The sequence below is a fragment of the Rhopalosiphum padi genome, chromosome 2 (genome assembly GCF_020882245.1).
Source record: "Rhopalosiphum padi isolate XX-2018 chromosome 2, ASM2088224v1, whole genome shotgun sequence".
Taxonomy (NCBI): Eukaryota; Metazoa; Arthropoda; class Insecta; order Hemiptera; family Aphididae; genus Rhopalosiphum; species Rhopalosiphum padi.
This window is the reverse complement of record NC_083598.1, coordinates 16254763-16375533: the sequence shown is the minus strand read 5'-3', so window position 1 is coordinate 16375533 and position 120771 is coordinate 16254763. Positions and strand designations below refer to the sequence as shown.

The 120771-nt window shown below is 29.9% G+C and overlaps 19 protein-coding genes across 21 annotated transcripts; 10 read left to right on the top strand and 9 right to left on the bottom strand.

The window, feature by feature from the left end:
- Nucleotides 1-4476: 4476 nt before the first annotated feature.
- Nucleotides 4477-17732, top strand: LOC132920625 (transmembrane protein 131). The gene is made up of 26 exons (XM_060983135.1): nucleotides 4477-5683; nucleotides 6305-6375; nucleotides 6443-6477; nucleotides 7150-7245; nucleotides 7716-7827; nucleotides 7913-8035; nucleotides 8109-8272; nucleotides 8353-8530; nucleotides 8608-8713; nucleotides 8797-9065; nucleotides 9220-9393; nucleotides 9481-9720; nucleotides 9833-10027; nucleotides 10099-10318; nucleotides 10394-10540; nucleotides 10733-10982; nucleotides 11043-11255; nucleotides 11345-11487; nucleotides 11559-11725; nucleotides 11781-12193; nucleotides 12270-12432; nucleotides 12491-12639; nucleotides 13025-14433; nucleotides 14861-14968; nucleotides 15027-15203; nucleotides 15287-17732. The coding sequence occupies exons 1-25, from the start codon at nucleotides 5551-5553 to the stop codon at nucleotides 15197-15199; spliced, it is 5451 nt and encodes a 1816-aa protein (XP_060839118.1). The 5' UTR covers nucleotides 4477-5550; the 3' UTR covers nucleotides 15200-15203; nucleotides 15287-17732.
- On the bottom strand, nucleotides 15566-20494 carry LOC132920626 (synaptic vesicle 2-related protein). 2 transcript variants are annotated; one of them, XM_060983136.1, is made up of 12 exons: nucleotides 20078-20492; nucleotides 19735-19919; nucleotides 19544-19615; nucleotides 19048-19172; nucleotides 18889-18952; nucleotides 18508-18633; nucleotides 17798-18009; nucleotides 17532-17731; nucleotides 17351-17462; nucleotides 17196-17280; nucleotides 17023-17112; nucleotides 15566-16927 (listed from the first exon to the last, which is right to left on the bottom strand). In XM_060983136.1, the coding sequence occupies exons 1-12, from the start codon at nucleotides 20199-20201 to the stop codon at nucleotides 16790-16792; spliced, it is 1533 nt and encodes a 510-aa protein (XP_060839119.1). In that variant the 5' UTR covers nucleotides 20202-20492; the 3' UTR covers nucleotides 15566-16789. The 2 variants fall into 2 exon arrangements, with proteins under 2 accessions (XP_060839119.1, XP_060839120.1); XM_060983137.1 differs by lacking the exon at nucleotides 19544-19615 and having other exon boundaries at nucleotides 20078-20494.
- A 141-nt stretch (nucleotides 20495-20635) lies between these two features.
- LOC132920627 (cytochrome b-c1 complex subunit 6, mitochondrial-like) lies at nucleotides 20636-21428 on the top strand. The gene is made up of 3 exons (XM_060983138.1): nucleotides 20636-20794; nucleotides 20927-21032; nucleotides 21101-21428. The coding sequence occupies exons 2-3, from the start codon at nucleotides 20928-20930 to the stop codon at nucleotides 21272-21274; spliced, it is 279 nt and encodes a 92-aa protein (XP_060839121.1). The 5' UTR covers nucleotides 20636-20794; nucleotide 20927; the 3' UTR covers nucleotides 21275-21428.
- Nucleotides 21429-25201: 3773 nt separating this feature from the next.
- LOC132922215 (histone H3) lies at nucleotides 25202-25718 on the bottom strand. The gene has a single exon (XM_060985619.1). The coding sequence runs from the start codon at nucleotides 25660-25662 to the stop codon at nucleotides 25252-25254; it is 411 nt and encodes a 136-aa protein (XP_060841602.1). The 5' UTR covers nucleotides 25663-25718; the 3' UTR covers nucleotides 25202-25251.
- A 178-nt stretch (nucleotides 25719-25896) lies between these two features.
- Nucleotides 25897-50345, top strand: LOC132923226 (uncharacterized). Its single transcript, XM_060987085.1, is given in 5 exon segments — nucleotides 25897-26231; nucleotides 38177-38618; nucleotides 41641-42287; nucleotides 46090-46249; nucleotides 49972-50345. Coding segments are annotated over 5 exon segments (1872 nt in total). The 5' UTR covers nucleotides 25897-25938; the 3' UTR covers nucleotides 50302-50345.
- Nucleotides 27374-27974, bottom strand: LOC132922220 (histone H2A). The gene has a single exon (XM_060985626.1). It carries the CDS (start codon nucleotides 27794-27796, stop codon nucleotides 27419-27421), a length of 378 nt encoding a protein of 125 aa, XP_060841609.1. The 5' UTR covers nucleotides 27797-27974; the 3' UTR covers nucleotides 27374-27418.
- Nucleotides 30995-31508, bottom strand: LOC132922217 (histone H2B-like). Its single transcript, XM_060985623.1, has one exon. The coding sequence runs from the start codon at nucleotides 31422-31424 to the stop codon at nucleotides 31044-31046; it is 381 nt and encodes a 126-aa protein (XP_060841606.1). The 5' UTR covers nucleotides 31425-31508; the 3' UTR covers nucleotides 30995-31043.
- On the top strand, nucleotides 35883-36356 carry LOC132922222 (histone H2A). Its single transcript, XM_060985628.1, has one exon. It carries the CDS (start codon nucleotides 35937-35939, stop codon nucleotides 36312-36314), a length of 378 nt encoding a protein of 125 aa, XP_060841611.1. The 5' UTR covers nucleotides 35883-35936; the 3' UTR covers nucleotides 36315-36356.
- On the bottom strand, nucleotides 37571-38008 carry LOC132922223 (histone H4). Its single transcript, XM_060985629.1, has one exon. It carries the CDS (start codon nucleotides 37924-37926, stop codon nucleotides 37615-37617), a length of 312 nt encoding a protein of 103 aa, XP_060841612.1. The 5' UTR covers nucleotides 37927-38008; the 3' UTR covers nucleotides 37571-37614.
- LOC132922212 (histone H1A, sperm-like) lies at nucleotides 41617-42344 on the top strand. Its single transcript, XM_060985617.1, has one exon. It carries the CDS (start codon nucleotides 41668-41670, stop codon nucleotides 42289-42291), a length of 624 nt encoding a protein of 207 aa, XP_060841600.1. The 5' UTR covers nucleotides 41617-41667; the 3' UTR covers nucleotides 42292-42344.
- LOC132922211 (histone H1A, sperm-like) lies at nucleotides 45572-46299 on the bottom strand. The gene has a single exon (XM_060985616.1). The coding sequence runs from the start codon at nucleotides 46246-46248 to the stop codon at nucleotides 45625-45627; it is 624 nt and encodes a 207-aa protein (XP_060841599.1). The 5' UTR covers nucleotides 46249-46299; the 3' UTR covers nucleotides 45572-45624.
- On the bottom strand, nucleotides 49199-49759 carry LOC132922216 (histone H3). Its single transcript, XM_060985620.1, has one exon. The coding sequence runs from the start codon at nucleotides 49700-49702 to the stop codon at nucleotides 49292-49294; it is 411 nt and encodes a 136-aa protein (XP_060841603.1). The 5' UTR covers nucleotides 49703-49759; the 3' UTR covers nucleotides 49199-49291.
- Nucleotides 50346-51559: 1214 nt separating the features above from the next.
- Nucleotides 51560-52033, bottom strand: LOC132922221 (histone H2A). The gene has a single exon (XM_060985627.1). The coding sequence runs from the start codon at nucleotides 51977-51979 to the stop codon at nucleotides 51602-51604; it is 378 nt and encodes a 125-aa protein (XP_060841610.1). The 5' UTR covers nucleotides 51980-52033; the 3' UTR covers nucleotides 51560-51601.
- A 297-nt stretch (nucleotides 52034-52330) lies between these two features.
- Nucleotides 52331-52823, top strand: LOC132922218 (histone H2B-like). Its single transcript, XM_060985624.1, has one exon. It carries the CDS (start codon nucleotides 52394-52396, stop codon nucleotides 52772-52774), a length of 381 nt encoding a protein of 126 aa, XP_060841607.1. The 5' UTR covers nucleotides 52331-52393; the 3' UTR covers nucleotides 52775-52823.
- Nucleotides 52824-55841: 3018 nt separating this feature from the next.
- LOC132922219 (histone H2A) lies at nucleotides 55842-56444 on the top strand. Its single transcript, XM_060985625.1, has one exon. The coding sequence runs from the start codon at nucleotides 56022-56024 to the stop codon at nucleotides 56397-56399; it is 378 nt and encodes a 125-aa protein (XP_060841608.1). The 5' UTR covers nucleotides 55842-56021; the 3' UTR covers nucleotides 56400-56444.
- Nucleotides 56445-57513: 1069 nt separating this feature from the next.
- Nucleotides 57514-57920, bottom strand: LOC132922225 (histone H4). The gene has a single exon (XM_060985630.1). It carries the CDS (start codon nucleotides 57877-57879, stop codon nucleotides 57568-57570), a length of 312 nt encoding a protein of 103 aa, XP_060841613.1. The 5' UTR covers nucleotides 57880-57920; the 3' UTR covers nucleotides 57514-57567.
- Nucleotides 57921-58104: 184 nt separating this feature from the next.
- Nucleotides 58105-58624, top strand: LOC132922214 (histone H3). Its single transcript, XM_060985618.1, has one exon. It carries the CDS (start codon nucleotides 58156-58158, stop codon nucleotides 58564-58566), a length of 411 nt encoding a protein of 136 aa, XP_060841601.1. The 5' UTR covers nucleotides 58105-58155; the 3' UTR covers nucleotides 58567-58624.
- A 19672-nt stretch (nucleotides 58625-78296) lies between these two features.
- On the top strand, nucleotides 78297-96767 carry LOC132920262 (nose resistant to fluoxetine protein 6-like). The gene is made up of 13 exons (XM_060982508.1): nucleotides 78297-78733; nucleotides 80775-80989; nucleotides 81765-81982; nucleotides 84289-84377; nucleotides 85586-85776; nucleotides 85956-86119; nucleotides 86638-86806; nucleotides 88785-88978; nucleotides 90084-90225; nucleotides 90843-91032; nucleotides 92529-92671; nucleotides 93690-93799; nucleotides 94400-96767. The coding sequence occupies exons 1-13, from the start codon at nucleotides 78490-78492 to the stop codon at nucleotides 94503-94505; spliced, it is 2175 nt and encodes a 724-aa protein (XP_060838491.1). The 5' UTR covers nucleotides 78297-78489; the 3' UTR covers nucleotides 94506-96767.
- A 432-nt stretch (nucleotides 96768-97199) lies between these two features.
- On the top strand, nucleotides 97200-120423 carry LOC132922915 (nose resistant to fluoxetine protein 6-like). 2 transcript variants are annotated; one of them, XM_060986662.1, is made up of 13 exons: nucleotides 97200-97386; nucleotides 110393-110610; nucleotides 111153-111370; nucleotides 112371-112456; nucleotides 112758-112951; nucleotides 113259-113422; nucleotides 113614-113782; nucleotides 114908-115101; nucleotides 115262-115403; nucleotides 117487-117676; nucleotides 117955-118097; nucleotides 119965-120074; nucleotides 120158-120423. In XM_060986662.1, the coding sequence occupies exons 2-13, from the start codon at nucleotides 110506-110508 to the stop codon at nucleotides 120231-120233; spliced, it is 1791 nt and encodes a 596-aa protein (XP_060842645.1). In that variant the 5' UTR covers nucleotides 97200-97386; nucleotides 110393-110505; the 3' UTR covers nucleotides 120234-120423. The 2 variants fall into 2 exon arrangements, with proteins under 2 accessions (XP_060842645.1, XP_060842644.1); XM_060986661.1 differs by lacking the exon at nucleotides 97200-97386 and adding an exon at nucleotides 107116-107429.
- The last annotated feature ends 348 nt before the right edge of the window (nucleotides 120424-120771 follow it).

The window sequence follows — 120771 nt, the reverse complement described above, 5'->3', positions numbered from 1 at the left end:
CAATTCTATCAGTGGTGACACCAGATATTTTTTATTGGTGGGAGGGGGGGGCGATACCGAGCGATATTATTTTCTGGTGGGGCATTTATGTATGCATTCGATCACCCATTAATTTGTTTATACCAGTGTCGTAACTATAAATTTACCTTAGTCATTACCTTATTATAAATATAGTTTATTTATGTTATATGTACAAAACTACAAAGTAGCTATTTAAAGTTATTTTTTTTCTAGTTTCCATCTCAGAAAATGTTTTTATCAGTTCTTTAGTGTCCATTTGTCTGTTGTTTTCTAATAATATGATAGGTATGTTTTGGCTGTTTTGAACTTTTTTCTAATTATTGTTAGAATTGCTAACAGTACCTGTCTCGTGAATTTTAAAATGAAATTCAAATGTTTCTATAATATCATTTTAGATTCTGAACGGAGTGAGGAATGTATTGATTTTACAATGATGTATGTTTTTTTTTATTTTTGTGTCTCATCACGTTTTGGAGTAGAAATAATGCTTTGATTTTTACTTCAACCCCTTTTTAAAAAGAAAAATTAATCTAGTTGGTATTTGGAGGGGGGGGGTAAAAAAAATGTCCAGTAGTTTTCAAAAGCGCCAGGCTAAACCTTAAACCTTAAAAAAGTAACAAAAAAACGGGAATTTTTACGCATAATCAGTTTTCGACAAAATCGATTTTTTTAATTCGGTGTAACTCAAAAATGAATCATTGTAAATACTTGAAATTTTACAAAATGTTTAAATTAGCGTTATATATTTACGGTTAAATTTTCAAAATATTTTGACTTTTAAAGCTTTTTTGCAGATAATTGAAATTTTTGATTTTTCTACATTTTTTTTTTTTGAAATGCGAATAAAAAAATTTAGCTTTCCAAAAAATCTTTAAAATTTAATACAAGGTTTATTATAAGTTGTATTTATCGTAGTAAAAAAAAAAAAATCAAAAATCGTTTATCACAATTTTTGTTTATAAGCATTTTAAAGTTCAAATGTTTACGAAATATGACAAAATCGCGAAAATTAGCGAGGAATTTTGAAGTTGAAAATTCATATTTTTTTTGTGATTTATACCTAAGGTTAAAAAATCCAATACAAGATTTTCCATAAGTTTCCCTTCAAATAACTGTAAAAAAAAACTCCAGCTTCAATACAGAAAACATTTTGTGAGCGTATGAAATTTAATTTTTTACGAAATCACGTAAAATAACAATATATTACAATTTAAATATAGGTAATAATATAATATATCCTACTAATTATCCTAGACTGACAAATCATCTCAGAATCGTTTTTCGTATATTATAATGATACCTGTCATTGCATTCAAATAGTGACCAACTCCCCGTTTCTACTATACACTTTACAGCAGACTCAGCAGAGCAATACCCACTTGTGCCCACACTTTTTTATAATATAAATTGCCGTACCTTGCCATTCTATAGTTACGCTATTGGTTTATACCATATTTTCAGGAAAGTATATTGCTAAAAATGTTTTGGGTATAATATTATGATTGCAATGTTATGTATCAAAATAGTAGGATACATTAGTACATTACATGCAAATCTATTGTTACTAAAATTCTTGGATAACGATGAAAATGAAATAACCATTTATTTTAAAAATCACCCACCTTAACACAAAACTAAATTTATTATAATTAGAATTTCTCCAAAGTCGTGTTTCCGTCCTAAGGTACTCACTTACAACGAGTTTCATGGGCTGTAAGTAATTTATAAATTTGTAGGCACTTAAACTATTCGTAGGTAAAACTGTAAAAGTTAATATATAAATACAACTTATGGGGAGCAGTGGCGTAGCCAGAATTTTTTTAGGGGGGGGGGGTTGTAATAAAATAAAATAAATCTACAACCGTTGAACCGTGGTAAAAAAATAAAATAATTGAATGATATAATGATTATTACTATCACCAATGCAGTCGATAACTTGAATACGGAATAACAGAATACATTTAACCACGAACAAATGATTGTATTCCTATATTATAAACATTATATTTTTGATAAAAATATGGCTAAGGGGGGGGGTCCAACACCCCACCCCCTGGCTACGCCACTGGTATGTGTGCTGTACTGCTGTGTTTCTACGAAATACTAATAAATAAGAGTCTTATTGGGACTTGAATATATCTATTAAATTTTAAATTAAATATTCCGCATTAAAATAAATAATTTGTTAATAGTTTTCAGAAATCAGACATAATAGTATATTTTCAGTTTTTTTTTTTAAATAATAACAGATTGGTTACCACCAGTGGTGTCATTTGGACCGCGCAGAGTATACATCTAGGAGCGTACCTATTAAAAATCAAATATTGTAGTAATTTGGCCCACTTTATAAATTGATTGGCCTGAATAATTGATAGTGGCCTGAATAATTGATAGTGGCCTGCTCTATACGCCAAGCGTATTTAAAAAAAAATTAAAATGACGCCACTGGTTACCACCTAATAATAATTTGAAATTTGATTAATAAAAATTAATTATTACTAAAAACAAAAATGGTGACATATTGTACTAAAAACTATAATCATATAGAAGTTTGTGTATAAGGGGGCGTGGGAGGCTTTATCGCCACGGCTCTGTATTTTTTAAATGTACATTATACAATTAGTAGTACGAATTTTGATGAAAAATAGAACCTGGGTTGAGAGTTCATCTGTCTGATAAGTGATATTATATTGCCGAAGGAGAAGCTTATTTTGACTTATATGTATTGGGTAACACGTAATATTAATACACGAAATTTAAAAATATTAAAAATAAATCACTTATAGTTACGCTGCTGTTATTTGGTAAAATCATTCATTAATCTTGATCTCTAAATTGCAATGAAATCTAGTTTCAAAAATTAGAAATTACCAAATTGATTAAAAAAATATCCCATTTGAAATAATGAATCATACAGGGATATTTTATATAAGTGTATTTACGAAACATAACCTGTATTATACTTATAGATTAAATTGTATATCGTCATAAAAATCAAAAATTAATTTTCTATAGTAATTTATTTATTTATCCTTTTAGTATAGTTTACGCTTATAGAATTACTAGGTTAGGGAACTTTAATATTCATAATGATTTATATTGATCCATTTAATGTATGACACTCATTATTTTCGAAAAACTAATGTTTTTGGAAAAACAAATATTGAAAATAATTTAATTTAATTATTTTAATTCAATATTATATACCTAATAGTTACAACATAGGTAATTTTATTATTATATAAATAAATCTAATAATACGTTAAATGACGAGTTTATAGGTTATTTACATATTTTAATTATAGTTTAATATGCTAAAATGAGCAATAATACTAAAAGTGTATAAACTATAAAGTATAATGATCATAATATATATAGCAGACTAACCGAGGATTTGCTTTATAATAAAAAGAAAGACAATTATTTGATTTTTTTTTAAAATTTATGTTTTGGTTTTCGATACAGTTTCTTGGCTTATTTACAGCTTCTTTTTTTTCTTATGCCAATAACGGTAAAATATTTATTTAGTCATGGTGTTTTTCAAGTTTTCAATTGACTTTTTCGGATTAAATCATTTTATTTGTATTGCTTATTTTTCTTCTATCATAGTCTATAGATATATAAGAAAATTATCTACTTTCACTATTTTAATAGATAGACGTAGACCGTTGATAGGGCATATAATATTCTGCTTTCTGCAATATGATTTTGTATTCCAATTATACTTTTAGCGCCTAGGATATTACAGGTACTTTACACGATATTGTAGTTCATAGTACTATAATAGGGTTTAGTAGGCATACCTTATACTTTACCCTGCTGAAGTGCTGACAAGCTTAACATAAAAAGTACATCAATAACGTACAAACAAATTTTCGAAAGGAAAGAGGAAGGTAAAGTATTTTAATTCAAAGCATACTTGATACTACTACCCATGACAAATTAGATATAATTTGTCATGCTACTACCTACAGCGGTCATTATTTTAATGATAATATTACAAATATATATTAATTTAAACTTTGTCTATAACTGTTGTTTTCGGATTACGAACATGGCAAACGATCTGCGGTTAACGGTGGGTGCGAGAGATGCTTTGAAGCGCCGACGTACATACCGTGGCGAAAAGCGCGTGGACACTGAGCGGCGAGCGCCGGCAAGCTGTCAGCAGCTGATGAGTGCGGTGACACGAGCTAAGTGTTCAGGCAGAGAGACGTACCGGTACTGGTGTATACCGGAGGGCCGACCGTTTACCGCCAACAAGCCATGACGACGCGGACGCTTGACGTGCTACGGGCAGCGCCCGCCAATTTCATTGCTCGTCAAGCCGACGGCGGTGGTGGACCGCTCGCGCGTCATATGACGGTCGTCACTCTATAGTCGGTCGGTGTTTGTTGGTGGTCGGGGGGGGGGGGGGACTAGGACGTCGACGCGAAGCGCGCGCGCGCACTCAGTACTCACACGAGTCGCGCACACACGCGCTCGTCCGATCAGATCAATATTTTCTGCAAACATCCCAGCTGTGGTCCTGCTGGCGGCGCGCCGTGTGTTGCTGCTGTTGGCTGGTCGTCGTCGTCTTCGTCGCCGCGTCGCGGTCGTCATCGTCGTCGTCGCGTCGTTCTGGGGACGAAAATCGAAAACGACGGGGAAGAGACGCACGAGAGTAAAAACTGATATTCCTTCCCTACCTACCCTACCGCCATACAGACGGGACTGTACAAAAATAAATACAAATAAACAAAAAAAAAATACGCTACGATAAAATTTCCAAATATAACGTCATTCTGCCGTGGTCGGCGGTTTTTTCTCGCGGACCGACCGGAGAAAATTCGAGCGATATTTTCTTTATATCGCCGTAGGTAGCGGAAGAAAGTCGAGAGAATTATATTACCGAAACCGACCCTCTTGTTGTTGCCACCTCCTATACTCGACGACCACCTCCACCTATTCGTTCACATCGCCACAATCGCCGGGAAAAATTATAACAATACGAATAGAGACGAGGTACCTACGCGACCTCTCCCGTCCGCGCATCACCGTCGTATCATCATCGCACGCACCCCAACCCCCCCAGCCACAAGCATCACGTATTTGTATCACCCTCCGAGTGTGCGTGTGCGTGTGTCTGTCACATCGCGCGCGCAGAAACTAGAAAGACTCCGCCGCCGCAGGTACATAATGTGATATACATGTAACGCGCCGTAATTTACACAATAGTGGAGACAAGTGGTGTGTGTGCGCCGCCGCCGTTGCCGCCGTCGTTGTCGCCACAGCCGCCGTCGCGTTTTGTCGTTTTATAATAATTTTTCTCTTCTCTCGCGCTATCCGCCTCTGTTAAAATCGTAATCATTATTGTTGTTACAATATCGCCACCACCGTTATTATAATATATTACTACTATTATTATTATTATTATTATTACATTGTTAATTTTTTTTACTATTACTGCTATAATTACTGTTTGTACCTATTATTTTTATTATTACTATTATTATTATTTAAAATTCTCATTTTTACACATCGTAAACCATGATCTCCGTATTATTATTAACGCCCTGTGTTCGCATCGTCCTCACCGTTTTAGCAGTATGTATAAGTATCGCGGTTCAACTGCCACTGTCCTTAGGTCAGACGCCTTCGGTTTCGTATCACCACGATTCTGGTAAGTCTTCTCCAAGGTTTATAGATTAATCTATAAACCTTGAGTCTTCTCTTCTGCTACTTTTCACCTATCTGACAACATATACCTAGGTTTTATACCTAGTGCATAAATTTCCTTACTAACTACCTGCTTATTAAAAAAAACAGCACAAGAACCCACTTGGAAATGTTGTGTTTGCAACTGTTGACCGTTCTAATTTCAATGTTTACCTATTCAGAACATAGAATTTTATTTAATTTCCCATTTTGGCTTATTGATCATTTGTTTGACATTTCACTCTTTGACCTAATAGTCAGTCAGTCAATAGTGTTGATAGGCGACATTTCAATTCCGTTATCATAATTCAATTTTTCTTTAATAAATAAATAAATTTGATTACCTGTATACAAAAAGTTTTAACTTATTCCTACAATAAAGCAGATTTTATAAAATAGAAAATCTATTCTAAAATATCTTGTATTGTTTATGAAATATAAATTGAAAATGACAACACAATTTTAACTCATACAATTTCTTTAAATTGATTAGGTAATCTACAATGTAAAAATCAAAATTAAGTTTTAAATCTTACATCTGTAAAAAATGTAGACTTAATATTTACTTAATTTTAATTTATTATAGTTTATATCCAACCTCAAAATGCTCCATATGGATCTTATGTTGTTGAAGACCTTTCTCAGCATTCAAATAAAGTAAGTCTATTTTGTAATTAATTTAAAATTAGAATATTTATTAAAATATTTATTAAAATCTTTTTAGGAACAAGTATCCCATGATCGATCAAATCCTCCTCAGTAAGTAAATAAATATTTAAGAAGTTTCTTATTCTTCATAAAAATTGTTATGTTTGTTTAGAAAAAAATAATAGATACATATTTGTGTAATGAATTGACAATGAGAAAAATATTTTTAAATTTTTTATTCCGCTATTAGGTTGACCTATATTTTTGGGAAATTTACATAATGTTTGGAGGTTTGAAACCATTTTATTAAATGTGATTCAATCAAGAGAGTATAAATGTTTGTTTTGCATAGTAATGTGTATCAATCTATAAATATATAATTTAAAAATCAAAATAATTAAATTATACCTTTATTTTTTACTTGTTTTCAATAACTGAATTATGGAAATTGATTATTTAGTTAAAATATGTATGTACATAGATTATATCAATCAATTTCTAGTTATGCAATTATAATTATATTTTAACTATAAGTTTAACTAAAATTTAAGGTAGCATTGGAAAAGAGGTTTATTTTGATTATTATGGAATTATTTCAACAAATATAGGTTTTTTAATTTCCTATAAAAGTAAAAAAATAATATTTTTTATATTAATTAATAAATTATAAAAATTATTTTCTCGAGTATATTATTGTTTAACTGAATTTATAATTAGAATGTATTTTTTTTTAGTGTAGTAATATACCTTAATATTTACTAAAAATTATTTTATTATTTTTAGAAATTCAGCTAAAGATCCTGATATGATACTCATAAACATCAATACAGGTCCTCATCCACCTGGAATTGATGAACTTCAACCTGATACAGCTATTGGGTAAGTTATTATTTACTAAAATTATAGATAAATATTATTTTATTACATACAACTAAATCAAGTAGAACTGTAGATTTAATTAATAGTGTTAATTAACCCATTGGCTAATGCTGGGTTGTACGAAAAATTGATCTTAATGGTTTAATAAAATGTAATGGACCAATTATAAACCACTTAATTATGTTTAAGGAACGATAAGCTCACGATTGATTCATTAAATGCTTAGTGATTGTTCATGCAACCCAGAATACGTATTTTCAACTTTGTTATTGATGTCTGTTGATTATTCTTACTGATTAAATTTTTTAAATATTTATTGTTCAAAATCAATTATTTAATTCCAAAAAACTAATTTAATGTAATTTAAAATCATAAATCAAAATTAATTTTAAAATAATAATTAAAGAAAATATTAGTTATTTGCTTCTTGTATATTTAGTTGAAAATGGTTTGATTTGATTTTGTTATAGCCCAGATGAAATGTATTACTTTGCTCCTAAAAATCCACAGAATAATAAAAGTTCAATTGTGGGTCAGCGTTTAGATGTAACAATTTTTGAGGATTTCCTTAACACTGCACCGGTAAAAAATTTTAATCTATAGAGTTGTTTTTAGCGTATAATTCTTACCTAATTTGCTTACTAACTAAATTATTTAATATTTTTAGGAAAAACATAGAAATCGTTTAGACTTTTACAAAGTTCCTTATTTAAATAATCTCGTATTACCTCTGAGAGCAACATTTTCAGCAGCGATCTCAATATTTAATCCATACTCGGAAATTTTACAAGTTTGTCTAACATCTAACATCAAAAAAATCAAATTTAATTGCTTTTCAGTATTTATAGAAATTATAATTTTAGGTTGTAAAAGTATTCGGTGGTGGACCCGGGTTTCATTTAAGTCTACCATCTGGCCAAATGGAAGATCAAAGAAATGTTTGGGATATTATGCCATACCAAACAAAACCTTTAATTAGATTTACATTTGCAGAACGGTCTAAGAAAAATCACTCCACAAAAATTGGGTTTGTACAAATATTGTTTTAATTGTTAAAAATAAATTTATTTATATAAAGGTTGTTTTTTTTTTTTTTATTGCAAACAGGTTGTTTTTGAGTAATCATGAATACATAAATGTACCTATAAATATTGTGATGGTATCGAAACCAGGTCTTTATAGTTCAGAACATATTATCGATTTCGGAGTTGCCAGTAGAAATGGTTTAGTTACATCAAAAGCACTAAACTTGTGTAATTCAGCAAAGTCTAGTATTATTGTTCAGGTATGTTATAGAGAATAAAAAATTATTTTTTTAAGATGTTTATCATTCATTATATCTAAAAAAATATTTCTTTAAAGAATGTTACATCTGATTCTCACTTTGTGACTGTGGATTTTCCTCATGAAGTAGAAGTACCTCCACAGTCATGTACAGCAGGCCAAGTTGCTCATATTAGTTATCACTGTAAGGGCTGTGAATTATTTTTGACACCTTGATTGACTATCCTCTTCATAATCCACTGATGTATTAAATTTATAATTTTTTAGGGGATTATGTTGGTTATTCATATGGCGAAACACATTATGGACAGTTAACAGTAAAGAGTAACAAAGGCAACGAGTTGAATATACCGTATCATGGAAGAACATTGGAAGGTGATTTGGTGTATGAAGAACAATCATTGCATTTTGTGATGTCGAAAGCAATTCGTTCAACAAGTATCATCAAAACTTTTTCATTGCTGAATAATTTTTCATCCACCCCGGTTGCTATTTCTCAAATAGGAATACCAAAAAATGCCACACAGTATTTTAAGGTAAATATTCTTATAATTTTTATTTTTATATTAATTTCTATTAATTTATTAATTATTTTTCTAATATTTATATAATATATACAATTATTCGTATAATTGTAATTAAATATTATTGGCCACTTATATCTTTTATGGCTTTTGTTTCATTTTTTAGATAAGAGATTTTAACCCTGTAGTTTTAAAACCTGGCCAGAATAAAACATTATTTCGCGTTGGATATGTAAACCCAAACAATTCTAAAATGGATATTATATCATACTTGGAATTTAAAACCAATGCTTCAGATTTTACAATTCCATTAATGGTGTATGACGGACAACTCTCACAGGTATATACCTTATGTTCAAAGTAATAATATGATGTTACTTATTAAATGTGTTTATGCAATTAAAAATATTATTACTTTATAAATTAGGTTTTACCAGCTACTAACATCATCACATTACCACCAATAAGAATTAGTTCACCTCGTCATACTTATATTGTGGTTGCTAATGAAAATCCAGTTGCCATAATGGTTAAAGATTGGGGTACAACTTACACTCCACATGTATCATTAAATTTGGTTGAAATAGGAAAATTTAACTCTTCAATGCGTCGTAATAGTGCAGACAGTTGGTCTCGACCAATGATACGTGATGATCAAATACCAGCTGTAAGTGTTTCTTTGTTAATTTAAATTATATTTTTATTTGCTTTGATAATGTTTTATTAAACAAAGATTAAAAATTCAAAGTATTAATATGTTAAAATATGTATTTTTGTAGCCTGTGGCTTTACCAGTTAAACATTATGCTATATTTCAATTGTTGGTATCTACACCAAATCCTGATCAAAATTTAACCGTTAAAATATGGATTCAAACTCAACATCAGCATTATAGTATACCATTGAAAGTATCTGTGTTTGATAAGAATTTACAAGTAATAGCTGAACCTTTAGCATTTGAAAACTGTCATCCAGTAAGTGTGAAGTTATTAAATTATACATATAATAAATATTACTTAGGTAATATAATATTTATACATTTAAGGGTGCTGTATGTACTGCTGAAGTAAATGTTATGTCTTGGCTGGACAGAACATTAGCACTAACCTCAGTGACAAGTGAATTTGTTAGTGAAAATGTTCGATTTGTTCCCACAAGACCATCTCTTATTCAACCTCAAATGGTATCTTTAGTTGGACATATAGAATGGATTCCTGCCCACCATAAAAATTCTTCGGGTTGGATAGGTTTATTCAGTAAAGCGGGTATGTGATATATTTTAATATAAAATAAAAATGTTTAATTCAATAAAATTTATATATCTATATTTACACATGTAGAAAGAGCAATGTGGTTGTCAAGCTTTCATTTAACAAATTCTTCGGAAACAAGTTATATGGATTTTTCATGGTTTTATCGCCGAATGGGAAAATATTATGCTGAAGAAGACAATCGCACTCTAAGGCATCAGTTTACTTTAGAGACTGGTTTGTATTTTAAAGATAAATTATTATTTTTTAAATTAAGATGATTGAAGAAAGCTATTGGTTTATTTTCTTTCTGGGGTATTCAAATACTCCTAAATTTATATTATCCTTTTTGTTTTGGTTTTAAAAATATCTTAATTTTATATTTTTAAATTGTCTTATAATTAAATAAACTATGATAAATTCGTTCAGGTGGTGCTGAAACTTGTCAGTTTAGTGTGCATCTTCATTTAAAATGGCCAAAGTTCATACAAGAACCTGGTGAAAATCGACAGCAAACTACATTCGAATTGCCCACCATGGAGGTGAAAGGAAAACCGTACTATCAAAAAATTTTGGTGAAAAATACATTTCATACACAAAATATAACATTGCATTTGGCTATGTATCCCCATCCATACTGGTGTAATATCACAGAATTCATAGATTTATTTGAACACGAGTATGAACATACACCAAAATAACCATCAACAATTAAATAATATTTCTGTGTTGTATTTAGGGTTAATTCTTTGTTAATATCAAGAGATGATTGGGAATTAGTGTTGAATAATTCTAGTCCTTATCGAAGGAAAGTGTTAAATGTCAAGAACTCTGTTTATGTTCCACATAAGAAAACTATGATATTCGTTCTGCCGCCACAAAAGGAACTTGAAGTGTTAGTAAGGTTTCAGCCAAAAAAACCTGGTGTCAGTACATCTATACTCTTCATCAGGTAAGATTATAACATACATCAGAATTAATATTTTTTATTTCAAATAATTTATAAGTATTATTTTGAATTTTGAATATTTTGTTTTTCAGAAACGATGTATCTATTCTAGAAAGTATATTACTAAAAGGAATGGGAGCCTATCCTGTATTATCATTTGGTTCTAAGAGAAAACTACCTCCATTAATTTTTGATTTGGAATCTAGTCCTATGATTGATCTCATGTGTAGTAAAAGTGAGTGATTCAAAACTTTTAATTTGTCTCCTCAAAAGTAAGTATTAAAATATAAAATATTTTTGTTTTAGATAAAACTTTATTGCCATCAGAGACCAGAATATTTTTAATAAAGAATCCTGGCAAACATACAGTTAGGATTACATCTATGACTATAAACAGTGTACTTTGCAGTGGCTATGGCTTTAGAATTTTAGACTGTAGAAAATTTTCTCTTTTACCTAATCAATCCAGAGAAGTATGTTTGCTTGCATTTTAATGTTTTTCAAAAGTAATAGAACAATTTGTTTTAGGTTTCTGTAGAATTCACTGCTGATTTCACTCTAAGATCGGTTATTCGCCAGTTGGAAATAAATACTGAAGAAACAATTGGATCAGAAACTACTAATCGTATTTTCATCTACCAGTTGTGGGGTATTGTACCTCCAGAGTGGGAATTATGCCAAGAAAAATATACGTGGCAAGAGTTCCGTCGAGGTGATAGCTGGATTCGACCAGAATGGGAATCCTCAATAGGTCAAATTATGCTCCTGGCTGCTGGAATTCTCATGGTAGTTGCTTGGATTGTATCAATTGCTGCTGTACATACCATTGATAAGGATTTTTTATCAAAAAACCTTGGTCCTCCATGTGTTGGAGCTCATGGAAAACGATCGTTTCAGTCTGTTCTAGCACAATCAGGAAATGCTAAAAAAAGTGAATTCAAGTATGTGATACGCAAACACCTCATTAGTACTACAGGTGGTGTGACTAGTGATAATATTTCATTAAAAAATCAACAGGAATTCCAAGCACAAAGAAGGCAATGATGAAAAACGTAATGAGGTAATACCTGATCCTACATCTTTGGGTATATCACAAAGTGAGAACAGTTATGTCAAGCCTTCAGACTCTACACCCATTTGGAGTTTTATGTTGCGAAATACAGAACCAGAACCAGAACAAGTAAATTGTTTTTTTCCTTTTTATTTTGACTTTAATGATGATAAACTAAACTTTTTAGAAATTAGAAAAAGATCGAAGTAGATCTCATTTACTTGATAATCACCCTAAAGAAAAAACAAAGAGACGTTATTTAAGTCAAACAGTGATACCAGAAACTGATTCTAGTCAAAAGTACAATGTGTCTTCATGGCAAATCGCAAGAAATAGGTATGGTTTGATATAATTTATTTTTGTGTTTTCTAAAACAATAATTCATATTTTTTTTCTGATCTATGAATTAATTATTTACATTTTATTAACTTATACATTACATTGAAAATAATTAACTCAAAATATTATTTACAACTATCTTTATAAAACTAGATATTTAATGGGAAAAAATATATTCCTTTAAACTTTTAGAGATTGACATAAAAAATTTAACTAATATAATAAACAGTTATAATACCATGATATAATTATATAATTTGTATAGTTTTATTTATAATATTTTTGTAGATATTAGAAAACCATAAAAAATTAAACTAACTTATTAGTGATAAACTAATTAAAATCATTACTTAACGCTAACTTTTTGTTATTTTTGTTATAGATCTCCTGGGCTTGTAATAGATTCTCAATTGAACAAAAATTCTAAATCCGAAGAGGGAAAGTTTGAAATGGAAAACCGTAGACGTGCTGAAAAATTATTAAAAAAACAGTATGGTTTAAAACCAGTTGACAGTTGGAGAAAGCACAAGAAAGCACTTAATGCAGCCAAGTATTATGAAGAACTTCCAGTGACAGAGAAAATTAGTCCAAGTCCTGAACCAAAAGTCCTAGTAGAACCCAAACCAGATCCTAAAATCATAAAAACTGTGAAAAGCAATAAAAAAGTTTCTACTATCAGTCTTCCAGTAATAAAGCCGATTAATAGCCTGGAATCTCCAATAACAGTGTTGAATTCTCCATCACTCGAAGTGGTTAAGAAGCCTATTGCTTCTGTTGCACCATACCAAATTGTTCTTCCAAAACAGCCAATCGTTACAATCGTACAGCCTGAACGTGTAATCGAAAAGTGTAATGTTTCTAAATCAAAACCAATACAAGCTATACAAAATAAAATTGAAAAAGAACCAGCAACAATACGGTCAGCAATATCAAAGAAATCAATTATTGACGATGATGGGCTATTGGCAGAATATAAGTGTATGAAGAAGAAAAATAAGACCGAGAGAAAAGCTTCGTTACCTCATTCTACACCACCAGTAGCATCTCCAGTTTCACCATCTATAGCACCACCTATAGTTGTAAAACCAAAGGTTCAAAATGCTGAAAAATTAAATATGTCAGATATGGTAAAACCAAAAGTTCAAACGGTTGAAAGATTTATTTCATCTGAAGTTACAAAATCAAAAGTTCAAACTATAGAAAGATTCAATGGGTCAGAAGTAGTAAAATCAAATGTTCAAAATATGGAAAGATTTAATTTGCCAGAAGTAATAAAACCAAAGGTACAATCTTCAGAAAAGTTAAGTTCACCAGAAGTAACAAAACCAAAAGTTAAAACTGTAGAAACTTGCAATTCATCAGAAGTAATAAAATCAAAGGGTCAAATTGTTGAACATTCTAATTCATCTGAAGTGATAAAACCAAAAGTTCAATCTGTAGAGAGGTGCATTTCACCAGAAGCGACAAAGATAAAGGTACAAACTGTGGAAAGGTTCAATTCTCCAGAAGCAATAAAACCAAAAGTGCAAACCGTGGAAAAATTCACCTCTCCAGAATTAATCAAATCAAAAATTCAAACAGCGGAAAGATGTAACTCTCCAGATGTGTTGAAACATAATGCCAACGAAATTGTTATCCCAGCTATCGCAGAAAAAGAAAATAAAGAATTTGTATCACTTTATAAGCCCCAGACAGATCAACAGTTAGACATCAAGAAGAAAATTACTGTATTAAAAAGAGGCTCTGATGAAAAACGTGTTGATCTTTCACCAACGATAACTAATAAACATGGTAATATTTTATTTAATAGTTTTATACAGTAGAACCTTGATTATCCGGTGTAATGGAGGGGAGGAAGTCACACGGATAAATGAAAACCACGGTTAATTGAGACTTTTTATAATAAAGAAATTTTGAAAATTTTTATTTAATTATAATTAAAAATATATACAATAATGTTATACATCCATAATATTGTATGTATTCAACAAGTTATCAGGGCTTAAAATATGATGTGCATTATGTAGTATAAAATGTTCGATTATAACTACATTTATATGTACAGTCCATAATTATTTTTAAATTTTCGGAAGAGTACGGATAATCGAGGTTCTACTGTATTTTAGTTAAGGGCTTAATACAGTTATTAAATTGCTTTCGGTGTCAATATGTGTTAATTTTTTTTTTTTTATGAAATTAATTTCTTTTGTATTATTAGTTTGTATTTTAGGACCCGTGGGTTCAGGAAGAGATCGCAAAAATGATGAAAAAGTAACTAAGCCTGATTCTGATTTAGTTTTACTTGAAACTCTAAAAAAAGAGTCAGGTTTGTTTAAAAGCATCAATTTCAATGATATATGTTAGAATATGTTTATTTTTTTTAGAATCAAATCTTTCAATAATTGATACTATGGCAGCTACAAGTACATCAAGCTATGACAGTTCTACTGAAATAATACCATTTTCAAGCAATGACCCTGGATACAATTTATGGACATCATACATTTGGGGGCCAGTCTATGGGCAATCTACAAATAATTCTAGTCTACAGAAATAAACTCGTGAGTATTAAATAATATGATCATTGTGACAATGATATATTATAAGTAAAATATTGTCTAGTTTATACTTATTTTTGTTTTAGATACGTATACTAAAGGCCACTGCCGTGTAGTTATGCAAGTCCTTTTTGAAGCCCTTAAAATGTAGACTTTCTTTTGGACAATTGTAAGTTTCTTTTGTTTATAGGCAATAATGGACTTGTTTTTGATAGACATATGTTTTTGTGGACATTTTTGATCTTTCGAATCTAACTAATGAGCACGATTTTTTAGATTTCTCGATGTTTTGTTTCTACTTTGTTGTTGATTTTCTCCCTTCTTTTAATATCTGTCTTAATTCAGTAAAATAAAGACACAAGACATTTTGAAAATATAAAATAATAGTTTATTCTTTTTTATCCATTATTTAATGTACAGAAAACCGTATAAATTTTTATGCAGTAAAAAAAATAAAATTATAATCAACAATAAATATTAAATATAGATGAGTCAATATAATACTCACTTTTATTAATATAAAAGTAAGTGAAAATAAAATAAGCTTAACTTTTTATTAAGTCAATATTAATTTGACACATTATTTTCTGACAAACTAAAAAAATCTTAACAGTCTTTAAAATGTAAAAAAATAAAATATGGATCAAGTGTAGTTACCATACCGTTTCTTTTGGTTTTGAATTTATGTAATTCAAATTAAAAATTATGGCTCAATCAGAATTTCTTTTAAGGACTGAGAATTCATAGTTAGTTGCCAAATTTAATCATAGTGATCTTGTCTGTAAACAGACTGATAATATAAATTATGTTATTATTTAGTAACTCCTTAACATTGTTGGTACAAGCTTGAAGTCCGTTAGATAATCCACATAACTTAATCAAAGAGTAACTGTAAATATAATTGAGCAATATTGTGGTACATCATAAACATGAGTATTTGGTTAAATTATATTCTATTCGCTAAAGAACCTAGGTGCCAACTTCTTTTAGTTAAGCAGCAGTTAGACAATACTCATCTGTCCCTCACTAAATCAATCATCTGTACAACTATTGTAACCTTCCAAACATGAATAGAGTAATAAATCAAAAATTTTAAATATTTATAGTTAATAAATTATATTTAAGTTCTTTTTGATAATTAATTCTAATTGTTACAAGATTAAACAAATCTATCATTTTTATTAAAACTCATTGATCTGTCTTATTAAACAAACTTTTTTTAGAATCCGCTTTTAATTCTAGTGTATTTCTCTTTCATATCCCTTTTTGGCCCGTAAATTATTTGTAGAACAATCATATTTTACGAATAATGAGAATAGCAAAAGAGGACCCATCGCTTTCTATTGAGGGACTAAACTAGTCTATTTTTGAAATGATAATCAATATATTAATGTTTTTAATAATTTATGCTGCTATGTTCATTGTTCTTTAACTTATGATAAGTATCTAAATTTGTATTGGGCCCATACTATTTTATAATAAAAATAAATAAAACTTAGGTAATAATAATAATTGAAACCCCTTGGTGAATGGTAAACTACACTTCTGATAAAATAATTAGTACAATTTATATAAATATAGTTTTAAAATTAATCTTTTTCCACATATTCTTCTTTCATGTCTCTTCCTTTAGTTTCTATTGGTAATAATAAACTCGCTAAAGCGGCCAGTAAAGCTGCTGTAATGTAAATGATTATGGAAATATTAAATGATGATTTGAGCAATACCTAAAATATTAATAAAAAAATTAATAATTATATTATATTCAATGACATACTTGAACATCTAGGTAAATATATTATATTCTGGTTGTCAGACATACCTGAGCAACGTATGGTGTAACCATAGCACCTAGACGGGCCATAGCACTACAAGTTCCAACCCCTATGGATCTTAATGGCGTTGGATAAACCTATAACAAAAATTATGTAAAAATAAATAATTAAAAACTAAATAACTTAAAAATATTATCATATAGTAATTGCTGAAAATCACCTCTGGAGTATATACATAAATGGCCTGGAACACTCCTGCAATTATACCTCTTGCCAAAAACAATGTGAATGTCAACAATACACGACTAAAAAAAAAGTGAATTGAAGTAAAACAAATAATTATTTTATGTTAAAAGTTTTTAATTAAGTTATTACTTTTTTGCATATTGAAATAATAAAAATAAAGTAATAGCAAATAATGTAAATTGAAAAACCAATGTAATCTTTCGACCAAATCTATCAATCACATAAATGGTGGCGAATATTCCTGTAACAATGTGTATTTTTTTCTTATGTTAAATGAAAGTTAATATGTGAACTAGACTACTGTTATTACCAGGAAATTCTGCAAGTGTTGTCCACAGGAGATCTATGTAGTCTCGAGTTGTCAAATAATGAGATTCAGCAGTACAAGATTGCACAGTCTTAAAAATTCCACTATCTACATTTGATGAACATGTCCTATTATTATTACTGCTCTCAAACAGTCCTGTAGACATCAACACAATGCCATAGTAACAAAATGCACACACCAACCTATAATTAATATATTTGAGTATTAAAATAACATATATAAATTTGTATGTGGTTTGAATGAATCACCAAATAAACCAGAGTAAAACAGATGAGACTCTGAGTTGCGGCAATAGAAGATCAGTGAAACGACCACGTTTTTCTTCTAGAACCACATCATCAACGACCAATCTACCCAAGAGCATTGGTTTTCCATTATCGTGTGCAACTTTTTTTAATGTGTCAATCGCCTTATCTGTTTGACCATTAGTCACTAGATACTTGGCTGATTCTGGTAACCACTATAAATTGTAAGTACAAATATGTGTTTGATAAGTATTGACTATTACAATTATAGTTTTATACATAAAATATAACATGTTATACATTTTAATTAATGAGCAATATTCGTCAATTGTTCAACTTTGCAAATATGAATAATAAAAATTACCATCAATGAAATATGGGATTTTCCTTGTAGTTAAGACATATTATTTGAATGGTGTTTTTTTGTTATGTTTTGAAATGTTTGGTACATGTGAAATAATATTATTAAAAATATAAAAATTAAATTGCAACTATTTAAAAATAATATGTTGGTATATTATATAATAATTAAACTGCATATTACTGAATATTGTATTAATTATTCATATTTGTTAAACTTTAATTTGAATTAATGATTTATACACAAAGATCTAACTATTTTAAATTGAATAAGTATATTAGATTTTTGTGATATAAAAAGTATAATTTGTAGTATAAAACATGCAACAAGCGTTTATTGGGTGTTTTATTACCGGACACACACATGCGAAACCAAGCAATGGTGCTGTGGACAGTACTAAAAGCCATTTCCAGCCTAACGTGGGCATCACTATTAGGGCTAAAAGAACTTCGAAGCATGCTCCGAGCGCCCAAAAACACTATATAAAAATTGAAACAAAAATATTCATTATTAATAAGGTATTTATAATAATCACGAGGCGATCTGAGTTAAGCTTTTATTATGGTGTGTCGAGAATACATAATTTAATATATATTAAAAGCATAAATAATGTGTAACAACCGTGAAAAATTTGGCCTCGTATCGCCTCAATTTATAATGTTTATGTGTAATAATATATTGTATTGACTACAAACACATTATTTATTTCAATATTACTAATGCTTAAACTTACATCAAGTAATACTACACATTTGGCTCGCTGTTTACAAGGTAAAAATTCTGCATATAACGTAACACTAGCAAATACACAATACATCACAAACAAAATTTGTCAAAATAATATTACTAAATGAAACAGTAAATGTTATAAAATATAATTATTTTAACATACGACTGTGGAGAACAACCAATGGCAAATCCAACTAATCCTCGTAAGATCAATAACCATGTATAGTTAGGCGACAATGAACTAAGAATGCCAAAGTAAAATAATAATACTGAACAAAGTGTCAAAGCCTGTAAAATATAAAAATGTATTATAAGTTTCATTAAAATATGGAACAAACAATAAACGTTGTTCATTGATTATTGATTATAAATCAAAAGAGACTAAGTGACATTTGTAGTATTTCTAATTTAGTTAAATTTAATTTACATACAATTTTAACCCTCCAATTGTAAAAATGTTAAATTCATTATGAACTATTAAATATTTAAAAAATATTAGTCATTATTGAGTAGATCCAAGGGTTGAACACAGGCTTTTGGGTTTGGAAAAAAAATAATTATAAGTCAACTGATCCAAGAATCACAGTTTATTATGGTCTACATTGTCATTTAATCTCTTTGACTAAAAACTGTAACTAGTAAGTAATCAACAAGCATACTGTTTTTCGGCCAAACTTATCACTGAAAGATCCCCAAAATGGTAAACTTAACATCATACCCATAAAAACAACCTAAAAATAATTAAAGAGGAAAAAATTTAAGTTTAAAAAAAGAAAATGAAAGAATGTAGGTACATAATATATAACTACAAGATTAATAATGCAAAAATTGAACACTAGGGTAAACTCACAGTTGTTGCTAGTGCTTGTTGAAAAAGTGTTATCTGCCATTCGTATTGTAAAGTTGGTGACAAAATGCTCAATATGGTTGTTTCCATACTATCAGCCATCCAACAAAGTCCAGTGAACAGCGACAGTTTTACTTGGAATCTGCCAAATCCAAAAGCATCTACGGCTTGAGCAACAGTGTACGTTTCTAGCCAAGGGTAGACATAAAAAAATTTAAAAACTGTTTATGGCCTACAGATTTCAGTAAATCAACTTTGAACATAACTAGATGACATTTTTCAATTTTTGTCGATGGATGAACTCGTAAGCACATCACTTATGAGACGACCTCACCACAGTACTTACCATCGGGCACAACAGTCACGTTGCTCATTTCGAAGTCTTGCGCCTGTTTCTTGGCAGTGAAGACATTGCTGACCCTACGGTCGGATTCATTCAGGTTTTGGTAACCCGACGAGGAGGATTCCATTATTTCGTTGGCGAGTCGAAAATTCAAACCAAAAACGATGTGTCACATCACGCCGCTAAGAAAAGTTGATAATTAATGGTAAATAAAAATTAAAAACTAGCACAAAGATTCAATGATAGATATTAATATATTATTTAAATGGTATGAAATGTTTGAATTCGAAATTAATCGTTCGGATAAGGAATACTAAGATTATGTCATGTAAGCAGTCGCCAATCAGCGTCGATCTAAAATATTACTTATTATTTAATTTTCATGTTAATTTTAATATTTATTATTATTTATTACCGTGTCCATATTGTTATCATTTATTTGTTATCGACGCGGCGTGTTTATCGTATTTATCACTCGTTTATTCTACGTTTCTTCCACGGCTTTCCTTGGCCGAGCTTTAACGATATCGACGTTAATTCCTCCAAGAGTCCGGTGGGCCCGATAAGCGGGGCGACCGCAGCTGTTTGGGAAACTGATTGCAGAGATTTCTTTTCAAAGCCGAAAGATCGACTCCGCAGACCCTTTACCGACCTCGTTTCCCAACGAATAATTTACTTCTTATATCTATCTTTTCGCCCTCTCAGAAATCACCCATCAAAGTGAGTATCATTGTTTAAACCGATTTTCAATTTGCACCACACGTGACGCCTCTCCGTTCGACGAGGACATCGCAGGCAAAGGTCAACACAAGTAACCACTATCATTGACGACAGATACTTACTTTGTTTCAGGATGTTGTTTGCTGGTATAAGAGAAACCTTGTCCAAGTTTGCGCAGTCTCCTTTCGGTGTGGTCAGAGCCGAAGAAGAACTAGTCGATCCAGCTAAGGTTTTGAGGGTAAGTTCAATGATACTATTACTATGCTACGATGACATTGAAAATATTAATGTACTATGCATTTTTAGGAAAAATGTGAACAAGAAAAAGAAGCCCAAGAACGATTTGCCAAGTTGCAAGAATGTAATACTCGAGTAAACTCTAGGAAAGCAACAGCTGAAACCTGCGTTGAAGAGTTCTGGGATTTTCTGGAAGTCGTTGATAAATGCATCGCGAAAGACCTGTTCGATCATCTCAAGTGAATAAAGTGTAAAATATGGTGTTGCAGTTTGACAGCCATTTAGCCTTAGGTATTTTATGTGTGGTATAATCCATTCTGTAAACAAAGATATGATATTGCTATTATTTCTTGTTTTTTTTTTTCGATTTTCCAATAAAATTTGAGTTGATTTAAAACTAGTTTTGCTTTACTGATATGCATTGAAGATGTACACATTGGTTGAACTATTTAAACACGTTCATTAGTCACTTGTGTTAGGAGTTTATGATATATTATAATATAATAATATATATAATTATATATTTATAGTATATACGACGTGATACTAATATTATCAAACATATGTTATGCTGTTATTTGTATTATTAGTAATTGATTCAATAAAATAAAATATTTAAATTGATTTTTACAAAGTTATAAAAACATATTTAACTATTATTTTGTTTTCCTTTTATACGTTCTGTTATTTATATTAATTAAATAAAAAAAAAATAACCATATTAAAGTTATAAAATTTAATTCAATAGTTAAAAATGGTTTTTAGATTATAGGTGTAGTTTAAAAATTGGTAACTTATTTTTGAGGATGACCTACAAATTTTTTGTTTTTTATCTCGCAAACTAGGATCACTTTTTTACAAATTTTTGAATAACTAATAACAATGACATTACTAATCAAAATTTTTTTTAACATATTTTAATTTTTTTTTTTTACTAAAAATTTATTAAATTAATGATATCCAAATATTGTTTTTCAGAGCTACAAATAAATGTTGTCACTTGAATATAAAAATAATATATTATATTATCACATATTTTATTTTATTATATTTGATATATTATTAATATTATTATATTAACAATAAATACATTGACTTTTAGCTTTGGATAGTTTTGTATTATTATAAATGTATTAAAAATATGTTGCGTAAAATAAAATGCGTTCGAAATCAAAGGAGTCACGATAACGCACAAGTGAAATCAAGGTAGTCGCGATGAGTCGGTGGTAGGCGCGATAACGCACAAGTACCGTTTTTGCTGTATTGACACTTTTTTTTATCTTTGGTATGGGACCACTTATGATGAAATCACCGGTTGGGAGATACTAGTCTATATTATTATTATTATTATTATAAGTATCTTGTATTTATTTTGATTTATGGATGAATTAAATTCATTTAATTGCAGTTGAAAAGTAGGTCTAATCCACTTGGAAAGTAATGTATACAAATAGTTTATGTTAACCTATGGGTATTACTTTTTAAACAAGTATGTATGATTTATAATAATTATTTTTTGAATTGCTTTTTATTCTCAAAATTTAAATTCTTAAAACTAAATAAGAAATAATATTGGATAATTTTATCTGAATTTAATACATAATATTGTTTATGTGTTTTTAGATGTTATATTATTGCAGCATATAGTTCTTAATTCATGGAAATAATGAAAAATTATTTTTATATTTATTTATTTAAATGGAAAGTTTTGTTTTAAAAATACTATTAACTATTCTTACTATCTATTATTATCATTAATATTTTAATTTTTTTTATATCTAATTTTATCAAATTAATGGAGAAAATATTGTTTAAATAAAGAACAAAATATTCATAATGAAAATGACTTAGAAAAATCTAAACCAAAATCATTAATAGATTTAAAAAAATTGGTTAAATTAAAAAAAAATATGAATATTTAAACCAGATTATACTTATTTCAAAATCTTGTTACTCTGTATAGTCAATACTTTTTTTTTCAAAATAATGTTGGCACTTGATTTTGAGAACGATGAACAAATAACAATTACCTATTAAAGCTGCGATAAAAGAAAAATGCGAGTACAATAACATACAATGTAATACAATAACCAGTATACAAATACTTTGTCTGATGTTCGTATTTTGACTTGTACAACATTAGAATATTACTAAATAGTTCAGTAATGAAAGTTATCACCTTGGGTTGAAATTTTAATTGGTTTAAGGTTTTTTCTGGTACGTTTGTGATTATGTTTTCATTTTCATTTTTGAGTAAATAATATAATTTACTATTTAGTAATTGCAGTCAAAATGATTCTCAGGTCTGATCAAAGCTAATTTAATTCATAAGTTAAAACCATTTGAAATCAAAATGACTAGTACTCCATTTTAAAGAAACTGAATTGAAAACTTCACACTTTTTCACACTTCTTACTGCAATTCAAAATCATCTATATAATATTCTTTTTGAGGTACCTATTACATTTTTAGTTTTATGGAAAAGAGAAAAAAAAATACTTGTTCTATTGTTTTTTAACATTCATGTTGCCATGTTGGATAGTTTAATAACTTAATATGTCACTTAAATTGATATTGTCATATATATTTTTCATTAATGTTGTTTTATCAAATTGATCAAATATGTTCTAAAAGGTAAATGTTGACGTATAATTGTTTAAATCAACCTGTAATTAAGTTAACATATTAGGTAAGTATACAATAGAAAACAAATTAACATAAATATTATAAGTTATAACTATTTTAATGAAATATATGGTGAATTATTATTTTTAATATTCGGCCTGTTATCAAGGTCTGAAATTGGTTTAACCTTAAGCTGTAAGACTTTCATGCGTTAGGGCCTGGGAGAGTTCATGTGCGTTTGCATGCTTTTATTTAAAAAACTAAATATTAATAAAAGTAATAATTATATTTGTATTTCTAAGTTCTTATTTTTAGATTAAAATGTATTTTTAGTAAATTTGGCATTATATAGTTAAGAAGTTATTCCAAATGTACCTAGCGCACAAAATAATTACCAATACGTAAATGTTAATAGGATGGGTTGCGGTTAAGGTTTGAAAAAAGAATTTTTTTTTTTTTTATCATATCGTATTATGATGGTCAAAAGGCCCCCACATTTTAATTTGCTTCGACCCCGAAAAACCTAGGAACGACCCTGAAATATGGACTCTTATTATTTTCACATAGCGTTCTTATGTTTACTTCTTAGCGAGGACGAGGAGGCGTGTATGTTGATACTAACTATACTGTGTAGTGTGTCTAAAAGTGTAGGTCCTGTGATAAAGTAACTCCATATGAAATTTCTCAAAACTGATGTTAATAAAAAAAAAATCGTTTTCTTGACTGATATATTACCAGTGGAGTATATATTATTATAGGTTATTAGACTTAATATACGTCATATAATAACTACAAAAATAGCGGTTAAGGTAGGTTTAACTTTTTTGTTTTTAAACCGTTATATAATTATTCTATTGTGTGCCGTGTACACGTGAAAGTATTCATTTTTTGTGTTATACAATATAGTTTTAATTTTATGTACTAAATATTTATCAGGGAAATAAGTTATGTAGGTACTTATCTATCATTATTATGGGCAATTATGTCAACAATTTAAAAATGTGTTCAAAATTATTGTTCAGTCATCATTGAATAAGTTTTATTTTAATATACAAGTTTCTTAATTTTACGTATAACAATTACTGTTAAAAATATGTTTAGATTAAATTTTTAACGGAATAAGAGCTTATTAGATCGGGTGAACATCGTGTAAAATCATCAAATAAATAAAATTATACTATATATAATATAGTGTAATATTAAGTATAATATTTCCATGTAAGTAGGTAGTACTATAATAGGTACTTATAATACATTGACGTGTATCAATTGGGATGTGGTCAATTACTTAATAGGTGCAACACGACGTGTTTTTTATTACAAATATAATTTATAAAAATCTATTAGTCTAAAAGAATATATTTAAAATTATACCATGACATAATTCATAGATGATACACTATTGTATTTGTGAGGGCATAATGGAGGATTATACGCCTATTTACGAATGCATAAAAAGTATATATTTATGATATTGTATATTAATAGGAAAATATTATCATATTTGTGGTCTTTTGCACGACTTTAGGTGTGAAAATTAGTGGCCCTGAAAAGGGCCTTTTTAGAGGGGGATAATACACGACAAAAAGAAAGATTTATGCACGTTCTCCACGTATACGACGAGCCAATTGGATGTCCTTTGGCATAATGGTGACGCGTTTGGCGTGAATTGCGCACAAGTTGGTGTCTTCGAACAGACCGACCAAATAGGCCTCGCTGGCTTCCTGTAACGCCATGACGGCGGAACTCTGGAAACGCAAGTCGGTCTTGAAGTCCTGGGCGATTTCACGCACCAGACGTTGGAACGGCAATTTGCGGATCAACAGTTCGGTACTCTTCTGATAACGACGGATCTCACGGAGAGCGACTGTTCCCGGACGGTAACGATGGGGTTTCTTCACTCCTCCGGTGGCTGGTGCGCTCTTACGGGCGGCTTTGGTTGCCAACTGCTTTCTGGGAGCCTTTCCTCCGGTAGATTTACGTGCTGTTTGCTTGGTACGAGCCATTTTGGATTTGGTTGTGTGTTAGACGAACTGTAAAATACTGATGGTTCCCCGTTACGAAACACACTAGTATTTATACACAAAACGGATTCGTATCTGTCGTCCCCATTGGTCGATGGCGTTGTTGATAATCGGTAAGTGGGAGAAATCAAATTGAGCATTTCGATTGGCCGCGCGTGCTCCGTGAAACGCATAAATACATTGGCATTTGTTACCCGTGACATCAGTTAACGTTCAGCGTTTGAAGCAGTAACCAGCTAGAAACTACATAAAATCAACATGACCGGACGCGGTAAAGGAGGAAAAGGTCTTGGAAAAGGAGGAGCCAAACGTCATCGTAAAGTACTGCGTGATAACATCCAGGGAATAACCAAGCCCGCCATTCGTCGGTTAGCTCGTCGTGGTGGAGTGAAACGTATCTCCGGTTTGATCTACGAAGAGACCCGCGGTGTTTTGAAAGTATTCCTGGAAAACGTAATCCGTGATGCCGTAACATACACCGAGCACGCCAAGAGGAAAACCGTTACAGCCATGGACGTCGTCTATGCCCTTAAACGTCAAGGCCGTACATTGTACGGTTTCGGCGGTTAGAGTGTACGCATATTAATACCATGTAACAACATTTATTAAAAAGGCCCTTTTCAGGGCCACCAAAAGTTGTTTACAATTACTTGATCGATTGACAGGTAAAAATCGAAAACTGAGTATACGACTAGTCTGTGGTGTATGTAATACTGACCACAAAAATCTTATTTTTAAATAATTAGTACTGTGTCATGATTGTAGAATTGTATGGTTAGTGGTTACAGTAATGTATAATATTATGTTAATAACATAAGGTTTATTTTTCAAAATGCTGAAAACCATTATTATTTGTTTTGAACACCTGAATTCTACATTATACATTTTATTTTTTTATGTTTTACCGAAATATGTTCTGACAGAACAAAATATAATATAACATGTCTAACACTGTCGGCCAGTGTATGTACAGTACTATGACATTTAATGAAACATCAATGTAAAGTACCTAGTTTAGGGATATTTATAAATTGCACGGTCGGTTATTTATTTCTGTAGATAGTTATGATTGATTAATTGTTACGCAGTAAATTAATGAGTAGGTTTGGTTAGGTTATCATTAACAGCGCCGGATGGTCAATACCTATCGAATTTTAGGATTTCTAACGTTCAATTATGGCTGCAGTAATTTGTATTTTGTGCGGTGTAATAAATCAATTAATTTATTATGAAAAAACATAATAAATCATAATATTAATTATTACAATTACAATAGTCATTGTAAACGGGCAGTGGACATGTAAATACTAATACAAATCGTACAAAATGTTGAAAATATACAAATAAAGAAATTTAAACTAGTAAAGTAAACTTGGATAGTTTATTTTACACAAATGTTCTTAAATGTAACCTCGAGTAGTGTAGTATTTTTTTTTTTTATTAAAGAAATAACCCTCGGCAACTTGGCCATTGGGATAATATACATTTTTTTTTTTTTACAAATAGATTTTCAATAAACATATAAACATAAAGGTTTGATAACAACAAATGTGTAGACTATGTTAATGAGCATAATAATTATAAGGTTTGTCCGATCCTGTCTCCTGGAGGAACATGAATATGTCAGGCGATGGCAAGACTAGTCCAAGTATATCCACGATTGTAATTTCACAGTTGTTTAAAATTAGTGGCCCTGAAAAGGGCCCTTTTTAGTAGAATATTTTGGTAGAAGGTATTATTAGACTTTTTTTTCAGTCTTTTTGGGCAAAAGAACGGCTTGGATGTTGGGCAACACACCGCCTTGAGCGATTGTAACACCGGACAACAGTTTGTTGAGTTCTTCGTCATTTCTGATGGCCAATTGCAAATGCCTGGGGATGATACGAGATTTTTTGTTGTCACGGGCAGCGTTACCGGCCAATTCCAAAACTTCGGCTGCCAAGTATTCCATGACGGCGGCCAGGTATACGGGTGCTCCGGCTCCGACGCGTTCGGCGTAGTTTCCTTTTCTCAACAGACGATGGATACGACCGACTGGGAACTGGAGTCCGGCACGGGACGACCTGGTCTTGGATTTACCTCCCTTCGATTTGCCTGCTTTACCTCTTCCGCTCATGATTGTGCTTTTAGCTGACGACTGCCTTGAACTATACTCAGACACAGAATGATGAAATTTTGATGATTATGCAGCTTATATAGTCGATAACTGGAAAACAATTTTTCTATTGGACAGAATAAAACGTTATGACGATATTACATAACACCGATTACTTTGTGACTACTACTAAACGATGTCATTTTCAATAAGCATAATAACAATGTTTATTCATGAAGAAACTAATATTTTTATCAGACACGTACCGCTGTAAAATTCTTTTTGTTCCGTCGTACCTAACAGAATTTAGCCAATGACCGTATGACGTGCCATCCTTGAGTTAGTAATATAATCGGTTGTTAACTGACGTTTGAAAACAACTACGGGCCCAGTCATACCAGATGTCACCTTCATCCACTCTCTTCAATCATCCCCACATACTGGCTACTACACAACACCGAACACCGTCCAACAAATAATAAATCGTATCGCAAAACGCAAAGCACCTGGCGCAGACTCCATCACTAACTTAGCCGTCAAACTCCTACCCAGGAAATCAGTTTTGTTTCTGACCCACCTCTTAAACGGATGTCTGCGAATTGGCTACTTCCCAAAATCGTGGAAGCACGCAATCATCATTACCATCCCCAAACCAGGAAAGGACCACCGACATCCAGCCAACTACCGCCCTATCGCACTTCTATCATCCCTCTCAAAAATCTTCGAACGAGTTGTTTTGGCAAAACTTTATGCTGCGATTGGTCCCAAAATCAGGAAAGAACAATACGGTTTCCGTCCAGAACATTCAACAACCCACCAGCTTGTCGGCCTCATTGACAATTTGGCAGCAAATTCAAACAATAATCTGCGCACAGCCGCTGTCTTTCTCGACGTCGAAAAAGCCTTCGACCGGGTCTGGCACGCAGGCCTACTATATAAGCTCCACGCCTTGGGTACCCCCACACCACTACTAATTATAATAAACTCGTTCCTAACAGACCGTACTTTCTCGGTAAGATTAAACTCCATCATATCCAGTAGTAGGCCGGTTCTTGCAGGTGTACCTCAAGGCTCCTGTCTCTCGCCGACACTATACTTGGCCTACACAAATGACGTCCCCCTCAACCAAAATGCTCGGCTGTACCTATTCGCCGACGATACCATGTTCACCACCTCAAACAACAACCCGAAAAGAGCAGCCATCCAACTGCAAAAACAATTAAACACAACATTAACTGTTACCCGGTGAATTGGCTAAGCACGCTGTTAGTGAAGGAACAAAGGCTGTTACCAAATACACCAGTTCCAAATAATTTTATATTGATTTGGAATTCTGACAATTATAAAACGGCCCTTTTCAGGGCCACTATGTTTTAACAATATAATATTTATCACCAACGCGGCCCTAATAGTTGATTGTTCAAAAAATCTTATAGGTAAACATATGACGTAATGAGATATTTTGATTATTAATAATAGATATGGAACATAAAGTAGTGATGGGAAGAATAATCGAAATATTATTTAGAATGAAAATTGAAATGTATACATAACCATCATAAATTCATAACTGATATATTCCTTGATATATTCACTCGATTAAAATAATCAACTTATTAATAAAAATTCATAGTAATATTTTTAATTGAAATAACGCTTTACATTTATTATTATAAATTATAAAATAAAAACAAAATACTTTTTAAAATAAAACAATTGACGATTTATAATCATTGTGTTAGGCTTATAACAAACAACTACTGTTCAAAACTTAAAAATTAAAATAATAATTAAAACTGATTGAGTATTTTACAACATATTTAATTTACTATTTAAAAATATTATATAGTCGAAATTTTTTGGTGACAGCCTATTTCTTCGAGTATTGGTTAACAATCCAGCTTTGGAAAATACTCTCTTGCTGGGAATTGAAGTTGCAGTTTGTATAACTCAGGAAAGGTATTTTTATGTTGCTTCCAGAAATGTAATGGATTTTTTTTCTATCCAACAATGGCATTTCTAAATATTGGCGTATTATTAAAGTTGCAGTTGGAGATGGATTTGACGAAGATTGAACTTGTGAAACTTTATTATCAAAATAACCCCAATTAATTTGGGCCAAATTTAATTATTTGTTTTACGAATATTAGAAATTGATGATACTGTTGTTGTATCATCAATATCGTTATTTGCACTTATTATCATCGGTGCTAATTGTTCCAATATCCGTTTAAGTACATTATTAGCGTTTTCGAGTCATAAATAGTAAAATGTTAAATATTAAAAAAATATCGAAAAAAATTGACTTTATAAAAACACATAATATTTTAACTATTTTGACCAACATGTTTTTATCTCTAAAAATCTTCAGAGATTAAAATTAATTTTAAATTTTTTTAAATTTACAGTGTTAGGTAGTATTTAGTCTGGGTATGTAGGTTTGAAAAAAATAAAACAAAATACTTATAATTGTATTCAAATACTTTATGAGTATTCGTAAAATACATTATTTTATAAGTATTTTAAATACTTTTCCATGCGAATACTAGTATCAGGATTTTAATACATTTTTTACAAAACTGGTTATATGGAAGACTATATTAACAAAAGAAAATCATGTGGATCCTTTCACATTATCCGATCAATTATTCGTGAAAAATGTTAAACTAACTAAAGATCTTAATCAGTATTTAATTGAATCATTATCACCATTTATTAAAGTAAAAACGATAACGAACAACAATGCACTACATAAAAGTTTAAATGGCTAAAAATATGCAAATAGAAACTATTGATTTAATTAAATAAATTTATCGTTGATAACATTTTCAGTGATAAAGAAATAAAATAATTATTTTTATAATTTTCGACATTGTTTGAGGTTAAAATCTAGATTTTGTGTTGTTACCATTTTGGTTCATTCGATTTACTTTATCGTATTCGACAAGTGAAAAAAAATTATCGACTTAAGAATAGGTACCAATTTTATGTCGCATGCGATTAAAATTAGTCACCTTTGATAAAATCTGTGAATTTTTCAACATAATGTCAATTTATTTGACTTTGGTTGGTTTTTATCAAGCATAAAAGAATATTCCATAGACGGGATAGGTATATTGTAAGAATAAACACTGTAAAATCCTTGTGTTTAATACATATGTAGATTCATCGATTGGTAGGATGACTTTGGAGTAAAATTAGTATAGAATATGTGGTGGCCCTGAAAAGGGCCGTTTTAATTGTCAGGATTCCCAAAATGAATATCAATTTATTTGGAACTGGTGTATTTAGTGACGGCTTTTGTACCTTCACTGACTGCGTGCTTAGCCAATTCACCGGGTAAAAGTAATCGGACGGCAGTTTGGATTTCCCGACTAGTAATTGTCGAACGTTTGTTGTAGTGAGCCAAACGACTGGATTCTGCGGCGATACGTTCGAACAAATCGTTGACGAAACTGTTCATGATGCTCATAGCCTTCGAGGAGACGCCAGTATCGGGATGTACTTGCTTCAATACTTTGTAGATATAGATGGCGTACGATTCTTTCCTCTTTGGCTTGCGCTTCTTGTCGGATTTGGCGATGTTCTTTTGAGCCTTGCCGGACGATTTTTTCATTGCTTTTCCTGCAGATTTACCTCCTGGAGCCATGATTGGAAATTGTTAAAACACGGTGATTGTAGACGACACGACAGTACAAACACGAATGATACCAGAGTTTTGCTTTGCTTTGCTTGTATGACGGCGCTAGCCTATATACTCGTTCCAGGCGTTAGCCTATGACGAGTTGAATGAGTTGTGGTGAATTATTTAGTTAGTTTGAATTGGACCATATGAGGGGGCGTGGCTTTGTGGATTTTGAGGTTGAGTCGGTAGTTACGGTGGATTGTCCAAGACTGCGGATGTGGGCGAAAGTTGACTTTGAGTTGCGGTGAAATAGGTTTTTGCTGTTGTTTATTATTGATTGTTTGATGGTGGAGGTACGTGTTGTAGAAAGGATTGTTTTATTTGTCACAAACCATGGGGAGGAGGTGATGGTACGGAGGCCGATATTTTGGACGGCTTCAAGTTTGCGCCAGTTTGCTTGGGATATTAGTGGTCCCCAAGCTGGACCGGCGTATGATAGTATAGGTTTAATGTATAGTTGCAGAATATTCAGTTTTGTTTTGATGGGGATGGGGCTGGAGTGGTTTATGATCGGGTACAGCATGCCGCGGGCGGCGGTGGCTTTCTTTACAGTTAACTTGATATGGTCCGAGAATGAGAGATTACGGTCAATGGTTACGCCAAGGTATTTTGATGAAGGAGACCAGGGTATTTGGTGACCGTTTAGAATCAGGTGGTGTGAGGCGAAGTGTTTAGGGCCGTTGAACATGACCGCAACCGTTTTTTTGGGCGTTGATGTTGAGACGCCATTTTTTGCACCAGGTTAATGTTGAGTTTAGTTGTTTCTGAAGTTGGATGGCTGCTCTTTTCGGGTTGTTGTTTGAGGTGGAGAACATGGTATCGTCGGCGAATAGGTACAGCCGAGCATTTTGGTTGAGGGGGACGTCATTTGTGTAGGCCAAGTATAGTGTCGGCGAGAGACAGGAGCCTTGAGGTACACCTGCAAGAACCGGCCTACTACTGGATGTGATGGAGTTTAATCTTACCGAGAAAGTACGGTCTGTTAGGAACGAGTTTATTATAATTAGTAGTGGGGTGGGGGTACCCAAGGCGTGGAGCTTATATAGTAGGCCTGCGTGCCAGACCCGGTCAAAGGCTTTTTCGACGTCGAGAAAGACAGCGGCTGTGCGCAGATTATTGTTTGAATTTGCTGCCAATTTGTCAATGAGGCCGACAAGCTGGTGGGTTGTTGAATGTTCTGGACGGAAACCGTATTGTTCTTTCCTAATTTTGGGACCAATTGCAGCATAAAGTTTTGTCAAAACGACTCGTTCGTAGATTTTTGAGAGGGATGATAGAAGTGCGATAGGGCGGTAGTTGGCTGGATGTCGGTGGTCCTTTCCTGGTTTGGGGATGGTAATGATGATTGCGTGCTTCCACGATTTTGGGAAGTAGCCAATTCGCAGACATCCATTTAAGAGGTGGGTCAGAAACAAAACTGATTTCCTGGGTAGGAGTTTGACGGCTAGGTTAGTGATGGAGTCTGCGCCAGGTGCTTTGCGTTTTGCGATACGATTTATTATTTGTTGGACGGTGTTCGGTGTTGTGTAGTAGCCAGTATGTGGGGATGATTGAAGAGAGTGGATGAAGGTGGTGACATCTGGTATGACTGGGCCCGTAGTTGGCTTGAATTGGTGTTCGTATGTGTCAGCAAATAATTCAGCCTTTTCTTCGTCCTTGTACATAAGGCCATTTGGGCCAATCAACGGATGGACCGCAGGAGTTTTGTTTAGGAGTTTTTTGTTTAATTTGAAAATTGAACCGTCTTGGGCGTCTAGGGTATCGAGGAAGTGATCCCATTCGTCGGCACGGTGTGTTTTGAGGATAAGTCGTATAAATTTGATCTTACTGTTTAGGCGGCGTTTGACCAATGGGTCACGAAAACGTTGCCATTCGCGACGTAGACGATTTTTGATTTCGATTTCCTCGACGATTTCGGGAGGTAGAGTGTTTTTAAATGTCCGATTATTTTTAGTAAATGTGCTCTCGTTGACAGCAGTTATAATGCTCATGTTAAAACAGTCGAGAGCCGTGTCAATGTCCTGGGGCGTTCTGATTGGCTGGTTAGTCGATGGAGAAGTGGAATCAATTATGGCCATGTATTTGGTCCAGTTAACACATCTTGAGGTTTGTGGTGGCGAGGAGGTGATTGGAGAGTCTGACAGTGTGAGTAGCACTGGGTTGTGGTCGGATGAGAGCTCGTTAAGGTTTGTTATATCGTAGGAGAGTTGTGGTAGACGTATTAGTGCTATGTCTAAGACGTCGGGTCTATGACCTGTGGCAGCCGGGAAGAACGTTGGTGTGTCCGGGGCAGTAACGATGTAGTCGTCATTTAGAGCGTGGTTATATAATATAATGCCGGCGGCGTTAGAGCAACGACTGTGCCAGAATGGGTGTTTTGCGTTAAGATCGCCCGCTACAATAAACCAGTGGTTGCCGTTGGTCAGAGCGTTTATGTCGTCGATTTTCATTGGTTGATTTGGGCTCTTATATACGGCGGAGATTTGTATTTGGTAGTTGCCCGTGGATATCTCGACGGTGGTTGAAGACATTGTAGTCGGTATAATAATGTGCCTGTGAACTATTCTGCGATGAACTATTGCGGCGGTGCCACCACAGGCGTGACCGCGTAGGCCTGAAGAGTTATCTGAGCGATAGATGTGGTAGTTACGGAGTTTTAATTGGTTGATAGGTTTTAATTTAGTTTCGTTTAACAATACGATGTCAGCGTTGGTTTTTGTCATAAGTGTGTATAGTTCGTTGATTTTAGATCTGATGCCGTTTGAATTCCAGTATAGAATTCTCAGGTCATTCATAATTGTTTTTAAGGAGAGATAGGAATGAGCTTATTGTGAAGGAGATAATTGATTTTGGATCATCGGTCGTTGAGATGGCTGATAGGAGTTCTGTTAAGAGATTTATGACCTTTTCGGTTTTGATCGCGGGATTCTTTTTGGTTGCGTTGGCGTAGTTGAGATGTTTAGTGGAGTGATTTCCTGGTGGCGGTTGAGTGGTATAATTTTGAGGTAAGGTTGGAGGAACTGTAGATGTGGATGACGACGGATTGTTTGGTGTGGGAAATTTAGTTGTGAAGTTTTTGGCAATTTCAGTGAATGAAGGGCAACCTCGGAAGTTGGCTGTGTGAGCTCCATTGCAGTTTGCACAAGTCGGGGTCTGGTCGCGGGGTTTGGCACATTCTTTTGTGCTGTGCGAGCCAGCACATTTGACGCATCGAGGGGAGTTACCGCAGTTTTTCGACCCATGGCCGAATTTTTGACAGGAGTGGCATTGAGAAGGGCCGGATTTTTTGTACGACTCAACAGTGATTTTTAAGAAAAATAATTCTGATAGTTCATAGATGTTTTTGGCTTGGGTGCCGGATAGTATAACGAGGCAGATGGGCATGGGTTTGTCTACCGGCCCGAAACGTTTTATAAGCTTTACATCGAAGTTGTGGGCTACCAATTCGTTTTCGAGTTCTTCAGCAGAAATATCCGTAGGGATACCTTTGATTACTACTTTTAGCTGGCGGTCTGCAGCGAGGGAGAAAGTGTGGAAGTCGATTTTGTTGGTAAGAAGAGTCTTTTGAATTAGGCGGAATTGCGTGGCGCATGAGGTTTTGACAAATATTTTACCGTCGGAAGAGGATTTGGCAGTAAGGCCGATAGGGGAGATGTCTTGGTTTTGGAAAATGAGCGGTGCTGCTTGACGCCACAAGGACGCAGTAATTATAATAGGCGGTGGAAGCGGAGTTTTCGGTGTACTTGTGTCGGAGGTGGGGTCCGACGACTTGTTTATATTATTAGTAGCAGTATTCGACCTCCCTGGTGCGGGTGTGGAGAGTGGCGGAACTAGGTCCGAGATGTCGCTGGCTGGATGGGAGTTGTCCGATGAGACGTAAGAATCGCCCGACAACGATTCCGAGTCGGATGGTTCGGGCGATGGCGGTTCTGGTCGCTGTTTGGGTGGAGGAGAGGAGGTCTGGTTGCGGAGCTTTTTGGATTCCGTGAGTGGCGGGGTCCGATTCCTTTTCGAACCGGCTCTGCGGCCGCCCATGATGACTTCCACTTTGCGCTTGACTTTCGTTGTGGATGACGATGTTGAACGACTGTCTGCTTGAAACGCTGAACGTTGAATGTTGATACCAGAGTTCAGAAAACGACGGTATATATTACTAACCCAAGGAGACATGTCGTACGGTCATTGGCCAAATTTTAATAGGTGTAACGAAACAAAAAGAATTTAACAGCGTTTATGTGTTTGATAAAAATAGTAACTTCTCTATGAATAAATATCATTATAATGACGATTGAAAACAACATCGTTTAGTTGTAGTTGCAAAGTTGACGATGTCATGTTATGTCATCATAATGCTTCAATTTGTCCAATAATAAAATTGTTTTCCAGTTATCGACTATATAAGGTCCCTACTGATGTAATTTTATTCATTCAGTGTTCGAATACATTTCAAAGCAACCGTCCAGAACAAATATAATCATGAGCGGAAGAGGCAAAGCAGGAAAATCAAAAGGAGGCAAATCCAAGACCAGGTCGTCCCGTGCCGGACTTCAGTTCCCGGTCGGTCGTATCCATCGTCTGTTGAGAAAAGGAAATTACGCCGAGCGTGTCGGAGCCGGAGCACCCGTATACCTGGCCGCCGTCATGGAATACTTGGCAGCAGAAGTTTTGGAGTTGGCCGGTAACGCTGCCCGTGATAACAAAAAATCCCGTATCATTCCTAGACATTTGCAATTGGCAATCAGGAACGATGAGGAATTGAACAAATTGTTATCAGGTGTTACAATCGCACAAGGTGGTGTGTTGCCCAACATCCAGGCCGTTCTTTTGCCCAAAAAGACCGAAAAGAAAGTCTAATTTGCTAACCATCATGAATCTTTACTAAAAAGGCCCTTTTTAGGGCCACCAATATTTACACATGGACTACTATGTAGTCAGCCTGCCCGGACTAATACTTGGTCTTGAATTGTTGTTTATAAATAAGAGTAGGTGCACTATCGTTCTACCATCATGGGTGATTTGAATTATAAATATAATATTTAGAATTTGGTACGGAATGAGGTTATTTTTTATTTTATTTTTAATATTGTTTAATCATCACAACATATTGTATGTACCTATTACAACGTACATTGTTCATTTACTGGACAAGTACCTATATGACTCTTGTAATTGTATTCAACTATATTATGTGAATATATTAACGAATTGGGCCGGTTTGGTTGTAATTTTTTTCACCAATATAATAGTTATAATTTAGTACAAACATTAGTAGACAATTACTAGAGATTACAGCTACTGAAACTATACGGTTTTATAATTCGACACAATAGTTTATAAATACTCACATATAATTTATAAGTCATTTATTGAATAAAATTCGATTTTGTCCATTATTATTATCGTGTGGTGATAAGGTGTACGTAGAGCTACGACGATTTTTATTGTAAATTTGACCATCTACTATATTAAGATAACGAACTATATTATAAATATAAATACAAAATTATTTGCATATTCTAATATTAAACTTCTATTTTTGATGAGATTCAATAAAATAATAATACAATATTATACCAGTATAATTAATTTGCTTGTCAGTCAAACATCATCCGTTCACTATGAAACAAATTACAAGAACAAAATTCTTTTGGTAATTGATGGTTACAAATTTTGTTCTAGTGCGATTTGTAGAGATGATATACCTATGTACATATCATCATGTAAATCTTTTATAAAAATTAATAAATATGTTTTATTATTAACATTGAATTTGTGTAGTTATTCTTACTTTTTGTATCGCGTAAACGACGATTAATCACAATCAGAAGTTATGAATTATGATTCATAACAACAATCCACAAAAATAAGTAACCGATCGTTTTAAACTATATAATAAACTCTATATTTATATGATGAAACTCATATCGTTCTGAAGTCAAACAGTTTACCGCAACTAATTTTCTGTTTCAGGAAGTTAGTAGAAAAAAATATGTCAGACCAATTGTATATCTAGTCTTCTCATTGGCCTATACGTAATAATCATATTATTACATTAAAAGAAAAGAGCATACCTAGTATAATTAATGTACCAGTGGTAAATATTTGGTGGCCCTGAAAAGGGCCTTTTTATGAAGATATGTGCGTGTGTGTATTATTAACCTCCGAAACCGTACAGGGTACGACCTTGGCGTTTGAGGGCGTACACAACGTCCATGGCGGTTACTGTCTTTCTCTTGGCGTGCTCAGTGTATGTTACGGCATCACGGATTACGTTTTCCAGGAATACTTTCAAAACACCGCGGGTCTCTTCGTAGATCAAACCGGAAATACGTTTCACTCCGCCACGACGAGCTAACCGACGAATGGCAGGCTTGGTTATTCCCTGGATGTTATCACGCAGTACTTTACGATGACGTTTGGCTCCTCCTTTTCCAAGACCTTTTCCTCCTTTACCGCGTCCGGTCATGTTGTTTTGATGTAGTTTCTAGCTGGTTACTTGAAGAGCTGCTGCTTTGAACGCTGAACGTTAACTGATACAACGGGTACAAATGTCAATGTATTTATGCGTTTCACGGAGCACGCGCGGCCAATCGAAATGCTCAATTTGATTTCTCCCACTTACCGATTATCAACAACGCCATCGACCAATGGGGACGACAGATACGAATCCGTTTTGTGTATAAATACTAGTGTGTTTCGTAACGGGGAACCATCAGTATTTTACAGTTCGTCTAACACACAACCAAATCCAAAATGGCTCGTACCAAGCAAACAGCACGTAAATCTACCGGAGGAAAGGCTCCCAGAAAGCAGTTGGCAACCAAAGCCGCCCGTAAGAGCGCACCAGCCACCGGAGGAGTGAAGAAACCCCATCGTTACCGTCCGGGAACAGTCGCTCTCCGTGAAATCCGTCGTTACCAAAAGAGCACTGAGCTGTTAATCCGCAAATTGCCGTTCCAACGTCTGGTGCGTGAAATCGCACAGGACTTCAAGACCGACTTGCGTTTCCAGAGCTCCGCCGTCATGGCGTTACAGGAAGCCAGCGAAGCCTATTTGGTCGGTTTGTTCGAAGACACCAACTTGTGCGCAATTCACGCAAAACGCGTCACGATCATGCCCAAAGACATCCAACTTGCTCGTCGTATCCGCGGTGAACGTGCTTAATTATGTTTGAGTTTACCACTTTAAAACGGCCCTTTTAAGGGCCACCACATATATCAAATCATTTATTTTTAAATAAAGACAATAAGACATTTATTTGCATAGCCAATCATATATTTTTCTGATTATACACACACTTGTAAACTTTATCAAGTGTAAGATGTAAATACTAGGTCATTTGAATAATATTATTATCAATTTCTCTACATTGTTTTAATAATATAATGTATATTTATTTAATGCTCACAATTATATATTTTCGGTTATCTATCTCCATAATATGCCTCTATTTGTATTTTTTGTGAAACGTTGTACTTACTGAAATTGGTTTAATTTAATTTTAAATATTTTAATGTACAATGATCTACAAATAAAATTAAATATATTCTATACATAATATCGTATTACGTTTCATTCGGAAATTATTAATTAATACTTAAAATATCATCAAAATCGATTTAAATAATAAATCCTGATAAAAATAACTATTAGTTTTAAAAGGATTTACACATCTTTTTTTATAATTTTTCATAAAACTTTGCAATAATAAAAAAAAAAAATTATGGAATACAATATTACACTTACATACAACCACATGAAATCTGGTTTGAATATATACGTTTTAAATGTTTACAGTATCGTTGATACTGTATGATATACACTCATATATTACAAAATATATGAGTGTAGGATTTTTTAATAATTTTTATGTAAACGCAAACTTTCAAACACATTATAATCGAATTATATCATACAATGACACTTATAAATGTTGAAATAATAAATTTACATTACACTAAAACATGTAATTGAAATGGACATTAAGCTATTGTTAATACACGTAGTTTTTATTAACCCAATAGTTTTCTATTTAGTTTTTTTCAAGGGATAGATCACTGGATATTTTGTGTTTAATTAAATTTCTCACTATTCTTATTTGAATGTATTAAAATTATAGAGAAAATGCAAATATATAAAAATACATTTCGTTTGGTTGATACCTATTTTGTTAAATTTAAAATTTAAAACACGTCGATAACATTTCATATCGTCAAAATATTAGGAACACGTAGTATTGTAGTTCGTTGATTTTTTTTCCTATAGATTTTTATTCCGTTTACTATGTTTGGTATAATATAAGTCATATTCGGCAAAAATGTCCCACTTGAATAAAAGACGCTCTGTAATATCGCATTGTATTAAAAAAGATTTGGATATTTACCCATTTCATTATGATATCAGAAATATTAGAGTACATTTGAATAATTATCTTTAGAATTCACATAATACTTACGTTTGTTATTAAACATTATCAACGGTGATTTTGCAAAATAATACATGGCTCCGCTTCAATCAGCAAATCATCAAAACAGTTCAGAAAACAAGGCGCACCAAACCCCTAACCTTAGATAATAATACTATTTACCTAATAATTACCTATTACCTACTCGTGTTCAATCCCACAACAAGGAAATATGAACATTTACAAAATGTGTTTTAAATAATTAAATTTGGCTTGTCATGAATTAGATTACCAACAAATAATATGTACCTAAAAAAACTCTACAATTAATATTATACAATTTTCTTCATATTATTTACGTCACAGTATTATTACCTCGATTGGGCTTAGCTACATTACACCAAACTATAATTAACTAGTCTACAACAGAAATAAATATTATAAATTAGTTACGTACAACCATCACAAAAATTAGTTATATTTAGTTAGTTTCGACGAGTATCGTTTAGTAGTGTATTATTGATTGTTATAATTATTTTTCCAAAATATTTAAGTAAAATGCGATTTGTGGATAGAGTTATTATCAGGTGTATATAGGGTTATTTTACCCCCCCCACCCCCACCACAAAGAAAAAAATAGTTGATTAAAGACTGGGCTCTGGACTTAAATAACAAGTGGCGACGTAAGAGCGCGACCCAACTGCCTGGACACTCGACTAAGACAGGTAATTTGGGAGATTAGACTAATTATTCTGCTTGTACAGCATAATATTATCGGTACCTGTATAATATATATATACACTGAGTCTAGGCTAGACTGATGCACGGTAGAGATTTTATGTAGTGGACGACAAAAATGTGTCGTTGTAAGAAATCCTTCAATTCTTACATTATTATATACAGAGTCTTAGGATTCTTGGTGGTTACGGCCGCTTCATATCTTATTAGATCATAATAGATAATAAACTACTGTATTTATATAAAAACAGTATGCATGGAATTATCATAGTTCGGCTACAACACGTTAAATGCTAAATAATAGAAAAATATAACAGTGTATAGGTAGTAAAGCAGCGGCGTTGGTTTACTACACGTACGACCATTGTGATTAGTGTCGGCTTAGAGACGATCGATGATGTAAAAATAAGTTACAGTTTGCTTATTTAAAATAGAATTTCGACCCAAATCCTTCAACAGTGAATTATTATCATTATTTTTTCAAAATATTTAAGGTAAATACAATTAAGATTACATTTATATGTAAAGTCTGCCACGTAAACATTTTAATGGTAGAAACGGTAATGACGCCGCGCGTAACAGTAACCTAAAATCGTCAATTTTGAAAAGCCACCGTTAATCAGCAAATCGATCGATTGGCAATCGGAAAACACTCAGGTCTTGGGAAACTCGTACAGAATGTGTTTAAGTGGTTTTTGTAACTTTACAATTGTTTTCGGTCATACGGCAGACCATTAAACGTGGTCTACGAAAACCCAGTTGGAAGTGTGGGAATAACGAACCGTGGTAGTTTTTTGATACCGGATAGCGTCGAAGTAGATATATGGGATGGTTTGAAATTTAGTTGGCTTTCTGTTAAATTTAAAACCAGGCTCGTAAGACTATTTACTGTCGAGAAATCGAGGAAAATGTTTGCACAACCGCAGCCGTGTCGATGACGCGAATCACGACGGTTTACTAGTCGGTACGGTATGGTGTATATATTTACTAACCGTTTTGTTGCTCAGCATTACATTCCACTGTATTACTTCGAGTTAGTCTACTGCATTCGACATCAACTCTACCATGACAGAAACCGTCGTTCTCGCCGCTCCGGCACCAGTAGCCGCATCGCCGGCCGCGAAAAAGTCTCCTGCCAAGAAGAAGGCTGCTGCTGCTAAGGCAAAGAAGCCCGCCGCGTCCCATCCGACTACCTCCGTAATGGTCACGTCTGCCATCAAAGAACTGAAGGAGAAAAAAGGTTCGTCTTTGCCGGCTATCAAGAAATACTTGGCTGCCAACTACAAAGTCGATCCCGCCAAGCTGGCACCGTTCATCAGGAAATTTTTGAAAGCCGCCGTCGCCAACGGAACCGTCGTACAGACCAAGGGCACTGGCGCTTCTGGTCACTTCAAACTACCGGTTGCCGAGGTTAAACCGAAAAAGGCAGCTGTAGTCAAGAAGAAGAAACCAGTCGCCAAGAAAGTCAAAGCCCCTGGTGCCGTAAAGAGGAAGTCGACGTCTGCTAAGAAAGTGAAGCCCGCGTCCGGCGAACCAGCAGCTAAAAAAGTCAAAAAAGCTGTCGCCGCTAAGCCTAAGGCTGTCAAACCGAAGAAATCTCCGGCCAAGGCAAAAAAACCTGCTGGCGCTGTCAAACCCAAAGTGAAAAAGACTCCAACCAAGAAAACAGCAGCACCCAAGAAGAAGTAAATTGTGATCGACCCTCTCAACCCTTTAAAAACGGTCCTTTTCAGGACCACCAATTTTTTTATACGCAGCCCTAAACAATCGTACTTTAACTCCTAATCGTTTGACTCGATGTTGGTGATGAATTACAAGTCTTTTTTCAAAAATATATTCTATATTTTATTATCCATGTTAATTTGAGTTAAATTTGTGTTGTTTGTCTTCAATTTAATATTTAAAATTCCTTACTGTTTGTATACAATTTAGAATTTAGAAAATATATAATTCCTATTTTTTTTTTTTAATGTTCAATAATCAAGGAAAACTAACACATTTGTTGCAAAATAAATGTATCTTATTAGACATTTTTTGATAATTTACAAATTTTATGTCACACCGAATCGTGGTATTGCCGGAATACGACGTTTTGAAAAAGTAATAGCAAATCAATCGGATATCTACGTTAGTGCAAACGCCTAATAAATATTTATTTAAAAAAGCTGTACATTTATTATGATTTTCGAATAATTAACAAAAGTATAATAGAAATCCCCTATAGTACTATAGTATAATCTATATTTTTATAAATATTAATTATATAAAATATTTTGTATTTTTTGGACTTTTTGATCGATTACTGGTGGTCAAAAATTTAGTGTAGACCTTAGATACCGGTAACTCTTAATTTTTAAATTAAAGGATAAGTATTCCATATCAAATATTTGGCTAATTTATAATATTATAGAATCTAAACGTACTATCTGTTCAGGATACTCGAAGAGATGTAAGAAAACGTCAATGGAAATAAACTTATTATTGTGTATTGATCAAAAATAAAAATGTGAAAAAAATAATATTACTGCCGAAAAAAAATATAATGATAATAATAATAAAAAGTCGAAAAGAAATAAGTCAATACAGACTTAACACAGAAAGAACACTTCCGACTAAATTTGCAATTTGCTTTGGTTGGGCGGCCTATGGCCTATTTAGAGCACCAGGCTGAGCCTTTTCACTCTGTATGAGGTGTTTGATGATATTATTTGTCGGTTAGGCTAGGCGTGATGAGTGTGGAAATTTGCTGGTTGATAAACTGTGTTGGAGTGTTTTTGCAATGCGGAGTGCCTCTTTAAGTGGTGGAATATTTGTGGAGTTAAGAAGGTTTAAGTTTGACACTGAATAGTGGGCGCCGGTTATGATACGTAGAGTTTTATTTACACTAAGTCGTTAGTGTATGCAAAATAAAGCAACGGTGATAACGATGTCCCCTGTGGGACGCCTGCGTTGATTGACCGTGGGGTTGATAGGTGGTCGTCGATTTTTATTTGGAAGGATCTATTTTTGAGGAATGAGTTTAATAGTTTGATTAAGGGGAGGGGAACGTTAGCTGTCGTCAGTTTGAAGATCAATCCTTGGTGCCACACACGGTCGAAAGCTTTCGCCACGTCCAGGAAGACAGCCACTGATTTTTCCCCCTCTTGGGATCTAAATGTTAAATCGTCGATTAGTGTTATTAAAATATTAACTGTGTGGTTGTTGAATGACCCGTACGGAAGGCATGTTGCTCGTTCCTAATTTTGATGTGGTTTTTAAGACTTGATAGAATTATTCTCTCAAAGATTTTGGACATAGTATTCAGCAGTGAGATGGGTCTGTGGTTGTCGGGTAGGAGGTGGTTTTTCATTGGTTTAGGGATTATTACAATATGGGCTTTTTTCCAGTGGTCGGGGAAATAAGAAAATCCGAAGCAGGATGTGAATATGTTAGCTAGGAGAACGATTGCTATTTTTGGAAGGTGCTTTAGGGCCTTGTTTGTTATGCCATCTTCACCTGGTGCTTTCGCGGAGGGGAGGCGTTTCACTATACTCCATACCTCATTTGGTGAAACATAGGTTGTTGAAGAGGGTGATTTTACGTTACGAAGTTGTTTATTAGCGTTTTCAACTTCGGGTAGTGGAGGGCCAGGGTTGTTTTGGAATTGCTCTGACATTGCATCTGCAAATAGCTCGGCCTTCAGGTTTGGATCATAAATTTTTGAACTCTCCGGCGATTTTAGTGGTTGACACGGTGAAGGTTTTTGAAGAAGGCGGCGGTTTAGTTTGTAAATAGATTTGTTTTTGAAATTTAGTGTGGAGGTGAAAGTTAACCATTCTGATGATCTGTGGCGTGAGAGGATGTCTTTTACGTATGCCACCTGTTTATTGTAGAGTGATTTTATCTTTGGGTCGCGCGTATGTTGCCAGTTTTTCCGTAGTAGTCGTTTGGTATCAATCTCAAGTAGAATATCGTCCGGTAGCGGTTTCGGGGGCTCTGATTGATTCACTGAGTAGGAGCAGTTTCGGCATTCTGATTGGATGGCTTTAGTTAGTTTTTCAATGCTTTCATTTATGTCCGATATTGAAGATATGTGGTTATTTTTAATGTGAGAAGTTAGTTCATTTTGGAACTTCCTCTAATTTATCCTATTCCTTGCATTAGGTGGTCTACAGTTCGTGAGTTTGGAAGATAGGCTTAGAAGTTGCGGGTTGTGACCGAGGAGAGGTCGCAGTGGTTGGTGAGAGTGTAGTTTGTGTTTGTTGTACTAAGTAGAAAGATATCACGGACGTCTGGACGATGGTTATGGACATGGTAGTGAGTGGGTGAATCGGAGGCTGCGATAAAGTAGCGGTTTGTCGATTCCGCGTGTTGTACAATTGTTTTGCCACAAATTTACCTCAAATTAATATGGATAATAAAAACATCAAAAGAGAATGAAAAAGTCCAAAAAATACAAAATATTTTATATAATTAATATTTATAAAAATATAGATTATACTATAGTACTATAGGGGATTTCTATTATACTTTTGTTAATTATTCGAAAATCATAATAAATGTACAGCTTTTTTAAATAAATATTTATTAGGCGTTTGCACTAACGTAGATATCCGATTGATTTGCTATTACTTTTTCAAAACGTCGTATTCCGGCAATACCACGATTCGGTGTGACATAAAATTTGTAAATTATCAAAAAATGTCTAATAAGATACATTTATTTTGCAACAAATGTGTTAGTTTTCCTTGATTATTGAACATTAAAAAAAAAAAATAGGAATTATATATTTTCTAAATTCTAAATTGTATACAAACAGTAAGGAATTTTAAATATTAAATTGAAGACAAACAACACAAATTTAACTCAAATTAACATGGATAATAAAATATAGAATATATTTTTGAAAAAAGACTTGTAATTCATCACCAACATCGAGTCAAACGATTAGGAGTTAAAGTACGATTGTTTAGGGCTGCGTATAAAAAAATTGGTGGTCCTGAAAAGGACCGTTTTTAAAGGGTTGAGAGGGTCGATCACAATTTACTTCTTCTTGGGTGCTGCTGTTTTCTTGGTTGGAGTCTTTTTCACTTTGGGTTTGACAGCGCCAGCAGGTTTTTTTGCCTTGGCCGGAGATTTCTTCGGTTTGACAGCCTTAGGCTTAGCGGCGACAGCTTTTTTGACTTTTTTAGCTGCTGGTTCGCCGGACGCGGGCTTCACTTTCTTAGCAGACGTCGACTTCCTCTTTACGGCACCAGGGGCTTTGACTTTCTTGGCGACTGGTTTCTTCTTCTTGACTACAGCTGCCTTTTTCGGTTTAACCTCGGCAACCGGTAGTTTGAAGTGACCAGAAGCGCCAGTGCCCTTGGTCTGTACGACGGTTCCGTTGGCGACGGCGGCTTTCAAAAATTTCCTGATGAACGGTGCCAGCTTGGCGGGATCGACTTTGTAGTTGGCAGCCAAGTATTTCTTGATAGCCGGCAAAGACGAACCTTTTTTCTCCTTCAGTTCTTTGATGGCAGACGTGACCATTACGGAGGTAGTCGGATGGGACGCGGCGGGCTTCTTTGCCTTAGCAGCAGCAGCCTTCTTCTTGGCAGGAGACTTTTTCGCGGCCGGCGATGCGGCTACTGGTGCCGGAGCGGCGAGAACGACGGTTTCTGTCATGGTAGAGTTGATGTCGAATGCAGTAGACTAACTCGAAGTAATACAGTGGAATGTAATGCTGAGCAACAAAACGGTTAGTAAATATATACACCATACCGTACCGACTAGTAAACCGTCGTGATTCGCGTCATCGACACGGCTGCGGTTGTGCAAACATTTTCCTCGATTTCTCGACAGTAAATAGTCTTACGAGCCTGGTTTTAAATTTAACAGAAAGCCAACTAAATTTCAAACCATCCCATATATCTACTTCGACGCTATCCGGTATCAAAAAACTACCACGGTTCGTTATTCCCACACTTCCAACTGGGTTTTCGTAGACCACGTTTAATGGTCTGCCGTATGACCGAAAACAATTGTAAAGTTACAAAAACCACTTAAACACATTCTGTACGAGTTTCCCAAGACCTGAGTGTTTTCCGATTGCCAATCGATCGATTTGCTGATTAACGGTGGCTTTTCAAAATTGACGATTTTAGGTTACTGTTACGCGCGGCGTCATTACCGTTTCTACCATTAAAATGTTTACGTGGCAGACTTTACATATAAATGTAATCTTAATTGTATTTACCTTAAATATTTTGAAAAAATAATGATAATAATTCACTGTTGAAGGATTTGGGTCGAAATTCTATTTTAAATAAGCAAACTGTAACTTATTTTTACATCATCGATCGTCTCTAAGCCGACACTAATCACAATGGTCGTACGTGTAGTAAACCAACGCCGCTGCTTTACTACCTATACACTGTTATATTTTTCTATTATTTAGCATTTAACGTGTTGTAGCCGAACTATGATAATTCCATGCATACTGTTTTTATATAAATACAGTAGTTTATTATCTATTATGATCTAATAAGATATGAAGCGGCCGTAACCACCAAGAATCCTAAGACTCTGTATATAATAATGTAAGAATTGAAGGATTTCTTACAACGACACATTTTTGTCGTCCACTACATAAAATCTCTACCGTGCATCAGTCTAGCCTAGACTCAGTGTATATATATATTATACAGGTACCGATAATATTATGCTGTACAAGCAGAATAATTAGTCTAATCTCCCAAATTACCTGTCTTAGTCGAGTGTCCAGGCAGTTGGGTCGCGCTCTTACGTCGCCACTTGTTATTTAAGTCCAGAGCCCAGTCTTTAATCAACTATTTTTTTCTTTGTGGTGGGGGTGGGGGGGGTAAAATAACCCTATATACACCTGATAATAACTCTATCCACAAATCGCATTTTACTTAAATATTTTGGAAAAATAATTATAACAATCAATAATACACTACTAAACGATACTCGTCGAAACTAACTAAATATAACTAATTTTTGTGATGGTTGTACGTAACTAATTTATAATATTTATTTCTGTTGTAGACTAGTTAATTATAGTTTGGTGTAATGTAGCTAAGCCCAATCGAGGTAATAATACTGTGACGTAAATAATATGAAGAAAATTGTATAATATTAATTGTAGAGTTTTTTTAGGTACATATTATTTGTTGGTAATCTAATTCATGACAAGCCAAATTTAATTATTTAAAACACATTTTGTAAATGTTCATATTTCCTTGTTGTGGGATTGAACACGAGTAGGTAATAGGTAATTATTAGGTAAATAGTATTATTATCTAAGGTTAGGGGTTTGGTGCGCCTTGTTTTCTGAACTGTTTTGATGATTTGCTGATTGAAGCGGAGCCATGTATTATTTTGCAAAATCACCGTTGATAATGTTTAATAACAAACGTAAGTATTATGTGAATTCTAAAGATAATTATTCAAATGTACTCTAATATTTCTGATATCATAATGAAATGGGTAAATATCCAAATCTTTTTTAATACAATGCGATATTACAGAGCGTCTTTTATTCAAGTGGGACATTTTTGCCGAATATGACTTATATTATACCAAACATAGTAAACGGAATAAAAATCTATAGGAAAAAAAATCAACGAACTACAATACTACGTGTTCCTAATATTTTGACGATATGAAATGTTATCGACGTGTTTTAAATTTTAAATTTAACAAAATAGGTATCAACCAAACGAAATGTATTTTTATATATTTGCATTTTCTCTATAATTTTAATACATTCAAATAAGAATAGTGAGAAATTTAATTAAACACAAAATATCCAGTGATCTATCCCTTGAAAAAAACTAAATAGAAAACTATTGGGTTAATAAAAACTACGTGTATTAACAATAGCTTAATGTCCATTTCAATTACATGTTTTAGTGTAATGTAAATTTATTATTTCAACATTTATAAGTGTCATTGTATGATATAATTCGATTATAATGTGTTTGAAAGTTTGCGTTTACATAAAAATTATTAAAAAATCCTACACTCATATATTTTGTAATATATGAGTGTATATCATACAGTATCAACGATACTGTAAACATTTAAAACGTATATATTCAAACCAGATTTCATGTGGTTGTATGTAAGTGTAATATTGTATTCCATAATTTTTTTTTTTTATTATTGCAAAGTTTTATGAAAAATTATAAAAAAAGATGTGTAAATCCTTTTAAAACTAATAGTTATTTTTATCAGGATTTATTATTTAAATCGATTTTGATGATATTTTAAGTATTAATTAATAATTTCCGAATGAAACGTAATACGATATTATGTATAGAATATATTTAATTTTATTTGTAGATCATTGTACATTAAAATATTTAAAATTAAATTAAACCAATTTCAGTAAGTACAACGTTTCACAAAAAATACAAATAGAGGCATATTATGGAGATAGATAACCGAAAATATATAATTGTGAGCATTAAATAAATATACATTATATTATTAAAACAATGTAGAGAAATTGATAATAATATTATTCAAATGACCTAGTATTTACATCTTACACTTGATAAAGTTTACAAGTGTGTGTATAATCAGAAAAATATATGATTGGCTATGCAAATAAATGTCTTATTGTCTTTATTTAAAAATAAATGATTTGATATATGTGGTGGCCCTTAAAAGGGCCGTTTTAAAGTGGTAAACTCAAACATAATTAAGCACGTTCACCGCGGATACGACGAGCAAGTTGGATGTCTTTGGGCATGATCGTGACGCGTTTTGCGTGAATTGCGCACAAGTTGGTGTCTTCGAACAAACCGACCAAATAGGCTTCGCTGGCTTCCTGTAACGCCATGACGGCGGAGCTCTGGAAACGCAAGTCGGTCTTGAAGTCCTGTGCGATTTCACGCACCAGACGTTGGAACGGCAATTTGCGGATTAACAGCTCAGTGCTCTTTTGGTAACGACGGATTTCACGGAGAGCGACTGTTCCCGGACGGTAACGATGGGGTTTCTTCACTCCTCCGGTGGCTGGTGCGCTCTTACGGGCGGCTTTGGTTGCCAACTGCTTTCTGGGAGCCTTTCCTCCGGTAGATTTACGTGCTGTTTGCTTGGTACGAGCCATTTTGGATTTGGTTGTGTGTTAGACGAACTGTAAAATACTGATGGTTCCCCGTTACGAAACACACTAGTATTTATACACAAAACGGATTCGTATCTGTCGTCCCCATTGGTCGATGGCGTTGTTGATAATCGGTAAGTGGGAGAAATCAAATTGAGCATTTCGATTGGCCGCGCGTGCTCCGTGAAACGCATAAATACATTGACATTTGTACCCGTTGTATCAGTTAACGTTCAGCGTTCAAAGCAGCAGCTCTTCAAGTAACCAGCTAGAAACTACATCAAAACAACATGACCGGACGCGGTAAAGGAGGAAAAGGTCTTGGAAAAGGAGGAGCCAAACGTCATCGTAAAGTACTGCGTGATAACATCCAGGGAATAACCAAGCCTGCCATTCGTCGGTTAGCTCGTCGTGGCGGAGTGAAACGTATTTCCGGTTTGATCTACGAAGAGACCCGCGGTGTTTTGAAAGTATTCCTGGAAAACGTAATCCGTGATGCCGTAACATACACTGAGCACGCCAAGAGAAAGACAGTAACCGCCATGGACGTTGTGTACGCCCTCAAACGCCAAGGTCGTACCCTGTACGGTTTCGGAGGTTAATAATACACACACGCACATATCTTCATAAAAAGGCCCTTTTCAGGGCCACCAAATATTTACCACTGGTACATTAATTATACTAGGTATGCTCTTTTCTTTTAATGTAATAATATGATTATTACGTATAGGCCAATGAGAAGACTAGATATACAATTGGTCTGACATATTTTTTTCTACTAACTTCCTGAAACAGAAAATTAGTTGCGGTAAACTGTTTGACTTCAGAACGATATGAGTTTCATCATATAAATATAGAGTTTATTATATAGTTTAAAACGATCGGTTACTTATTTTTGTGGATTGTTGTTATGAATCATAATTCATAACTTCTGATTGTGATTAATCGTCGTTTACGCGATACAAAAAGTAAGAATAACTACACAAATTCAATGTTAATAATAAAACATATTTATTAATTTTTATAAAAGATTTACATGATGATATGTACATAGGTATATCATCTCTACAAATCGCACTAGAACAAAATTTGTAACCATCAATTACCAAAAGAATTTTGTTCTTGTAATTTGTTTCATAGTGAACGGATGATGTTTGACTGACAAGCAAATTAATTATACTGGTATAATATTGTATTATTATTTTATTGAATCTCATCAAAAATAGAAGTTTAATATTAGAATATGCAAATAATTTTGTATTTATATTTATAATATAGTTCGTTATCTTAATATAGTAGATGGTCAAATTTACAATAAAAATCGTCGTAGCTCTACGTACACCTTATCACCACACGATAATAATAATGGACAAAATCGAATTTTATTCAATAAATGACTTATAAATTATATGTGAGTATTTATAAACTATTGTGTCGAATTATAAAACCGTATAGTTTCAGTAGCTGTAATCTCTAGTAATTGTCTACTAATGTTTGTACTAAATTATAACTATTATATTGGTGAAAAAAATTACAACCAAACCGGCCCAATTCGTTAATATATTCACATAATATAGTTGAATACAATTACAAGAGTCATATAGGTACTTGTCCAGTAAATGAACAATGTACGTTGTAATAGGTACATACAATATGTTGTGATGATTAAACAATATTAAAAATAAAATAAAAAATAACCTCATTCCGTACCAAATTCTAAATATTATATTTATAATTCAAATCACCCATGATGGTAGAACGATAGTGCACCTACTCTTATTTATAAACAACAATTCAAGACCAAGTATTAGTCCGGGCAGGCTGACTACATAGTAGTCCATGTGTAAATATTGGTGGCCCTAAAAAGGGCCTTTTTAGTAAAGATTCATGATGGTTAGCAAATTAGACTTTCTTTTCGGTCTTTTTGGGCAAAAGAACGGCCTGGATGTTGGGCAACACACCACCTTGTGCGATTGTAACACCTGATAACAATTTGTTCAATTCCTCATCGTTCCTGATTGCCAATTGCAAATGTCTAGGAATGATACGGGATTTTTTGTTATCACGGGCAGCGTTACCGGCCAACTCCAAAACTTCTGCTGCCAAGTATTCCATGACGGCGGCCAGGTATACGGGTGCTCCGGCTCCGACACGCTCGGCGTAATTTCCTTTTCTCAACAGACGATGGATACGACCGACCGGGAACTGAAGTCCGGCACGGGACGACCTGGTCTTGGATTTGCCTCCTTTTGATTTTCCTGCTTTGCCTCTTCCGCTCATGATTATATTTGTTCTGGACGGTTGCTTTGAAATGTATTCGAACACTGAATGAATAAAATTACATCAGTAGGGACCTTATATAGTCGATAACTGGAAAACAATTTTATTATTGGACAAATTGAAGCATTATGATGACATAACATGACATCGTCAACTTTGCAACTACAACTAAACGATGTTGTTTTCAATCGTCATTATAATGATATTTATTCATAGAGAAGTTACTATTTTTATCAAACACATAAACGCTGTTAAATTCTTTTTGTTTCGTTACACCTATTAAAATTTGGCCAATGACCGTACGACATGTCTCCTTGGGTTAGTAATATATACCGTCGTTTTCTGAACTCTGGTATCATTCGTGTTTGTACTGTCGTGTCGTCTACAATCACCGTGTTTTAACAATTTCCAATCATGGCTCCAGGAGGTAAATCTGCAGGAAAAGCAATGAAAAAATCGTCCGGCAAGGCTCAAAAGAACATCGCCAAATCCGACAAGAAGCGCAAGCCAAAGAGGAAAGAATCGTACGCCATCTATATCTACAAAGTATTGAAGCAAGTACATCCCGATACTGGCGTCTCCTCGAAGGCTATGAGCATCATGAACAGTTTCGTCAACGATTTGTTCGAACGTATCGCCGCAGAATCCAGTCGTTTGGCTCACTACAACAAACGTTCGACAATTACTAGTCGGGAAATCCAAACTGCCGTCCGATTACTTTTACCCGGTGAATTGGCTAAGCACGCAGTCAGTGAAGGTACAAAAGCCGTCACTAAATACACCAGTTCCAAATAAATTGATATTCATTTTGGGAATCCTGACAATTAAAACGGCCCTTTTCAGGGCCACCACATATTCTATACTAATTTTACTCCAAAGTCATCCTACCAATCGATGAATCTACATATGTATTAAACACAAGGATTTTACAGTGTTTATTCTTACAATATACCTATCCCGTCTATGGAATATTCTTTTATGCTTGATAAAAACCAACCAAAGTCAAATAAATTGACATTATGTTGAAAAATTCACAGATTTTATCAAAGGTGACTAATTTTAATCGCATGCGACATAAAATTGGTACCTATTCTTAAGTCGATAATTTTTTTTCACTTGTCGAATACGATAAAGTAAATCGAATGAACCAAAATGGTAACAACACAAAATCTAGATTTTAACCTCAAACAATGTCGAAAATTATAAAAATAATTATTTTATTTCTTTATCACTGAAAATGTTATCAACGATAAATTTATTTAATTAAATCAATAGTTTCTATTTGCATATTTTTAGCCATTTAAACTTTTATGTAGTGCATTGTTGTTCGTTATCGTTTTTACTTTAATAAATGGTGATAATGATTCAATTAAATACTGATTAAGATCTTTAGTTAGTTTAACATTTTTCACGAATAATTGATCGGATAATGTGAAAGGATCCACATGATTTTCTTTTGTTAATATAGTCTTCCATATAACCAGTTTTGTAAAAAATGTATTAAAATCCTGATACTAGTATTCGCATGGAAAAGTATTTAAAATACTTATAAAATAATGTATTTTACGAATACTCATAAAGTATTTGAATACAATTATAAGTATTTTGTTTTATTTTTTTCAAACCTACATACCCAGACTAAATACTACCTAACACTGTAAATTTAAAAAAATTTAAAATTAATTTTAATCTCTGAAGATTTTTAGAGATAAAAACATGTTGGTCAAAATAGTTAAAATATTATGTGTTTTTATAAAGTCAATTTTTTTCGATATTTTTTTAATATTTAACATTTTACTATTTATGACTCGAAAACGCTAATAATGTACTTAAACGGATATTGGAACAATTAGCACCGATGATAATAAGTGCAAATAACGATATTGATGATACAACAACAGTATCATCAATTTCTAATATTCGTAAAACAAATAATTAAATTTGGCCCAAATTAATTGGGGTTATTTTGATAATAAAGTTTCACAAGTTCAATCTTCGTCAAATCCATCTCCAACTGCAACTTTAATAATACGCCAATATTTAGAAATGCCATTGTTGGATAGAAAAAAAATCCATTACATTTCTGGAAGCAACATAAAAATACCTTTCCTGAGTTATACAAACTGCAACTTCAATTCCCAGCAAGAGAGTATTTTCCAAAGCTGGATTGTTAACCAATACTCGAAGAAATAGGCTGTCACCAAAAAATTTCGACTATATAATATTTTTAAATAGTAAATTAAATATGTTGTAAAATACTCAATCAGTTTTAATTATTATTTTAATTTTTAAGTTTTGAACAGTAGTTGTTTGTTATAAGCCTAACACAATGATTATAAATCGTCAATTGTTTTATTTTAAAAAGTATTTTGTTTTTATTTTATAATTTATAATAATAAATGTAAAGCGTTATTTCAATTAAAAATATTACTATGAATTTTTATTAATAAGTTGATTATTTTAATCGAGTGAATATATCAAGGAATATATCAGTTATGAATTTATGATGGTTATGTATACATTTCAATTTTCATTCTAAATAATATTTCGATTATTCTTCCCATCACTACTTTATGTTCCATATCTATTATTAATAATCAAAATATCTCATTACGTCATATGTTTACCTATAAGATTTTTTGAACAATCAACTATTAGGGCCGCGTTGGTGATAAATATTATATTGTTAAAACATAGTGGCCCTGAAAAGGGCCGTTTTATAATTGTCAGAATTCCAAATCAATATAAAATTATTTGGAACTGGTGTATTTGGTAACAGCCTTTGTTCCTTCACTAACAGCGTGCTTAGCCAATTCACCGGGTAACAGTTAATGTTGTGTTTAATTGTTTTTGCAGTTGGATGGCTGCTCTTTTCGGGTTGTTGTTTGAGGTGGTGAACATGGTATCGTCGGCGAATAGGTACAGCCGAGCATTTTGGTTGAGGGGGACGTCATTTGTGTAGGCCAAGTATAGTGTCGGCGAGAGACAGGAGCCTTGAGGTACACCTGCAAGAACCGGCCTACTACTGGATATGATGGAGTTTAATCTTACCGAGAAAGTACGGTCTGTTAGGAACGAGTTTATTATAATTAGTAGTGGTGTGGGGGTACCCAAGGCGTGGAGCTTATATAGTAGGCCTGCGTGCCAGACCCGGTCGAAGGCTTTTTCGACGTCGAGAAAGACAGCGGCTGTGCGCAGATTATTGTTTGAATTTGCTGCCAAATTGTCAATGAGGCCGACAAGCTGGTGGGTTGTTGAATGTTCTGGACGGAAACCGTATTGTTCTTTCCTGATTTTGGGACCAATCGCAGCATAAAGTTTTGCCAAAACAACTCGTTCGAAGATTTTTGAGAGGGATGATAGAAGTGCGATAGGGCGGTAGTTGGCTGGATGTCGGTGGTCCTTTCCTGGTTTGGGGATGGTAATGATGATTGCGTGCTTCCACGATTTTGGGAAGTAGCCAATTCGCAGACATCCGTTTAAGAGGTGGGTCAGAAACAAAACTGATTTCCTGGGTAGGAGTTTGACGGCTAAGTTAGTGATGGAGTCTGCGCCAGGTGCTTTGCGTTTTGCGATACGATTTATTATTTGTTGGACGGTGTTCGGTGTTGTGTAGTAGCCAGTATGTGGGGATGATTGAAGAGAGTGGATGAAGGTGACATCTGGTATGACTGGGCCCGTAGTTGTTTTCAAACGTCAGTTAACAACCGATTATATTACTAACTCAAGGATGGCACGTCATACGGTCATTGGCTAAATTCTGTTAGGTACGACGGAACAAAAAGAATTTTACAGCGGTACGTGTCTGATAAAAATATTAGTTTCTTCATGAATAAACATTGTTATTATGCTTATTGAAAATGACATCGTTTAGTAGTAGTCACAAAGTAATCGGTGTTATGTAATATCGTCATAACGTTTTATTCTGTCCAATAGAAAAATTGTTTTCCAGTTATCGACTATATAAGCTGCATAATCATCAAAATTTCATCATTCTGTGTCTGAGTATAGTTCAAGGCAGTCGTCAGCTAAAAGCACAATCATGAGCGGAAGAGGTAAAGCAGGCAAATCGAAGGGAGGTAAATCCAAGACCAGGTCGTCCCGTGCCGGACTCCAGTTCCCAGTCGGTCGTATCCATCGTCTGTTGAGAAAAGGAAACTACGCCGAACGCGTCGGAGCCGGAGCACCCGTATACCTGGCCGCCGTCATGGAATACTTGGCAGCCGAAGTTTTGGAATTGGCCGGTAACGCTGCCCGTGACAACAAAAAATCTCGTATCATCCCCAGGCATTTGCAATTGGCCATCAGAAATGACGAAGAACTCAACAAACTGTTGTCCGGTGTTACAATCGCTCAAGGCGGTGTGTTGCCCAACATCCAAGCCGTTCTTTTGCCCAAAAAGACTGAAAAAAAAGTCTAATAATACCTTCTACCAAAATATTCTACTAAAAAGGGCCCTTTTCAGGGCCACTAATTTTAAACAACTGTGAAATTACAATCGTGGATATACTTGGACTAGTCTTGCCATCGCCTGACATATTCATGTTCCTCCAGGAGACAGGATCGGACAAACCTTATAATTATTATGCTCATTAACATAGTCTACACATTTGTTGTTATCAAACCTTTATGTTTATATGTTTATTGAAAATCTATTTGTAAAAAAAAAAAAATGTATATTATCCCAATGGCCAAGTTGCCGAGGGTTATTTCTTTAATAAAAAAAAAAAATACTACACTACTCGAGGTTACATTTAAGAACATTTGTGTAAAATAAACTATCCAAGTTTACTTTACTAGTTTAAATTTCTTTATTTGTATATTTTCAACATTTTGTACGATTTGTATTAGTATTTACATGTCCACTGCCCGTTTACAATGACTATTGTAATTGTAATAATTAATATTATGATTTATTATGTTTTTTCATAATAAATTAATTGATTTATTACACCGCACAAAATACAAATTACTGCAGCCATAATTGAACGTTAGAAATCCTAAAATTCGATAGGTATTGACCATCCGGCGCTGTTAATGATAACCTAACCAAACCTACTCATTAATTTACTGCGTAACAATTAATCAATCATAACTATCTACAGAAATAAATAACCGACCGTGCAATTTATAAATATCCCTAAACTAGGTACTTTACATTGATGTTTCATTAAATGTCATAGTACTGTACATACACTGGCCGACAGTGTTAGACATGTTATATTATATTTTGTTCTGTCAGAACATATTTCGGTAAAACATAAAAAAATAAAATGTATAATGTAGAATTCAGGTGTTCAAAACAAATAATAATGGTTTTCAGCATTTTGAAAAATAAACCTTATGTTATTAACATAATATTATACATTACTGTAACCACTAACCATACAATTCTACAATCATGACACAGTACTAATTATTTAAAAATAAGATTTTTGTGGTCAGTATTACATACACCACAGACTAGTCGTATACTCAGTTTTCGATTTTTACCTGTCAATCGATCAAGTAATTGTAAACAACTTTTGGTGGCCCTGAAAAGGGCCTTTTTAATAAATGTTGTTACATGGTATTAATATGCGTACACTCTAACCGCCGAAACCGTACAATGTACGGCCTTGACGTTTAAGGGCATAGACGACGTCCATGGCTGTAACGGTTTTCCTCTTGGCGTGCTCGGTGTATGTTACGGCATCACGGATTACGTTTTCCAGGAATACTTTCAAAACACCGCGGGTCTCTTCGTAGATCAAACCGGAGATACGTTTCACTCCACCACGACGAGCTAACCGACGAATGGCGGGCTTGGTTATTCCCTGGATGTTATCACGCAGTACTTTACGATGACGTTTGGCTCCTCCTTTTCCAAGACCTTTTCCTCCTTTACCGCGTCCGGTCATGTTGATTTTATGTAGTTTCTAGCTGGTTACTGCTTCAAACGCTGAACGTTAACTGATGTCACGGGTAACAAATGCCAATGTATTTATGCGTTTCACGGAGCACGCGCGGCCAATCGAAATGCTCAATTTGATTTCTCCCACTTACCGATTATCAACAACGCCATCGACCAATGGGGACGACAGATACGAATCCGTTTTGTGTATAAATACTAGTGTGTTTCGTAACGGGGAACCATCAGTATTTTACAGTTCGTCTAACACACAACCAAATCCAAAATGGCTCGTACCAAGCAAACAGCACGTAAATCTACCGGAGGAAAGGCTCCCAGAAAGCAGTTGGCAACCAAAGCCGCCCGTAAGAGCGCACCAGCCACCGGAGGAGTGAAGAAACCCCATCGTTACCGTCCGGGAACAGTCGCTCTCCGTGAGATCCGTCGTTATCAGAAGAGTACCGAACTGTTGATCCGCAAATTGCCGTTCCAACGTCTGGTGCGTGAAATCGCCCAGGACTTCAAGACCGACTTGCGTTTCCAGAGTTCCGCCGTCATGGCGTTACAGGAAGCCAGCGAGGCCTATTTGGTCGGTCTGTTCGAAGACACCAACTTGTGCGCAATTCACGCCAAACGCGTCACCATTATGCCAAAGGACATCCAATTGGCTCGTCGTATACGTGGAGAACGTGCATAATTCTTTCTTTTTGTCGTGTATTATCCCCCTCTAAAAAGGCCCTTTTCAGGGCCACTAATTTTCACACCTAAAGTCGTGCAAAAGACCACAAATATGATAATATTTTCCTATTAATATACAATATCATAAATATATATTTTTTATGCATTCGTAAATAGGCGTATAATCCTCCATTATGCCCTCACAAATACAATAGTGTATCATCTATGAATTATGTCATGATATAATTTTAAATATATTCTTTTAGACTAATAGATTTTTATAAATTATATTTGTAATAAAAAACACGTCGTGTTGCACCTATTAAGTAATTGACCACATCCCAATTGATACACGTCAATGTATTATAAGTACCTATTATAGTACTACCTACTTACATGGAAATATTATACTTAATATTACACTATATTATATATAGTATAATTTTATTTATTTGATGATTTTACACGATGTTCACCCGATCTAATAAGCTCTTATTCCGTTAAAAATTTAATCTAAACATATTTTTAACAGTAATTGTTATACGTAAAATTAAGAAACTTGTATATTAAAATAAAACTTATTCAATGATGACTGAACAATAATTTTGAACACATTTTTAAATTGTTGACATAATTGCCCATAAATGATAGATAAGTACCTACATAACTTATTTCCCTGATAAATATTTAGTACATAAAATTAAAACTATATTGTATAATACAAAAAAATGAATTCTTTCACGTGTACACGGCACACAATAGAGAAATTATATAACGGTTTAAAAACAAAAAAGTTAAACCTACCTTAACCGCTATTTTTCGGGGTCGAAGCAAAAGAGGAAGTCGACGTCTGCTAAGAAAGTGAAGCCCGCGTCCGGCGAACCAGCAGCTAAAAAAGTCAAAAAAGCTGTCGCCGCTAAGCCTAAGGCTGTCAAACCGAAGAAATCTCCGGCCAAGGCAAAAAAACCTGCTGGCGCTGTCAAAACCCAAAATGAAAAAGACTCCAACAAAGAAAACAGCAGCACCCAAGAAGAAGTAAATTGTGATCGATCGATTTACTTCTCCTCTCAACCCTTTAAAAACGGTCCTTTTCAGGGCCACCAATTTTTAAAACGCCGCCCTAAACTTAACTCCTAGTCGACTAATTCAACGTTGGTGATGAATATATAAGTTTTTTTTCAAAAATGTATTCTATATTACATCTCTCTTTTGTTGTTTTTATTATCCATATTAATTTGAAGTAAATTTGTGTTGTTTGTCTTCAATTTAATATATAAAGTTCCTTACTGTTTGTATACAATTTAGAAAATATATAAATTCCTTTTTTTTTTATAAAATAGATCAAGTTAAAATAAAATTGTGATACAATTCTTCAAATTCACGATTATTTATAATTATTTTATAATTGAATTTGTAGCATTTGCATATTCGTTTTGTACAAACACAAAAATAGCAGAGTAAGAAACAAATACGTTTAATACTGAAACAAAGCTAGTTTTGATATTGTATTTGCATATTAAAATTTTTTTTTTTGGTTTTATTGCATATTTTAAATAATTAATAATTTTATTAATATTTTGCCGTTGACAATTTTATTTCATTTAAATATTATATATAATACAACTAAAATAATTTTGAATTTAAATTTAAATTTTTGATTATGGTTGACTGTTTCTAGATTTTTTCCTAAAAACTTGTCTCGAGTTGTGGCCGATTTGATTTATTTTCCAATAATGGTTAATAGGTCACAGATACGTCAGTCTCACCGATATCAGACATGTTCATATTTTAATAATCTATGACCTATGTACTTTTTAACGGTTGTTCATACGTGTTTTTAAGTTGTATTTAACATACAAAGAAAATATATTCGTTAAAATAATATTGATACAAAAAAAATTCTTATTTTAATTCAAAAATATTAGTTTTGAACTACATATTTTTAATGAATATTTTTGATTATTTTTTAGAGCTACAAGTTCTCTGCCATAATCATTACATAATATACCGGTTTTATTTGCTTTACTTCCAGTAACGATTAATTATTATATTACTTACTTAAGACGTATCCCCAACAATAATGTCATTAAAAACTTGAATATACTTCGCTATCTATTGAGAAATATGAAAACTATTTTTCACATTTTGGCTGGTACACTAATTAATCGGTAGATGGCAGGACAAATTTCAAAAATAAGTTTTTGTTAAAATAAATTTGATGATGTACCCAATTCTATGCTAAACGTGTGATTCCTCCATTTTGTTTAAAATTAATAAATTGTTGCGATGTGCGTTTGAAGAGTTTAGTAAAAAGTTGTTATATACCTATACTTCAAACCTATTCACACGATTAAAAGTTAACGGTATTCTCTTGTAAGTTAATAAGTTAATATAAATTAATATATTTATATTTATTATATTATAATAGGTATAGGAGGTGAGGTTTTTGACAACGTTTATTCATCCTAATAAATCTCTAAATTATTTATAGTAATATAAATAAATTATAAAACAACTTTTTATAATTTTAACAATTAGGTATTATAATATTATATAATATCAATATTATAATGCATATTAACTTTTATTAATACATTTTATATATATAACTAAAATACTAATAATATATGTTATTAATTTATTCTTCACTATACAATATACACAAAATTAAAATAAAGAATAAACGATACAATGTACGTATGTTATATTTAACTCCAAATTTAGGTACCTCTTTAAATATTTTACATTAAATAATTCGTTAATTCGTATATTTAAAAGTCGTCGTGTCTGTAACGTATAATAATGTTATTTTTATAAGTCTATAGATTTTAAAGCTTAGTATATTATTGCGTAAATTGTAGAAAGATTAAAAACAAGTTGTATATCAGTTTTATTATATTGTGCAATGTAGATAATCTGTTATCGGATTTATGTATCGTAGTTTGTTAAAAGAACGATCGTAGTGTGATTTTATCAGACATTCGTTTCGTTATACTATACATGTCTACATAATATTCTTGTCTATAAATGTATAATTTACGATATATTAAATAATATTTGAATCATTTGAATAATAAAAATGGAGTTTATTACAAGCACAAAAAGGAAAAAAAATGATTGTAGAAAATGGCCATAAGTATATTTTGGCAATACAGCTGCTAAAAATGTTGAACGGTGGCGTTGTTCAATTAAAAAATTGAAAAATAATTAAATATGCTCAGCGAAAATATTAATTCAAGACGGAAATATTATTAAAAAGCATGGTATGTTGCGAACAATTATTTATATTTTAAAAATATTAATTTAAATTTTTTTTAAAATTTAAAATTAAAAAATATTATATAAAACAAATTAACTGTTTTCGCAATAGATATTAAATTTTCTTTTATAGATGAGCATAATCACGAACAATGTTCAACTATTACAAGACAAAATATAGCTGCGGCATGCAAGCATGTGGCTGTCGAGAATATAAGTATTCGTCCTAGAAAAATGATTTTAACTGAAATGAATAATTACATGACTAATTCAGATTTCACTACATCTGATGTACCTATATCTGCTTTACGAAAAAGTATTTACCATGCTCGTAAAAATTTCTTCCTTCAAATCCTAAATCTGTTTGATAAAACATCAAATGATATGAATTTCACCACATCTAAAAACGAAGATCTTTTATTAATTAATGACAAAATATCTTATATAATTTATGGCCTACTAGCTATGATAATTTCAAATTCCATGAAATTTATTTTCTTGAAATTTTCATGAAATATTTCATTTTAATGAAAAATAAAATATAAATTATTATATCTTAAAGTTTATAATCACGTCAACTTGCAAGTGAAAATTTTAAAACTTGGTTTATTGTGTGAAATAAATAATAATAATAATAATAACCAATAAGGATCCTATTAATAATACTAGTGATAAATTCTAGGGTTCGGAAGTTGTTATATCTACTTTTTTTTGGACTATTTGATTTATTTCTTAGTGAGCTAAAAATATTTTTCCACTACGAAAAATGTAAAGTGCGTATTTTTGCATATTTTCTGTGTATAATCAATATATTATTTTTAATCAACTATAACTGAACACGTTTAAAAGAAGAAAAAATATTTCAAAAAGAGTGGAATTTTCAATTTTGAAATATTTCAAATTTAGAACCCTAATTATAATAGGTATGTTCCTTTAGGAAATATCTAAACAAAAATAAGTATTGCAAAACACAACATAATATAAGAAATATTGTTGTGTTTAAAATTTAAAATATGTTTTATTTTAGATACACTGTAATTAAAACATTCGTGGAAAAATTGCATGGTAATGTTATATGGGGAAAAATACACTCGGGACTAGAAAACAAAAAACACACTATTTTGTTAAACTCGTTCTGCTATGAATCCAAAAACGTATCTACTGCAAACGAATGGACAAATGTGTAGACATTTCCATAATAAATTATTTTTGTAAGTTGAATCGCAAACTAAACATAAGTTTATAATGTATATTATAAATATTAAATAATAGTACACGTTTGACAAAGGTTGAAATATATATAATAAAGTAACATAGCGTTACAGTTTTACAAACCCACGCACATAGGCGAATAGCGTTATATTCGAGGCGACACCGACGTGGTCGAAAATGCGATAAATACATTGTGAAATAATATAGTATTGTTATTCATTTTAATTTCATAAGAATAAATATCTATACATGATTATATTAATGTCAGAATAATTACAGGTATAATATGATGCACGCTTAATAAGTAAAAATATAGGAAGTGTCATTAAGTTGCTAAAAATATACATCATATTATAATAACGGTCAAATTTGGCGTTTTACTCTCGACCGGATGTAAAATAATAATTAGGATAATTAGATCCTCCAGGACCGAACTCCAATGCAAAAAGCATATATTTTAGAACGGTTTTAAAACAAAACGTATCAAGTAAACCTGTAATTCGAATAATTCGATCTAAAAACAAGTTTGAATTTGTCATGAAATTTACTTGAAAATTATATTTTTACATTGTTCATTAATTTTTTTAGTCCAATACTATTAATATTTTAAAATTCTTAATATTCAAATATTCAAGGGATCTTAAATCTTTTATAGTGTCAAAAAAAATTTGGCAAGTGAATACTGCTCTGCTGTAGTAGGTGTCCAGTAAATATTACTATGAAGGATATATTCAATTTGAATTCAATTATAAATAAATAATAGTAATGTATATTGTACGAAAAACTATTCTGAACCGAGACCGTCTAAAGCTCCGTGGAAACTTAATAATAATAAAAAAAATTGTTTTAAGCAAAAGGTTTTATGTTCATTCAATCATTACTGATTGGTATATTAATTACTATAATTTCTACTTGCATCTTGACCTTCACTGTATTTATCTCAATTAAAATATGCTATATTGTGTCCAAGCTTTGCACTATTAGTCTATTACGTGCTACACCTTCATGGCTTCGCTGACTGTTTTCGCTATCTTTGCAACCAGTCGGTGCTATACTTCTTCAAAGGCAGTTGTCGAGGTACTACCTTTGCGCATTCGCTAAAGATTGTCGCTGAGACTTCGTCGACCATTGCCATTGTACCTTTGCAACCAGTTGGTGTATGCTACATAGTACATTTTTAAGGCCAGTTATTGATTTGCTTTCGTCATGACTACTCCGTGGCATGTTACCGCTACTTTTTCACCACCAGTTTTTGAATCGCCTTCGTGGCAAATCGCCGCTTCGCAGCCGAGGCTAGTAAATATACAATTAAGTTAATTATTTTATTAAAGGTTATACAAATAAATCATGTTAAACCAGATTATCTCTATAGCATATTAGTATAGATATTGAAGCTACATAATATTATTACCATTGATGTGCATTAAAGTAAAATGTCGTGATTTATTACTTAGATCTTAGATTGGTGCACAATATTTCCACTGTTGCAGTTTGCATTGATAGATGTTATATTATTTTGTATTCTGTGTTATGGTTCAAATGTTCGATACTCAGCACAATTAAAAAAGAAAACAGTCGTACATAATACTATTGTATTTAATAATAACATCCGCTTGAAAAGAGTTTATTTATTCAAATTGTTTGGAATTTAGAATTGCATTATTTTCATTATTTAATAATTGGCAAATATTGTAATACCTATTAAAATGTTAAATATTTAATCAAATATAGATGAGTGTATTTTATTTAAAATTATTAGGTACTAATCGATTGTGTATCTACTATTATGTTTACATAATATCTGCAGGAATTATGATTGTATTTATTATTTTGTTTAGAGTTGTAAAGTTATTTCATAGTTTTAAATATTAATATAATATATTATATTGTGGGGTGATATTATTTTATTTTAAGATATTACAATAACGTATAATATATTATAAATTTATATACTTATCAATACTGAATAATATCTTTAAATTTAAATCAATAATAAATCATTACGATCAGAAAATAATGTTAAGAAATTCTTGGTTAATCGGATAACATATGTAAGTTTTTTTTAAGTATTTATAAAAAAGAAACAAAAATAACACACTACAAAAATACACACAAAAAAATCACGTCGTTGTAAATTCAAAGCATTTATCGCTCCGCTTAGAATTTAATAAGCGGAAAAGTAATTTTAAAGTAAAGATTAAATTATTATGACGAGTTCAAATATTGTTTTTCAAAAGTGATATCGAATTACTATGATATATAATATGTTACAATTGACATAAGATGGGGTATATTTTAGTAGAAAACACTGTTGCGATCGAATTTGCTTGTCGTGTGAGATATGAACAAGTTAAAAAATCAATGAGTTTGAGTATATAATGTATACAGTTTGCACGTTTTTTTTTAAGTTTAAAGGCTAAATTTTATTATTCTCAATTAATTTCCATTTAATGACTCGTGAACTTTTAACGCATATTATGAATATAAAATTTGAATATTACATTATACAATTTATATTTCATTAGCACATTAACAATTTTAGACATTCAGTGTGAGACAATAAAATTAGTGTTTATACTTAAATATAGTTTTTGGGAGACGTGAGTATGAACACCGTTTGAACCTAAACATTTTTGTTCTCTAAAACAAGATAAATAAATAATATTAGAGACATTGAATAATATCCAATAAATCTGGCAATGAGAAGATACTCTTTTGGTTTCTTTTAGAAACTCACTGCCCCCGTCAACCACGTCACGACATTTAATAATATTAGTGTTAGCAAGTTAATCCGTTCGAAGTGCCAAACATTATAAAACCACTACATCGGAAGGGATAGTTCAGAATATAAATTCTAAATAATTCATAAAATATCATAATTCCTACAAGGTTACAAGTCTACGATCAAGGTAGGACTAGACCACCTTGGCTATATAAACACAGTAAACTATTGTAGACTACAGGAAATAGTGTTATGTGGTACTCGGGGAATTCAATACCGACCGTTTTTAAGAAGTTTAAAATAGTACATTTTCACATTGTGTACGTGTGAGTTGTGTAAATGTGTTTGTAGTAAATCATCATTACTGTGCGAGGCTGAAAATATTACTGCTACACGTTTTTGCGTACGTACACACATCGCACATGTATCGACAATTTAAGTTACACTTTTCACTAATAATACCTAAGTATAAAGCCAATATAAAGCGTTTAATTTTGTCCAACGTACGTATTATTTGAAATTTTCAGTCATTATTGGTACACTTTTATAATTTTTATTCCAATAAATGTTTAAAAATTCTTCAAAACGTATATTTTCAATTCAAATTTCAAAATGAAGTAGACAATAGCTGTCAACGTTTGAAAATAAAACTAAACGATTAATGAATTAACTTTATACCTATTTTATTGTAATATGTTTTCAAATTTCTTATTACAGTAATAGTTTTATTGGTACGATGTGCAAAGTACATTAATAGAAGATTTATAGGAGATGCAGTCAGAATAATCAACCTGCAATCCTAAAGATTATAATGTCAGCCCAGTATGCTTTTAAAAATGTACTTTATTTTTTTTTAAATATTTATAAAAAATACTGTATTGTACTATTATATTCGATATTTTTCACGGTATAGAAAATCATATATTGTATGTTTTTAAAAATAATGATTAACCCTCTCAAGTCCGAATTTATAATTTTTTATTCAATTTTTTTTTTTTTTGCTCTAACCTTACGTATAATAGCTATATTAAGGGAAATTTTATTAAAATATATAAATATTTTTTAAATACATCTTCCTTAAAAATGGCTGACGTATAAATTTAATGAATCATTGGGCATCCAAAAATAGTAAATAATAATTTTGCAATATTGCCCCTTACAAATAGGCAACTTCTATTGAAGATTTTTAAAATATTTATCATTGGGCGTTTATGTAACAAAACACATAACAACGATATCATTCATATAATATGCCTAATGTCTGATGATGCCTACTATGAATTTATTTTTACTACAGTATTTAAAAAAATAATTTATTACATTTTAAGTTAACTTAAATGATATAATATGGTATAAATATATATTATTATAATAATAAAATACCTACTAATAATATAATAAATACAATATTTTCATACAAAAATATAAAATTATATAAATCTACAGTAATTATACTAAAAGGCTAAAAGTATAATAAATTACTTTAATAGCTATATATTAAATAAACATATGACTTGGTAATATAATAGGCTGATAAACTCCGTTCAGAATCGTTTTTCGTAAACAATGATATTATATCATTGAATTCAAATTTAACACTTAAATTACATCAGACTTCTGTCCATTTAACTACCTTTTTTAATTACAACCATACATTTTATATCATATTATCGTATCGTTTTGACATTTTTTTATCATATTTCAAAGTAGAATGGTTTTTTCGAGGATTTCAATTTATAAAAATGTAATATCGAACCAATAAATTAATAAATATTATAATAAATCGTTTATTTATGGAAATGTAACTTATCACAATATTTAAAAAATTGACTTCATTTTATAAAAATGGCTATAAACAGGTCATTTACTTTAAAAGGTGTCAAATGCATAGTATGTACCTATTTCATTGAATGGGGACCTATCGATTCCGCCAATGTAGCATCGATTCCGCCAGTATCGACTCCGCCAGTTCAGGTAGTCTAAAAAACAACCTATCGATTCCGCCACCTACCAATTTTTACCTCGACCTGGCAACTGCTGCTGTCAATCTGTTTCTGTTATAATAATAATAATAATATATCTAAAAAATAATTCAATAATTAATTTTAATATTAAAAATAAATTAATAATCAGTATAATAATTAATCAATACAATATTTATATAAAATAATACAATAATTCATTTAAATATTAAAAATAAATTAATAATCATTATCAAATAATACAATACAGTTAAATAAATAAAATGTTACAATAATAATAATATAGGTATCAACAAAATAGTTCAACAATTAATTTAATTAATTCAGTCAAATATAGTTTTAAGTTATACAATATTTTTTATAGTATGATGATGCCAAACTAATGCAATGTGAATTAATATATACATATTTATAAAATATTTATATAAAATAATACAATTTAGTTAAATAAATAAAATGTTAAAAAATAAAAATAATATAGGTATCTCGCATCATTATGAGTATACAAGTTAGATTATCATCAATTAGCGATAACATTTTTATACAGGTATATATATTTATAATATAGCTATGTAAGTAAAATGTTCAGGAAGATTATTTTTTCCCTGGCGGAATCGATAGGTCGTTTTTAGACTACCTGCACTGGCGGAATCGATGCTGGCGGAATCGATAAACCTTATACCCAAGTATTAAAAGGTCTGGCGGAATCGATGAAACCCCTCATTGAATATGGAAATTAAAACACTTATAGTGTATTTGTGAATAGTTGATTTCTAAAAAGTATTACATTTTGGATTAAACTTCTTTCATAAACAATCAAATCATACTAAATTGATGCTTGTTTAGATTATATAATTACTGTCAATAATAGTCAATATTTTTACTATACTACTATAGCGTTTGTTTAGATTTTATTCCGCAGTGAATAGAAATTAAAAATGTCTTCTTAATATTACTATTATGTTATGCTCAACAATTATTAATAATAAATTGTACAGCATCTGATTTACCCGAGTTACGTCCGAGGTTGTAATGAGGTCGCTAGCTGTGAGTTTCACGAGTGGTTTGTACAATAATTATAACAGAATCCCGTTCATTTATATTCAATGTGTAAAATTAAACAAACTTAACACTGGTTTTTACTTTATAAGCGCGGTGACATTGTGACATTAATTATAACGACTATTATAAATGTTTCTAATTATAAAAATTGTATAGTTAATTTTAATCTCCTAGCAGATATATGTTTTTACTATTTTTATAATAAAAGTAATTTACACATTTATTTTATTTTATTCGAAGGACATTTTAGGACCACATAATTTTAAAACTGGTTCTACGTACGTTGCACTCAAACCACCCATTCAAAAAAAAAATGTATAAAATATATTGTATATATATATTATTTTTACTGATAATTAGAACGATATTAGTATACATTTTTATTATCAATTACAAAATTTACACGAAATCATGAAAATAGGGTTTTTAGAAATTGTATATAAGAATAATAACTTTGATTCATGTTCATGTTTTCATGAATTGGCCATTAGTGCCAAATTTAATTGACACACGTTCACCCTCATAAAGTTAGCAGCACAAGTGAATGGAACCTACCTACAATAAACGCATATTTTAAAAATATCCAACAAATATGTGGATAACTTGTTGAATATTTTTGAAATATGTAATTCCCGATTTTGATGAATTTTATTTCTCCAGGTAAATAACTTTATTTTTCTCAGATACGACATAATATGCAATTTCTAAAAAAACCATTTCCTTTGAAATAAAATTGTATGTATTTCAGCAATATAGTCGTATAAAGTTTTTATGTTAAATGATGGCAATACAAACATATTAAAGATATTTTTTATGGTTTGGCGATACTGGAAAAATGTTTGGCTAGCACCAAGCATTGCGTTTTGAGATTTAAAGACAATTATTTCATATTGATAATAATATAAAATTGGTCATGTGAACTTATGCTAATTGTATGCTAAGAACATGATAGACAAAAAAAAAACACATATCATTGTAAAATCAATACATTCATCTCTCCGCTCAGAATTTAAAAGTACAAGGGTGAGATAAGACACTAATAATAATACCCAAGTTCATCTGATTCTCATTTGTCTATTCATATGAGGTTTGTTGTAGTGCTATGGGTTAATTATTATGACTTAAAATAATATGTTTGATAAACTATTTTCACAATTACATTAGGGTTGATAAATCATCCGTTAAAAATAGTTACACGCCTATTATAATATTTTAGTTGAATAATCTAAAAACTAGTTGGTTTGTTGAGAAAATAGTTCTGCTCGGCGGACGAAAGCTCGTCGTTTCTCTCCACTAGAATACGAAATGGCTAGGCCCACCTACTTACCATCACTTGTTCTCGAGTGGGGAAAAGTTTACAGTGTCACGTTTCATTGTAAGATTGTGGTCCATAATCTTGTGTTCGACCACATTTCCTGTAGCACTCCCATTCATTATGTATATCAAATAGTTTTAGTCGTGGAGAGGGGATTTTTGATGGAAGAACGCCCGTAATTTCCGACAGTCGTATAAGTAGTACTATTCTCTCAGTGAACAAACTATACTGGATATAATAGTATTTTGTGTATTAAATATGTGCCATAGTTCAGCAAGACTGAGTGATGGAATTAACTCGCGTAATTAAAATCTAAGAATATTTAGGTGCACTATATTTTATATCTTTAATGAATATTATTATTAAATATCGAATTTAAGAGTAAGTAAATAAAATATGTGATCCGTATCATAAATTTTAAATTTTTTTATTGAGATTTGGGATAAAAATAACAGTATACCTATCTGTGTACTATTATAAAATATATAATTTAACATTTGATTGCAACGGAATATTTTGTATCGTCGAAAAAATCAGATAATTGTATGATATCAACCAACTACACAGTATATTATATCATAATAATAATTTATAATATAGATACAAGTTGATTTAACAAGCATGCTCACTGCAATTTTTATTTTTAATTATCATTTATTCAAATTCAGATTTTTTTAAATTGTATATGTTTTTAAAGACTACTTATGTCTTATACGCTTACTTTACTTACTTATTATATCAAATTTAAAATTGTATTATTCAACCTATCAACTGTGATGTATTAAGTCTTAATAACTTTGTGGTTTCATTTGAAAAAAATACATGTAGGTATATCGCTACAGGAAACTTTATAAATTGTATATCATATTAGGTTTTTAAAAATATACAAAAATTATAAATATTGGTGTTTAAATAAATGCATAATTATAATTAAAGGAAATAAGAGGGAAGATATAACAGGTAACCACTAACCACTCTGCTGTACTACCACTAACCGCTCATCTGCTGTAGATGTCGAGTATACCTCCTGTTCTCGCGTAATAATTGAGTAGGTCATTGTAATTTGTAATGGATTTGTTAAGAAGTTTACACGTGACCAATTTTTTAGCTAAAAACATGCCTTACAAGGAAAACTTTTACGCCTCGTAGAGTGATTTGATTTTGATAGTTTTAATTTAATTTTTACTTTTATAAAAAAAAAACAAAACAAAGATTTTTTACAAGGCTCAGTGGATTTCGATTTCCAATTCTATTTGTAAATTAAATATCAAATAATACGATTTTGAATATTTTATCTAATCGATTTTAACTCGTTATTTTTTTTTTTTTTAAAGCTACGTTATAAATAAACGACATTTAATGCACTCTGTATAATATAGTCTTTTAAAAAAATAAATAAATATGAAATCAGTCCACTCTACGAGGAGTTTTTCCTGAAAAGCATGTTTTGAAAAAAAAAATCATGCTTTTCATTTTCTATCGGTAGTGCCGTTGACATGATGGTTATATGCGTAGTAGTTCAGTAAACTAACACATTCACACTAATTATTATTTACGGCTAAGGCTGTGGACGGTGGCAACTAAATTGCCTTTTAGCCCCTTATTAAATTTACGTGAGCAGGACCAATTTGAATTCAATGATCATTATTTTCATATAAAAATCGATTCTGAGTGAAGACGGTCTAATATATTATTAAATTAAAATAATTAAATAGACATATCATAATAAGTTTAAAATATCTGTATCGCTCCTCTCAGTAACTTAAATTCTAGGGATGAGTATGTTAGGCAAATCACTCCATAAAATATTATACATTATATTATATAATATATAAATTTATCATATAATTTTAATTCTATGCAAGAATAATTCGATATATTGTAATAACTTACTATAAGGTATAATATGGCGGAAAATACTCCCGTGACATGTTTAACGAGCTGGAAATTCGAAAACTCGAATGCAATAAATCATTAAACAATATACGATCTTATATTATATAATATTATAACAAATAATAATAATTAATAATTAATAATTAAAATAATTTATATTTTTGTTAAAATTGTATATCAATGCAATAGTGCAATACTGAGATTTGCCATTTGTCAACAATATCGTTACATATTATTTAAATATATTATAAGGTCTGTAACAATAACAAAATACATATATATATATATATATGTATAACATTTTATTATAGTATAGAAATCTTGAAATTAGATTTCCTGTTAACCATAATACCTACTATAGTTTATAAACTTAATTCTTCGCGCACGAAGTTGCTAACAATAATAATATAATAGTAATCATATTGTGTTTGTAATTTATAATACATACAATAACGATGGAATTTTCTTAATCCTTTTGTTTTATACGAATAAAGGTACACTGTATAAAATGATTTTTTTTATAATTAACCAGTTTGTGTGTTAACATTTTTTAAATAATTATTTTTTAAATACTTAAGAACATATTTATATACTATTATAAGACTTTAATTTGTTTTTCTATGGTTATTAGTATTTGTTTTATAAAATATCAAACATACATTTTCCTTATTTTTTCCATATGCTATCAACTGCAGGTTCACGGATAACAATAAAATAATTACACTGTATTGTGGTCAAAAATGTATTAAAATATAAAACTTATTAAAATTATAATTGTAATAAATATATTTCTAAAACGGACTGTGCTCAATAATAGTTTTTGTAATTAATACATTTGTTGGACATAAAGCTGTTAAAAAATAAAAGATTAATAAAATAACATTAACAATAATAACAACAACAAAAACAATACTAACAATAATAATAATAATAAAAAAAACAAGGCTATTGAACGATTGAGAACGTTAAACCTTTTTTGGCCAAATGATTGAGAACACTTAAAATTAACAAAGAACTTACCTTTGACTCAAAAAAAAACCACGAAAATAATACGATTAAAAACGAATTTATGTGCAACGTTATCATATCATTTATTTGGCTAGATTCAGTAATATAAACATTAAATGAATATTCTTGAAAAAAGTCATAAATTAATAATTATAATAATCTTATACAAATATATGGGTACATACCTGTCATCCAATAAATAAAAAGATTTGGAACAATATTCATGATTATACCTAATAATTATTATGAACTTATAAAAATATGTATCTACCTAATGTAATAATATATTAATCATAAACTATGTAAAATATGGAATATAGGTATAAAAAATGTAATAAATAAGTAATAATAAATGAGTTATGGTATATCATATCGTATCGTATCTAGTATCTAAATATTAAATTTGGCAACATTGGAAAAAAAATCAAAAAAATCGAGCGTATTTTCTGCAAAAATAATAGGTACAAAATAATATTGTTGACGTTTTTTTAACCTAAATACCTTAACCAAAAAAAAAAAATCAATAATATTTGTTATATAAATTATTATAACAAATATTTATTTATTTTCCTGCAAACTTCTTGAGTTAGATGTTGGCAGTGTACTACAGCTTTAGAGCTTTGTGTTAAAATTTTTTCTGATAATGACCTGCTACAATATAGATGTAGTATGCAGTATATACATAGTACAAGTACATATTATAAATAAGTTCTCGATGTGTTCTCATATTATAATCTATTAAAATAAAACCATAGAAGTAGTCATTTATACTATTATGTTACAAATAAATAACATTTTTTAATGAAAATAAATAAAGATTATATTCTTTCATTATTTAAAAGAAAGGGCACAACTTTTAACTTATGAAGTCTGCGTATGTTTATATGGAGTACTATATAATTTATGTATATTTATAAGGTCTATGTTGCCGGCCTACAACTAGTGCTAATAAAAGGGAGAGACACCAGACACCCCAAGTTTTTTTAATTATTTTAATTAGCAAAATAGGACAGAAATCTGAAATAAGTCAGATTCTTGTATATTATAATAAATACCTACTGTATATTATTTTTGATTTTTTTGTAAATATATGGCTCGCAATACAAGTTTATTGCTTTTTATACAACTATTAATACTGTACTTTAACACTTATATTCTACTATAACTAGTCAAGTGTCAAAGTATCTAGAATTTTAAGATGAACACTAAAATGAGTAAAATGTAAAGGAAAAAATAAGTGAAATCCCAACAAGCCTTCAATCTGTGCATGCCATTTTAGCAATTACGTTTAACGTAATTATACGAGATATGAAGGCTGAACTGCTTAAACGGGAAGTATATATTATGATCATAACTTATATAAAACAAAGGTTTCTTATTTATGTACTAAGCAAAACATGATATCTTAGAAGAAAATTAAAAAATATTTATTAGTGCTTTGATACACTCTGATTTGAAATATTCTTATGTATTATGGGATATGCATACAACTAATCATAGTTACCATTTAGAGCGTTCTCAGCGTAAATACTTGTCTTTTACTAGATACATACTAAATATTACTTTCTACATGATTACTCCTCTCCCTCTGTCCTCCTTTTTTCACGCTGTTTTCTTTAGCCGATTACTTTTAGGTAAAATAGGTTTCCCTAATCTTCTTAGTACATTAATTTCATAGTTAGGTACATATTTTTCCTTTCGAAGTAACTACCCATTCGTACTATATTCCATAAAGAGATACGAACTACGTTGCCAATGAGTCTCTTACAAGGTGATATGGATTGCAAAAATATAGAAACAATTATTCTTTATTGTAAATTAAAAATATTATCTTTTGAACATTAATAAATCAATATCTTATAACTTCAAATTATGATGATTCGTGGAGATAACTGACAAAAATCTAAAAATAATAAAAGGAAAAAATATGCAATTGCATAGAAATCCGCGCTCTTCTTATAAATTATATAACATAATGTCATATCATTTTAATGTTACTATTGAGCTACCAGCCTGTATTTTTTAATAAATAATACTTACTATGTTAAATTTTAATGACAGGTCTTGCAAACTGCAACAATATTTAAGTAAATATACTACGAAAAAGACAAATTATTTGCTATCACTCAGTAAAATACATTTTATGATATTTATTACATTTATGGTAAATTTATTAATGATGGACGAGAGGAAGATATATTTATTTTTAAAGGTTCTGTCGTTCAGTGAGGCAATATATAAATGTTTGACACTGGCAAATTAACAATACAATTTTAATATTCTTTATAATAAATACAGGGTGATTCTTTAATCAAACAACACTTATTATTTTGAAATCTATTAATGTATTTGAAAATATTTTTTTTCACATAGATTTCAGGCGAAATAAAGCAAAATTAAAAAAAAAAAGTTATATTATTAATTATTTTAATTCTTTTGCAAGATAACATACATTTCAATTTAATATTCGGAAGCAAAATATATTTTGGAATATTTCGATGTATAAAAATGGAAATTCAGACTAGTGGTTTATGAATTTTAAGTATTTATAGTTTAGTTTGGCAGAGTGGTGAGGTACGGAGATCATTGCAAAATATTGGTCTACTACTCTGTTCACCAAGGTATAGGCGTACGTAGCAAGTCAACAAAATCAACAATTTACATGCAATGACCGACATTGAACTAGAATTAGGTAGGTATTCCTTGAAATCTGAATGTCGAAAAATAGATATTATTGACCACATCTGTAATTTTTTGTTTATAAAAATCAATGTTAAATTTTGGATTTGTATACAATCATTTTATCAACTTTTATTTCATATGAAATACTAAAAATGGTTAGAAATGTATTCAAAATTAACAAAAAATTGATTTTTTTATTTATTTATTGGGAAAATTGACAACATATTTATAACTTATTACTACAAACGATTCAATCAGAGAGCTTGTTCAATATTATATAATAAAACGAATTTAAAGAAGTTATTTTAATAATATACTATGCAAATTTTAAAAAAAGTCACTCATGAATAAAATAGCATCATGCCTATCTATATACCCAGAAGAATGACATTGAATATATTAATTATTATAAATAATATACTATAAACTATGAAACATTTTAAGCACTCAAATATACGTGAGGAATAACTATGAATTAATTGGAATAAAATGTTTCCTAGATGTTGGCACACGTATGTCAAAAAACAATCGAATTACTTGTTTCATCAAATGGCAAATACCTATGTCTATGACTCGTATTTGCGATAATCATAATTCATATTAATAGTATTTACTAGTTTCCATCACCACACAAGCTTGAAGTAGTAATAATATAATATCCATTATGATTTTATAAAGAATACCGATTGCAATTAAAAACATTGCCAACAGATAGTTACCTAAATGTATTGAATTTCAGTAGAGTTACGGTTTTCAAGGACCTTACTCCATAACGACTAGCTTAGGAGTCTTACATTATTGACGAATATCATATTGAAAGTTTGGCGATGAAATAAAACTGTTGTATTATATTATGTTTACGCACAAGGTTATTATTTTAAAATCACTAATTTTATTAAAAACCACTAATGTTTTTAGAAATATTATTCTTAGACAATAATTATTATGAATGCGGAGTCATTACAAAGCAATATTTAAAAAAAATTATATTTTACTAAGTACCTATTATTGTATTAAATTTTTATCGTTATCGTATTTACTATGTTTTGAATGATATAACATACATTTTTATTGTCAAATTACGAAGCAGAATAAATTCCCAATAGATAATTATAACTTAATAAAAATTGAATTTTGTACGAGTACTAATATAACCTATAACGTTATAAAACTACAAGTGTTTAAAGGTTTTATAAGTAAAGTAGAGTGTTGTGTGGCACAAGGATACCCACAAAATGTTAATCCAGTATTCTGCTAATGAAAAACATTAAAATATACGAGTATATTATAATATTATATACATATATATAACAAATTTGATTTCAGGATCACAACTCTAAATAATTACCTTATATACGAGCCGACGTAATTGCAAAGCTAAATGTAAAAAGTGAACAGCTGAGCTATCATCAAGATCAATAATCAATAAGTAATCAATAATTTTGAATAACTAACAATGTTGCGGGCGTATTTAGAAATTATACCTGTAATTAATATTATAATCGTATTAAATTTTATTTGTATCATTGAATTTTGTGATCACTGTATTAAATCTATAATGGTATAATATTTTCGAATAAAATAAGCGATCTTTATAGGTAATTACATTTGCATGGGTACTGTGTCATAATTTCCTTCTATTTATTATAACATATATATGCGTTATGAATTTATGATTAATCTTTTCTATCATTTTTATAGAAATTTTAATAATTTCCTGATGGTGTATCAACACAATTGTACTATTAATACATAACAATAAATTATAGTATAATAGATATTATATTTTTCAACAGTTGACAACAGTGTCATACAGGAGTAAAGGTTTATTAAACGTGGTTGAAGCAATATGAATAACATAGTGTAATAAATTATGACCATCGACATTGCTATTTAAAATTATAATATTATGAATTATTACTTAAGTGCAAATATTTCTTTAGTCTATTTACTTGGTTTTGTGAAAGAAATTTATTATCTTCAAGTATAATTCTTTACTGTATTAAAATTAGTCATTGAACAATTTAAATTAAGTTACTTAGGCAATAACTGCAAGTTTTTTTTTATATTTCAAATTAAAACTCTGACAGTAAACTACTGAAAATCAGTTAAATTTAAATTTAAAACATACGAAAAAAATCTAATCAACTCAAATCTGCGGTATTTAAGTTATAGTACAAATTCAAAAACATTTAAAATTATTTACGATTGGTATCTGTTCACGATAAAGGGGTTTTACTCAGGCGCATTATACAATAATTGTAGCATTTTCAGCTATTACAATTATTTATATAAGTACCTATATCGTTTCTGTAGAAATCCGTTATACTGGTTTGATTTTGTAGTTTTAATATGATGGTACTTCCGCGTTAATAACAATATAATGTAAACTATCACACAATAGTCAATGCGACGACATGTAATTAGATAAAATATTAAATTTAAATATTATTATAACGACGTTGAGACGTATCTATGTTACACTCGAACACATATTATACGCATGCGCGAACGAGTATCATCCACTTTGTACATCCCTTCCAAGGATGTCTAATAAGCATTATCTATTATAAAAAAATATAAAGATATAAAACAGGTACCGATCGTATTTACTCGTTTATCGCTCGCGTCGGAGTGACGGATAGTCGAGTTTCGATTGCCGCCAGCCCACAGGCGCGTACCATTAATCCAGAAACCGGTATATTTGCGACACGGACCAAACGCATGCGCCAAATAAAATAATTAGAATATTAGAATAATATCAATAATAGTATTAATAATATTATTTATATTTTGTTAATAATCATGTCTCGCGCGTTATCGTCGGTTTATGCGGTGGTCGTTTTACTCTTCGTCGCTGTCGAGGCCTTGTCCGGCGATCTAGACCGGACGGTGAACGATGGCTTTCCGAAGACTTGGATTGCAAACATATTTTACGAGGCGTTGGCGAACTTTACCGGGCCGATAGATGTGGGCAGTACGGCATGCCGCCAACAGACGCAGATGTACATCAGACACTTGAAAAATGATTCGCTGTGGGCCGTGCAGAGTCAGTACAATACGTATACCTATTAATAAAATATGTCGATCCTTTTTTGACCGACTACTAGCTAGTCATACTTGCCTATCGTATTATTTATAATTGCATAAAAAAAACATAATAATTTATATTGTCGAAATTCGAGTAGAATAATTTTAACTGAAAATTAATACGATTAAGTATAAAGTCGTGAAATTACGAAAATTAAAGACAAAAACCTTACCTATTATCCTTTTTAAAAAATATTCAATTAAAAAAAAAAATAATATTAAATATTTGCTGTTTTAGAAGTTAAAACAATGTATGTAGCAGAATATTATGATGTCATTTTACTCTAAAATCTATCTGAACCAAAATACATTTTGATTAATCTAAATGAGCAATATTACATTACTTTTTTTATGCATGTAGTTTTGTAAATACCTACACAACAGTTTACAATCTAATAATCCTCAATTTCTTGTATATTATTTTGAATAAGTATTTGTTTACACTTATATTTTTCCTAAAACTACATTAAAGAATCTATTGACTTTAAAAATATTTCATCTTTGGGAAAATGGCCATTTTGTTTTCCCGAATCCACACTTAACATTGGCTACGATCGTTGTATTGGTCATAATCAATCATATTTGTGATTTACGTATATAATAGGTAAAAAATCGTTTACGAGTAATACCTAAATTGTTCCACCATAATCGTTATTTTGTACTCATTTTATGCACCCTATTGTTCTTAAAACCTTGATTGTGTACTGAAACTACCGTAAAAATACAATATTCTAGTATAGACGAATTTAGGGGGAAACCCCAATTATTGGCACTAAAATCGCTTGAAAATTGATCGAGGATCTGTTGGATGTATTGTATGTATTATAAAAAATTGAAAGCATATTGGTCACGCGTCTGGTTAAAAATGTAAGCACTAAATTTTTACTATTAGGTCCGTCACAATATAATGCGGAATAAAATACATTTCCTGGTATGAAATTGATTAACTACACAAATATTAAACGCATAAACTGTGTTGCTATTCTCAACCGGTTTCCATTTATTTTATATTGATTTGGTGATTATATTGTATAGTAAGTTTTACTCAAACGTTAAAGTATGTAAATAATACTATAACTATGGTTTATATTACTGTATTATAAAATTATGTAAATTATATTTATATAAAATGTATTAGCTATAGACCTTTCGCTCTATTTGCCTTTCAAGCGATAAATCCTACAGGAACACCTACAATAATACATTTTTGTTTTTGCCTTATGAATATAATTCGTGTTGACTAACACGCCTATAACTTTATGTTTATAAAAAACAAGTAAACCGGTTCAATTGCGCGCTCAGCGTCCCTGACATTTGTACAGAAGACGATCTTAAAATACAACTAATGGAATATGGACTGAGTTAATCTACTAATAAAATACGAATGCCCTTAAGCGAGTAGCATATTAAGTCTTAATAAATATTATGTATTAAGAAATAACACACTGCAAAAGTTAAAATTCCAACTAACTAAAATAATATGGCGTTATGTTGTCATTCCAGTTGATTGTCCATTGATATACTACAAAATTAAAAACTATAGTAATTTCCCGGAATAGTATAGCGTCTGCTTATTATATATATTGATTCTGTATGTCATCACTATATAATATACTTGTTTGAATGTACACACCTTAGCAATTTGCATGATCTATCGCACCTACCAAAATCAATAAACAAAAAAAAATGGTACCACCGACCTTTTCGAAAAATTATCGGCATTCAACGTGCCTGTAGTGCAATATGTGCAAATGTTATACTATTATTTTGTCTATTATTATTTATACAGTATGTAATATGATGTATAGATATATTTCACGTCCTTAATTGTACAAGAACATTATTTCGAGAAGTATCTTTTGAATTCAGCCTTCCCCACCCACGCAAAAAAAAATGTTCAAGTTAGTTTTTAGTTTAAGAGCAGGCCGTTAGCACTCTTAGGTATATATTTATTAATTATGCATGTATCTTTTAAATAACGTTACGAAATATTTGCGCAGTGTCTGATTCATGGATTCGGTATCCTAACGGTCTACTCATCGGCACCTCACACCAGATGGGCGTCTACGAAGAGTGTATCAAAGTGCACCAACCCGTCACGGGTAAATACTGTATACCATCCGTCAAAATCAGCTCGTCAACCGACGCCGATTTCACGGTGAGAACTAACGACCAACCACAAGAGAACCAGCATGCCTGGAACGAGATACTCGGGGTGAGTAAAAGGTTTCGTGATATCATGATCACGTCAATATTACTATTATTGTGGCTCGTGACAGAAAGAGTGGCATACAGGGAACAAATTACAAGTGTGTCCCGAAATGACCTTTAGATTAGGGGTAGTACCTAATATTATAATATTGCCAATAAGTATCCGTTCTTGCCAGGTTAACTACTTGTTTTATATTTACATTATAATTTCTGTATTAATTTAAATAATTTTAGATTTTTTCATACGTTTGTATTTGGCTTCCATTGCTGTTTGAAATTATTGCCAATAATTTCCACTTATCCATATAATGATAAATTTTTTTTCAGAATTTTTTTAGTATTTTAAGTTCAATGATCTATGTATTTGCCAAGTATTTCTCGTTGTCTGGTATCGCACACAAAAAGGTTTTGAACGTATATAATATTATCTTACTTCAATAATCACAACCCAAATAATATATTTTTTCAAAAGTAAACGGATTTGTCATTGATTACGATAATCTTTGTTTTAAATCAATTTTTTTTTTGTTAACTTTTGCACATGAAATATTACATGCTAAAGGAGTTAAGTGACAACGACAGGAGATACAAAGGAGGATAATTTGAATCGTTTTTACACATTCGATGAATAGAATATTATCTTCTGAATATTGTTTTTTGTCGAAACCACTACTACCATACAATTACATCGTATACGGCAATACTAATAACAATAGACGAATAATTAATAATAAATTCATAGATTACTGATCAATCTCACCGTTGATTTTGTGTCACAGTTTGTAGATCGAGACAATCGACTGCGCAGAAATATCGTGAAATTTGGTATTTGCATACCGGACTCTTGCACCGCAGACGACCTCCAGGTTACGCTACAAAAGGAATTTAACACACACTTCCTACCACACCGGATCAACGCTCAAGTCCAAGTTGAACCAATATTGTGTTCGACGGACAAGGACGCATATCCATACGATAATGGATATTATTTGACCAGGTAACGAACTTCAACGTTATATACAAAGTAAACGATTTCCCTTTTTACTATATTAATATAAAAAATTATTTTGTCACCACTTTTGGTTAAATGAAGACGTTATTCTGTGGTTTCCTATAACAGCGTTTGATGGTGTCGCTTACGACCAATAGATTGCGCGTTATGAACATAATAATATAATATTATTAATTATTATTATAACGTAATATTATAGTCTCATCACTCGTCGTTAGAGTGAAAACACTTTTAAGCTAATTTAAACTCTTCATCTGCCTGGTAAAAAATCGTCTTATTTAGTGGATATTCCAAACGGATGACAAAATTAGTGGTGGGTAAAGGGAATACATATAATAATATGTTTGGAGCTGAGTATAGATCGGTGCATTGACACATTATACAGCATGGAAACTTTTTGCAGTGACCGGTAAATTATAGTGAGTTGATGGCCTTCTCTCGTTCATTTCTTGTTTCTCACGTGTTCGTGTATTGTATGTTGTGCTGCTGTTACAGGCTACAGTGCATATTAACGAGTCGCTGAGCAAATCAAACGGCGCAACGAATAGTTTATCAGGGAATTTTTCATCATCCTTAAACCCCACCATTGTAACAATCTAAATACTATTTTTAATTTAATAAAAAAATGTTTTCATCGAAGACAAGATAAGTTATTTTATAGAATTAAATGTAGGTATCTGTACGTATAAATATACGTGGCATCTATAGGCTACAGCTTTTACAATACTTTCATTTAAATGTAGGAAGTTTATCATAAAACATGATTTATAACTATTAGTTATTAATGATTAATTTATTGTTTATACTTAAAAATTAAAATACATATTATACAAAAATATGCAAAATAAAAACTCAATCGTTTATATAACTGTGATGTGTACACTGTACATATTATTACTAATAAAATTTTTAAAAGAATACTGTAGAAAAAATTCAAAAAATATACCAATGCATAAAATAAATCTTATTCCCAATTATGATGATATAATGTAAAATGTGAGCATTAATTAGATAAATAATAGTTTATTTTGAAATTTTTAACTTATCTTAATTTTCTAACTTTACTAGTTAAAAAAATCCATTATAGTAAATAAGCTTTTTCCAGTTAATTTGAAAAATAATACGTTAAATTAAAATCATATTTATAAGTACGGAGTATCTTTATAATTTTATACGTATACCTAATATATCCTATAAGTTATACATTATAAAATTTATAACAGTATATATTATTATTAAATAAGTTTTTAAAAATAAATTATTTTACTGTTTAATCATGATGTATACAAAGATTTCGCATAAAAATAAACAAATAAATTTGCTTTGGCCTTTGATTGAATAATTTAGTTGACACGAACATGTAATTTCCTACTAAAACTACTACAGTTAGTGTACTCGCTAAGGAATATAATAGTATATAATTTTAACAAAATGAGTAGTTAGATTAGTCAACACCAATAAAATACGTTTGGTGCATTCCACCATGAAGTCGTGAATAATTAATGCCACAACTTGATGTGTATTTACTATTTAGTATGTTTTCTATGTTACATTAGTGTAATAAATACTTGTGTTGAAAATATGAACATTTTTTTTTTAAATTTTTTTTAAACTTTATACAATCTATACAAATATGAAAATATTTGTTAAATAGTTTCAATTTTTGTTTTAAATTATATAATATACATCAATAAGCATTCAGTGGGTTCTTGAAAATATAATTTAAATTTAGATGACGTTAATGATCTGAAATTCTTTTTAGTTCAAGCATTCCTTTTAAACTTTAATTTTTTTCCCCGACATTTATTATAAATAGCCGTATTTAAATTTTGTTGATTTTAATATAGTTTAATATTGAAATTAGTTTCACAGATCGAACAACTTAATAAACTTAACTCGCTTTGGACATATATAATATAATATATATAAATATAAATTTAGTAGGATAAAATATTAGATTATCATTATCGTTATCGTTTAGTGTCACAAGTTTGTAACTATATATATATATATATATATTCATTACAATGATATGTAACATTTAGTCTAACCAAAGTTAAACAAACTATTATTATAGTATACGTAGAGCTAAATTATAAACATTATATTATATTAAATATTATATTACAAGCCAATTTAAAAAAAAATTAAGTAATGTTGTAGATATATTTATCGGTAGTAAAAAATATGTGTAATGATCTATATCAGGTACCTGTAGTATAAATTATTTATTTATGCCCTAATATTATGGTTACTATTACTGCAATATACTAATCGTTTGGTTATTAAAGTTTACTAGTTGGATTTATATTCTTATTCTGCTGCTTATCGACGGCGTACCATACGATAATAATAATACGAAGCAACAACGGAAAAAAGAGTAAGTACAATATTTTTTAGTTTTAAATACTTAGGTCTTAGGTACATTTTTGGCTAGTACATGTTTTATGAGTACTACATTTAATGCATTTAATTTATAAAATAATAATAATAATAAGAATGCCAAACTAATGCACATACTATAATATTATTATTGTCAAACACTCTATAATACGCGCGACGTGGTTAAATTTTGAGGAAGCCACGTTAATTCTAACATTAACGTTTCAAAATATCCCGACTGATTTATGAATAGTGTGTACATTAAATGAGGTTTAATTTTGAATTTTATAATATTATGTTAAATGGATGTACAATGACATTAAGTAGTTCAAATAATAAATATTTTGTGTACTTAGAATTATTTATAAGTACAACGTGACTTTAGGTATGACTATTAGACTGAGATAACTCAATAGTACAACGAATATAATATTAGTATTTTCATACAAAATATAAATATGTTTTTGGACTTTCAAAGTATTTTAGATTTACAATGTGCTTATTTTTTCATCAGAAATTTATATTGAGATCGCAAAAATGTTCAAAAGTTGCGCGCAGTGTATTCGTTATGCAATGTATTGGAAATCGAACAAAGATTGTATACTTGAAACAAATTGTTTTTTTTTTCATAATATATATCGGTTTTCGTAGATAATACGAAAAATTATAACATATTATTTAACCGACGAGAATATGTTGTAATAATAAGCCCTTTGTTTTTAAAGAAAATCTTGAATACGTTCGGTATTATTTATCAAAATGGTGGTACTTACAGCGTTTTTACGACTGATGGCTCATATAGTAAATATAATATTCTTTACTATATTTTATTAAATACACTTGAGAGGTTCGTAGAAAATTTTTCATAACATTATTTTAATTTATAACTTTGGTTATGTAATTTTCGGGAAAAAAAAATATTTTAAAGTTTTATAATATGCCTTTCGGCATTTGACCTTTAAGTTTTTTTAATAATAACATAATGCCGATTAATTCTTCATAGTTAATGTTATAAGCCTATTCTTGTTGTACAAACTTGTTTAAGAGGCTGTAGAATCAATGTTTATACAAAAAATTGTACTTATTATATTAATTACCTACGCCGTAGGTCAGGAAATCTCGCTGAGGAAGGAGTTTCCAATGTATATCGTCATAATATTATTATTACTACAGTCTGTTGTTTGCATTGTATTATTGTACTTACAGGTAAAATGCCGGAAATATTCAACATGTTCTCGCTAATTCGCAACTCCAGGGATTTGATCAAGTACAACAGAAACAACGATCTAAACATATTCAATGGGCTAAAGGTTTTGACTATGATTGTGGTGCTGTTCGGCCATAAATTTCTCTACTTCGTAATAAATCCGATCACGTACGGGATGAATCTTGAAAAGGTAATTCAAATAATATTTTGTATAGGTATATCATAATATATGACATGCGATGTTGCGTGTGCACCCGACGACGCATTTACATACATCACCTATTTCTAAACTCCATTTATATTTATAAGCTTTATTTTTGCGAATGATGGTTTTATTTTCTTGATACGTTTGTTTTCGTTTCATTATAGTTGTATAAGGAAGGACCGGATTTCTTATTGACGTCCATGAATTTGATCGATCCGTTTTTCTACATTGCTGGTTATTTAATGTACATCATGCTGATCCCACAGTTCAATAAGCCCGGTACCAATTGGTACCAGATAATTATGGTGATCGTTTATAAATATCTGAAGTACGTACCTACATCAAATATAATATCATTAATGTAATTATTAAGTTTAAAAAAATAATTACATTAGTCCATTGTATCAGCTTGGCTAAATGCACAAGGCACAACTAACGATCGTCTAAAGAAACTATCCGATTCATTAATTGTTATTATTAAAATGTATTATGATAGTGATTCGAGTGTATTCTAAAAATTGAGGCACCTCATATCAATATTCATATTTCAAATTAATAACTTTTACACGATGGTTTTCAATGTTTGAGTTTATGCGTTCTTTTGAGATTTCGTATTTAATTGTTTACATTGGCTTCAAGTAGGTACAGTATTCGCGAAAACTGTGCTGCTTCAACAATGTAGTACGGTAAAAAATAAAAACTTTATTTAAAAAAAAAAAGTTCTAGTGCTTATATTATTACGATGCATTTTATTTTAAAGTTAATATTGATATAGTGATATTGTCTAACTGCATACCGCACTATTTTATGTAATTAATATTACAATGATGATTGTGCTTTGATAAGGGTTATACCATCGTACTCAATCGTAATGCTGATTACGGCTTTCGTCATACCTCATATGGGCAACGGGCCGTTTTGGGCTTCGAGAATATGGCCCGAAGCGGATAAATGCAAAAACTATTGGTGGGCTAATCTATTAGCAGTCAGCAACTTCATACCAGTCGAAAATCAAGTAAAATTTAAATCTATATCTTAACGATTTAAACATTTTAATACAACTCTATTATAGTATACTATATATTATTTATACCAAATAAGCTGTTGAAAAAGTCTATACCAAAAATATATGTATAATATATATAATATATCCTTTACATATATACAAACATATTATTATGTTGTAGTAAATTAGTAACAATAACCATTAATCATACAGAATTAAAACTGTTAAAACCATAAAATCATTAGAGGTACATATTAAATTAAATTATATAGCTATTGATAAAATGGTGGAGGGTCTCGGCTTAGCCAAATTTAGGTTAGGTTCGGTCCTTATGCTTTTTAAGTTCCTCTAAAAACAAATAAAAATAACATATTTGTAATATTAATTTTCTTTATAATTATTATCTATAGAACTATATTATTGTATTACAATATTTTCTTTATAATTGTGATTAATATTTTGAATGAAATACATTTTATATTTTCTTTGAAGTGCTTCGTGAACGGCATCCGACTGTTATTATTTTAAAAAACTGCATAGTTTATTTCTGCTTCTTAGTCGGGTTGAATTCAATCAATTCAATAAATAATCGTAGATATATGAAAAAACAATTTTGAATGAAAGAGACCAGCGTCTTTTCGATATTTTTAAATTTCAGTAAGTTCAACTTGATACTGTATCACATTTTCAAACATTAGGTATTTAAAATGTTATGAAGTTTTAAGTACAAATAATTTCTGAAATTTTGAAATTTTGAATTTTATTATGAAATGAGAAAAGCCTAATTAATTTTGTATGAATATTTAAGGTTTAAATGTTTATGGCATTTTATACCCATAAAATAATTATTTTTCCACAAATAATTTTTGTTATTATATTATATTTAAAAAAAAAAAAATAACAGTAGATATTTTAAATTTTCATCAATTTTTTATATTATAATTTTCATTATATAATAAAATGTGCAATGTTTTGTAATTCTTTCTAAACTATTTATTAGCAAAATTAATGTCAAATTTTCTATTTATTTTAGTTTTTTTTTTTATAATTTTTGATAGGCTGAAAAGTTAATAACAATAATATGATATTATATATATTATTATTTTAAAAATTAAATACAAATAATATAATAATTTACGAAAAACACTACTCTAATTATATAAATAAAAAACGACTTGAATTAAAATTTAACATACCCACGACAGTTATCTCTCTCGTTGTTGTCTCGAAATTGAGCCGTCGTGATGGTACTCCGTTCGAAACTTATTCTACAGCAGAACTATATATAGGTCTTCGGGTTTTTTTGTTGAGTATAAACTATTTCCACTCAAACAATAATAATATAGGATTATTATAATAATATTGTATAGTATAGGTAAACGACCGATTCTTGTGTATAATATAATATATAATATTAAACTTATATTGAGTAACCTATGTATAAGTATATATCATACGTGTTTATTACAGGACATATAACCTTACCGTTCGAAGTTTGTAAAGTTTTTCAATTTATTCAGAACGTTTATAATACATAAACAGTTATCGGTAGAATTCTCACACTTTTGTGAAATACCTACGAGTATAGTTATCACCTCACCCAATGATTGTACATATCATAAAATATTATAATATATAGAACGTGTTTGCAGAGAATCAAACAATATTTAAATATATTTTCCATTATGATTGATGTTTATACTTTTTGAAGCAATATTTGGCATAGCCAGTTCAGAAAGTTAGAACCTAGATTTTCAAAATTAAAATTCGTACTCCTCAAGTATTCGATATTTGTACAAAACAAACGGTTTATTATTTTATATTAATTGTATTAATTGTTTATCTAAAATATAATGTAACTCACCTACCTGTACATAACTATATAATGTTGCCTCCTCGCCTTTACAGCTAAAATAGTGTAAAATAAGAGTGCAGAATAAAATGCGTAGCGTACGCCTGATAATAAATTGTTGTTTTACTATTACAGTGTCTCATTGCTGGCTGGTATGTATCGTGTCTGCTTCAGTTTCTCGTCATCGGTACCATCGTGGTTTACGTGCACGTCAAACGCCGACAAATTGGAATATCTTTAATTGTTTTGCTATTGTGTGCGTCTTTGTCGATATCGTTTGTTACCACTTACGTCAACCAAGCGTACGGAATAGTTCGAGTAATGTATTCGTAAGTATATTCGATACGAACCATAGTACTATGATCTGATTTAACCTTAATGTCGATGTTGTGGATTGAAATATAGTTAATCGACAGTCATCACACTAAACTTAACTAAAAAAGTCTTTTATGATTATAATATTACAGTACGTTAACTTCATAGAAATAACGTATTACACGTAAAGTTTTAATTTTTAAGATTCCTACTGTAGTCTTAAAAAAAAAATATATTGTATAGTTTGAATAAAACATAATATTATAGACAAGAATGGATTATGTTAATACCTATTTTAGACCGACAATTTTCTTCTTTTAAATTTTTAGTTTAATTTTAACAACATTTTGAATAAAATCTCTCTCCCAAAAAATTATAAATTTGTTCGTTACATCATTTTATAAACTTAAATCGATAAAAGAAAATTGTAAAATAAACAATTAGATGTAAATATTTTAATTTAAATATAGAAAAAAAAATTTTTTTTTTTGACAATTTTTCACCTTCCTATACATTTGTATGACGGAGACAACAATGCTAAAAATGCAGGTGTTCCATTCTCTTAAAAATTTGAGATTTAAATATATTAGCAACAAATAACTAAAAAATTACGAGTAACCTTAATCCAATATTGAAGTATTTAATTTGTATACGTTTTACAATAATTTAATATAAGTAGAAAAGTTAATAAAGTTAAAAATAAATTTACTTTAAAATATAATTAAGATTTATAAAATGTTATTATGTGACAAAACCAAAGTAGAAATAAATTCATTCCATTGAAATTTAATCTATAAAACCACGGGAAAAATTAACAAAATTGATAAAAAACATATATTATTTTTTAAACATAAGATACTAAATATTAAGAAACCAAAAAATTACCATTTAGTTTAAGTATACTTACAAATTATCTGTAAATAAAATCAAGATAATCTAACATTTAGTTGTAGCAGCATAATTATTCAAACCTTGAGCTAGTCAACTTGCCCCGATCTCCACTACATCTTACCATTTATTACCGGGGAATATGATTTAACTACCCGAAGAAAAAATTTAATATTTACACATATTATATTAAATATATTAAGTTTTTTTTTCAACATAACTCGTCTACAGGTTTTTAGAGAGTCCAAGCAATTCAGCCGAATTTAGTAATTACTACAGACCGTTTTACTATCGGGGTACACCTTTCTACACCGGATTACTTGCCGGTGTCGTGGTGGAAGAGCTGAAGAAACGAGAAATAAAGTTTTCCACGGTAATTGCACATATATAATATAATGCGTAAAATAATGTTACTATCGCGTTAAAATTTTTAATCGAATTGTCGTGATGATCGAGATTTACGTAAATTATAATATCAGTACTTGCAAATTGAAAAAAAATGTACATGATTAACTGAAAATTAAAATCTATAAATATTATATTATCACTCATATAAGCTATAATACAAGACTTCTAATGTCTATGTATATGTGTTTACTTAAATTAAAAATTTAATTGAAGTTTAAACTTGCACAATTTGTTAAGGAAAAAGCAACAAATAGGATGTGACATAGCTATGTGAAATATTGCAGTGCATGACTTATTTTGTTTAGAATTTTTTTTTATTAATTAATAATTATAAAATATACATAGTAAAATAATTGTTTTATCATATTGATACCCATATATTTAATCAATTGAATTTGGGAATTCGATAAAATATAATACCAATACCCAGGTATCAATGTAGCAGCTGTTAGGAGTTTATGAATGTATAGACTTATAAATTATACGTAGACAAAATCTTTATATACTTTAACTGTTGGCTATTCGTAAAGTTTTTTTTTTCCAAAAACGGCTAACGATTAATATTTTTATTTTTCACCACAGCCGGTCGTCTACGTCGGGACTCTGATTGTCAGCGTCGTTTGCACTTGGGTCCAGTTGTACGGCGCTGTGTTTTATGACGTGAACAGACCATACGACGCTTTCGAACAGTCGTTGTACTCAGCTTTCAGCCACTGCACGTGGTCCGTCATATTGTTCTGGGTGACGGTGTGTCATTTCACAACGGGTTACGGTACGTCATGACAACCGGGGTTTTCCCCACTTTTTTAATAAAACTCAAACATTATAATACAAACCATATTAAATTTAGCCACACTTGTGCGTGTTCCGATGGTTGTCAGTAAATGTACCATAAGTAAAAGGAACGGCCAAAGCGATATTTAAATATACCTTGAGAGATATGCCAATCGTCGGAACACTTTATACGTAATTTACTCGTCCATATTATGTTAAGGGTATGCTGAAAGCTTGGTGAATTATCACTTTTAACGTATTGAAATGATATGTGTAAGGCTGTAGCGTGACATGTGGGGCGGGAAATCGAGCAGCTCGAGTGTAGCGTTTAAAACGGTCCTGTTTAATATTAATATTGTTATACTATATTATAAAATAGTATTTTCAATCTATTAAAATAATTGTGTTGTACCACGGTTATGCACTTTTATATTTTTTTTATTGAAATACCACAACACGATCACGATAGAATGGAAACAAATGGAAACAAATGTGACTTCACGATGTTCTTTATTTAAGTATACAGAGTGGTTCTTTATCGAACAACACTCATTATTTCAAAATTTATTAACACTTGAAAATATTTTTTTTAGATAGTCGGAGTAATTATATTTTTTATTGTTATAATCTTTTAGGTTTTTACTTTTTTTATGACAACATATATTTTTAATTTCATATTCTAAAACAGAATATTTTTTATAGTATTTTGATAAATAAAAATTGAAATTCGGACAAATAGCTTATGAGTTATATTATTTAAAGTTTTGGTAAGCGAATATTAAACCAACATTTTGTTGGATTTCCTCGTACCAGTCTTCTCCGCTGACTAAAATTATAATTGTTTATAACTTATAAACTACCTATTTCTCCGGATTTCGATTTTTGACATTAAAATACTCCGAAAAATATTCTGCAACATAATATGAAATTAAAAATATATGTTGTTATTCAAAACGTAAAAGCTTAAAAGATTATTACGATAAAAAATATAATTATTCTGACTGAAAATTATGTAAAAAAAAAATTAATTGTTTCCAATTGACCTAACCCAATAAATATATAATATATATTATATTTTCCTAGAAATATTTTATCCATGTGAAAAATATACAATTTATTATTATTTGTGGCCTAAATATGTAACTCACTATTTGTATATAAGAAATAACAATTTGAAAAAGGGAAATAAGAATTTTGTGAAAATGATCCTGTACGTATTTGGGAAGAAGATTATTTTAAATTTTAAATTTTTGAATTGGTGAGTTTTCTTTCAGGAAAAATGTGAAGTAGGTACATGTATATAGCTATATTAATTATATATTATATATTGTATTGACCACTGATGGCAGGAATCGACTGTCGAGCCGTATAAAATATAAAATATTATGATATTAAAAATTAGAAGGATTTATAATATATTAAGAGGTACCAGGTACCTATTCAAAATTTACAATTAAATGAAATCGTTTCGTTTGTGTTTATATATTTATATAGGGCCAATAGAAAAACTGTTCAACAACAGATTAACGGTGCCACTAGGCAGATTATCCTATACAGTTTATCTTGTCAACATCACCGTCATGATGATGATAGAAAGTAAACAAAGAACGGCCGTAACCCCTTCATCATATTTGTTGGTAAGTAAATATTTACACTAACCATGATTTTAATATTGCGTTAAGAGTTTGAAATTTGAATTGATGGGTTTATTTGACAGACAATATTAAAACGCAAATAATGATATAATATGATATTTCCGTACGGGATTAAAGGCTAATGTTAATAATCTCGAAAATAAAAAAAATAATTGTAAATCAAATATCTCGTTATAAACGAGTAAAGTAAAATATTCAGTTGAAAGCTGAAATTCGTGTACCTGTACAAATAAAAAAAGTGTATAAAAAAAATAATAATACATGAGTTATTATGATAAGGTTGACATAATAATGTTAAAATACCTATACTTAAGTTCACCAAGTATTAATTTTGTTAAATCACATATTATATTAAATAGGTACTATTTCTTGCATTATTTTCTTGTTTTGAAACGAGCGAAGGTAATATTATTATACCGGGAAAGGCACTCATCGTTATACTCATTATAGATTAAATAAAAAAAAAAATAAATAAAAAAAAGTGTATTAAATATTATTATAAATTTATAACCGGATATTAAACGGAATTAAAAGTTAAACAAAGCAAGGTTAAATGTTAGTAGCTGCAGTTATAATAAAATTAAACTTTTTTAAAACTGTTAAATAATTATTTAGATTTTTCCGTTTAATTTAAAAATTGTTGACTTATAGAAGAAGTAAATAATTTATTATACTTTTTTTTTATTTAATAATTTAGTATCTAGTAACAAATACATACTATTATAATACATTGCCTAACCATTGCAGTATGTGTTTTCGTAGGAGAATTCTTTAACAAAATGCTTAAAAATTATTATTTAAAATATGTAGAAGTTGATACTGTAACAATATATTTTAACAAGGTGGTGATGGTAACAAAAAAAAATTGGTTATCGGTTTTAGCGTAAAATTAGTTAACTACTATAATGAGTTCATGGTGATTATTTTTTATTAAATTGCTTATATTTATTAATGATTGTATTTTTATTAACCGACTAACCTAACCTATGTCTCGTTTCAGATTGATGGATGGATTGTTGGAGGGTTTAGGACATACATGGTGGGCACTTTGCTGTATCTGATCATCGAAGCACCGTCGGGACATTTGATCAAAAAATTATTGTTTGGAAAGTGAGTTACTATAATATTATTATTAGATTAAGAGGATATAGGTATACTATATAATATTCGTATGTATATTTCCGTCTTGCAAATTTATAGAATAAAACACATATTTGAGTTCAGAAATATCGATTTTCTGTTGTTAGATTTAATATTAGAGTGTATTGACTTAGGTATAATACAACTTTAAGGTAGGAGCATTATTTATATTTGTAAAATTATCAGTTTTCATTTTTAATTTGCAATATTTTAATTTTAAGGTGAGTTATGAGTAGCTTTATATGTATAAAATATTCGATATGACAATACTCTCAACTTACTTAAAAATTAAAATATCACAATAAAACTAACGGATAAATACAGTTGTTAATGTTTATGCAATGTTTTTCTTTTACCTTTCAAATATCATAATACCGGTAAATTCCCTCTAATATTAAAACTACACAAAGTTATAAATACAAAATGTTTTTTGTTGAACTCAAATTTTCTATTTTGTATGTTTGTAAGACAATGAAACAGTGAAATAACTAAATTTGTATGCAATGTCGTGTCCATCATGATTCAAGAGCACACACTATTTCAACGAATGTTTTCAATACTATTTTGTAGGAAACATGAAAAAAACGATCGAATCGTCAGTGCGGTGACGCCAAATCGGACGGACGCCAACAACGCAGCTGCAGATTCGGAACAAAAAAATTCCTCACGTCTGTAAACGCATATTTATTTTCACATTTTGTGCGTGTGTAATATTCTAGTATAATAATAATATTATGTACATGGTGTCTAAATACATTTGTCTTCTGTTAATAGCTATTATTCAATAATTAATATTTATTTTTCGGAAAATGTATATCGAGTAGTGTATTACCGAGTATAATTCATCTAACCTATTCAGTTCACTTAAACATGACACAAATCTAACTTAATTTTAATACCTGATCTAGTAACAATAATATTTTAATTTTAGTACTATTATTTAGGTAAAACTAATTTTAATGAGTATACCTATTCAAAATTTCTAGCTATTATTTTCCAAAAGCATTTAAGTATTTAAAGAATATAATATAATATTATTAAAGAAGACAAACGCATCCAGACATCATGTACTTTGTACATAATATATGCATATAATATTTTTTTTATATGTATATATAATAGGTCTGTATATTGTTAGTAATTGTACAAATGTGTTGTTATAATGTTTATTTTTATTTTACGTTATTTTATTATAATATATACGTAAGTACTAAGTAGTATAATTAAATTGATGTAAAATAGAAATTTATTTCGTCTAGCCGAGGCTTATCGCCCACCGAAGAAATCATTATTATAGCCCAATAGTCATGGTTTTTTAGGTGTATTTTTGATGAAACAATCGTATAAAAACGAAATAAGATAATCAAATAATGTTAGTACAGGATAATTAGTAATTATGCCATAATTATACCATGTTTTAACGTAGCGGGTAATCACGAAATGTGTTCACCGAATAATAAACTCGTAATAACAATTTTATGAGTCCGGTATAACGCGTTTCTGACGATTTTATTTCGGATTTTATTTAGTTCGTTTCGTTAAATACAGTAAATACAACTTTCACAACAGCAGCAGAAACAACAACAACAACAACAGAAATAATAATAATAAACGATACGACTTAGTTGGACTTACCACAAGTCCATCTGTGTGACGACACGCGGGGGCTCTGCGTTATATCGCTGAGGAATTGACGATGACGGATTTCAAGGATGTTATTTTTTCATTATTTCTTTTGAACGATTTACCAGGAGCCTGAGAATGAAACTTATCTAGTACTTATAACAGAAAGAATTGGCTAATTTAACAGACTAACCTGATAAAAAATTTTAAAACATTGACTAGAACAAAAGTTACCAATTACTTATAGTCAATTATACATATTTTGTCAATTATTTCTGTAGGATTCAATTATTGTGTTCTTTTTATTAATAATTATTTAAAATATTTTTTTATATTTCCAAGGCTATATTAACGTTTCTAATTTTTTTTTACGTACCTAATTTGAATTCTTTAAAAACAACATTTTTGAAAAAAAAACCTGTGTATTTTTATATGTTTTATATCAATATATAGGATATTTTACGTATTTGAATGCCTACATTTATTTGCAATTAGGTTTATAATAAATATTTTTACGTGGACAAAAGTTATTGTATAATTGATTATATTATATTTAGTTTTATATTATTTTTTTAGTTACGCTCCACCTAATAATAGTAATTCGAGCTTTACGACTTATTTTATCGTTGTTCTTAATGTGATAGATTCATTATTATTTTATATAATTTATGCGATGTATGGTTAATCGTACTTGCGGTAAAATAATTTTTTCATCATCTTCCCATAGGTACTGTTTTAACAAGTTCGATCTGTGAAAGTGCCAGTGTAGTGACGTACAATAGGTTATAATAGTATACAATACACAATGCCTAATTAATCAGCTTACTGTAATCAACTTATAGTTAGTTATAGTTAATTGTAACGGTTTTTAATTTTTCAACAATAATTTTACTCAAACCGTAATAGCCGTATTCTTGTATGAGTTGCAACATTATCAGAAATATATTTCTATATATTTTTTTTTTTTAACAATAACATTTGATACATAATAATTATTATTTGTAAACTTGTGTGATAAATTTTATTAGTTGCTATTATAATACTAATTGTACGTACATTATAATACGTGTTTTGATGTGTAATAACAACTATATGAATCACGGACTAAGATTAATAAAAATTAATAAAATAATAATTAATCTCAGTTCGTGTTGAACAATTAATACAATAAATTGTGATAAATCTCAACTGTATTTAACCAGAATACCTAAATATATTGTGTTTACTAATTATTTGTATTTTATTTTATTTTATAATTATGTATATTAAATTTGTAAACACGATGTTCATAAATACATTTTTTTTTTAAATAGAACTAGTTTTTTTTTTCACACCCCATTTTTCTATTTCCTGTCTACAATTTAATATTTATTTCTAACTAAGGAAATAAATTATTCATTACCCAAAAATGCATATTTCAGTAGCATGTGGTACGTCTCTTACAAAACGTTTTGGCGTGAACAATCATTTCTATTTTACCCGAATACTTGGCACGTATTATATTTCCACGAGTCATATGATATTATTATAATGGTGCTATTTGTTATGTTAATAATATTATTTTTAGTTGAATAATATCTTATCAACTGTTCTGCAAACTATTTAAATTTAAAGGTTTTATTGTTTGCTTTAACATTTATATTGCGATCCTCTGCTTGTATACTATTATTATTATAATAGTTTATTTTATTTTTGTTATTTGTGACTTATTTAAACAACTCGGTAGCGTTCTTATTACCTACGATTAATTTCTAGAACACGTTCTTTATTTTGGAAGTTTATCAGTTTCCTGATTTTTATTATTCATTACGCGCTCTAAATGTTCTAATACATTTGTTATATATATTATATTAATTATTCTATTGGCTGTTGTATAAGCTATGCGTATAAAATAAGACTCTATGCACTTCAAGATTTGTCAAGGATTTGTCAAGGTATTTCAAAATACAGATAGATTTACTATCTACAGGATTAATTATAAATTACTAAAACTATCATTGTGACTACTAGATAACTATAATTTAGTAATATGCACTCAACCATATAATACAAGATATATTATAATTCAGTTTTACGCGTAAATATCAATTAAATTTGATGATGAATATTGGTTTCAGAAATGTCTAAATTATACATTTTAGATAACACCATATTTTATTTGACTCAATATAATAATCAATAAAATCAATAATAATTTTTTATATTATTTAAACATGTGTAATATATATTTATTGGATAACTTAGAAATCGGTGTTGAAATATGTGACAATCGATTTGATTTCCAAAATTAGGGAAATACAAAAACCACAATTAATTTTTCAAATGAAAAATGTTAGCTTATTTTAAATAATCTCGTTGTTCTAAATAAAAATTGTTATGATTTACAAGTTGAACATACATCGCGCGTAGTCTTAATGAAACGTTTTCTGGTGTTCTTTAACACTGTTACATATGTGTGGCAGGTACAATTTAGTAGAGTAGAGTGCTAGACTAACAACAACTAGCAAGTCTACCTTTATATTTAATAACGACATTGTATGAATAACTATGAATAGTATACGTATATAATGGGTTAGATACTTGGAAAGATGGCGATTAATGACCACGTTTGATCCGTCATGTAGGTACAAATAATGATAAATGGCGCGCGATTTTCTTATAAAAGTACCGACTCTGCTTCAGATTATGAAATTCAAAATACGGGTTGCTATAGGTATATTTCAAAACCCAAGTGTATAGTGTACGTTTTCAGTGTTTTCACAGACAAACATAAAAATATAGAAAAATGATTGTTGAAGCTGGAAATACCTAGTTGAAAATACCTATTATGAATTTTTTTTTTTTTTTCAAATGTCGAATAAAGTCAGTAAATTACTCTTTGAAGTGATGAATGTGAAAGAATCATCCTAACGGTACACAATATATTGTTGCATTTTATTTTTCTGAGTATTTAAAATGTAAAAATCAATTTGTTAATTAATTATAGGTATAATAGTGTAGATCGTGTAGCATTACAGCTTATTGGTGAATGGAGAAGTGGATCAATATTTTTAGTGGTGTCCCTGTGTTACTCAATTTTGACTCGTCTTTAAATAACTTTAAATATGTATTTATAAATTTATTAGGTATAGCTAATAAAGAACTCGTTCAAGATTCGATCGTATATCGACAATAAAATTCTAAAAATAAAAATGTCCTGGCAAAGAATTTAAAATTAAAATTATATGACATATGTTGTCATTTAAAACTATAAAACTTCAAGATGATAACAATAAAAAAAAAGATAAGAATTAGAATTTTTTTATTTTTGTTTTATACCCAAATCAAATTACAAAAACAACAAAATGATTTTCAAAAAAAGTCTCGAAATTACTAGTGTTTAATGCTAAAAGATTCACACACTGTGTATAATAGTTGCCTATAGGCTATATAGTATATATATATTATGATACCATGCACAACACAACATTGTTATTAGTGGGTATTATAATACGTTTCGCTGAATTTCTCTGTGTTCGGAAAATAATTCATGTATATTATATTATATTATATTAATAAGTATATTGTGTATATTTATTATTTTTCGAACAGCAATAATATATATATTATGTAAATGTATGTTGGTAGAATTTGAATAAAATTTATATTTTAGTTTCGCTCCCGGGTAGTTTTCCATTTAAAAAAATTGTAATTACCGAAGTGCACGTTTGCTCTTGTGTCAAAATTTTATAGCATATAGTCATATAGAACAAAAAAAAAACTTTGTTCGAGTTTTGTTTAACTTTATGCAAATATTGCGTTCGCCAAATTTCTATAATCATGTATGGTTTATAATATATAATATGTACACATATGATTGTTTTCTCGTACATGGTACACATGCACATGGACGGATGGGAAATGGTAAAGTTTTCATTAGTCTCGTCAGTCGGCGTATAAATATTTGTGAACATATAACGTAAATTACGCGCGCGCGCACACACACACACACACGCGCGCACACACACACACACACACACACATATATATATTATTATACATATTGCGTGAATATATCGAGAGCGTGAAAACAAAACAAGCAACAGCGAGTACACACTATTAAATCGTACGTAATATCACTATAATAATATCACATATTATTATTATCGCATACCAAAACGTCACACGAGATAACTATGGACCATGATATTATACATAATATAATATTATTGTCTTTTCGTGGTGTGAAAATCAACTTAAATATTATATTCGAGAGCAATTTCGTGAAGCGTATATAATAGGTATGTACGCTTTCCGTGGTGGGTAGTGGGTACGTTACGCGAGTCCGAGATAAATTCACGAGAATATCAATATACCGCGAATATACCATAATATATAAACACCTATTGTATACGGCCTTCACTTTAAAAGTTATGACGAGTAATAATAAAATAATATACAACGTTAAAAAGCGAAATTATTAGTTTGTTGTGATAATCATATTTATTGAAAATAAAAATAATACCTAACAACTTTATGTACGAGGTTAAGATAGTCACAAATCAACAATAATATGATATATTATAAATAAATATAATAAATTTATTATAAAATGAAATTTCCAATCAATCTCCAATCTATCATTCAATGGAAATATATCACTTAGAATAAATTGTAAAAATAGACAAATTAAAATAGATTATTAATATCAATGTGAAACGATAGTGAATGTTATCTTCGTTTGAAATAGCTCACTTTCTGCCCTTAATTATATTTATTAACTAAAAAAATGCATCACCTGCCAAAAATATCTAATTTTAATACTCCATTTTAATTCATACCAAATTTTAATATTGATAATTGATCAAGTCGTAAACATATTATATTATAACAAATAAATTATAATATTAATAACACAAATATCTAAAATAAAATAATATTCAGTGTGTATAATTTCCATGAAAACCAAAATTTATTATTTATTATTAATTAAGTAGGTACATATAAATTAGTAAACTATTATTATTATCATAAAAAATATCAATATTAAAATAATAACATTTTTTATGTGTGCTCAATTAAGGTTTCTTTAACCTACTCTAAAGAGAAATTGAAAATTTTTGAGAAAATAATGTCATGAGCTAATAATTTTTTTTTTTAATTTTTCAATAAAACAATTATTAATATAAGAATTCTAATTACTTGTTCATCTTATTAATGGACAATTGAACACTTTTTTTCGTTGTTATTTATGGCCAAAATAAACTGTACTAAAATGTTTAAAATAAGCTTATTAAACGCATTATAGGTACTCATGAACATAATTACATAACACTGACCACTGTACAATATAAATAATATAAAAACGAGACATGTACTGGAGATTAAGGGCCAAAATATAACATGTTTTAATGTGCATGGTTGTAGATATTGTGCAAAATGAGCACTGTAGAAATTATCAACCCGAATAAAACAACTATTTATAAGTATCTGTCACTCCTATCGGTCATTGAAATCTAGCTCACGTCATGATCTACGATTTTATCTTAACATGTTAAAACATCTGATTTTCAATAAAACTGATTAGGTTATACATTGTAATTTTTAAGTATACAATGACGATTTGGTTTTTAGATTTTTAAGAGAATTATTGAATTTATCATAGTATGTTTTTTATTTTTATGGATGACTACACGATAAATTGTTGATAAAACGTATTTATTTTCAAAAATGGTGGCGGTTTTGTACACCGAATTCTTTGACAAAATCGATTTTGATTTTTGTATTTCGTATAATCAAATGTTCATATTATATTTTTCTATTTATAGTAACATTTTAAAAATATTTCAACATTTCTTAACTATTTATACTAATTTTATAGACATAATAAGGCATTTTTTATTTATATATATATATATATATAAATGTTAATTTAAAATTATTTGGCGAGTAGAAAGGCTTAAAAATGTAATACAGAGCTTCTCATAAGTTGTTTATACTTCAATTCGATAATATCGAAAATGTAGTCACAAATTTTTTTTATAAGCGTTTAAAGTTAGAATTTTGACAAGCTTCATAAAAATCAAGAAAATTAGTTAATTATTTTGTAGTTAGAATTAGAAATTCATAAAAATTGTACTTATTTAATTATCACTCGGTAATATAGACTGATAAACCATTTATACTCAAAATCGTTTTTTTCTATACAACGATGATATACCTTCCATTTAATTCACATTTAACAGACCTACAATAGTGAAACACTCGACATCTAATGTACAGTAGAGTGGTTCTCACTAACCTATATTTTTTTTATATTTATAGATATATTATGTGTATGGCAATTAATTAAAACATATATTTTGTTTTTAATCCATTTTAAAATATAATATTAGTACATTAACCCTGCAACTACGCAAATACCATGATTATTAATACTATAAAAATGTATTGATTTTTTTTCTACATATAATTATGTATAGTGTACATACCAAACTATAACATATTACTCACATATAGCGTGGATTATATATAATATATATATATATATATATACGATACTCATATAAAATTTCTGTTTTTTTCTAAATTCATATTAAACTGATTACAAAGTTTAATGTATATATTAAAATGATTTATTTATGTCTGCGTTTTTTTATTTAACTATATCATCACCATAATATTATATATATTCGAGGTAAAATACGCATTTCGACTGCAGTATTGTGCATAGTAAACAAACTAGCCTAACTCATCAAATGTAAAATCATTAATTTTTACAAATATTTTATCAATGGAATATAAAATAAAAGTTAAAACGTTTCTGACAGCATTTGCCCATTTGCTAATAAAGGTGACATATTTTATATAACACTGCATGACAAGTTTTTAATATAAAGTATAACTATCTACATCGTCACACAACGTATAGATCGATAGCACTTATCTGTACTACACAATATAGTATTTATATATTTGTACTTAGTTTTACTATCGATTTAAGGAAAACTATTAACTAAAATAAACCCTAACTGGCCAACCTAACAACGGTTTAAGGCTAATGTTAAGCACTATAGCCACTATAGGTACACATTATATTTGTACGAGTTAGCATATTATGTTATATACACAATTTATACATTCAGAAATATTTTACAATGATGAGTTCACTCTAACGACATGTAATAAATAATGAATATTTATGGGTTATTATTAACAAAGTTTAAATGGATTTATGATTGATTTTATAACTGGCTGGGTAATTATACATACGTATATAGTATTTTGTAATAAACTTAAAAAGATAAAAATTTTTACTGAATAGTTTTATTTGTAATTTTTTAACCGTCAGGATAACAACGATCACGTAAAAGTGGATGATAAAATCGTTATTATTTTTCAAGTAACAAATTATTTATTTTTATTAGATTTTTGTAGACTTGATAATAACTAAGTCATGAAAAATGAGCAAGCAACGTCCATGTCATTGACTTGAAGTAGCCAAATAAGAGACTCACTCGTTTTATATGTTTATATTATAAGATAGTTGTAAAAACGTTAATAGTTATAATACTAAGATAATCTCAGAAATTTTAATTTTATTTGATTTGATTCTTATTAATATGTTGCTTATTATTACAGTTATCTTACAGGTAAAGGTATAATGCCCAAATTATAAAATCTTGGAGGATTTTTAAATTTTATTTACTTTTAAGAATAGATACTTACTAATACGTATAGACATTTACATTTACTGTCAATCACAATTTATCATCATATTATGATTGAAGGTAATAATAACTAAAATATGAATTTAGAATTCAAAAAGGTATCTTAATACATAAATCATAATACCAATTAAAATGTATATTCAATCGTATAATATTGAAATATAATATTTTACTAATATTTGATTAATCTATCATTAGATATAATAATATATTAGTTCATTGACTTGTAAATATAATTTATAATAATGACACATGAATCATTATTATATTATGGTAAAACTCTATAATTTATATAGGTTTTAAAAGATTTGTTTTTCAGTCATATTTAAGTACAAATCTGTATTAATAATAATATAAATAATAATTCAAAATTAATTTAATCCATCGCATAATCAAATTTATACAAGTATTAAAATATATAATTACTATTAATTAAACATTCTTGCGAGCGTTTTAAATTATTAAATGCAGATGTTTATTATCAATATTGTTCAATAATACTGTAAAAATAAATTGTCATTACTGTACCTACCGAATCATATATTGTCTAGGAGAAATAAGGAGAAATTAATAAATGACGGTTAGCGTGTGCCGTGTATTGCTACCATCATTGTTTATCACCATTAATTAAAATGCATTAATAAAATGAATAATATCAATAAATATTAGAAATGTTGAAAATATAATGGATAAATAAAAAGTGGAATGTTCGTTGTAAAACATAATGAAAATGGAAAATTTAGTCACTTTAAAGTACAATCCAAGTCCAAGGTCATACAAACACTCACGCTGAAATAGAAGGAAAGTGGGTGGTATCTAAAACGTGTCAAGTCATTAGCTATTCAGTATTCACGTTCTTACGCTTCGAATCTACATCTTGTAGAATTATTATACAATACGAATCACAAATATTAATTGCAACCGTATTGATGAAAAATTGTTATTATTTAAAATAATCATTCAGTTGTTTATAGATCGATTATGATTGTAAATAAATTCGGATACTTTATCTTTTGTTATGAGCAATTAATGAATTGCCGAATTGTCCGGAAACAATTTATAGTACTAAGCACAAAATTACAATAATTATTCAACGAGAGATATGAATTATATATATCAGTGATTACATAATGATAATACTATAGCCATTGGATAATTACACAAACACAATGTAATATACTCATAATGAACAGCAGTATTATTTACTCGATGACAGCTATAATAGATACACCTCTTTTATATTTCCCCAATTCACGTTACACTATTATATCACTCCATTATTTATTGTTTGTTATTATATTGTACAAATTAACGTATTATTATAATTATTGTTTCATTATGACCTTAATATGTTCAAATTTAACGAAAAAAAGAAGAAAAAATTACTCAATTAACAGTCAGCACCAATTAAACAACTAGATAACTGTAAATATAAAACGATAAATAATGCAAATTATTTAATTTATATAAATAAAATATTATAATATAATTGTATGGTACTTTTTTATTATAATACATTTATTCATACCTTAAATAGCTTAAACACTATAATATACTATACATATCTAGAACTATTTTTCAGGTCCTGTCAGGTAAAGCCAAGCCTTAATTAAAAGTCTAGTAGACCTTTACCAGTTCTCCGTAAATTACCGTCAATATTTTGTATTTACTTATGACAATATAAACATCAAATATTCAAAATTCAATGTTTAACTCGATATTTATAATTTTATATCAAGTTTTTACACGCCCACTTCCAATATATTATTACAATTGCATTAATCAATAATGATCGAAATAAATTACTAGAATGCGAGTCAGGTTAGATTTTCTAATGTTTCACAATTTTTCTAACGAAATCAAACTACGGCGTTAACTACCAACTATAGATAGAATTTCCAATCAACTGATAGGGTCACGTGAAACTTTTGAAGCACTTTAGTTATTTCTAGAAAACTAAAAACACACATATACACATTTTAAAACCAATAAAATCTTGATTCTTCGTTAATACTAAAACCAAAAAAAAAAAAAAAAGGACGAGGAAAGTAACCGAATAAAATCACTGTATTCGTGGAAAGTATAAAAGCTGCAGTAGCTATTACTAACTAACTTATTAGTACAAAACTATATAACTTAAGTTAACCACTGTCCGCTAAGTTTTATTACTGTGCAATGTGTTCTGTATTTCACACTTTTTCATTTTCACACAAACCCGCTACTATACGTTAATAGTGTATTATGATAGTCGCTTCTGCTGTTGCAGAGATATTACTTGAACATTTTTTTTTTAAGAATATTCGTTATTAGATATATCAATAGATTGTATTGACAATAGTTATACCACTTCTTTAGTAAGTGCCTAGCATTTTTTCAATATCTTTTATTTTTTCTCCCTGTGACTATTATTTTATAAACATCCTCTGTGGATGACAGTCTCTACGTTAATTTTGCGAAATAATTACTGAATACCTTGTCGCTGAATTATTATACATATATTATACTCGAAAGATAACATTTTATATTAAAAACTAATATCAGTAAAATATTTAAAGTATGAACTTAATTTAACATAATAACTATTCATGCTAAATTAGGTATTCTTAATTTTGTATTTATATATTATATGTATATGTTTAAAATGAGTAATACCTATATCCCGTCTAAGATGATGTATTTATGTCTACCAATAAAAACAATAGTCAATGCGCAATTAAAAAATGTTTAATATACTTATCTAACATTCTGCAATATCGAACATTAAAATATAATAAGTAGGTATGTATTAAATTAATTTTTTGTAATAAAAAAATATTTTCAGGTTAATTTGTAATGTCATTATTTTTGGGTTTAATTGATAATTTATGGTTTTTTCAATATAAATAAAAACATTTTAATATTAAGACATTTGTAATGATAAAACTATAAAAGTGATCATTTTTTTAATTTAAATTCTTCACATATATATATTTATTCAAAATTATAAGTTAACTATTTGTCTATATCTTATTAGTTATTATCTCTTGATTTAAAAATATATATATATATATTAATAGATTCCTAAAGTAGTTGCTACTCTCTTTTAGTCCTATTAATATTAAGAAACAACCAATTATTAAAATGTCATCAATTTTAATCTAAGAGTACTTACTTATTTTGCAAACTGCTTTTAATACATAGTTGATATTGAATTAATTTTTTTATTATTATTTCATGCAAATTTCTTAAATAACACCGCTAAGAGTAGTCCAGCATACCTAAGATATTTAGTATATGTCACAAAACATTAAAAAAAAAAATTATACTTCACATTAAACTTAGTTATTGGTATTTGAATTGTATAGATACTATTAATTATAGGTATCAAATTCGTGAAATATGTATATTATTTAATTATTGTTCATTGTCAATTTATTATTATTAGTTATATTTTATTATTTCATTATTTCTCAAATTAAGATTCTACTTACTGTACTATTATTGCCAAAGAGTACCTACCCATTTATAAATAAATAAAAAAAAACATACAATTTTATAATAAGGCAAGATATTTAAAATTGAGCTTCGACCATATCTTTCAAAATCCACATGCATTTTTTATATTAACTTATATTAACTTTATATTAACTTTATACGTATATGAATAGTATATGGATGAGTAAATAATTTTGGAAATACTTAAAAATGATATAAACGAATAAGTAGTTAACACATAATATAATATAATATTTTGCTAAAGAATAAACGATTGATAATTCTATAACTAATGATATGTGCGTAATAAGATTTTTACTCCTTTGGTTCTTCGTGTGCAAACTAGTTATGGAATGGGGGATTTAAAAAAGACGTGCATAAACTAGTATAAACTAGTTGTACCTATCTATATGTTATATAACATAATATATTATATATTGGCGAAACGGCACCAGTTGTGGGTTATTCAGAAAACCCGAGCAAAATGTTACGGACGTTTGTGGTTTTCGGTTTCTTCTGCCCGTCCATAGTGTACACGAACCATACAATTTTGGAACGTGGTAAAAATGTCTCTTATATCGATACGGACGACGTGTCGTCTTCAGCCCCACAGCACAATGACGACGTAGTTCTACAGACCACAGACCGTTTGCCTGATCAATGGGTGTCTGATTTGTTTTATCGAGCGTTGACGAACTTTAGGATACAGAAAGGCGTTGGTTCGTCGGCCTGTCAAAAACAAACGCAAATGTACGTCAGTGATTTGAAAAACAACTCTTACTGGGCAGTGAAAAGTAAGTTCCCCGAATCTATATCATCATAAACGGCACACGGGATTCGGAGCTTAGTAATATATTATTTTTTCATAAATAGTTTTTTTTTTTTTTTTTAACTAGGCTGTAATGTACCGTAGTGAACAAACTATTTTGTTTGTAAAGCTCTAAGATTACTCAATAAAAAAACTCCAAAACCTAAAGATGCTAATTTTTAAACCACAACTTAAAAAAAATAATGTATAAAAAGTTTGCTTTTTAAGTTGTTTCTCTATAATTCATACAAAATAAAATATTTTAAAATTATTTTACAAAAAATAAATCGAAACGAAGATTTTATTACTCTTGAAAATTTTACTGTAGCATGTACAATGTACATAATTAATATTAAATAATTAATATTATATAATATAATATTTAATAGAATATTATTAAATAGGTATACCTATATTTTAATTTTTGATTTAGACTGATATATTTTGTAAGTCAGATAAACGAATTATTCGGATGAGATTGTTACAATTCATACACACCATTACTTGTAATAATAACAATTATATTAATATAAGTTATACGTCGTAATAATTTTGAGATAGTGCTTCCGAATATGTTGAAAATGATTATGTGGATAAATAAATGAAATTATTATTAGGTGAAAAGATAAATGTCTTATAAACATTTATTGATACCTAATCTTATAAAATGGGTAGTACAATGCATTGGCGGTTATATTTATTATAAGTTATAACCTATAGGGTATTTTTTTTGAGAGACAATTAAAAGCAAAAATGTTAATCGTTAATTATCTAATACCAACGCATATTTTAATAAGTAGTAATGTAGTATACTATTGAAAATGATAAATTTGAGTTTTTAAAACAAGATTTATACTTTTATAATATGATAGGCTTAGTGATGAAGAATCTTAGGTACAGTAAAAATGTGTTCAGTAAATTATACGTAGACTTCCGTACTTTTTTATGATAGATATAAGTACGTGTATAATATTTTTGTTAAATAAATTTATTACGAGCTCAATAATATTTATATCTTTAATTGAATTACTGCAGCACCAATGGATAGCAATATTTTATATTGCTATTATAAATAATACGTAATATTATAACACGCGTATTATTCTAACATTATTATAATAGTTATATACCTTTATAATAATATTATATTATACATGTACGTGGTGGACGAATTCATCTGTACACTTTAACTAAATATCATTAAAATAATATAATATCGTGAACATAAAAACAATTGAAATATGGGGTCCATTGAAAAAACAGCAAAAAAAAAAAATTCACCATGTAAAAAAAAATTTTGGTTAAGTTACGACCTTACCCGTGAAATTGACAGTGCTCCTATTTCTAAATTAATTATACGCGTATAATAGTTATTTCCACAACCAATAATGATAATAAATATTGTGGTAGTTTTAGCTTCTAAAAACAATGGTACTCGTATCAGCATTATTGACAATACGTAGTGGTTATGCAAAATATACAGGTATTTTGGAAGCAACACGGTTTTTTTATTTTAAACGTTGAGAATAACAATTATATGCTATATTACATAATCAGTCTATGGAAGGTATAATAAAATTATGTAATACCTATAGTTGTAGTTCATAGACTATTAAACTTCATGGTCAAGGTGTATCCGGGAAATAGTTCATGCTAGTAAACTACACGCGTGACGCTGTATAGTTCAAAAAGTAGTAATATTTTGTAATATGAATGAAAAGTCAGATTTAGATTTTTGGTAATTAAATTTTGTACTGATGTATGAAATAATAACATATTATATTACGTATAGGTGATAATTAAGAATTAATAAGTACAGTACCTACTTTTATAGTTGTTATATAACATATCAACACAACATTAGCATAAGGAGTGGGTGTATTTTATTAATTATTGTTCGATACACTTTATATTATTATTTATTATTTTTTAGTTATATCAAATAGTCACTGTGTTCTATTATTAAGTACTTTAGCAGATAGCTTTTATTATTTTTTTAGGAGAAGAATGAATAGAAAAAAATTGTTCAATAAAAACGTAATCGATTGGTATAGATAGATATTTGTAAATTTACACTGGTGATTTCTTGAAGAGAGTTTTCAGGAAATTCGCGAAAAATTATAAAACTAAACGATCAAACGCTTATTTAATTTTTAATGACATTTTGAAAACTTCTCATTATTTATACAACTGTGTTTGTCCGATTAAAATCACTGAATGCTTTAAACCCGATTCTTCTTCAGTTGTTTTTTTCTATTTTTTTATTATTTATTATGTTTTGTACAAAACGCATATTTATTTGATACCTGGGTTTTACCTTGAACGTTAAGAAGTGACGTTATATCTGCATTTATTGTTGTTTCCATCTTATAAATGTGTAATGTGGTACATTTACGTTTAGCGGTTGACGTTTAGCTTCGTTAGCTTTAATATTCTAGTAAATCGATCTATTATGAAACTTAATTTAAAAAAAATTATCTGTGTTCGCGTGTAAAGTTTTTATGATGATTTAATTTTTTAGCAAGTTATGCGTATATAAAATAGTGCAATTTAAAAATACGCATAACTCGCTTAACAATTTGTTTATCGTAAAAAAAATTACATTCAAGCACAAATAATTTTTTTATTACTAAGTTTTACTATAGCTTAATTCACTCTGATATTCAAATTAACGAAGCTAATCGTGAACTGCTGCGAGTTTAAATTTGCTGTGTTGCGCACTTGTAAGATGGAGACAAACAAATGCTGGTGTCGCGTGCTCTTCTTAAAGGTCTATATGTACTCTATATAAGTACATATATTTCATTGTTAATGTTAAAACAGAATACTGCTATGATGGTATTCATTTTAAACATAAACATCATAAACTAAACGCTTGTTTTATAATATAGTTACTTACTACTTAGTACTTACTATAATTATGGTATATAAATTCGAATTTATTTTTAGTGTACGATTCTTGGAGTCGAACTCCAAACGGCATTATATCGGGTAAAACGCATCAATTGGGCGTGTACAGACAATGCATCGACGTGCATCAACCCATTCAAGGGCAGTACTGCATGACAACCACAAAGCTCAAGACAGTGGACGGCGCAAATCCGATAGACTTGAAAAAAAAGAATGAAATGGAAAGTTATGATCACGCTTGGAACGAAATACTTGGGGTAAGTCATAACAGCGAATCCGTATTATGTATACACCGTGTATATGTATATTAGTTGTTTTAGTTCAAATTAAAAGATGGAGAGCGTGCTGAATTTATATTCTATTCTATTTGAAACAATGTGTAAGCAAATTGTTTTCTTAATTTTGCCGATGATTGTCCACAAGCATACACTTACATTTTGTTTTGGTTGTATCCTATAACTTCTATAATGTTCTTAGATCACTGTTGTACGTATTTTATCGTCAACAATTATAGATTTAAAAATTTTTAGACTAACATTCTATTTTAAAAAGCTTACCCCTTAACCACGATATAATAACCTTTTAACCGCTGATAAAAATATTAAAAATTCAGATTCAGTTACGAACCAAAATTTGTGCTTTTTAGTAGGTAGTTGCTTGATATTGTAGCTGAACAATGTCAAATAATAAGTCATTACTCATTACAATAATATTAATCGTTATAAATTCTTCATGTATGATAGCCGATAGGAGTTGCAGAAATTGTTGACTGAGATACGTTTCGCATAATATGTTACAGTTTATCGACTACAAAGACCGATATCAAAGAGATGAAGTGAAAATAGGTATATGCATACCGGAATCTTGTACCGCCGAAAATCTTGAGTTATCGTTACAGAACGAGCTCGACAGCGTATTTTTGCCTCACCGCGTACAAGCCAAAGTCAACGTCGACCCTATGTTGTGTTCCACTGACAAGAGTATGTACCCATACGATACCGGTTATTATATCACCAGGTATACATCTAACATTTTAACACAAATAACAGGAAATAATATGTGAAAAATTAAAAACTCTATTTTACCTATGTACATTTACTGCAGTAGGACCTTGCATCAAACGATTGCATGTAAACGTCGTTGAATAAAATTATTAGAATGTTAGTGCACGCATTTTTGTACGTTAACATCAACAGTTGAATAATTGTGTAAAAAAAAAAAGTTTACCCGATTTAGTATAAAATTACCTATCATGACATTTTAAGACGACAAAAAGTGTATTTAATACTTGACATATTGCCATTTTTTGTAAAATATCTATTTTTTTTTAATGTATAGCATTTTTGTTTTAAAGAATCAATGCAATACTTTAGTTTTAAATATTTTATGTTCCAGATGTTAAAACTAAACATAATATATATCTGGAAATTTAAATAATAATAATGTTATCTTTAATGTTTATAATAGCTAGACAACTTGTTCTAAAATCATTTTGAATCGATGTTTAATTAATAATCATAATATTATTATGTTTTTATCTATTTCTTATTATATAACTTCATAGTCACTGATTTAGCTATAATAAAACATAATAAGACCGCGTTTAAATTACCTTGAAATTTAATAATATACATTAATTTTAATTTTAAAATTTTAGTTTATTTTCCATACGTGTTTCGTAGTATTGAAATCTTAATAGGTATTTCGTTCAAACATTATCTACGTCTATCATGTTATGAATTATATAACTTCTAAACAATGTTTGTTCATACACACGAATACCATATGACTACGCCACTACGGAAGTTACAGAACTGCTGAACTTGAATATAATATTATTATGGCTTCTTTAAACAGAGATATGAAACTTCGACTATAGTTCCCATAATTAAAAATAATTGTGGTCGGTTTTTTTTTATACATATCATAATATTTTACTTATTTTACATTACAATGTTATTACATTGAATGTACACTAAAACGTATAGTTTATAAATTACATTAAACCCTTTTTCAGATCCATACTGTACTTATTGCTGATAATCTGTGGTATGTCTACATTAATTCACTGTACAGTAATGACAATAAAGAAAGAAAAAACTAGTGAGTAGTACATTTTATATTATTTGTATAATGCTATAATAAATAATAATATACCACGGGTTTTTTTTTAAAAAAAGATATGAAATCGATATGATTTCGTATACGCTCATTATTTCACATATTATACACTCGATGATAAGTGAGGGAAAGATTAAGTTAATATAAAGTTTAAATGCAAAAAGTTAAGTTAATAAGTTAACATTATCGTCATTATCTTAACTTTAACTTTTTAACTCGTTTACGCCCAGCTTTGCTTTTAAAGTTTTATTTGATATTTTACGGCGTTTTCGTGTCTTTTCAGATGATATCTTACCAAAGTATGTCTATTGGTTCTCAGTTATTCACAACGGCAGGAACTTGATCAAACACGACAAAAACAACAAGCTGAATATTTTTAATGGTCTAAAAACAGTGACGATGGTGTTGATATTATTTGGTCATAGATTCCTAGTTCATTCAACGAGTCCCATATTGTATACGTTGGACTTAGAAAGGGTAATTCAAAGCGTTATGTTTTATAATGCATGGTATACTTTTTATAAGTGGTGACAACACCACTGATTATACAATGCATTTTATTACTGAACCTAAATTATTTCTATATATTTTAGTGGATGCTCTTAGTATGAACTTTATTTTGTACCTATACACATTACATATGCTTGTAAAATGCCCCAAAGTTTCAAAAAATAATTTGCGAGTGAAATAATATTATAAAATATGACGTAGTGCTTATTAACAATAATATGTATGCAATAATTTCAAGAAATTAATTCTTATTTTGTGCCGTGTGACGGTATAGATTTACAGAGTAGGACCAGACTTTATACTGACGTGCATGAATTTAGTAGACCCTTTTTTTTATATAACTGGTTTTCTCATGTACGTCATGATCAAGCCACAGCTAGTTAAACGCGGGACCGGTTGGATCCAGATACCGATGATAATATTTTACAAGTACCTAAGGTAAAAATGTAATTATGTAATAAATTATTACCATAAGAATATTGAATTAAGCATAATAAAAATATATAATAGTATACGACATCAGTTTTCGAGTCTTTTTAAAAGACGTCCAGTGATGTGATCGTCGTGACCTGCACTATAGAGCTAACTATAAGGTTTTATTCCTAGCATAATATTATTATATTTTGCAGGATTTTACCAGCCTATGGATTCATGATGCTATTGACGGCGTATTTCATACCATATATGTATAACGGACCGTTTTGGGCGTCCAAAATGTGGCCCGAAGCAGAAAAATGTAAAAATTACTGGTGGGCAAATTTTTTGGTAACCAGTAACTTCATAGATGTCGACCACCAAGTAATTGCAATTTTACGTACCTAGCATACGCAAAATTATTATTAAACAACATATTACAGGGGTGTCTAACTTGCGTCTCGCGAGCCATAATATGTAGTTCTCGTCATTGTCAGAGGCTACTTGCGTCTTATTTATAAAATTAAAATGTACTTATTAAATTATTATTAATATTAATATTTTTGATTACATTATTTTAGGTATAAATGTATAAAAATTATCAAATTATATAAAACACATATCCATAAACCTTTTTGCTCTTGATATCTCATTGTATTTATAAATATGGCTTGCGAAACCATTCACATAGGCCACCTCTGAAATATTATATAATGTGCGCGTGGTCTGCCATGGTAGGACAGAATAGTAGTTTTATCTAGTTCGTCTACAAATAATATACGAACGAAATATTATAACAGTCTAACTCGTTGTTTGATATTTTATTCACCGTGATAGAATACAATTATTCTGACTTTCAAAATAGTTGTCATACAGCCCTAAATAATCCGAAGATTTGAGACAAATAAAATATAGATAACTACTTTCTAATTCTTATTTCAAGATAAGCTAAAACCATATTGGCTTTTCCTCATTAAGTACAAGTAGTAAACGTACATTTAGTGAAGTGGTCAGGACTAACGAAGAGGGAATACCTTGTCTTGACGAAACATAATATTGATTTGTTAATGATTTTGAATGACCATAATAAATTAATAAAGCAACAAAAATAATGATAAATTATAAATTATTTTTATATTATATAAAATATATTTAATTTCCTTTACTCGAAATATTTTAATCACTCATTGATTATTAATTATTTTAACTATTGAGATTCTATGTGTTATTAATGTTGTTAATTTATAATATTATCCATGGCTTATGCGACATCACATCACATACACATGGTATGCCAATGTAGTAGAGGATAAAAACTAAACATTTTTAAAATGTGTGCGTTTTTTATTTGTTTCGTGTTTCTTTTATGAATAACTCTAACATAATAAATTGAATCGTCCAAAATTAACTAAAATTAAATTGTTGTTGAGTTTATCTTAAATTAATTTCAACAATATTGAACTTTGATATTTATGAAGCTCAATAAGTCAATTTTTTATTTATTTTTAGTGTCTCATAGTCGGATGGTACATTTCATGTTTGATACAGTTCATAATCATTGGTACCATTCTCATAAGTGTTTGCGTGAAGTATCGAAAAATCGGAGTGGGAATTATAAGCGTATGTCTGTGTATATCGTTAGCTATACCGTTTATTACGACTTACGTCACTCGATCATATGCTTTAATTAGAGTTTTGATACCGTGAGTATAGTATACAACATAATAAATATAGTACTTATAAAAGCTCATATAAATGCGACTGAAATTAATTTGAAGAATAATTATTATATAATCATATAGACACTCGTATAGACATGGATATTGTTCGTCATTAAATAATTTAACTGTTAATATTGTGTAGATTTCTTCAGGACCCTAGCACTTCCTTTGAATTTCGGACGTTTTACCGGCCGTTCTACATGAGAGGTATTCCGTTTTACGCTGGACTTATGGCGGGCATTATAGTCGAAGAAATGAAGAAAAGAGAAATCAAACCATCCAAAGTAATATTTTACGGTCTTGGTTAAGAAAGTTACTTATCGCACTATAAGACGAGGGTGGTAAACCTTTTTTGGGCCATGTGCCAAAATGTTGTAATTAAAGTTTTAAAAAAAATGTACGTGCCAGTTAAATAATGTTCATATCTATAAACATTATTTTGATCTAATCTTGGGAGGGTGGATGAGGTTTGCTAAAAAAATTATAAACTTAAAGTAGATATTTAAGAACATTTTCATATTATTTCTCGGTATATACTTATAAACCATATTATAGTATAAACTTTATAAACATCCCTATTCAGTACACACATCTTAATTTTTATTTAATACAATTTTTGTTCCTGGATCTTATTGGATAATACCAGGAGGTGTGTACCTATTATCAGTCTTGTAAGTTAAAATGAAACACAAACACTACTAATCATACTCATTCAACGTCTAATAGAATATTTTTTTATATTTTTAAAATATTAATTTACATTAACATTTTAATATCAACTTGTAAATTGTAATAGTACATTTGCATAATTACAATGTATATAAAATTGCTTATACTCCGAGAAATTACTTTCAATTACTATATGAATAATATGCTAACATTACATACACGTTAGCGATAACCATACCAAGCACGACATAAGTATCACTCCATTCATGTTATTAGTAAAATAGCTAATAACAAATATCTATTATAATTATGTATTACCAAATGATAATATAAATAAAAATATAAGATATTATTAAAATAATACACGTAATATTATGATTAATTTTTCTGTTAATCGTATAATTTTATTTTACTATTAAAAAAAAAAAAATGAAAAGACAATTTAATTGCTTAAAGTCATTAGAAGTGTTCAACAAAATAAAATCATTATTTTTTTAATATGATAAAAATGCTCTGTATAATTTTATTTTTACACGAATATGGAAAGTATGGGGATGAATAACTTTTTTTCGGTACAAATTATGTTTGGAATCGAGTTTCAAACTTTCAACATTTTATAATTAGTAGCTATGTTCTATATTATTTAGAAATAATAAACTTTTTTTTTATTATTATTATTAAAAATGATATTTTCAGTCTATACCTCTAGGGTTAAATTATACATATAAAGTATAAATTATTAAACCAAATTAAATAGTTCAAAATAAATTGTACATAAAACATGAAAAGTTCGAAAAAAGCACCCATTAGTGACACTTTCGTGAAAAATACTAAACTAATTTATTATTCAATTTTCACTATCATTTGTACACTACCATCTTTTACACTCGTGCCATAGATACGACTTTTATAGGTCTAACGCGTACGTTTTCCATGTTTGAAAACAATATTTGTATACATATTATTTTTTACCTTCTCTCCTACAACACCGTTAATCCGAACGGATTATTTCACAGAATACCATTATTTTTTTAATCTTTTTGAGACTTATTTTTAGTTTAAAATTACAGATTATTTTAGACATTTTAAAATTAAATTTGTTGTGAATTAAAAATATATATGAATACACAGATACGCATAATCGTAGGAATTTGTTTCCCTTTGATCAAACTGATATTCAATAAAAAAAAAAACGGTTTAGTTATTTATATATATATAAAGAACGAGATTAACAATGTTGGAAAAACATACGGATTAACCGATACTAGTTAAAGTGTATAAAGATAACAACAGTAAATTAAGTTTTAAGTGATAAATTTCTATAAATATAAATTCAATTAATTTTTCAATGTTAAACTTTTAAGATTCTATAGTAATATCGTACTATTATTGATGTTAAATTTTACTATGAAAAAAAAACTGATAATTAGTGAAATTAAACAAATAATTAAAAATTCAAACATCATCAGTAATTCATTTTGTTTAGTTTATTATTATAAATTATAAAAAATATTTTAAATTATTATTATTATATTATATTATATTATAGGTCATAGGTGTGGATAAAATCATTAAAATATGATATATTTATAGAAATGTATGCATTTTAAATTAAAGATAATAATTTAACAACGCACTGGGCACGCTATAATAAGTACGTGGATCCATATCGACTTATATATTATGTTATTGTTTTAGTTTGTCGTTTATATTTGGACATTTATTATAACCACCGTGAGCTTTTTTGTCCAATACTATGGTTCGAGGTTTTACAACAGACAAAACCCTTACAATGTCATAGAACAGGCTACGTATTCCGTTCTTAAGCATTGTACGTGGACGTTTATGCTATTCTGGATCACAATTTGTTACTTCACATCGGGTTATGGTAAGTGCAGAACAATATTCATATTTTACTTTCGTGTTTGCATTTGATACAGTTTCGCGGTGTTAACTTCAGGTTGGTATGGCATAGTATACACTATACGTAAACGTCATTGTGTTTCGATTATGATGAATACATAAAAGTATAACACAAAATCAGTGATTAAACAAAACGGCTTTCAGAAATAATTGTCCATTACATTCATATCTATAAATGATAATTTTCAAACGCAGGTTTTTTTAAACTATACCTACTAAATAATCGGTAACGTTTTTTTACAGGTCCAATTGAAAAGGTGTTCAATAACAGGCTTATGACCCCATTGGGTAGATTGTCTTACGTAGTATACCTGGTGAATATCCAAGTAATGATGATAACGGAATATAGACAATCCTCAATATTTTCTCCTACTTTAGAAGAGTATGTAAGTAATCAACAGTAGTTTCATTACCTTAAATTGAGAAACAAACGGTTACAATCGTAGAGCTAAATATTATCAAGTTGCTTTTAAATTCATATAGTTATACGATATTGAAAATATAAATACACTTTAATTTAATCGTTCAAATTTGGGACTTACAATATGTATAATAAAAATGTAAGCCAAACGTGCTGAGTTTGAGTATTTCATAATATATTACTGTTTTATAAAATTTATTTGCTTATAATTATTTTATTTATTTAATCAAGAACTAAAATCTCATTTAATCAAATATTTTAATAAGTTTAACAAATCAAAAATATATTAATAGCTTACAAAAAATAATTTAGAACTGCATTAATGTAAAAAATCTAAAATAATATGGCTTAAAAACGTACAAAGTTCTAAAATACGTACATCAAATATTAAAATGTTATAAGCAGAATCGTTAGGCCATGAAACTTATTTAAGTATAATCTGTTTATTTTGTTTAATTTACAAAACAATAAAAATAATATTTGTATTGAATAATTATTCATGGCATATTATTATAAATATTTGCTTTACAATGAATAAACGACCATAACTGCAGCGTACTGCTATTCTTTAAATCGATCTAACAAACACTACACCGATTACGGCCTATCGTTGTCTGCATAGTGCATAGTTTTTTTAATAGGTAGTTAATTAGGTAGGAAACACAACCGTAAATTGTTCATCCGTCAAGTGCGTTTCGTAGGTACCTTTGTTTTGTACTTTTGTTCGTACCTTTTGTTTTGTACAACGCAATGGAAATTTTTTTGAACAGAGCCGCATCGTATTTTTTTTCTACCTAAAAAGCTATCTGCGATTAAAATAAGACTGAAGATTGCAGTGGTAAGATCCTACTCGTTGTGTAGGGCCACCAAGATGAATGCTAACATTGTTTTACTTTTTTGTTTATTTATCCAATTAATTATCCGTTTCAACATACAAAATGTTTTTACGATGTAATTATTTATTTTTTTACTCTTAACAACACTGGTAATATTATGCCCACGTAGGTCAAGTTAAAGTGAAACGTTAGCGTAGTTGTATGTAAATAAAAACTATAGTAACAGAAAAAATCATTTTCTACTGCTATATATTTTACTGCCTCACTGTGGAATATAGCTTATTATTATTTTAATGAATTATTACTTAACGATAAAAATAAAATAAAGTAACGTAAAATAATAGAATAGGTATTAAGATTTAGGATAATCATCGTCGATTTGGTCGGTCGACTTTAAATTCGATTCGATTCGGACAGTTTTGTCGTAAACTGCAGTAATCTTCAAACAGTCTCAACGTTTATTTACGACCTATCGTAAATACAATAATACAGGCAGTGGGATTATGATTTGAATAGGCTTTTATAAGTAATTTCTTACACGATCGTCATAATTAAATCTGAAGATAATAGGTACGAAGTAATTTAAATATTTTTAAGTAACTGCTACATAAATACGTTTCTCAAACATGGTCTGTAAATATTATATAGGTATAGTATCGTTTTTATAACCGTTACATTCATATAGGTAATGTCTTATGAGGTTGTTTATTATTTTATACAAACTAATAATAAATTCTTTGTTGAAATTTAATATATTTGCGTAAAAAATGTATTGAAAAATGTCGTAAGTGGTGATGTACCACAAAAGTTGCGGAGCGTATAACTATACCGAAGTACATATCGATGCGTAAGAGTGAATACAATTTTAAAAGAAGATTTATTGTTTTAAATATCACTAAATTCAATTTTTATTTCTGAGCACAGTCGACAAATACTATATTATGCTTATTTTGCACTTGAGAATATTTTTACATGTTTTTTTTTATTTTTATTTAGATGGATAATTGGATCGTTAGTGTATATAGAACGTATACGGCTGGTCTTGTGCTGTACTTCATCGTCGAAGCGCCATCTAATACAATAATAAAAACCATATTTTTTGGCAGGTGAGTTTTAATCCAATACTCGTATTAAACTAACTATATATAACAAAATCTAATTTATATTAAACTGCGAGTATTTGTTTCAGTGGTGAAAAAAATAAAGATTCTAACAAAGGAGGAAATGCCATAACAGAAAATACACCGAATGATCCACGTTTATGATGTGAAATACGACTGTAAATTGAGCTAGTGGCGTATTTAGGAATTTTTCATGGAGAGGATCCAGAAAATTTTTTATAATACAGACTCGTGGGGGTTTCACCCCCACACCCCCTAATTATTCTTAATTAAATAAATTTACCATGTTTTAATATATAAATACAATTGATTACAATAAACCAACATAAATCCATTTTGATGTTAATTATTTATTTTTAATCATATAAAACAACATTTATATTACAAAATCCAATTTTCTAGGACTTTATGCCATTTCATTGATTTTTGACCGTAAGTGTTATGAGCATCTTAAAATGTAAAAACAAATTACAATATCTAAATGCTTTTAAATTAAAACGATGATTATCTCACAACGACAAGATATCAAGGTATCTCTAAGATATCGCATTTGCGACAAATGCATTATTGCAAGTTGATAAATCGATACCTTCGACTCAGCATACAATAACACCCGGCCAATAGGCCATAGCAGTAAAATACTAATTTATATTTGTTATTACAAATTTTTATAACATCTATT

What these genes read in the sequence shown, in the direction of transcription:
- LOC132920625 (XM_060983135.1), top strand. Translation starts at nt 5,551, where the DNA reads ATGATCTCCGTATTATTATTAACGCCCTGTGTTCGCATCGTCCTCACC. An exon ending in TCAGTTTACTTTAGAGACTG is followed by an intron (nt 10,541 to 10,732) that starts GTTTGTATTTTA and finishes AAATTCGTTCAG; the next exon opens with GTGGTGCTGAAACTTGTCAG. An exon ending in CAGAACCAGAACCAGAACAA is followed by an intron (nt 12,433 to 12,490) that starts GTAAATTGTTTT and finishes TAAACTTTTTAG; the next exon opens with AAATTAGAAAAAGATCGAAG.
- LOC132920626 (XM_060983136.1), bottom strand. Translation starts at nt 20,201, where the DNA reads ATGGAATCCTCCTCGTCGGGTTACCAAAACCTGAATGAATCCGACCGT. An exon ending in AACAAGCACTAGCAACAACT is followed by an intron (nt 19,616 to 19,734) that starts GTGAGTTTACCC and finishes AATTATTTTTAG; the next exon opens with GTTGTTTTTATGGGTATGAT. An exon ending in TTACACCATACGTTGCTCAG is followed by an intron (nt 16,928 to 17,022) that starts GTATGTCTGACA and finishes TTAATATTTTAG; the next exon opens with GTATTGCTCAAATCATCATT.
- LOC132920627 (XM_060983138.1), top strand. Translation starts at nt 20,928, where the DNA reads ATGTTGTTTGCTGGTATAAGAGAAACCTTGTCCAAGTTTGCGCAGTCT. An exon ending in ATCCAGCTAAGGTTTTGAGG is followed by an intron (nt 21,033 to 21,100) that starts GTAAGTTCAATG and finishes ATGCATTTTTAG; the next exon opens with GAAAAATGTGAACAAGAAAA.
- LOC132922215 (XM_060985619.1), bottom strand. Translation starts at nt 25,662, where the DNA reads ATGGCTCGTACCAAGCAAACAGCACGTAAATCTACCGGAGGAAAGGCT.
- LOC132922220 (XM_060985626.1), bottom strand. Translation starts at nt 27,796, where the DNA reads ATGAGCGGAAGAGGTAAAGCAGGCAAATCGAAGGGAGGTAAATCCAAG.
- LOC132922217 (XM_060985623.1), bottom strand. Translation starts at nt 31,424, where the DNA reads ATGGCTCCAGGAGGTAAATCTGCAGGAAAAGCAATGAAAAAATCGTCC.
- LOC132922222 (XM_060985628.1), top strand. Translation starts at nt 35,937, where the DNA reads ATGAGCGGAAGAGGCAAAGCAGGAAAATCAAAAGGAGGCAAATCCAAG.
- LOC132922223 (XM_060985629.1), bottom strand. Translation starts at nt 37,926, where the DNA reads ATGACCGGACGCGGTAAAGGAGGAAAAGGTCTTGGAAAAGGAGGAGCC.
- LOC132922212 (XM_060985617.1), top strand. Translation starts at nt 41,668, where the DNA reads ATGACAGAAACCGTCGTTCTCGCCGCTCCGGCACCAGTAGCCGCATCG.
- LOC132922211 (XM_060985616.1), bottom strand. Translation starts at nt 46,248, where the DNA reads ATGACAGAAACCGTCGTTCTCGCCGCTCCGGCACCAGTAGCCGCATCG.
- LOC132922216 (XM_060985620.1), bottom strand. Translation starts at nt 49,702, where the DNA reads ATGGCTCGTACCAAGCAAACAGCACGTAAATCTACCGGAGGAAAGGCT.
- LOC132922221 (XM_060985627.1), bottom strand. Translation starts at nt 51,979, where the DNA reads ATGAGCGGAAGAGGCAAAGCAGGAAAATCAAAAGGAGGCAAATCCAAG.
- LOC132922218 (XM_060985624.1), top strand. Translation starts at nt 52,394, where the DNA reads ATGGCTCCAGGAGGTAAATCTGCAGGAAAAGCAATGAAAAAATCGTCC.
- LOC132922219 (XM_060985625.1), top strand. Translation starts at nt 56,022, where the DNA reads ATGAGCGGAAGAGGTAAAGCAGGCAAATCGAAGGGAGGTAAATCCAAG.
- LOC132922225 (XM_060985630.1), bottom strand. Translation starts at nt 57,879, where the DNA reads ATGACCGGACGCGGTAAAGGAGGAAAAGGTCTTGGAAAAGGAGGAGCC.
- LOC132922214 (XM_060985618.1), top strand. Translation starts at nt 58,156, where the DNA reads ATGGCTCGTACCAAGCAAACAGCACGTAAATCTACCGGAGGAAAGGCT.
- LOC132920262 (XM_060982508.1), top strand. Translation starts at nt 78,490, where the DNA reads ATGTCTCGCGCGTTATCGTCGGTTTATGCGGTGGTCGTTTTACTCTTC. An exon ending in ACGGGATGAATCTTGAAAAG is followed by an intron (nt 85,777 to 85,955) that starts GTAATTCAAATA and finishes GTTTCATTATAG; the next exon opens with TTGTATAAGGAAGGACCGGA. An exon ending in ATCGTTTATAAATATCTGAA is followed by an intron (nt 86,120 to 86,637) that starts GTACGTACCTAC and finishes TGCTTTGATAAG; the next exon opens with GGTTATACCATCGTACTCAA.
- LOC132922915 (XM_060986661.1), top strand. Translation starts at nt 107,120, where the DNA reads ATGTTACGGACGTTTGTGGTTTTCGGTTTCTTCTGCCCGTCCATAGTG. An exon ending in TTACTTCACATCGGGTTATG is followed by an intron (nt 117,677 to 117,954) that starts GTAAGTGCAGAA and finishes GTTTTTTTACAG; the next exon opens with GTCCAATTGAAAAGGTGTTC. An exon ending in CTCCTACTTTAGAAGAGTAT is followed by an intron (nt 118,098 to 119,964) that starts GTAAGTAATCAA and finishes ATTTTTATTTAG; the next exon opens with ATGGATAATTGGATCGTTAG.